Source organism: Rattus norvegicus, chromosome 1, assembly GCF_036323735.1.
Source record: "Rattus norvegicus strain BN/NHsdMcwi chromosome 1, GRCr8, whole genome shotgun sequence".
Lineage (NCBI taxonomy): Eukaryota > Metazoa > Chordata > Mammalia > Rodentia > Muridae > Rattus > Rattus norvegicus.
The window spans coordinates 264065437-264187332 of NC_086019.1; the positions used below are offsets into that span (position 1 = coordinate 264065437).

Genomic DNA, 121896 nt, shown 5'->3' on the forward strand with positions numbered 1-121896 from the left:
AATTACAGCAGGGATGGAAAATGCAGCAAGTGACACAAACAAAAAAATAAAAGCAAAGTTAAGGGAGTTTTCAAAAAGCAAGTCACACAGAAGGGTTCATCATCACGTGAAACAAAGAAACCCAACCGCTAGGAGCCCCAGGAGCTAATAACAACAATAGCTTAGGAAGAAATTACCAAAAGATAATTTAACTTTTGGGGGCTTGAAGGATGATATCATTACGTAGCAAGGCGGGTCCAGGATAAGGTGAAGCCTATCATTGGATTAGAATGAAAGGTAGGTGGGGAAAAAGTCAAGGAAGGAGGGGAGGAGGAGGAGGAGAAGCAGGAAGGGATCAGGGAAGGGATCAAGAGTCTACGGAGGAGGCTGGTTCAGATTGAGGTGAACTGGATCGATTTTTATCTTGTGTAGGTGGGTGGTTTATATCTTTATCAATTGGCAGTGAATTTATTGTGCAGATGAATTGTAGATTGAGAATTTCACATATTAATTGAATTGCTAAATTACAAGTTTTTGGAACTTTGATTTTACTGGGCTAAAGAGGACAGTGTGTGGGAAAAAAAGTGGCTGAGAGGCAGTTAGAGCATCTGGATCTGGTTCTGTTGCCTGTACATGGCCCGCAGAACGAGGGGTTGGGGGGTGGTAACTACCACCTAGGGGACCAGAGAGGGCGGCTTGCAGATTGAGTGGCAGAGTAGCAGCTGGAGTGAGTGGATCCGGTTTGATGGAACTGGTAGAAAACATCCTTTTTAATTTTTACCGCTACAGGGTAAAATCCCAGAAAAGGTGTGTTATAGATCTGAAAGACTGACTCAGCATAGGTGATGGATGACAAAATACCACAGAATAACCAAGTATTCACAGGAAGCCATGGTCATGTTTTAAACAGTGAAAGTAAGCATGGACGTGTGTGTGTTTGTGTGTGTGTGTGTGTGTGTGTGTGTGTGTGTGTGTATGATATGTATGAGTATGAGTGGTGGTGGTATGTGTGTTTGTATGCGTGTATTGTATGGTGTGGTGTGTGTGGTGTGTGTGTGTGTGTGTGGTGTGTGTGTTTGTCTGTATGGGGGTATATATGGGTTGTATGTGGTGTATAGTGTGTGTATGCATGTATGTATGTGTAGGAGGTATATGAGAGATGTGTATGAATGTGGGTGGTGGTGGTGGTAGTGTGTGTGTATAGTGTGTATGTATGTGTGTAGAGTGTGTATAGTATATGTGAATGTGTGTGTATATAGGGGAATGTGTATGTGTGGGGGTGGAGATGGTGGTGGTGGTGGTGGTGGTGGTGGTGGTGGTGGTGGTGGCGGGGGAGGTGGTGATTAGTCAAACTTGTATGTGATGGATTGAATGAAAATGGCCCCCATAGGCTCATACATTTTGAATGTCTAGTCCTCAGTTGGTGAACTGTTCAGAAAGGATTAGGAAGTCTGGCCTTGTTGGAGGAAGTGTGTCACTGGGGGTGTGCTTTGCAGTTTCAAAAGCCTGTGCCAGTCCTAATCTTTCTTTCTCTCCCTCCTCCTCTCCCTCTTTCTGCTGCCTGGAAATCAGGATGTAAAGCTCTCTTAGCTTCTGTCACATTGTCCTTCCTATCTCCTTCCTGCTGTGGTGGTCATGGTCTCTACTACTCTCAGGAGGGCCTGGAACCATGAGCAACAAATCAAATGCTTCCTTGTGCCTATGTTTCCTTGATTATGTTGTCTCTTCACAGCAATAGAACCGTAGTTAAGACAAGATGTCTATGTTACACGGTTACCTTGGCACAAACACTGGGTGTTAAGTTTCTAAAACAACGGAGGCATGGAGAGATGGCACTGTGAGAGACTTCAATCATCAGTGTCTTTGGGAGGAAATCAATAGTTTATCTATTGCCAAAAAAGAAAAGGATGCATTCGCAGAGAGTTCAGAGAGAAGCAGTGAAATCCAGGCGAGACTGGAGAAGCGCTGAGGACACTAATTGCCTCTGAGAACAAGTGTCGGAAATGGAGAGGGGAATGACAAGGGACTGTTCCTTCTTCTTATAAATATTATATAGAAGATTGGATTAGCCGATTGGCAGTTCCCTGGGCTTCTAATTGGATTCTCAAGACATCTATTTTGATAAATGAGTTCAATTTGAACTCCAAAAATGCTTACATGAATCACTCTTGCTAGAATCTAAGGGAAGAAACTTCCCCTTCTTTGACCTCAGTGTCAGGTTGGAGGCTAGCCCAATTCCTACACATCTGCACCCACTGTTCAGCTTTAGAATCCTTTTGCAAGCAGAGGCTTGGAGTAGGCTTGCACCCTGCATGAAGCAAGTTGGTCAGGATGGACCTGGAATAAAGAAAGGTTGAAGCACTCATTTCAAGAGACACAATCGGGGCTGGAGAGATGGTTCAGTGGTTAAGAGTCTATACTGCCCTTGGAAAGGCCCTGAGTTTGGTTTCAAGCACCGATTTTCGATGGCTCGCAAAAGCTTGTTGCATATCAGCCCTCTATATCAGAGGGACTTGGTGACAACAAGCCCCATGACTAGATTGTTGGGTTTTCAGGAACCAAATAGTTCATGTCCCGGCTAATCTCATTTCAAATGGGAATTTCTCTGTGGTGTACTGCTTCTTGATGCTCTCAGACTCTGGCTAGGCGAGGTTTTAACATTTCCAAAACAAAAGAATGATAAATTGGGCCATGGATATGCTAATTAGCCAGTCTCCCTATAATACATAGAGAGAGATGAATCCACCACTTGTAACCCTTAATTATTTTTCAGTGAATACATTTGAAAGAAGAAACAGCAGCATCCACCTTCCCATGGCCTAAGCTCTGCACCTACAGGCTCCTCCTAGTCCTCAGTTCTTGGACCTCCATGGGAAGTCCTTCATCTCACAGCACATCTCTGGCATAGCCCTGCTGCTCTGATCACTGAAGGGAGTCCCAAAGAGGAAAGTAAAAATAGGGTTCTCAGAATGTCCCCATTAGGGACCAGGTTGCCTGGTGTAGTTGCAAAGTGGTTTTGCAGAGGACATAGGGAAGGCATGGTTCCTAGCTCATAAAGAAGTATGACATGGACAGGAAGATGTGTGCTTGTCTGTGTTCCCCTTTGTAGTGAGGGGATGTGTTCCCAACACCAATCTCAAATGCAGAGGAACCAGGAACATGGACTGATCTGAAGAGGTGTCTCAGCAGAGCCATGGAGGCCAAGACACACTATTTGTCTCAACCCACTGCAAGACCTCAAACCCAGAAGTGCTATGCCATAGTCTTTTAGGAAACCCAAGCCTTCGGTTTCACACAATCCTATTGCCTGACTTCAAGGTAAACATATTCACTACTAGCACAATCCCAGTTAAAGTGGAAGAAAAAGCCCGAGGAAGGTCAGAGAGGAGATCTGGGGGACATAGGAAAGAAAGCAGCCCCTCATCCCAGAGTTTGATTAAAGCCTTCAGTGACTGACAGCAAGAATTGTAGAACAATGCACTGCATTTGCTGTAAAGGTACAAACTTAGAAATAATATCCCTTCTGCTTATAATATTTTATGTTAAGGACATGATAAGCCAGGTGTAAGGCCCACATGCACCCACAGCTTCATTCCGTTCCCCTGAGAATCTCAAGCAACACTATTAACATTGGTTATGGAGAGGCTGTGCATCTTCCCGCATCCCAGAGATCTTACCAACTGTGGGCCTATCCTGTATCCCTCTGGAATCACTTCATGATCTCATCTAGATTCCTTAGTCACCCCCTCAAAAAAAAAAAAAAGACGTCACTTCCATCCCATAAGAGTCCTTCCTATAACCATCCTGAAAAGCAATGAGCTGTGCCCTGCCCCTTGCAGAGATTTCAACCGCATTGAGGAGGTCTTCTTGCCCACACTAAATAGGTCTTCCTCTCTGGAACTCTTCTTTGACAAGCCCACACCCATGTTCTCACATGTCTTACTTTCTCCTGGTCTCCTTCCTACCTTTCAGTTAGCCCTTGGGCTCAAGAGTATCCTTACTAAACCACACTTCTCCTTTCCACACTAATTCTAAAAATCTTTTCTGCAATAAAGTCATGGATACAGATCCGAGAAGAGCAGGTAGTTCCTCAAGATGCTGCAGGTTTCCATGGCAAGCTGTGTCTCCTGTCTCTGTCCTCCAACATGCTAATAACCCATGCAAACACCCTACAAGTCATCCCTACTTCTTGATGTCTTTGATGTCACCATCAGAGTACCTGGGCTATGGCACAAATCATCCCCCATCCACTGCACACCAACACACAGCTGCCTTACCCATAGACAGACTTTTGTCCTTAGAATGCACTCCATTAGTCTGCACAGGCTAATTAAGTCATCTAATTCCAACACTTTGTACTTTCCAGGGTTCAATGGGCTTCAAGAGTGTTATTGGTCTATACTAAATGAGACAAAATATTAGCACTATTAGAAGAATTCACTCCAAGCACACAACATTCAAAAAGAACTTGTGTGAAAGACATAGTATAGGCCCTGGGGTGCTTTGTCAGGGAGCACCTCAGGAGCATCTGTGAGTGCTACCCACCACTATACCCGACTAGGTAGGTAGGTATGCTGTGCTAGAGACTGTCCACCAAGGTGCTCCCTGTGCTGGGAAAGAAAAATCCTATAACCCAAAGGGAACTATTGGGGTGACTCTCAGGACAGAACTGAGCTCACAGAGAGAGATAAAAAGAAGAGTCAGAGTTGCTCATGACTAGGACGCTTTGTGACAGACACTGCCCTTCAGATGGGCTTAGGTAAAAGTGCAACTTCCAAAGGTTCGGATGAGAAAGATGGTAGGGTAAGGAAGTGGTGGAAAGAAATAAAAAGCAGGAATGGCGGTGAGAATGAACTCCAGGGGCCTCTTTGTAATGGGCGGCTGGGGCACATACAGATCACGGAGGCAAAACCTGATCCTGGCTTCTATAAGTCATGGCCTCTCTCTGAGCTTCAGCTTTCCATTTGGGTAGAGACACTACTCAAACAGAGCTAAGATTTCTGCTCTTTTGTGATTAGTAGCTGAGTGTGAACGAGAGATTCTTCAGCACGGGTGTAAGTCCTGGGAGATTCTCTATAAGACGGATGGAGAGGCTCCATGTTGGCAACTTGGCTGATTGTGGAGCTTAGCCTGCTTAAGATGGTGTCAACAGAAGAGATGACCAATGAAGTCAGGTAGGAAAACAGACACAGAAAGATTTATAGTGTCCAGATCCAGGCCATGTCCTAAAGGAAAGCAAACTCCACCTGTCCCTGTTAAAGATGTGGAATTAGCCTGCTTTGTGTGCTATCTATGGGATCCAGACCTTTAACCTTCGCACTTTACGGACATAGAAATTGAACGTCATGTCACCTACTGAGGGCAGAGCAGGCCTAGGGCTCTGTGCTCTAGAGCTCCTATTCAGTCTCATGGATCATGCATCCCTCAAGGGTATTCTGTGTCATTGGCCCAAAAGATTTAACTGATCGTCCTTCTGTTTATCACAAAAGTAGTCAACTTCATTCTGTGACTCCTTTGTGGGGCTCCAGGAATTGTCTCTGAGCTGGGTTCATAGCTCTGAAGCTCATTCAGCCACAGAGCAGACTCAGGCTCAGCAAGTGTTGGCTTAAAAAAAAACAGGTAAGCAATGGATGGATTGGTAAGTAGATTGATAGATGGGTGGGGGAGTGGGTGGATGATAAATGGATGTACATGGATGAGTGGAGGAGCTTGAATGGGTGGATGGGTTGGATGGATGGGTGAATAAATAGATGGGTGGGTAGGTGGATGGATGGATGGATGGATGGATGGATGGATGGATGGATAGGTAGATGGGTAGATGAGTGGATAGGTGGATGGGTGGATGGATGGATGGATGGATGGATGGATGGATGGATGGATGGATGGATGGGTAGATGGGTAGATGAGTGGATAGGTGGATGGGTGGATGGATAGATGGATGGATGGATGGATGGATGGATGGATGGATGGATGGATGGATAGACAAGTGGATAGGTGGATGGGTGGATGGATATATGTGTGGATGAATGGGTGAGTGGATGGATAGGTGGATGAAGAATGAATGAATGGTTATGGTGGTGCTCATTATTGGAGGTCACAGTCAGCTCTCCGCATGGTAAGTAACTGATCTGTATTATCAGTCTGCTCAAGAAAATAGATCCATGGGGAGAAACTGTATGGTTTAAACGTTCCTAGCATCTTCCATTTTCCAAAACAGAGTTTTAAGAACAAAAACATCGAGAAACGTATGTGACTTATTCGTGTCCATCAGCTATGCCTGGATTACAGGAACATCCCTGGAGACAGAAGATCCAGGTCTGTTTCCATATAAGGGAATGTAGAAACACCTTTCACGCAAACAAAGGAGCTGCCTTAATCTGTTCAAACTCATCTCTGCGGAGAAATCGTTGGGAAACAGTCCACTGTGTCTCAGCAAAACACACTCCACTCTGGGACATGAGATAGAAAATATGCAGAGAGAGCCTCTTCAAGCCATGATACACTAAAGAATATTCAGGCAGTGACCTGATATTTACCCCCCCAAAATATTTCATATAAACAACTTAGTTGAATATGCAGCTTAGAGAAGAGAAATGCATATTTTGATATAATATTTTTATTTTTCCTTAGAGAATGTCATACATGCATATACATACCATAAGTCAGTTGTATTTACCCTGACTCTCCCCCTCTAGATCCACTCTCACATGCTGCTCTCGATTTTGACTTCTTTTAACCTATGATGTTCAACTAGTATTGCCCATATATGCGTGTGTGTGGAGCCACCATTAGAGCATGTCCAGCCTACTCTACGCCTGAAGAAAACTGACTATGCCTCACCGAGGAGCCGTCACCTGCCAGTAGCTCCTCAGTGAAGGGTGGGGCTCGTGCGCCCTTCCCCCATCTGTACTGAAATGTTGACTTCTGTTGGTCTTATCTAGGTCTTGTGAAGCAACCATAGCCACTATGAATTCATGACATCCAGAGTCTCGTCATATCCAGAGGTCACTGTTCCACTCCGGTCCTCTCTGACCTCTGGCTCTTGCAATCTTCCTGCCACCTCCTCCATGGTGTTCCTCACCTGTGGAGTGGAGTGTATGATATTGGCATCCCATTTGTGAATGAGCGCTCACAAACACTCGTAAGAGAAATGGTTATTGTGTTTTACCATGGTCAAGTTTACTCTCTATGTCTCAGGCCTTGTGCATAAGGAACCTCCACGGAACACCTTTTTCCACAGGCAGTGTATGCTGTGCTAGTGTCTGCAAGTTCCAGCTTGCCTGTGAAGTGATGCAGCTTTCAGGTCCTTACACACACATACACACACACACACACACACACACACTACATGACCCCCTTAAGCCCTTGTCTTTCCCTCTTGTCTAAACACAGAACCTTATTACAAGTTCCCACCTCAACCCCTGCCTCTGTACATCACTTCTAGGGAACTGGAACCTTATCCAGCTCTTATCAGCCTTCTGCAAGAGTTCTGACAGATTTCATCCCAATGAAAGAGACCCTTGGACTTTCATCACGGCCATCTGCCAATATCTCCGAATCTTATCTTCTTCCAAAGTCAGCCCCTACTTGGTGCCAAAACTTTGAAATGACTCTCCTTGATGGTGGCCATTTAAGATGTCATTTCTTCACTGACATTTCATCCAGAAAGTGTCAGTGGTCTGTCTTCCTTTCCAAGGAGGCAAATCTCACCTGGCTTTTGCCTGACACACCCAGATGTGCGGAACAGCATAAACCAACATGCACCGTGACAGCCATACTGTATCAACATCTCCTTCCACATCAGCCAGCACATCCATGCAAGTTGAAAGGACAGGAAACACCTACAGACAAATGAAAGCTGTCCCTCCACAGTAGGTACACAATTCTTTACCACATAACCAAGTGATATTAATTTATTCAACTCTAATCAATGGAGTTCACACAGGAAAACGATTATGGCCATCTTCCTACACCAGGTAACATAAGCAGTGAGGAACCTAGCTTAATTCATTTGTTCTGCCATGAACATGGTCGTAGACTATCAAGGGAAATACACTACTAACTTATCTTTCAGTTTGAATAGGAACAATGGAAGGAAAGAACTGTGAGCCCCCACTCTCCACAGGGAAATTCTAGGCCTAGGAGCTTAGAGCAGTGCCTCTCTTGAACAACATCAACTAGGAACCCATTACATATACATATGCACAGGCCCCATTGAGTCAGACACTTGGGGCAGAGGCTAGAGGTAGACCCCTCCATCTTTCTTAACAATCTCTCCGTGGATGTTTAACGCCTTTAGTAAGGAGACAGTCCTGGGAGGTCTTAAAACAGTCCGGGTATTCATTCCCCCTTCCTGAAATTCTGATTAGATCTAGGCATCATATTTAAGAAATTCCCAGTGTAAGCCAAATATGATCGCACACACTTATGATCTTAGTACTTGGGAGACAGAAGTCACAGCTACCCTGGGATAAATAAGGTTCTGACTCAAAAAAAAAAAAAAAAGCACCCAGTAATGAAGGGAGGGCAGAGGACCTCCCAGGAAAGGGTAAGGAAGTGTAAAGATTTAGTCAGAGAGTCAACAAGACACTGAATGGTTCTCAGCCCTGATCAGAGACGCCTCCATTTGTACTAGATGAGGGTTAACGCAGAGGCTCACAATTGGTTAAAATGCCAAGAAAAAGTGACTGTTGAGTGCCTGCCCAGCCTGAAATGGGACTTCTACATTATGCAGTCCAATGCTCATGGAGCACAAGGAGCCAAAGAGGAGGGCATAAAAAAAACGTAAGCGCTACAGGACAAGAGTGCCGTGAAATACTGTCTCTGGACATAACGTGGCTGCTGGACCCGTGAGCTCCCAGGAGCAGTGGTCACCTGCATGAGACCTTCAGAAGGCGGGTCCACCAACATGAATCACCTTCCCTATGGAGTCAGTTACTAGGAGGCAAAGTCATGGCCTTCAGTGCTGTAGTCACGGGTAAGTCTCCCATTCTCCAGACGCAGGCGCTCTGGTTTAACGCACCGGAGCACAGAAGACGTTAAAGTAGGAAGGGGAACTTTTGAAAGGAAAGGAGTCTAGCGTGAGGGAAACATGAGAGGATACTGGGGACATACGACCAATATTTTGTATTTGTGTGTGAAATTTTAATATATTGTATGATTATATATTTCCTATATATAAAAATTATATAATAGATAATATATCCCAAATTATTAGCATTGTATTCTGGCAACACTAAGGATCTGTGCTTACTGTCACTATGCTCTCAAGCAGATCCCTTTGTCTAGTCATATAATACATGTAATTATATAATACATTATATATCATATAATTATATTACATTATGTATATACATAAAAATAATACATATAATTATATATCATGTTATAATATGTAATGTAATCATTATATATTATACTATATTATATTACATTACATTACATATATATAAATGATTAAAATAAGAAGAATGGAAGGAGGAGACTGCCTAAGTCCCAAGGTGAACCTACAGTCAGCTACTGTCAGAGAAACGTGGGATTCACAGGTGCTGAAGTTTTTCCAGCGCAAAGCTGTGCTCGCTGCTTCCCCACCTGTCCTATGTCCCTGCACACAAGCAGCTCCTTCTGCCCTTGATTTGCATGGTCAGCCCCTGCAGACAGACTGGCCAGCTTGACACTCTCGCCATCTCATTCCCCAAGGCTCCAGAAATGTCAAGCTTCTCGTCATTCACATTATCCGTGCCTTAGTTACGGCTGTTGGTATCACCAAACCAAATGGGAAGATGTTATGGGCTCGCAGTAAAATTCTCTCTGGATGTCTGCCACTCTCGCTGAGGGCCTACTCAGGCATAGTCCCATCTGCTATCTGGAGGAAATACCAGAGCTACTGGAAAGAGGAAGAAGCAGCAGGATTCAAGGGGCCAGGCATCTGAGCCTTGGTCAAATCCACCCACTCACCCACCAATGTGTCTCTGACCGCATAGCTGTCCACTTGACACCAGCAGTCTGGGCTGTGTCCTGGTTATTAGGCAGGGCCAGCTGCTATGTCCCAGGCCTGAAGCGATGTCTTATGTGTCCTTGCAATAACGTTCTCCTTAACCTTAGGCCTTGTGAATATTTTTATTGAGAAAACACTTTTTTGGAGTTTCCTTTGTGGGCAGTAACTCTTTTTGTGTGGTTGGATTGAGAAAACCCATGAAGAGGGTTACTGTGAATTCATTTCATTTAGGAACTGATGTGCACGGCTTATATCAAGTGCATTTGAATATGTGTTTGACTATCTCTATCTGTGTAGGAAACAATTTCTCACCCAGCCTAGGGTCAGTGCTTGGCAGAAAGGTGAATTCCAGGGCCCCAGATGTCATTTTACAATTTGACGGTAGAGCTGCCCCTTCATGACCAGGATCCTGTGGTCTTACAAAAGGAACCTTGATTTCTGTCCACGTTATCCTGAATCACTCCCTCAGTGTAGTGTGAGTGTGAGTGTGTGTGTCTGTGTGTGTGTCTGTGTGTGTCTATATGTCTATATATGAGTGTGTGTGTGTGTGTGTGTGTGTGTGTGTGTGTGTGTGTGTGTGCCTGTGTGCACATGTAGAGACCAGAGGTCAGTCTCTAGTTTCAGCTTTATCTTCTAAGACAGGTTCTTTCACGGACTCTGCTGCTCGATGACTTGTCTAGTGTAGGTAGCCAGCGAGTATCAGGGATCCTCCTGGATGCACTTCCCCAGAGCTGTGATAACTCAGATCCTCAGATGCTCAAACAGCAAGCACTTTGCCAACTGCACCATCTCTGTGGCTCTAACTCCCTCACATCTGAATAACAAAACATGCCCTGTTTTTTTTTTTCTCTTTAGAACAAAATTACTTACACAGAACTATTTCCCTTTAAAGCAAAGTGTGTTAAGTGTATGTACCCCAAAATGTTGGTATGCATTTAAAAAAAAAAGAAATAAAACCAAAATTCTCAGTATTCCAAAGTCCTGGCATTAACTTCCGGCAACACTGCAGAGCAAAATAAAATGTTCTGTGCTTGACGTCATGGCCTCTAGGGTTCCCCGAGCGGATTCCCTTGTCTGAGCAGAATGTCTTCTTTCTCCCATGTAAATGCCATGTATTCCACCTTACACATTACACACTGAATCACATCACATAGGATTGATAGGCTCAGCACACAGGAAGGTACACTGTAACCAGTGACCTTCCAGAAAGTTCTCCTTGACGTCCTCCTTCCTGGAGCAGTTGCTCTTCCCAAGTGCTCTCATGACCCAAACACCAATGTTTCTCCCTCTTCCGGCCCTGACTACATGACTAAAATGGACCCTTCTCTTCCTCCTGTCTGAACCCACACTCTGAGCACAGAGGCCAGCTCTATGAAATCTGCCATTGTGATAAGTAGCCTGGGCTTAGCCGCTCACATTCTCTCTAACACAGAGAAAGCCTGCACACTGTTCTGCAAAGCACTTTGGTTTTTTAGCCTAGACAGTAGACAGCACATTGCTACGTTACTCGAGACAGAAGCCTGCTGTTATTTTAAACGGCTGCTTCCACTGCATGAAAATCCTCAAACCCTTAATCAGGTTTGTACTGACCATTGCTCCGACCTGCTATATGATCACGTGACTATTTAGAACACTCACTACAGTTGAAGTCACTGGGTTCTGACTGAGACTGAAAGAACTCTGATCCAAGGAACTTTAATGAAAAAAAAATCATAGATCTTCCATCTGCTCAGTGGGTCTCCTTGTATGATGTGTGTTGTGGTCAAATGAGAAATGACCCCTATAGGCTTGTGTGCTTGGCCCCTTGGTCGCCAGCTGGTGATGTTGTTTGGGAAGACTCTGGAACCCTCGGGAAGTGCATCCTGACTGGAGGGATGTCACTGGAGATGGACTTTGGAGATTTATAATCTAGCCATACTTCTTGTGTTCTCTCTCTCTCTCTCTCTCTCTCTCTCTCTCTCCCTCCCTCCCTCCCTCTCTCCCTCCCTCCCTCCCTTCCTCCCTCCTTCCCTCCCTCTCTGACCCTTTTTTCCCTCTCTCTTCATTTCCTATGTGCAGACAACCCCCCTTCTTGTCTGCTACACGCCATACCCTCGCCACAGTTATGGAGTATAGCTCTCTAGCGTAGAGACAAGCCAAATCAACCTTCTTCCTCCAGTTGCTTTTAGTCAAGGCCTTTAATAACACAGGCAGAAAAGTAACAGACTGGCTGTGTGGGAACTAGAGTTATGATGGTTGGTGTCACCACCTCAGCCTTCACCTACAGAGTGAGTCATGCTAAAGTTAGTTAACAAACTCCTGTAGGCCAGACCCCAGCGGTGCCAAATTTGCCCCGAAAACACCGTGAGATGCAGGACCCACATACTGACCTTGGCTATACGGAGTTTTCTAGAAACAGAGAATGCTCTGTCCCCAGAGGTGAGACAGCCTACCTGTCTCTCATCAAATCCTATTTGTGGGGCTCTGATACTCCTAGAGCCTGGGACTGCACTAGGCTATGTGGAGAGACGCCAAATCATACATCTTGCTTCAGGAAGGCTTACATTTTTATACCGACAAGATATTCATACCGAAAACTCTGGATCCCAAATTCAATCTACAGCCCTGGGGAGATACAAACTCGCCTGCATCAATCAACAAACTTGACCTACCGTCCGGAAAGTCAGATGAATCATTGCCATGACACTATGAAGACAGTTCGAGGGCTTGGAGGGAAGTGACTAATCTCACGGAGACCAAAGGGTCTTCAGAGCTATCGAGCCAGGGCATTTGAAACTATGCAAGTCTGTAAAGAGTCATTTTTCCTCTCCAATTAAGTATTATCGTGTATTGCTGCGTTGGGATGTAGACACGCGACTGAGTAATAACTGGAGTTGGGGGGCATCAACCAGCATGGAAACTGCACAAAATATTCACATATGCCCTGTCCCTGGGTCGCCCAGAGGCTCCTTACTAGGCTGTAAACTATAAACAGAGTATCCATAATGCTCACCATGTCCATCTCCGTAACGCACATAATGAGAGTCCAGCAAGACCAGAAGCAAAGGCCATACAGCCAGCATGGGCCTTGCACCCAGAATCCCTCACATCCCCTGATTGAGCACCCAACAAGTATGTTTGTTTGCACCCAGCATCCCTCACTTCTGGATTCGGTACCCAACCGTTGTGTTTGCCCCCCCAGCCCTCCCCCACCCCATGGCCTTTACTTCCTTGGGTTTGGCTTACGTTTGTTTTTCTGATTCTGTCTCTTGATTTCTGTCTCTTGATTGACTGCTACAGAAAAACAGTCCATGTTCAAGAGATTCTCAAGTGGCCACTGACGCTGCACAATCAGCCCAGTTGTATTGGGTCACTGGACTATGGCTAACAAATGCGCAATGACAAATGTGAATTGGATAACTCCAGGCTTGAGGCAGTTACAATAAATGGTTCCTGGCTGGAACCAGCTCAGTATTTAACAGCAAATACTGCTCTTGCAGGAGACCCAAGCTCTGTTCTCATCACCCAGGTCACAACCTCCGACCATCCCAGCTCCAGCAGATCCTAGGCCCTCTTCTGACCTCCTCGGGTGCCCGCACTCATGTGGACATACCACACACAGAGAGAGAATCAGATACAGCATTTAAATACCAAAAGTAAATAAGTTTTTAATAAACCAAATATTCTCTCGTTGCTATGGAAACCTGGGAGGTCACATGGAGACAGGACAGGTCACGTGGAGACCTGGGAAATTCACAAGGTGCAGAAACAGAGGAGCAAGAGCTCTAGTTCCCAGACGGGTAACAGACTCTACCTAGCACTCCCTAGACTCTCCGTGTGTGGAATAAACTGGTGCTGTGCTAAGCCACAGGGGTAGCATGGTTTACTTGTCTGGACACAGTCCAATCTATTCTGCCATATAAAGTCAGTCAGTCATTGTTGCTTCAATGACTGTTACTGGCTAAGTCTCAATTGCTCACAATTCACTCTCCATTTGGGCACGTGCTTAAAGTGGCTTCCTCCTCTCCTACATTAAGAAGGTGAATCCTGGGGGTCGGTAGGGCCCGTAGGGACGTCAGTCATTCCTCCTCGCCCAGACTCTTCCTCAGACACAACAGCCCCTCTGGCTGCTGCTCCCGAGGCTGCGGTCGGGTGTGTCAAGAGCCCCCTCTGGGTGCCCGTAGTGGGGCTGGGGAGTGAATCCTGAACTGATGTCAACCAATCACAGTCCTTGCCAGATTGGTTTAGGCTCTATTAGAGTATCTGTCTCCAAATGTTAGGGAGATAAAAAGGTGTTTCCTTAGTAATCTCAGGAAATGCTTTGTTTCTTCAACGTGGTCCTCTACGCGTCTATGACCTGGAGGCATAGCTGCATGATATGACAGAATCTACATGGTGACTGTGGCAGGGAAGACAGAAGGAAAGGAAGGGCACTGAAATAGCTTAGGAGCCATAAACTAGCCCAACGCTCTAGCCCTATTCTGAGGTAGTCGTCTGAGAGGCACCTGTCATGAATGCCAGCAGCTTCAGTCAGCTGCACATCGCATCTGTGGAGAGCTTGACCTATACCTGGGCCTCAGCTGCACCCCCAGAGAGTCCGTGTTCATCCAACCGCTCTGGAGCCTGGACATCGGCTCCAGAGGATCACTGTGGATGCAGGGACAGAGTACGTACATGCCTTTCTGGTAGACTGTGCCCAGGTAAGTACCAGCTGAAGGGCACTGTCTGCAAGTAGGCACGCTTGGAATTGTGGAGCAACAACTCTGCAAAGCTGTGCTTCCTGCTGAAAGCTCAGACCATGCAAAGGAAGGCAAAGCCCATGCAACAGAGCAATGGCCATGGGACATGGGCTGCCTCCTCACTCCCTCTGTTACTGCTCAGGGACCTCAACCTCTGCAAACTGTAGTCGAGTCCTCCAAGTAACAGCTGCCCCTCCCGTGTTCCTATTTCCCTAAGACTAGAGACATGGCTTCTTCCACCAACTCCCCACATCCATACAGGACAAAGTAATTGGACACAGTGAGACTTTCGTCTCTTATAGGCCATTTAGCAGCTGACTCCAGATGAGGCTTAGCTGGAGCCTCACTCTGAATTACCCTGAAGCCACAAAGTCACAACTTCCTGTCTATCGCATAGCACTAGGGCCCTGCTTCCAAGCATGGCTCTGGGTATCATGATACACATGACACAGAGGGTAGAGGGCTTGCTTGGAACGGCTAAGCAGGGCATGCAGGGTCACATGACTGATGGCTGAGTTTAAAACTACTCTGCGCTTGTTGTGATTTTAATCTAAATTCAGTCATGCATTTTTTATGGTCCTGCCTGTGTTACAGTTTGGACTTTTAATATCTTACCTCCTTGCTACAGTGTGCTTCATGGCCAGCCCAGAAAATATACAGCCAAGCAATCATGGACTACAAACATGAGCCAAAATGAATGCTTCATCCGTAGGTTGATTTTCTCAGGCATTTTATCATAATCACCGAAAGCAGATTAACAGCAGTGGTCTTCACCTATTAACCATGGACTGGCAAGGCTCTGCTGGAGGGTAATGGCGCAGCTGACACTGGCCTTGTCTCTGTGAGCGTGCATGTGTTTTCATGCTCTAGCAAGTGAACTCTGGCTTTTGGAAAGGACAGAAGCAGTGTGACTCACGCAGTAAGACAGAGGTCTACTCCTAAGTGAACGAAGCCAGGATACATAACAGTGGAAATAGGGTTGGGGGGAATATTTTGTATATTAATACCACACCACTAGATACCATCATAGCCAACTGCTCAGTCACCAGCACTGTAGTCTTGGCTTCGTTTCTGCTGCTATGATAAAACGCGCTGACCCAAAGCAGTGTGGGAGAGAAAGAGTTGATTTGTCTCAGGTGACGGTCCATCACCAAGGGCCTCAAACCACTAGTCACATTATATCTGAAGTTGAGAGCAGAGGGAGACCAAGAAACCCACACGATCTGCTTGCTTCTGGTCTGGTATAACCGTCTCCTGTCTTGTACAGTTCAGGAGCTAATACCCAGAGACCCCACCTACATTGGACTGTCTTCTCAACTGACAATCTACACATGCCCCAAAGATACTCCCACAGGCCAGCCTTATCTAAACAAGTTCTCAACTGAGTTTCTCTTCTCAGACAAGTCTAGGCTATAACTAGCTAGCTGACAGTTAAGAACTGACCAGTGTGGGCTGGAGAGATGGCTCAGAGGTTAAGAGCACTGACTGCTCTTCCAGAGGTCCTGAGTTCAATTCCCAGCAACCACATGGTGGCTCACAACCATCTGTAATGGGATCAGATGCCCTCTTCTGGTGTGTCTGAAACCAGCTACAGTGTACTCACATTAAGTAAATAAATAAGTAAATAAACAAATAAATAAATCTTTTTTGTTACATCATTTTTTAGATCTATTTCTTTATTTACATTTCAAATGTTATTCCCTTTCCAGGTTTCCTATCTATAATCCCCCCATCCCCTCCCCCACCCCAATATGGGTGTTCCCCCCCATTGATTCCCCCTTCCTGCCCCCCCGACATTCCCTGCACTGGGGGTCCAACCTTGGCAGGACCAAGGGCTTTCCCCTTCCACAGGTGTCCCAACAAGGCAATTCTCTGCTACATATGCAGTTGGAGCCCAGGGTCAGTCCATGTATAGTCTTTGGGTAGTGGTTTAGTCCCTGGAAGCTCGGGTTGGTTGGCATTGTTGTTCTTATGGGGTTGCAAGCCCCTTTAACTCTTTCAATCCTTCCTCTAATTCCCCCAAAGGGGGTCCTGTTCTCAGTTTCATAGTTTGCTGCTAACATTCACCTCTGTATTGGACATGATCTGGATGTGTCTCTCAGGAAAGATCTATATCTGGTCCCTTTCAGCATGCACTTTTCAGCTTCATCAATCTTATCTAGTTTTGGTGGCTGTATATATCTATGGGCCACATGTTGGGCAGGCTCTGAATGGCTGTTCCTTCAGTCTCTGCTCTAAACTTTGCCTCCACATCCCCTCCTATGGATATTTTTCCCCTTTTAAGAACAAGTGGGAGCATCTGCATTTTGGTCATCCTTCTTGAGCTTCCTGTGGTCTGTGGATTGCATCTTGGGCTAATATCCACTTATCAATGAGTGCATACCAAGTATGTTTTTCTGTGATTGGGTTACCTCACTCAGGATGATATTTTCTGGTTCATTCCATTTGCCTATGAATTTCATGAAGTCATTGTTTTGATAGCTGAGTAGTACTCCATTGTGTAGATGTACCACATTTTTTTAATCCATTCCTCTGTTCAAGGGCATCTGGGTTGTTCCCAGCTCTGGATATTATAAATAAGGCTGCTATGAACATAGTGGAGCACGTGTCTTTGTTGTATGTTGGAGCATCTTTTGGGTATATGCCCAGAAGAGGTATAGCTGGGTCGTCAGGTAGTTCAATGTCCAATTTTCTGAGGAACCTCCAGACTGATTTCCAGAGTGGTTGTACCAGTCTGCAATCCCACCAACAATGGAGGAGTGTTCCTCTTTCTCCACATCCTTGCCAGCATCTGCTGTCACCTTTTTATCTTGTCCATTCTGACTGGTGTGAGGTGGAATCTCAGGGTTGTTTTGATTTGCATTTCCCTGATAACTAAGGATGTTGAACATTTCTTTAGGTCCTTCTCGGCCATTCAATATTCCTGGGCTGAGAATATTTGTTTAGCTCTGTACCCCATTTTTAATAGGGTTATTTGGCTCTCTGGAGTTCTTGAATTCTTTGTATATTTTGGATATTGGTCCTCTATCAGATGTAGGACTGGTAAAGATAATTTTCCCAATCTGTTGGTAGCCATTTTGTCCTAATGACAGTGTCCTTTGCCTTACAGAGGCTCTGCAGTTTCATGAGGTCCCATTTATCGATTCTTGATCATAGAGCATAAGCCATTGATGTTTTGTTCAGGAAATTTTCTCCAGTGCACATGTGTTCGAGATTCTTCCCCACTTTTTTTTTTCTATTAGTTTGAGTGTATCTGGTTTGATACATCTGGTGAAGGTCCTTGATCCACTTGGACTTAAGCTTTGTACACGGTGATAAGAATGGATCAGTTTGCATTCTTCTACATGCTGACCTCCAGTTGAACCAGCACCATTTGTTGAAAATGCTATCTTTCTTCCATTGGACAGTTTTACCTTCTTTGTCAAAGATCCAGTTACCATAGGTGTGTGGGTTCATTTCTGGGTCTTCAGTTCTATTCCACTTATTTATCTGCCTGTCTCTGTACCAATACCATACAGTTTTTATGACTATTGCTCTGTAATACTGCTTGAAGTCATGGATGGTGATTCCCCCAGAAGTTCTTTTATTGTTAAGTATAGGTTTTACTATCCTGAGTTTTTTCGTTATTCCAAATAAATTTGCAAATTGCTCTTTCCATCTCTATAAAGAATTGAGTAAGAATTTTGATGGGGTTTGCATTGAATCTGTAGATTCCTTTTGGCAAAATGGCCATTTTTACTATATTAATCCTGCCAATCTATGAGCATGGGAGATCTTTCCATCTTCTGAGGTCTTCTTCAATTTCTTTCTTAAGAGACTTGAAGTTCTTGTCATACAGATCTTTCACTTGCTTGGTTAAAGTCACACCAAGATATGTTATATTATCTGGGACTATTGTGAATGGTGTCATCTCCCTAATTTCTTTCTCAGCCTGTTTATCCTGAGTAGAGGAAGGCTACTGATTTGTTTGAGTTAATTTTATACCCCAACACTTTGCTGAGGTTGTTTTTCAGATTAAGTAGCTCTGGTGGAACTTTTGGAGTCACTTAAATATACTATCATATCATCTGCAAATAGTGATATTTTGACTTCTTCCCTTCCAATTTGTATCCCTTTGACCTCCTTTCGCTGTCTGATTGCTCTGGCTAGGACTTCGAGTACTATATTGAATAAGTAGGGAGAGAGTGGGCAGCCTTGTCTCGTCCCTGATTTTAGTGGAATTGCTTCAAGTTTCTCTCCATTTAGTTTGATGTTGGCTATATTGCTTTTACTGTGTTTAGGTATGGGCCTTGAATTTCTGATCTTTCCAGGACTTTTATCATGAAGGGGTGTTGAATTTTGTCAAATGCTTTCTCAGCATCTAATGAAATGATAGTGTAGTTCTTATCTTTGAGTGTGTTTATGTAGTGGATTACGTTGATGGATTTCCGTATATTAAAACATCCCTGTATCCCTGGGATGACGCCTACTTGATCATGGTGGATGATTGTTTTGATGTGTTCTTGGATTCGGTTTGCAAGAATTTTGTTGAGTATTTTTGTGTCAATATTCATAAGGGAAATTGGTCTGAAGTTCTCTTTCTTTGTTGTGTCTTTGTGTGGTTTTGGTATAAGAGTAATTGTGGCTTCATAGAAGGAATTCGGTAGTGATCCATCTGTTTCAATTTTGTGGAATAGTTTGGACAGATTGGTATGAGGTCTTCTATGAAGGTCTGATAGAATTCTGCACTGAACCCATCTGGACCTGGGCTCTTTTTGGTTGGGAGACTTTTAATAACTGCTTCTATTTCCTTAGGAGTTATGGGGTTGTTTAACTGGTTTATCTGTTCCTGATTTAACTTTGGTAACTGAAATATGTCTAGAAAATTGTCCATTTCCTCCAGATTTTCAAGTTTTGTTGAATACAGCTTTTGTAGTAGGATCTAATGATTTTTTAAATTTCCTCAGATTCTGGTTTTTATGTCTTCCTTTTTCATTTCTGATTTTTCTTAATTTGTATACACTATCTGTTCCCTCTGGTTAGTGTGGCTAACGGTTTATCTTTCTTGTTGATTTGCTCAAAGAACCAGCTCCTGGTTTTGTTGATTCTTTGTACAGTCCTTTTTTTGTTTCTACTTGGTTTATTTCAACCCTGAGTTTCATTATTTCCTGCCTTCTACACCTCTTGGGTGTGTTTGCTTCTTTTTGTTCTAGAGCTTTTAGGTGTGCTGTCAAGCTGTTGATGTATGCTCTCTCCAGTTTCTTTTTGGAGTCCCTCAGAGCTATGAGTTTTCCTCTGAGCACAGCTTTCATTGTGTCCCATAAATTTGGGAATGTTGTACCTTCATTTTCATTACATTCTAAGAAGTCTTTAATTTCTTTATTTCTTCCTTGACCAAGTTGTCATTGAGTAGAACATTGTTCAACTTCCATGTATATGTGGCTTTCTGTCATTATTGTTGTTGAAGACCATCTCTTGTATTCTGTTAGTGATGCTTGTATCTATGACTCCTGGTATCTTCCTTAGCTTTTCTATCTCCAGGGTGTCTCCCTTTGTGCTTTCTTTATTGTTTCTATTTCCATTTTTAAATCCTGGACGGTTTCATTCAATTCCTTCACCTGTTTGGTTGTGTTTTCCTGTAATTCTTTCAGGGATTTTTTGTTTTTCCTCTTTAAGGGCTTCTAATTGTTTACTTGTGTTGTCCTGAATTTCTTTAAGAGAGTCAATTATGTTCTTCTTAAAGTCCTCCATTATTATCATAAAATGTGATTTTAAATCTAAATCTTGCTTTTCCGGTGTGTTTGGATATCCAGTATTTTCTTTGGTGGGAGAACTGGGCTCTGATGATGCCGAGTAGTCTTGGTTTCTGTTGCTCAGGTTCCTGCACTTGCCTTTAGTCATCGGTTGTCTCTGGTGTTTGCTTGTCTTGCTGTTTCTGACAGTGGCTTGACCCTGCTGTAGGCCTCTGTGTCAGCACTCCTGTAGAACTGTTTTCCTGTTTTCTTTCAGCCATTTCTGGGAACAGGCGCTCTGATATGAGGTGTGTATGCACTCCTGGTGACTGTCTTTCAGCTCTAGGCACAGGCAGGAATCAGATAGGACCTGCCCCTGACTGTTCTTAGGTCCTTGCACCCAGGGAGCACAGCTGGCACTCTGCAATTCTCTCTTGGGTCAGGAATGTGAGCAGAGGGTAGTCTCCTCTGATTTCTCAGGAGTATCCTCACTTCTGAGAGGCCAGCTCTGTCCCCCCTCCCAGCCCCCCAAGGGATTTGGGTGCAGGAAACTGTAGGGTGTTCAATAAATCTTTTTAAAAAACTGACCAGCACAATCTTGACCCCCCAAAAACTGCAGAGCTCTATGCTACAGCACCAGAAAGGGTTAAGAAATAAGGCGTCTTTGTGTGAAACTGCAGGAAGCAACTGTTGAACAGAAAGACTTTGTAGTATGGCCTCTTTCCCTTCGGAGAGCTGAGTTTACCCAAAATGAAGGACCCAATACTAGAGTGGCAACTCAAAGCTCAGACTATAATTTCCAAGAGAGCTTCCTCCCCATTTAATAAAGGCTGCTCCATGACTTTGAACTCCCAAGACAAGCACTCTTCATTTTTCTTCAAATTACCTCCAAACAATTACATTCGCATTGCACTCACATCCAGCAATATGAAACCCAGTCCTCCAAATTGTCTGTAATGTGAAACATGACAAACTCCTTCCCTGGGTGAATATTTTTGGCCTGGTGTGTGTGGTGACATCTTTTAAACAGAATCTTACAAATTGAATGCCTCACAGAGTCCATAAAGTGCAGCTAAGGTAAGGCGACATCTTTGCTGCATGAAACCCAGTTCATGTGCAACATGTGCTGTCTTACTGTCTCTACCAGCCATGTGCCTAGGCAAGTGGGACATACCCACTTTTGTACATCTCTGCTGTCACCTCAATACCTCAACTGTCCCAGACACTCACGAGAGGCTTTATCTATTACTTCTATATCCCGGGGGCCACAATACTCTGTACAAACAACAAAAAGGGAGGGAGGAAGATTTATTTTGACTCATGACTTCAGGTTTAAGTCCAGTGCTGTGGACAAGGGATGTGGGAGTTCACAGCAGTGGGGGTGTCTTTCAAAGGCTCCTCACTACACAGTGATGGAAGGAGAGAAAAGGAGACTGGAATCAGGGGCTGCCTGCATAATCTTCAAGGGCGCACCCTAGAGACCTACTGCCACCAGCTAGGTTCTACTTCCTAAGGCTCCACTACCCTCCCCCCGAAACAAAGCCACCAGGTATTTCCTAGGCTTTTTGGGTTTTCAAAGCAAAGGGACACTTTTCCTATAAAAAGTAACTCAGTTATCTTGTTCATACATGCCTTCTATTTTCTTCCAAATAAAAATATTGGATGTATTTATGTGTTGTACAAGAGGCAAGGGGTCAACTTCTGGAATCCTCCTCAGTTACTCTCCTCCTTGATAGTTAAGACACTGTCTCTGACTGAACCTGTAGCCCACCAAATTGGCTAGACTAGCTAACCTCTATTGTAGGTTAACAGACCAGCATTGCCTCAGTCTTTTCCATGGATGCTGGGAGGACAAACTCACAGCAAGCAGTTTACCAACAGAGCCATGTCTCAGCCCAGAAACACTATTTTGTTGAGGGAGAGGGAAAGCAAAAGTGGGATTAAGGATTAAAAACTCCACTTGGCAGCCAAAAATTTCAAGTAGATTAGTGGATAAAGGAAGTTAGTCATCTTGTGTCACATGCCTTGTCTCCAACCTAAATCACTCTGTCCTCTGTCAGCCAAGCTAGCCACTCCAGTCACTCAACCACTACCTGTTGATTCCCTGAATTACTCCTCACCCTCCACAACTCCCTTATCAGCATGTTTCTATCTTGAGGGTATCCCCTAAGGTTGTTCACAGCAAACAGTGACTCAGCATACATCCGAACCCTAACCTGCTTATCTTAATTTTAGTTGACAAATAATTTATATACATATGTGTATTGTATATATTTGTGAGGCCCAATATGATGTTTTTGTTTGTGTTCACAATGCATAATAACCAAATCATAAACAAATTAGCAAATGTTTAACTTCAGCCACTTACCCTTCTTTTGTTCAAAAGTCATTTTAAACTGCTTTAGCAATTGTCAGATATATGATAGATATTATTTTTAAAGATTTATTTATTTGTGTGTGTGTGTGTGTGTGTGTGTGTGAGAGAGAGAGAGAGAGAGAGAGAGAGAGAGAGAGAGAGAGAGAGAAAACGATCTTGTGTGTAGTGCCCCTGAAGTCCAGAAGAGGACATTGGATCTCCTGCATCTGGAGTTACAAGTTCTTTGGAGCCATCAACATGAACTAGGGGAATGAATGAGTGTCCTCTGTAAGACACTATGTCTTTTTAACCACTGAGCTACCTCTCCAACCCCTCACATTGGTCACCACTCTACACAGAAAGCCCCTATGGTTTCATTATCCTGTCCTTGACCTCCCAAATCTCCACAGAAGATAGCTGAGCATCTCCAATTGCTTGAATCTCTCCCCAGCATTTTGATGATTAGCCAAGTTTGTCAAGAAGTTGACAGGAAACCTTAAAGACCAGGCATTACCAGTAAACCAGAAATAGATACAGTAATAACAGGTTCTTTTCGGGGAGTAGGAAGTCATAAGAAACCATTTTGCCCATGCATGTACCACTGCCTGAAGATGGCATTTTGAGGACTTGAGTGGTTATAAACCATTGGCCTTTACTAGGAAAGACAAAGGAAAAGAGCCAGAGGAGAAACGACAAGCAAGGGCAGCATCATAATATCGTGCTTCATTTCATCTATCTCCAGAGCTAAGCAGAGCTGTACCTGGATAACCCTTGGATGGGAGATTATAAACGAAGTCTTGGAACAAAGAAAGAATCACAGTGCATATAATAGGCTGAGACACAAGCAAAGAGAATAAGAGTTGCATCAGGAGTTGCTTTACTGCTGAGGTTCTCGACCTGTGGATCTCGACCTCCAAAGACTACCAGACAACATAGATATTTACATTAATAACAATTTGCAACAATAGCAAAATTAGTTATGAAGTAGCAGTGAAAATATTTTTATGGTCAGGGTCACCACAACATGAGGACCTCTGCTTTAGTGGGTACAAAAAGGATTGATTATTGTCTTAGTAGCAACACTAAATCCTTCTTAGAGCTGGGAGGTGGGCAGTGAGGAGTTTAGATATGACCTCATCTACGACTTTCTATTGCTGTGATAAGCAGTTATCAAAAGCAACCTAAGGAGAAAAAGGATTATTTTACCTTAATGTTTATGGTTTGTTATCATTATTGAAGGAAACCAAGGCAGGAGTTGGAGCAGAAACCAATGGAGGGATGCTGCTTAGTGGCTTGCTTTTTCACGGCTTGCTCGGCGGTGGCACAGCCTACAGTGGGCTGAGCCTTCCCACAACAATCATCGTTCAAGAAAATTCCCCCACGGACGTCCACAGACCAGTCTGCTGGAGGCGAGTCCTCAATGAAGGTTCCTTCTTCTTAAGTGACTCTACTTTGTAGAGAGAGGGGAAAAAACTTAGCACAACTCCAAACTACAATTCTGTACAAACTTCCCTAAGAAGCTTAAAACACGAATGTTGGGGCTGATGAGATGGCTCAAAGGGTAATGGTGCTCGATGCCAATCCCAACTACTTGACTTTGATGTCAGGGACCCTCATGGCAGAAAGGGGGAAGCAGCTCCTATAGTGGTCCTCAGCTCCACACACATGCCCTATCAGGCACATGCACACACATAAAGAAATAACTAAAAGAAGATTAATTTTTAAGTGCACATATTCAGTCCCTCTGCTACAAATGAATTAGACCTTCTAGGAAATGCTTTCCAGAACCAATTATTTTTTTAAAAGGATCAAGAAACTGTTTGACAATAGCTCAGAGCCCATGCCAATATCTAGCCTCAAAGTCTAATTTAGGAGGCTGGCGGGATGGCTCAGGGACTAAGAGTACTTGTTGCTCTAAAGGACGACCCGAGTTCGGTTTTCAGCACTCATGTGGAAGCTGAAAAACATCTGTAACCCCAGCTCTGGGGACCTGATGCTTCTTCTGACCTCCCAGGGCATACACATTCGCAAGCAAACAGTCATACATGTAAGATAAAAAAGTAAACCTAAAAATAAATTCCAAATCTAAAACTTAGTTTAAAATTGTTATGGAGATGAATCCAAAATTTTTTTTATGGATAAAGGAATGATCCCATAATGGCTGGATTAGTTGGATGACTTTAATCCAAACAGCCTCTCATTAGTTCATCTTCTAGATAGGGATAATAAACACAATTCTATTCTTTGTCTTTGCAAAACTCCAAATACAGTGCCTCTAGAAAACACAAACTTTTTTGAGTTTGAAAATCTGCAGACAGCAAAGAGTGAATGTATTTAAAAGATGGGGATGCATCAGTAACCAAAATTATACAGTGCAATCAACAAAGACAAAAACAAAGGAAGGCTTGAATCAAATTCTATCTGGGCAGAAAATGCTAGGTGGTTAAGCAGTTTTGAGGGGAATAGGGATGGATGTGTTTCCAAAGTGGTGGTTTCAATGTTGCCTGGAATTACCTCAAATACTTTATAAGGATATGGAGAAGACCTTAGCTCTCTCGGGCAAAGGGACATCGTCTGCTGACTTAGCCCATTATGATATAGAATAGGCAATTAAGCCGAAATGAACATGACAGAAAGATAATTGCATATCATATTTAAAACCTGCTCCAATCACCACCACCAATAAAAAAGAAGATCTAAATTTCAAACCAATAAAGACAAGCAGAGAAGCAGTAAGTGTTTCAACACAACTTCTTATGCGAAACAGCATGGATAACTCAATAAAACAAGACTAGCTCCAGGTGCTTGCTGTACACATCGTCGGAGAATCCATTTGCTCCAGTCTGCCTCCTACAACCGAGCACAGCTTATTACAGACAGTTGGGAAATAGGGCATCTCAGTCGGATTCGTGACCAAAGCTCCTAGTCAAGGCTCACTGGCAAAATCAAGAGAGAAGTGAGCAATAATTTCTAGTCTCGCTTGCACAGAGAAAGCAGGAAAGAGGTGAAGAAAACAGTAAGAGTTCAACAGTAAGCATTCAGCAGATTTCATAGGGCAAGAGGAGCTTGTTAGGTCCAACTGCCTTCAACATTGCACAGAGGATCTTTCTAAGTGTCTACTTGGGGATATCGAAATTCTACACAGAGCATCCCACGATTCTGCAACAGCAGGTACCTCAGGCAAAAAAAAGAAACAGGGCAAAGTCAGATGATGGAGGTATCAGGAAAGTGGGACTATTTTAATGAAGAGAAAAAATTACTTTTAAGGGCACTGTTACTGTAATTCTGCAAGAAATCCAAAGAGCGGGAACCCATTGTTAATCCTGTGTTCTCCAGCCATTTGCAAGCTAAGCCACTCCAGAGAAATGAATACCATTCAAGTAGCTACTCCCAAGACTTGGGAAGGATCGTGACACCACTAGGGTGAGAGATTATGATACCCAGAGCTAAATGAGGAATGCTTCTACCGATAAAACGGAAGGCACAGTAAATACTGCATAAACACCGCATATTGTTCTAATCAGTCCATCAACTGTCACTGAGTGCTAGACAAAGCCCTGTGGATCTCTGTGGTAAACTGTGGCTTAAAAACCAAAATCAGGAAAACTCCACTGAAGGAGGGCTTTCTACACAGCTCACATCTGCTCCTAACACATAGTTCTCCCGACTCAAAGACAGACGTGGGTGACATTTACAGAAGAAAGATGTTGTGATTTCCACACAAGGAAGTATTTGTCTTCCTCTAATTAAACTTAATCACTGCATTGAAATAAAGCCATTGTTGGGCCACAGTGCTTCTACTCCACTTAAAGCCAAGCAGCGCAGGAAAGCTGAGAACAAGCTCCTTCACAAGCTCCTTTCCAACAGACCAATCACCATTCCTTTTAGAAAAGCCACTGCTACAACCACCAGTAATAACTGTAACTAACAGCAAATTACATGGTGACACCTCCTCTTTTATTTGAGACAAGGTCTTGCTAGGTAGCCCAGAGTTGCCTAAACCTTGAAATCCTCCTGCCTCAATTGCCCAAGGGCTGAAGTTACAGGCATACGCCGCTATACACAGAGATTTAACCAAGAACTTTCAATAAAACAAGAGGCTGTCCACTCTGTAGCACACCCATTTCTTGAGCACTTGTTTCAGTTTTTGAAAGATTTGGGTGACCAACCAGGGAGTGTGCAGGAGCTGGACCTAAAGTGCAGGTTCGTCTCCATGTGGGACGCCTAACGAGCAGAGCTATGGTTGTCTCAGTCTCTGTTCCCTGCCATTATACCCCCTTCCCCTACCTAGACTGTCTGCTTGGGCCTCTGTGGAGGAGGATATGCCTAGTCTGCTAGAACTAGACATCCCAGGGTCAGGCGGTACCCAAAGGGGGCTCCCTCTTCTCTAAGGGGAGGGGAGGGGACAATGGGTGGAGAGATTTGTGGAACTTTAATTTTTTCAAAACCTACTTTTAATGATAGTCCTGAAACACTTTAACCTCCCTTCTAGCCCACCACCCACCACAGGTAGTGGGGGTGAAAATGTTATTATGATATGGGGGAAGTGGACCTTTATAGAAACGGTTCTTTGGAGCAACTCCCATCTGTGTGGTCGGGAAATCAGCAGTTCAGTTCACAGGTGAGCGGTTGCAGCTTGATCCACTGGCAAACACTTCAGGGATATACCAGCAGTTGAGTTCAGTGGTGTCAGGATAGCAGCCGCAGTGGCAGGACCTAGCAGGAATATTCAGAACTCAGCTGAATTGGCAAGAGTCAGCAGGAGGGACCAGGACCAACCGGGACACCAGGAGAGGTTCTATACTGTGCCTCTCTCAGGGAAGACTCAAGACCAACAAAGCATTGCAAAGCTAGCTATGTAAGCCCGCCCCTGTTCCCACCTATATTCCATCCAGGTACCATGTGTCCTCCACAGGTCTGACCTCAACGTGTAAGACCATCTTAGCAAAACTCCACTTGACTCTGTATCAGCCGATATCCCTCTGCCAATCGGCCAGAATCTGAGGAAGCCACAGCACACCATCAGAAGCTTTTTGGTGCGTTCTCTCTAGGGAGTCCTGACAAATGGAGCTCAACTACACAATGTAAGGCAGACCAATACATGCGTGTCGTTAGTGAAGAACCCTTCATCATGTGTCCTTTCACGCGCTTGCTTTAGCAGAACGTCCTCTCACCTGTGTCTGCTTCAGTGAAAAGTTCCTTCATGAGTCTGCCTTAGCAAAGCTTCCTTTTACCTGTGTCTGCTTCAGAAAACCCCTTCACCGGCTTGCCCCAGCAAAACATCATCTGACACAACTGACTTTCTAAAGAATCCTTAAGTTTCCACTTCAGATTTGTAGGACTGGAGAGAGGGAGAGGGAGAGGGAGAGGGAGAGGGAGAGGGACAGGGACAGGGACAGGGACAGGGACAGGGACAGGGACAGGGACAGGGACAGGGACAGGGACAGGGACAGGGACAGGGAGAGAGAGAGATTGGGTGGTTAAGTGAATTTAAAAAATAAAATAAAAATAATTATTTGAGATGTTTTCCCATAAATAAGCAAAATCGGGACTCATTCCAGCATGTGATCCTAAGGAACTGAGAATTGAGGTGTGCCCAGGACGCCTTGTTTCTAGCCTCCTTTGTAGGTGTGCCCTGTACTCCAGCCTCCTCCGCTCTGAGGTTCAGAGCACTCTCCACTCCCAATCACACCATCCCTGGGCAACAGCTCCAACAGTCTCCAAAGATTCATTGAGCATAGTGATGAACTGTGGACTAGTTAGAAGTCTGCTATATCTCCACCTCCGTCCCCCAATTCTACTGTTCCAGAAACTGAAGAGCAAAAATGTAAGATCAACTCATTCCATCAGGTTTAATCTGGTTGCATAAACACAAGCAATGACACACTACAGCATCACCTGCCTGGTTATGAAGACTTGGATCAGAGCCTTCTGTGGGTTCAAAGCCCGGTGTGAATGCACTGATGGTCCCCGTGTTCCAGGCCATTTATGCAGACCACTTTGTTTAATTCTGAGAGTAGCCCGTGAAGCAGGCACTGTAACTTCCACACTTTAAAGACAGAGATGGGGGCCTGTCGAGGTCACCAAACACCATAGATCACACAGAGAATACATGGGGATGGGAGGTGTGCATGATGCTTTCCGCAGAAACCCTCCACTTTGGCCTTCATGCAGTAGAGTCTTACAAGGGGGGAGGATGAAGACTGGATAAAGAAAGCACTAAGTGTTTTGTTAGCATTTGTTTAATATTTTACTGAGTTTTTATACATTTTCTTCCCTTCCAACCCTTATTCTGCCCTAATCCCTTCCAACCTGCCATCACTAAGGTAGGAAAGAAAGTTTAGAGGGAAAAGGGGCATCATGTTTCTTGAAGCAAATCCAATCTTCACCATCAGGATCTCTCCAACTTCTTCTCCCCAAACTGTAACTGCAAGCAAGAGCAGCAAGGGGCAGAAAAGACCAGCAAGGACCAGCAAGGACCAGCAAGGACCAGCAAGGACCAGCAAGGACCAGCAAGGACCAGCAAGGAACGGGAGCAGCCTCCTTCCTTGGAGCACCTCCCACCCTACTCAGGGCTCTGGCGTTTATTTTCTGTCCAGAGTCCCCAGAATTAAAGTATCTGCAATTGACAAAAATGACCGCCCTTCTAGAGCACCAGACAACCATAGTTAACAGCTGTGGACAAACTGAAGCAGCCGCATACCCCATACCTGGGATTAAAATGTAGCATAACTCCGGGAGGAGAGGCCCTTGGTCCTGTGAGAACTCAATGCCCCAGTGTAGGAGAATGCCCAGGTGGGGAGGTGGGGGTGGGAACACCCTCATAGAGAATGGGGTAGGGGGGTTGCAGAGGGGAAAAGGGTAACATTTGAAATGTAAATAAATAAAATACCCCACAAAAGAAACCAAAATTCTCTCTACAGTGTTTCAAACAGGAGCTGACCCCAGAGCCAAGTCCAATGGAGAGGTGTGCTCAAGATGAGCAGTGTGACCCAATCCCATGAATCTTCTGGACCAGGGCTAGAGCCCTGTGCTATAGCTGTCCACTGAGCTAGGAAACAGAGAACCAACTTAACACCCTAGAATTATCTGGAATGCGGAGGAGGCAGCTCGGCCAGTAAGACTCTCAGTTTTATAATATGTTCATTGCCCAGAACACACATGAAAACGCTGGCTATGGTGTCACATGCTTGTGACCCCCTGCACTGGAGAGTGGACATGGGGAATCCTGAAGCTCATGGGCCAGCCTAGTCTACTTGGGGAGCTCCATGTCCCACAAAAATGGTGAGCAGGTCCTGAGGAATAACACCCAAGGTTATCCTCTGGTCTACACACACACACACACACACACACACACACACACACACACCTGCATGCATACATACACACACACCTGCATGCACACACACATACACACACGCATACCTGCATGCATACACACACCTGCATGCATACATACACACACACCTGCATGCATATACACACACCTGCATGCACACACACATAAACACACCTGCATGCATACATACATACCTGCAGGCACACACACACATACACACACACCTGCATGCATACACACACCTGCGTGCATACATACACACACACCTGCATGCACACACACACATACACACACACCTGCATGCATATATACATACCTGCATGCACACACACTCACACACCTACCTGCATGCACATACACACACACCTGCATGCATACACACACATACACACACACCTGCACACACACGCCCCTGCATGCATACACACACCTGCATGCATACACTTACACACACCTGCACGCACTCGCATGCACACACACTCACAAAAAGAAAAAATAATAATCTAGTCACAGGATGGAAGACGGGCCCGGAAAAGGAAGCCAAGAAGACCAGGTTGTTACTTTCCTACAGAATAAAGTCTCTATCTTACAGCTGAGGGAGGGAAAGAAAGGACAGATCCACAGACTGTGACTGACACACCCTGAGGAGGAAGAGAGGGATGGTGACATAGGAAGGACTGGGTCTTCTGATGCAGGAGCCTGAGTGGTGTCAGACTCTAGAAAGAGCACACAGAAGGGTAGAGCAGGAGCACGGGGGTGGGGGTGGGGGAGGGCATGAGATCATCTTCGAGTTTGTGGACTGTCTCTAAGTGGCTGGTGGTTAAAGGGGTGGTGCACACCAAATGCAGTGATGGGGAAAAGCCATGGACAACACAAGCTTCCTGGTGTGCTTGTGGTGGGGAGCCTGTGATGTGCCCCTGGCTGAGAAACTTTGAAGCCTCTGGAGCAAAGGGAAGTGAACATTCTCAGATCACGTCCAAGGGTGACAAAGAGTCCCTTCTCCTTGCCAAACTTTGCTCTCCCAATGGGTGGTATTCCACTTGCGAGGCAGCCCCAGCACAGGCCCTGTCCATTTGTTCTTTGCTCCTTCAACAACAACAACAAAAAAGGCCAGTGAGACAAATAAATTTACCTTATGATCCTGACTATCTTGAAGCAAACAGTGACAGGGCAACCTAATTCTGAGATAAAGATGTGTGCCTGCATGCGTGCGTGTGTGTGTGTGTGTGTGTGTGTGTGTGTGTGTGTGTGTGTGTGTGTGTGTGTCTGCAGATAGGAATCTAAGGGCAAGCCTAGGTAAAGGTCACAGGGCATTCCTGTGGCCATTTAGTCATTGGGAACTACACTCATCCCTTCAGACTTCTTTGTCGCGTTATTCTGTTGTTTATTATCACACATGTGATTGTTTGCACGGCATTTGACTTCCTGTTCTGCTCAAGCCTATCTGTGTAACTACAGCATCCTAGCTGACATTTAAAATCTAGTGAAAGCTTCCTCAACATCCACTGCGTGTCAGGCACCATGCTGAATCCTAGGGGTATGGGCTGCTGGGACCCGGTTCCTACGGTCAGGTTGTTTATAGCCAGTGACGGCTCAATTGTGATTGCCTTGGTTAACTAAGGACATTTGTTCCAGTTCTGACTCTGCTTCAAAGAAACTCCCTTGGTCTCTCTGCACCAACCCCTGAAGAGTCCCACTCTAAAGCCAATGACAGCCCAGGAAGGAGAAGCTCCCACAAGATACCTGCCGTAGACTGAGCCACCCTGCCACCACCCTCATGAGATCAGCTGTGTCTATTTTAGTCTGTCATGACTGTTGGCATGTTGGCATGATGATGAGTGTCGACATCCCTCACAGAAGGAGCCCGTGGGTGGAGTCATTGGGTCCTCAGCTTGCAGACAGTCTTCCCCATCATTTTGATGAAGTTCTACCCTAATTACATGGGCTCTCAGGGTCTCTGGAAGGTGCTGCAGAACATGCTGGGAAGGCCAAGGGAGAGGAGACCCATTCCACCTCTCTGGCTATGGGGAAGCCAAGGCTCACACTGTGTGAGCTTCCCATCATGGCTCATGCATACACCTCTTCCCCATGCTCCTTGTGTGTGCTCCCAATAAATGGATTCATGGAACTGAATTCTGGCTTGTCGTTAAGACCTCAGAGGAGCAGGTAGATGATCACATTACCAGGGGACAGGGGGATTAGCAACAGCTTCACACAAGGGAGGACTCAAAATGCTCAAGGCACTTTAAATAGCTCTTACAGAGGATTATGGGTAATATCCATTTCAATTCTTAAGCACAAGGGTGTCCTTGTTCTTCTGCTACTGTTATCCTTCGGTCTTTGAGATGTTTCACCTGGAAATCAAAAGCACTGTCTGCTTCTGCCCAACGCCTGGCCTTCTGGGACAACATGGGCAAACCCACGCATTGTGTAATTGTCCTTGACATTGAGATCATTTATACTTTTCCTCCCCAAAACAATAATTTCCAAAAGTTAGTTAAAGGAAATAGAGACCTGAAGCATGATGAGAACCGATTAGTCTGGATATCACCACAATTTACAAAATGACTTTAACACTGAGTATTTCTGTGACTGCTATCTGCACACATTAGAAAATGACAATAATTAAACAGTAAACACTGAACATGCTCACACCCAGATTCAGGGAGCAATTCTTCCATCTATCTATCTCTATCACTCTACTGTCTGTCCATCTATATATCCATCCATCTGTGTATCGATCTGCCTACCTACCTACCATACACATACATACTATATATATACATATATTCCCCCAACACACACACACACACACACACACACACACACACACACACACATACTCATTTGTTTTTATATAGGGTCTCACTGTGTAGCTCTGGCTGGCCTAGAATTCAACCCATTTTTCTTAATGCTGTGTAATATTTATCTGGATTATACAATCATAATCATTATAATTTCAGAACTGTTTTGTTATTGTTAAAAAAGGACCCGTATACAAAGCAGATGTAGCCCTTTCTTCCTTCTCCCCACACATTGAACATAGCTGATCATATCTGTCTGTCTGCGTAGATTTTTTCCCCCTCAGTGGATACTTCATACAGACAGAACCCTACATCTGTCTTTTTCACTAAGATCTGCAATTACAGGGATAATATACTTAAGATTTACTCGTGCTATAGAACGTATCGATACTCCTTGTAAAGGGCAGCTACCGCTCTATTGTCCGGATAGAGCACATTTTCTTGATTTATTCATAGGTGGTAGAGCTGTGAGGCCTTCCTTCCTCTTTGGGGCTATGACAAATAGCATTGCCCATTCACCTGCACATTCTCCTCTAAGTAAACCCTGTCTACATACCTACGTCTGAATTGCTGGGTGATCATGCAGCTGTGTCCAATCTTTTAATTTACCTACCCTATGTCTAAATACATGATGGATGTGGATATCTTCTCATACCCCGGAGGTCTCCTTGGATCCAGTTTTCCAACAGTGCCTTTTGGCGCACCAGTCCCTTCTTCTTGCCTGTTCTTGATCTCCATAAAGATCGACTGACCGCGTCGTGAATTTATTCCTAGTCTTTTCTATCCATCTGTCCGTTTGTCTGTTCTCATGCCAGCACCAATTATTATTTAACCTTCTGAGGAACTGCGGGACTGTTTTCAAAAACACTGGACTCTTTGTAATTCCTCCAAGAAATGTGTGGGGTTTGTATTTTCTCTTTACCCTTCAACGCTGGTGATTATCCCTCTTTCTGTTGTAACTATCTGTGGTGTTGATGTAAATTTCTCTGCTGGCTGATGACACCATGGCCTTGTTTTTTTTTTTTTTTTTTTTTGTTTTTGTTTTTTCTTTTCTTTTCTTTTTTTTTTTTTTTCGGAGCTGGGGACCGAACCCAGGGCCTTGCGCTTGCTAGGCAAGCGCTCTACCACTGAGCTAAATCCCCAACCCCCGACACCATGGCCTTGTGATGCTTAAAGTTCTGAGGTGTGTTTCATATCTTATTTGTTCCCTACGCTGAAATAAAAAATAGTCTTCTTAGAACTTACCGATATAAACCCGTAGGATCTCTTGGGTGTCTTGATATCAGGGAGGGATCATCCATGATGCAGTCAGGATAAGTTTGTGTATGTAACATGCTCATATTCTTAGGATCCCAGAAAGAAAGAAACAAAAAGTACCTTTAAGGTTCTACCATTTAGAGGTTCGTCCAACACCCCATTTAAGCAAGTACCCATATTTTCTAAACAATAAGAAACATGGGGATTGAGAAGAGAAAAGTATAATATTGTGAGTCATCCCAGGAAAGATCTAGATTTAAGTTTCACAGGGCCCTGCACACTAGACTGGAAATGAGATCACAGGAAAATCCCCGCGGCTGTAAAAACCACAGAGGCTACTGAGCGTGTTCAAACCAGTCATCACCAGGGTGTGACCACGACCTCTGTTCAAGGGCAAAACGCTGCGTGCCATCTTCTCTCGCCTTTCTGAAACCTCCCTGTCCCTGAGGTTTGCGTGACTCGACATGCGCCGTAAGAAATTACAAAAGCCACCTGCTAGATGGCGGAGTACTTAGAGGAGGCGCTGAGACGCACACGTTTTAAAGACTACTATCTAATGCTCAACTCTGCAATTTATTTATATGTAATATTTATCACTAAACCCAAGTGTTAAAAGGTTAAAGGTCACAGTTTAGGGTGAGACTTGTCATCGAGCCGATCGCCAATTCATGATGAGTCAGCATGCACACTCCCGGGATCCCTGGCCTTGCCTGATACATTTGGGGCACAAGGTTCCATAGCTGATGTCGTGCTCACACCAGATCACAGGAGTGATCTTTACAGAACATGGATGCCTGTAGGTTGATGTCATTATGCAGGTGAAGGCAGACAAGACAAAACGAGGCCTGCCATTGGACAAGAAGGAAGGGAGGCGGGAACAGAGGTTTGAGAAGGAGCCATCGCGAGAAGCAGCTGGGAGAACACGGAGGCAGATGCTAAGATTCTTCTCTGCGCATAGATACAGGTTGTTATGAATATTTCTAAGGGGTGGGTGTGCACAGGAATTCGTGCTGTCTAGATGGGCAAATGATATCTTATCAATTGGACCAGAGGTTATTGTGTGGTGTGTTCTTTCGTGTGGCAACTTGAGTTCAAGAGAAGGTGAGGTGGCGGGACGCGCCAAGCCCACCATGGAATTGGGATGCGTATGCCTGGCGTGGTAACAACCCGCCAAGGGAACTGTGGGCGAAAGCAAAGCAGCGAGGCAAGGTGGAACAGCCTGCGGACCGCCTGGGTCAGAGAGTACTTGGGGGGAGCGTGGAGCTCCTGAGATAAATTAGGTCCTATGGCCTGCTGGAGCCAGAACTAGCGAGAAAGTGACCACCAGGTTACTCATAGGAACTGGTGGAGCAGATTAATTAATTAATTAATTAATCAATTATTACCACAACAGATGCCCCACCCCTACCACCCAAAATTCCTTAGCCTGAACATCAAATGTTGAAAGGCTCTCCAGATATCCAGACTCAGGACGACTTAAAGGGATGCAATGAAACCCTCAGAACACCTTCGAGACGGAAAAATGCTTTCATGCCGACTACCGATCGATCGAGTCGCTGCTCAACGCTCTCCTTCCTGAGGGTTACCAAACCTGACCACTTGCCCACGGCCATCCTTGGAGAAGCAAACTTCAAAAGCTAGGGCCTCAAAACCTGCCACCGTGCCTGGCAGCAAACTCTAGCTCAAGGCAATTTAAACATGAAAAAGTTCTCCAGAGCAATGAACAAACTTCTCGTTTTACCCCTGAGGAATCTGAGGCACAGAGAAGCATCTTCAATCCTGACAGAGGGCCTGAGGACCTTATCTCCACTGCCACATGCTGCCCCTGAGCAAAGGATGTCTGGGGGCGGGGTGGGGGGTGGGGGGTGTGCATCTGCAGTCAAAAGTTCATCACTAAAATGTTTGTTGTTAGGGAGGTTGAACGTTTCCACACCGACTCAGCCAGGCCAGGTGGCTCCTATTCTTTCAGATCACGCTCATCTGATGATTAAGGGTAGGTACCGTAATTAGAAACAGGCAGGAAACGGAAACCTCTAATACAATTCTGGTGGAAGGGGTCAGCACCCACCATGTCAAGCAGGACTCACAGTCTGGCCTGAGGGAAGCAAAAGGAAGCACTCATTCCACGAGTAGCAAAAGCAGTTTGAAGACAGATCCCCCCCCCAGTCACTATTGGGGGTGCCAAGAAGTGCATGCTGACAGGAGCCTGATATAGCTGTCTCCTGAGAGGCTCTGCCAGAGTCTGACAAATACAGAGGCGAATGCTCACAGCCAACCATTGGACTGAGAACGGGGTCCCCAATGGAGGAGTTAGAGAAAGGACTGAAGGAACTGAAGGGTTTGCAACCCCATAGGAAGAACAACAATATCAACCAACCAGAACCCCAGAGCTCCCAGGGACTAAACCACCAACCAAAGAGTACACATGGAGGGACCCATGGCTCCAGCCACATATGTAACAGAGGATGGCCTTATTGGGCATCAGTGGACGGAGAGGCCCCTGGTCCTGTGAAGGCTCATTTCCCCAGGGCAGGCAGGGAGGTGGGAGGGAGTGGGGAAGCACCCTCATGGAGGCAGGGTGTGAGGGGGATGGGATGGGGAGTTCCCAAGTGGAAACTGGGAAGGGGGATAATATTTGAAATGTAGATAAAGAAAATATCCAAGAAAAAATGAAAGAAAAAAAAATACAGAATCGAAGGTCTGCCATTCTTGATCAAGTATCACAGCCCATTCTGGATAGAGAGCACGGGCTCAGAGCTAGGCACCATGCAGCCTGCAAATGACAAGAGCTATGGAAGCTCACTGTGCATGCTTGCTTGCTTCCATGGTGGGTACCCAGTGCCTTCTCTTTACATTTTCCTCTATAACCCTTGAAGCCATTCTATGCGGCGCATACCCCCCCCCCACTGGGCAAAAGAGGTAACTAAGGTTCAGAATGTTCTCGCCTGTCTGCACCCAAATCCCACAGGCAGAAGTAAAGCCAAGACTAAGAGCCACACCCACCTGGAACCAGAGTTCTAACATCCCCTATACCACACCCTATATCTTTCCTTTCCCATATCAGCAGCCTTCACTCCAAAAGAGGACAAACCCCATCCTGATGGGGGAGGGTGCACAGAAGCACCAAGATCCATGAAAACAGATGCTGGGCAAAGCATTGTGAGCATTGGAATGCAGGCCATACCATGCCATACACACGACCCTCTCTGCAGCTAGGGATGTGCTCAGAGAGTGAGTTCAGCCATCCCAGAAGCCGGCTGCAGACGCAGGCATCTGCAGTGCTGTGGCCCCTAAGGAGGCCCCAAGTTCATAGCTACTTTTGCAGTACCTGGCTCAGTTTCCCGTTAGACTGCCATGTCAGGCAAGCCCAAGGCCTCCAACAGACACAGTTTAGCAAGCTTACAGCTCAGTGAGTCCCTAGATGAATTACCCGCACTCTGGTGCCAGATTTTCCACAAAGCCAGCTGCAGGTGGCTTCTCCTGCTTGCCATCTGTCTTGTCAATAGGGCACGATATATAGGTCACCATTTTCCCCTCTGGCACCCAACAGCTGGGCTGTAGTAGTTGTGTGGTAGTTAGGAACTGATATATCTCCTCTCTCTCTCTCTCTCTCTCTCTCTCTCTCTCTCTCTCTCTCTCTCTCTCTCTCTCTTGCTCTCTCTCCCTCCCTCCCAATCTGTGTCCTCACCAAACCTTAATGAAGGAAGGATTTGTTCCGGCTCAGTCTAGAGGAGTATGGCCCATCACCGGAGGAAGGTTGGAGTGTGAGGTAGCTGGCCACATGGCATCTTTAGTCAGGAAAAAGAGAGAGATGAATGCTAGCCCAGTTTGTTTGCTCTCATTCTGTCTCTCTTTATTAATTTTAGGTCCCCGGGTCATAAGATGGTGGCATCTACATTGAGTATAGGTCTTTCTAGATCTCTGTGGAACTATCCTAACAGGATGCCCCCTAGGTAATTCTCAATCCAGTGAAGTCAGTAATGGAGGTTAAGCAGCACACGTGCACACACACACACACACACACACACACACACACACACACACACACACAAACACAACAGGGGCCCTTCCCTACCTCTGCATTCCCATTCCAAACTTTCCTCATCGGTTCAAAATTCATAGCCTTTTGAGACTGTTTTTAAGCCTAACCTCCTTTGCTCTGCCTGTCACAAACACAATTCAAGGCTGGAATTCTCCATTTTGTGTAATGCGGGTGGTGGGGAGGAGTAGAATTCTACCTGCTGAGTGAGGCTCCCCCTTCTGTTTCTCTAAGTTTTCCAAGGAGCTTCAAGTATACTTTTGACTTAACGCCTTGCCTGTCTTGGAAAAGAAGCCCAGAAAAGAAGCCTGACAACACCAAGCAGAGGCTTTTGGAAGTGACCAAAAGTGTGGAGAATCACTCCCAGACACAAATATGCACACACATACACACACACACACACACACACACACACACACACACACACACTACTCAGCAGGCTGCCCTTTGATCCGTGTTTCCAAATACCACACTCCAAAGCCTCAAACCAGAATGCGTTCAAGCCTCCAGAGTCGCACACTCTAGGTTGCAGATAATACAGGGGGCACAGGAGTTTGCAAGTCAGGACCCCAGAATGCAAAATCAAGCAATAGGTGTGGGAAGCTACCCAAGGCACAACCAGATTCCCCAAACACATTATTTCAAAGGGAAGAAAAGGAAAGGGAGAGATGACATCTCAGAAGAAAGTGGAAGACTTAACCACATGTGGCACTTGTCTGGATCCTAACTTGGACTGACTCTTTAAAAGGGAAGAAGGTAATTAATCACTGAACGTTGCCTAGAATTGATATGCATGTTTTAGATGTGATCATGGGATTGCGATTCTTTCCTTAAAAGCCCCATCATCCTCCCCAGCTGTGGGAGATTTTCTTGGAGAAAATCCAGAGGGAGGGAGAGGCAGGGTATAGCTGAAGGAAACCTGACCCTGGGCTGGCAATAGCTGGCGCCCATGACTGGACTGAGGGACCAGTGACGAGACACTGTTCTTACCACTCTGATACATGTTTGGAATTTCATGATGAGCAGGAATTTTTTTTTTAAGGGAAGAGGTAAAATGTCTCAGCCCAGGAAACTCCAGACTAAAACATTCCAGCTGTCTCCAAGACTCTGCTTCAGGAGCGAGGAGCATTGCTTCCCAGGATAAGGTCACCGTGTACATGGCCTACTATTTGTAGACTTCCCAAGATGTAGGCCCCTCATTTGGGTGGCCCTAAAGCTGTCTGGATTTGTCACGTGGCCTGGGCATCCCCTTGAGTTCTCTCCCCAGCCTTTAGCCTGCACTAAGTCTCCAGCAAAGATAAATGAACACTGAACTCCTGGCCCTTTAGTACCATTTGCAGACAGAATTCTGCAAGTTATAATACAAACGTCTGCCTCTGTCGCTTCCTTGCTGTGTGGCTCAGAGCAAGAATCTTAACCTCTCTGAGTCTCCTCTCATAAATCACACTGACACATTGCCTCTTGCCTGCTGGCTTCCCTCATAACTTCTGTTGCTTTTCCTCAGGAAGAGCAGAGATAGGCACTCGTAGGAACTGCCAAGTCCCCATGCAAGGCAGCTCCCTGGGTGTCCCCAGCAGCCCCAGCTTCACGGGCGCTAGCAATATCAACCTTAGTACTCATTTCTTGGAGATCCTTGGTGATTCTGCCAATGCCATTATAAAGCAAATATGTTAGCATATCAGACTAACCCACTTCACAAGCAAACCAGTGAAGTAAAGGGGTATTGGGGAGCCAGGGCTCCTGCAGGAAGCAGGATCCCTGACCACAGAAGACAGAAGCTTCGTCTGCTGCAGAAAGAAAATCCAGTCTGGCTGCCATGGCTTTGACAAGCAGGTCTGTCAGCTGATGCCACATACGAGACCATGCTACAGCCCTGAGTACATGAGCCTGTGTAGAGTCGGTCCTCAAGAGCCCTGCCAGCGTCGGGCTCTACAATGTGCAGCATCTGTCTGTACCTGCCTCTGACAACAGCTCCAAGGACCTGAAGGGACCTGTTGGGACCCAGAGGAAAGGCTGTAGCTGAACGAGCTCACAGCCGCTGGTCCTGACTCCTCCAAAAAGCTTGGCAGAGGACAACTGAAGGCCAGGCTGAGTCCAGTTTCCTGGCCTAGAAAAGCCTAGCAGAGGAAAGGGCCCCAAAGGCGAGACATCATTACCTACACGCAGCCTGGTTCCAGGACACCCGGGGCCAAGTATCAGTGGTTTGCTCTGAGGGATGGATCCAGCTAGGCCTGGAGGGATTAAAGAAGGAACAGGAACAGACAGGTGCCAAGGCTCTGTTGGTAAAGCCATTTGCTGCCAAGCCTGCAGCTCGTTCCCTGAGACCCACTGTTACTGACCCAGTAACTTGTCCTTGACCTCCGTGCCCACCCACTGCCCCCCTGCCCGCTCCCTCCACACACACTAAATACAAACCTAACTTGAAAGAAAGAATTAAATACCATGCCAAAGATCCCTTATCATGTTCAGGAAGTTCGTGCTCTGGAGAAATGGCCATAGTGAGGCGCAGGCTCCTGGGAAAGCCAACTCAGTTGCACCTATGAGGGCTGACTGAGTCCCAGTAGCATTCCCCACAGCAGCCCGAGTCCCTAGGCTCCAGCCAAAAGCCACCCTCCCTAGAGTTCATTCTGGCAATGGTGGGACCAGATCTGGGCATAAAATGCCCAAGGAAACAACAGCAACATCTGAGCTGGAAATGAATTAAGGGATTTAAGGGGATGCTGGGAAATAGTCTGCAGATCGTGGTCCCTGAAACTCCCCAAACTTCACACTTTTCCAAGCCGGCTCCAACTCTAAGCTTAATTGAAGGACGCTTGCGCCCTCTACTGGGCAGAATGGCCATAATCCTGGTGGCTCCAGAGGCCCTCTTCAGTGTGGACAGGACCCAAAAAGGGATCAGCAAGAATAAAATTGTGGACCGTTGTCTCTGGCCTCTGTTCGCTTCCTCGTTCCTCCTTAGCGGTCCCCCATTTTCCCGCAGGCCAGGCACCCACCCTACAGCCCCTTCCCAGCTTGCTCTTTTGCTCCCACGTAAAACGCACGCTGTGAATGAATAAAGGAGCTTAAAATGCGAGGCTCGTCCGGAGAAACTGAGCTGGTAAAGCTCAAAGTCAAGTTCCCATACAGTGGGCACCAAAGAGGTATTTCCAGGTGGCCGGGAAACACTTAGGTCCTCATCATAGACCTCCGAAATTATTTCTACTCCGTTTTCCAATAGTACAAGGGTGGACCAAAGTGGGGAGTAAGACAGACCCTGAACTTAGTGATAGTACTCGGAATCCGCAGGGCACCAGAGAATGGACCTGTCCTGCCCCTCACTTTCTGCAGCCCTTGTAGGCATTCATTCCTAGGGGTCCTTAGACAGCAGATGCCCGGCAGTCACGGGGGGTCTCCAGCTTCCCGTGGGCTTCTAGCTGCCCTCTGCCACGCCCCAGTCCTGTCTCTTGTCTTTCCCTATCCAGACTTCATCTGAGGCCATCATAATGTCAGGCAGTATGTGACAAGCAACACACTCGCCCTGGTTGTCTGAGCAGCCTAGACCACTCTTCTTTTCCTTTCTTTTCTTTTTTAATTACCTAGATCTGTGGCTTAGAACCGGTTGATGAAGTTCTATCACCACCTAGTGGTCAGATCCAAAAGGTGCGGCATGGCCACACCCAGCGTCCTGGTACAGGACGGCCTGGATAAAGGAAATGAAAATTAATGTACTCCTTTAAGACAGAATGAGGCAGGAGAATCCCAAAGCCTGTTTATACAGAGGCTGGGCCAGTGTCTGTCCAATGCTGGCGGAGGAAGGAGAGTGGCCAGGCAGAAGAGAACTGAGTTTCCAGGTTCTCTCTTCAGAGACAGCACCCTGGACTAACGTTTATAACGCTGCCAGTTCCATTCTATCCCCTCCTCCTCTTGCACCCCAGAGGAGACCTAACACACTAGTCCTGAAATCCAAACACACACACACACACACACACACACACACACACACACACACACACACACACACACAGAGCAGGAGACAAGGGATTGAAGAAATCTGGGGGTCAGCCTCCTCCTAGCTGCCAACTCCCCTGAAAAAGTTGAAGAGTTCCCTCAAACCTCGCCTCCACTTCTGTACAATGGGTCCTGCCTGCACAGCTGGCATCTCTGAGACTGGCTGTACGTTTGTGCTCAGCAAGGTTATAAAAAGCAAATTGCAAAGAGCAAAACTGCTCCATCTACAAACTCAAATGACTGCTGTCCTCCATTTTTAAAAGTGTGTGCATCCAGAGACACTGCTGGCTGTTTTATAAAACAAAGCAAATGCATGAGCCCTGTTATCAAATGGCCCTTGGCACAGGGCATGGGCAAACACAGGAATAGAAAGACACAACCTGTCAGCCCATCAACCCCCAACTCCAGGCAGGAGTGTAGATCTAACAACTTTAACCACCACCGCTTTAGAAACAACCATCTGGATCTGGGTCATCCTCCGTCTCCCAGGGAGCTGGCATTTGCTTGAAAACTCATCAGCCTGGAGTCTTCATGTCACCAGAATAACATGACAACATACGGATCCTGTATAGAACCATTTAATGGTCTGCCAAATTCAACTAGGTGTAATTTTGAGACTTCTCATTTAAACTATCTTTTCTTCTCCTCCCTTCAAGACTGAATGTGTCTTGGATGAGAACACCACAGTCATTCCCCAGTCTCCACAGCAGCAGGGCAAGCTCTGGAACCAACTCAGCCAAGGGCAGTGTTGTTAGGGAGCTTTCCTTGGGTGTAGTCTTTGTCCCCTGGGAGATATGGTGCTGCTCCGGGGTGAGGAGAAGGCTTAGCACTTGTATGGTCTTTCAGAGCTATAAAGGTTGGTTCTGGACAGTACTAGCTCTTTCTGAACATTTCATCTCTATTTTGATATCTCCAACCATTGTAGGTAGACCTTTCCCAACAAAACAACAGAGGAGATCTATCCATCGCTCTGCTCTTGTGGGCTCTCATATTGCTCATCCAAAATGGGGTATCAGCTCAACATAGTCTAATGATGACTAAAGGCTGTCTTTGCTTGATGTTCCTAGAACCAGTCAAGACAGGAAAGTTGTAGGTTGGTGGCATTATGCAGGTGAGGGCTGGCACAAGTTAGATCAAGGCCATGATTGGGGGACAAATTTTTTGTAGGGAGGGAGAGGAGAAGGAGGGAGAATCAAAATGGAGACTGGGGATGACCCAGATCCAGATGGTCCTTAATTGCCAAGGTAGCTCTGGGATGGATTTCTGTAGGCAAATTTATCTTATCTAGGTGGGCAGTTGTAAGTTTATTGTGTGGATGTATGGTACACTGAGTATTTAACATATAGATCTGGCTGTTGGGTTACAGTTTGTTGAGTCTTGTTATTACCAGGTAGCTGGGACCAGAATTCTCGGCTGGCCAGGGTGACTAGCAATGGGAGAAGAGAGACCGCTGGGGCCAGAAGATAGCTAGACTAACGTGGCATGGTGCCTAACTAAAGCCAGCCACCACTGAGATAAATTAATGTTCGTTCTATATAGCCTACAGCGCCAGAAGTAATGCCAGGGAGTGACTGCCCGGGTCCAAGAGTACCAGGGGCCCAGCATGGAGCTGTGGCATGCGGTAACTGGTTGTGCCCATCTGTAACTACACAGCAACAGAGAGTTCATCAACAAGTCATCTATGTGCAAGCAGATGTCAGGAAGAAGTAGGGACTGACCAAAGGAGACAGAAGGGAGAGACAGGGGTGTTAATGAGTCACTTGCTGTGGGCAACAGAAGCCTTGTGGCACCCCCCCCCAACATTCCTGAGAGCAAAGAAGCTAGGCTGTGTGTCACACAGGTCACTCCCAGCTTATAAACTGAAGGCCACCCATGACTTGTTGGCTCACCAGCACTTTGGACAGAGGCTAAGACTATCCTCTGCAGGAAGACTCAGAAAGATGGGTCCAGGAGCTCCCACTGGTGACTGTCCCAGTAGAGGAGCAGAAATAGGTAAGGGACCTTCTGAATCTACTGTCAAAACCTGCCTCAAGAAAACCCAGGATAACAAAAGAAGTTCACCTTCGTGCTGAGAATAGATTATACTTCTGGGACACTTTAAAGGGCTCATCTTGGCAGTTAGCTAGCCCCAACTTATGAAAGGGAAAATTCAATCGTGTGTCCAAAGTCATGTGAGCAATTACTGACCCTAATTTGCATATCCGGTGAACTTAGCAAAGTGTTCAAAGGTTCTATGTTGTAAGCTCTTGACTGCATTCCAGAACACACCAGGTAAATGGCATGCTGTCTAAGGCACTTGGTTTGCCCTGACACCCCATGACCAGCGACCACCACGTTCTAGTCCTTCACAGACCCTAAAACCCCTTTCCCCGCTGCTTTGTATGTCTGTGTATGTGGGGTACATGTACAGTATATGTATATATATGTACTGAGCCCATGTGGAGGCCAGGGGAAGATGCTGGGTGTCCTGTCAGTGCCCCCCTTGGTCCCTCGAGATGGGATATTCGCTGAACTGGGAGCAAGGCTGCAAGCCAGCCAGGCCCAGTGATCTTCCTGTCCCCACCGTCCCCACCGTCTACAGCACTGGGGTCACGTGCATTTGCAGCCATACCTGGCTTTTTATATCAGTGCTGAGGCCCAAACCCAGATCCCTGTGACTGAAGCAAGCACACTGTCCTAGTCTTCTGTCACTGGGATACAACACTCTGACCAACAGCAGCTTGGAGAAGAAAGGGTTTGCTTCAGCTATCACTTCCAGGTCATAGCCCAACACTGAGGGGAGTCGGGTGGGAACTGGGGGAGGAAACCAAGAGTGGAAACAGCTTACCAGCAGCACTCTCCTGCTGGCTTTCTTACAGAGTCCAGGGCCACCTACATAGAGTGCCACTCACAGTGGAATGGGCCCTCTCACACCCGAACCCACATTCTAGACAGTTCCTCAGACCTAGCCACAGGCTAATATGATGGAGGAAACTCTTCAGTTGAGGACCCCTCTTCCCAAGTTGTATCAAGTTGACAACAGAAACTAAACAGGCCTTACCAGAGATGGACCTCCTTCAGCCTCAACGTTCCACTACTGTGTAAAGCTATCTTCTGGGCACTAAGGTTTTTATTACAAAAACAGCAACTAGAAATCCAAAACTGAAACTTCTGAGTAGACAGATGAGAGAAGGAAAAGACACCTTTACAGAGAAACGCCCGAAGGGGAAGACGCAGGCAGTAAAAGCTGAATTTGACCCATTTTAGATGTATTTTCTCAAACTGAGTCAACCTCATGCCTTCGGCTGGGGAAAAGACCTCCATGCAGGAACATGGCAGGGCTGGGTGGCTGCAGATGCTAACGGACATGCCCACATCCACATCTGGAAGCTGTTGGGGCACTCCAAAGAGTAGGTGCATGGTCATCATGACCAAGTCTGCCACCATCCCAGATTCAGTCCTGGGGCAAGCTACCTGTGGGCACACTCAAAGGAGCTACAAAATATCTGCTTTCATAAAGTAAATTCTTTACTCTTAAAAAATACACTAATATTTTTTGAGCAACTATTCAACCGTTATAAACTAGTGGGGAAATCTAGGACCTCATAGTACTTTTTTGTGAAGTTAAATACCTATGAAAACAGATGACAGAAAGCACACTAAAGGGGCCATAGCCACCCAAAGTGATGTGAACAGGCATCCCCATCGCCAAATGCCTCAGCAAGGTTGAAGTAATGTGAGCCTATAAAATCACGGCTGAGGGTTGGGGATTTAGCTCAGTGGTAGAGCGTTTGCCTAGCAAGCGCAAGGCCCTGGGTTCGGTCCCCAGCTCCAAAAAAAAAGAAAAGAAAAAAAAAAAATCACGGCTGGACGACCCACGTGTTGACCTCGGTTTGCATCCTAACATTTTACCAAAGTTCTGTGTGAAGTTAAACAGGCAACGTGAGCAACGCAGTCTCAACACAACAATTCAAGACATTAAAGAGAAGTCGGGGGTTTTTGGGTTTTTTTCTGGTTTATTAAAACAAAACTCCATTTCCATGCTTCTCAGGTTGTACCATCATTGGGCATAAAAATCAGTCAACATTTGCAAGGCAGTGTCACTCACAGAATCACCCAGTGCTATTTTACAGTGGTCATTCTCTTTACAACAATCAGGCATTGCTTTGTACAATGGGCAAACGCTATAACAAACGCCTTCCATAAACAGTTAGCCCTTTAGCTATTGGGAAGGTCAAGAGTCGCTTGAAGCAGTCACTGGTCGCACTAAACAAAGTACCAGGTGGCAGCTCTCAAGCCCCTAAAAAGTGTTTTTAAAAAACAGATTTACATCCCATAGTAAGTCTTAGAAACTTCAAAGATAGGGCCTATCATTTCAAAACACTACGGTTATCTACGGATAAAAATCTGCATCCAACTGTGCAGTGTTTTCTTCTAGATCTGGATTAAAACCTTTATTATTTACCCCAATTAGTTCCTCTATTAATTCTGCTACTCTCGGTTTTAAAAAGGCCAGGGTTGCCAGTTGATCTTCCACAGAGGAAAACACTGCAGCCCGTTCCCTGTGCTTACTCTCCTGTGAGGAAAGACAGTCAGAGCACGCGGTGCATCGAGAGTGATACAGAAAGCATGCAAGAGTCTGCTTGTCACCGTGGTGACATTTGGTCTGTTGAAAGAGCGATTCGTGTAGCTTCTGAAAACGTTTTCCATGGCATGCAGCATCCCAGAGGAGGAAAGGTCCTGAGGTCCAAACAGATTGGGAAATGCTGTGTGCAGCGGGTGTGAGCACTGGCAGACGCAATCCTTTCCACACTGCATGGCACTGGGCATTCCCACGGATCCCATCTCAGGACATCACATGATCCGAACACTGTGGGGCCCGAGGCGGCAGGGCAGGAACTCCTGTCCAAGCGTCTGTTCCCTGCCACCGAGATGTACTTTCTAAAGTACTCGGCCTCCTGACTTGCACGGTTTAACAGAGTCAAGAAGGGTACAGTGTTCCTGGCTGAACTGACGTAACACTTGTTTTTGCCTTCATTTTCCTTAGGATTTGGAGACGAATGCCCCTCCCTCTGGCTTCCTTGGCTGGGTCTTACGGACAGCAGTATTGCTCAGTGTTTGTAGCTATTAAACTTGACTCACAGTCTTCCCCTGAAGGCCATGCATTTCAATTTGACAGAAATGCAGTAAACTGTAATAAATTATATTCAAGCACCTAGTTTGTTTAATCTTTCTTCGAGGAAGCCACCCAGGGCTGGAAAACAAGGGAATGTTTCTATTAGAGACCAGGGCTACCTTGAAGCCATATTATGATGCTTTTTTCTTTCATAATGAGGCACTGAAGAATGAGTTGTGCTAAAATTAACTCAAGGGTCAGGAAGAGCATAACTTTGGTAGAGATTTTTCTTCCTTAAAAAAGGTTTCAAAGCACCAGTTAGTTACGGAAGCGTGCGTACCTACCCTCACAGTGAGTTAATTGTCAGGCAACAGTAAACAGCAGTCCTCAAAGTAAAACCTACCGAAAGGGAGAACACAGCGCGGGACAGGGGATGCACATGTCTCTGCGCAGGCTGGGGAGCAGCGGGCATTTGCAGAGCTGACGGGCAGGACAGCAACGCCCACTGACAGGTCAGGCCAATGGCCCTGCAGCTACCTGACAGAAGGAGTCACCTTCAGTTTCCATTTAGAGAATAAAGAAAGAGGAGAGACCAACAAAATGCTTGAGTCCCCAGATGAGGTAAACCCAAGGGAGTAAGCCAGACTCCCCCGGTATCCCCCAAGTACAGCCAAGGGAAGTGTCAGCCTACCCTAGTGAGTAATGCAGAGGCTAAAGGTAACCGTGCCACTCCACACCAAAGTCGCCACAGTTGACGGAGAGCTGGTGCGAAGGAAGAAGAGACGTGGCATGCACATGGCAAGGGTGGGGGTCAGCACAGCACAGCATCACTGCTCTGAGCTCCAGACCAGCCACTTCATGCACCGTGTAATGCCAGGCGGGACCCCACCCTCCCCCAACACACACGTCACTCACAGGATACAATTAGTGTTTAAAACTCAAGTTCAGGAAAGTATGAACTTCATCCCTAATGCTTTTATAAATTCAAATCATCTATACATCACTCATCAGAAAATTCATAATTCCATAAAACCATACATACGGACAGTAGACAGTTAGAGATTGTATTGTCACGTGATTGTTGAGAAACTGCCATGATCACCACAAAGAACTAACAGCTATGCTCCTACCCACTAAGACAAAAAGTTTCCATAATTACTTGCCTTTCTTTACGTGGCAATGGAGTCTGGGTATGTGGCCCACATAAATGTCTATGCCTCCAACCGCCTGCCACTCAGTGGGGACCCTGTGCGTGCCACCCAGGCTGCACAGTGCACCCTCTGAGTACTAGCCATCCAGAGAGGGCTGCAGCACATGGTCAGCGAGCAGTGTCTGCGGACCCTGGCCCAGCGGTGTGCACAGGTCAGTGATCACTGTGGCTGAGCCCCAAACACAGCAGTGCCTGCCACTCCCAGGGCAAGGAGGGTACGGGCATCGGCAGGGGGGACTCTAAACACTGTGGTCATTACAGCTCAATGGCACTCTTGTCACACAAGCAAAGCCTTTAATGCCACTTCCTAGCCAAGCACAGCTTCACCTGGCCAACCAGATTCACTCTCTGACGCTAGCTCCTTCTTCAGAGTCTCCCTTCCTGACCTACACAGTATCATCTGCTTTCAGGCAGCTTCAAACACATGGGGGGGTCTGCCCGCCCAGGACAGCGAGAGGAAAGTGCTCGAATACAAACCATAACTTCTGCTGACAGCAATAAAATGAAGACAGAGAACGGATGGCCCAATTAGTTTAAAGGAAACATTATTTCTTACTATGTAAGAGTCAGTTCTACAAACACCTCAGTGTCCATCACAGTAACTAGCCTGAAAAGTTATACTTAAATTAAAATGTGCGTCTTTAATAAACTGCAGAATAACTTACTGAGATTTCACCTAGCAACCTAGTGATCATGAAGCGCAGGTGGCACTGGCCCCAAGTGCTCTGCACGGGCCACTGCGTCTGTGTTGGGAGGAGCGCAGGTCCACGGGGGCAGAAGGCACATGTCTTCCTGGAAGTCTCCTCGGGGTAAGGCAGGCTGGCCCATGCCAGGAAACTTGCCACTCTGGGTCAGACTGGAGTCTGCAAAGGACTCATCAGCTCCTCACGGAGATAGGTGCTGAGGGAACCCTACAGCACCACGAAGCTCAGAATGTATTCCAGGAGCTTCTGCCGGCTGCCCTGAGGTAGGAAAGTGGTGCTCAGTTCTAAGACAGACGCTCGCTTCTGCTTGGTCTCTTTGAAAACCTGAGGAGAGAAAGAAGAGAGACTAAGTCAACGAACAAACTGCCCAGAGGAAGTACTTTAATAAAAGCCCTTGACCTATGTCCATAACCCAAAATGTCAAAAAAGATACAAAGCTGTAGGTGTGTGTGTCACATGCAAGCATGGAGGTGTGTGTCAGATGCAAGCATGGAGGTGTGAGTTGAATGCAAGCATGGAGGTGTGAGTCAGATGCAAGCGTGGAGGTATGAGTCAGATGCAAGCATGGAGGTGTGTGTGTCAGATGCAAGCATGGAGGTGTGTGTCAGATGCAAGCATGGAGGTGTGAGTCAGATGCAAGCATGGAGGTGTGAGTCAGATGCAAGCATGGAGGTGTGAGTCAGATGCAAGCGTGGAGGTGTGTGTCAGATGCAAGCATGGAGGTGTGAGTCAGATGCAAGCATGGAGGTGTGTGTGTCAGATGCAAGCATGGAGGTGTGAGTCAGATGCAAGCATGGAGGTGTGTGTCAGATGCAAGCATGGAGGTGTGTGTCAGATGCAAGCATGGAGGTGTGTGTGTCAGATGCAAGCATGGAGGTGTGTGTGTCAGATGCAAGCATGGAGGTGTGTGTCAGATGCAAGCATGGAGGTGTGTGTCAGATGCAAGCATGGAGGTGTGTGTCAGATGCAAGCATGGAGGTGTGTGTGTCAGATGCAAGCATGGAGGTGTGTGTGTCAGATGCAAGCATGGAGGTGTGTGTGTCAGATGCAAGCATGGAGGTGTGTGTCAGATGCAAGCATGGAGGTGTGAGTCAGATGCAAGCATGGAGGTGTGAGTCAGATGCAAGCATAGAGGTGTGTGTCAGATGCAAGCATGGAGGTGTGTGTGTCAGATGCAAGCATGGAGGTGTGTGTCAGATGCAAGCATGGAGGTGTGTGTCAGATGCAAGCATGGAGGTGTGTGTCAGATGCAAGCATGGAGGTGTGAGTCAGATGCAAGCATGGAGGTGTGAGTCAGATGCAAGCATGGAGGTGTGAGTCAGATGCAAGCATGGAGGTGTGTGTCAGATGCAAGCATGGAGGTGTGAGTCAGATGCAAGCATGGAGGTGTGTGTGTCAGATGCAAGCATGGAGGTGTGAGTCAGATGCAAGCATGGAGGTGTGTGTGTCAGATGCAAGCATGGAGGTGTGTGTGTCAGATGCAAGCATGGAGGTGTGTGTCAGATGCAAGCATGGAGGTGTGTGTGTCAGATGCAAGCATGGAGGTGTGTGTCAGATGCAAGCATGGAGGTGTGTGTGTCAGATGCAAGCATGGAGGTGTGTGTCAGATGCAAGCATGGAGGTGTGTGTGTCAGATGCAAGCATGGAGGTGTGTGTCAGATGCAAGCATGGAGGTGTGTGTGTCAGATGCAAGCATGGAGGTGTGTGAGTCAAACGCAAGCATGGAGGTGTGTGTCAGATGCAAGCATGGAGGTGTGTGTCAGATGCAAGCATGGAGGTGTGTGTGTCAGATGCAAGCATGGAGGTGTGTGTGTCAGATGCAAGCATGGAGGTGTGTGAGTCAAACGCAAGCATGGAGGTGTGTGTCAGATGCAAGCATGGAGGTGTGTGTCAGATGCAAGCATGGAGGTGTGTGTGTCAGATGCAAGCATGGAGGTGTGTGTGTCAGATGCAAGCATGGAGGTGTGAGTCAGATGCAAGCATGGAGGTGTGTGAGTCAAACGCAAGCATGGAGGTGTGTGTCAGATGCAAGCATGGAGGTGTGTGTCAGATGCAAGCATGGAGGTGTGTGTGTCAGATGCAAGCATGGAGGTGTGTGTCAGATGCAAGCATGGAGGTGTGAGTCAGATGCAAGCATGGAGGTGTGAGTCAGATGCAAGCATGGAGGTGTGTGTCAGATGCAAGCATGGAGGTGTGAGTCAGATGCAAGCATGGAGGTGTGTGTCAGATGCAAGCATGGAGGTGTGTGAGTTGAATGCAAGCATGGAGGTGTGTGTCAGATGCAAGCATGGAGGTGTGTGTCAGATGCAAGCATGGAGGTGTGTGAGTTGAATGCAAGCATGGAGGTGTGAGTTGAATGCAAGCATGGAGGTGTGTGAGTTGAATGCAAGCATGGAGGTGTGTGAGTTGAATGCAAGCATGGAGGTGTGTGTGTCAGATGCAAGCATGGAGGTGTGAGTTGAATGCAAGCATGGAGGTGTGTGAGTTGAATGCAAGCATGGAGGTGTGAGTCAGATGCAAGCGTGGAGGTGTGAGTCAGATGCAAGCATGGAGGTGTGTGTCAGATGCAAGCATGGAGGTGTGTGTCAGATGCAAGCATGGAGGTGTGTGAGTCAAACGCAAGCATGGAGGTGTGTGAGTCAGATGCAAGCATGGAGGTGTGTGAGTCAGATGCAAGCATGGAGGTGTGAGTCAGATGCAAGCATGGAGGTGTGAGTCAGATGCAAGCATGGAGGTGTGTGTCAGATGCAAGCATGGAGGTGTGAGTCAGATGCAAGCATGGAGGTGTGTGTGTCAGATGCAAGCATGGAGGTGTGAGTCAGATGCAAGCATGGAGGTGTGTGTGTCAGATGCAAGCATGGAGGTGTGTGTGTCAGATGCAAGCATGGAGGTGTGTGTGTCAGATGCAAGCATGGAGGTGTGAGTCAGATGCAAGCGTGGAGGTGTGTGTGTCAGATGCAAGCATGGAGGTGTGTGTCAGATGCAAGCATGGAGGTGTGTGTGTCAGATGCAAGCATGGAGGTGTGTGTCAGATGCAAGCATGGAGGTGTGTGTGTCAGATGCAAGCATGGAGGTGTGTGAGTCAGATGCAAGCATGGAGGTGTGTGAGTCAAACGCAAGCATGGAGGTGTGTGTCAGATGCAAGCATGGAGGTGTGTGTCAGATGCAAGCATGGAGGTGTGTGTGTCAGATGCAAGCATGGAGGTGTGTGTCAGATGCAAGCATGGAGGTGTGTGTCAGATGCAAGCGTGGAGGTGTGTGAGTTGAATGCAAGCATGGAGGTGTGAGTCAGATGCAAGCGTGGAGGTGTGTGTGTCAGATGCAAGCATGGAGGTGTGTGAGTCAAACGCAAGCATGGAGGTGTGTGTCAGATGCAAGCATGGAGGTGTGAGTCAGATGCAAGCATGGAGGTGTGTGTGTCAGATGCAAGCATGGAGGTGTGAGTCAGATGCAAGCATGGAGGTGTGTGTGTCAGATGCAAGCATGGAGGTGTGTGTCAGATGCAAGCATGGAGGTGTGTGTGTCAGATGCAAGCATGGAGGTGTGTGTCAGATGCAAGCATGGAGGTGTGTGTCAGATGCAAGCATGGAGGTGTGTGTCAGATGCAAGCGTGGAGGTGTGTGAGTTGAATGCAAGCATGGAGGTGTGAGTCAGATGCAAGCGTGGAGGTGTGTGTGTCAGATGCAAGCATGGAGGTGTGTGAGTCAAACGCAAGCATGGAGGTGTGTGTGTCAGATGCAAGCATGGAGGTGTGTGTCAGATGCAAGCATGGAGGTGTGTGTGTCAGATGCAAGCATGGAGGTGTGTGAGTCAAACGCAAGCATGGAGGTGTGAGTCAGATGCAAGCATGGAGGTGTGTGTCAGATGCAAGCATGGAGGTGTGAGTCAGATGCAAGCATGGAGGTGTGTGTCAGATGCAAGCATGGAGGTGTGTGAGTTGAATGCAAGCATGGAGGTGTGTGTCAGATGCAAGCATGGAGGTGTGTGTCAGATGCAAGCATGGAGGTGTGTGAGTTGAATGCAAGCATGGAGGTGTGAGTTGAATGCAAGCATGGAGGTGTGTGAGTTGAATGCAAGCATGGAGGTGTGTGAGTTGAATGCAAGCATGGAGGTGTGTGTGTCAGATGCAAGCATGGAGGTGTGAGTTGAATGCAAGCATGGAGGTGTGTGAGTTGAATGCAAGCATGGAGGTGTGAGTCAGATGCAAGCGTGGAGGTGTGAGTCAGATGCAAGCATGGAGGTGTGTGTCAGATGCAAGCATGGAGGTGTGTGTCAGATGCAAGCATGGAGGTGTGTGAGTCAAACGCAAGCATGGAGGTGTGTGAGTCAGATGCAAGCATGGAGGTGTGTGTGTCAGATGCAAGCATGGAGGTGTGTGTCAGATGCAAGCATGGAGGTGTGTGTCAGATGCAAGCATGGAGGTGTGTGTCAGATGCAAGCATGGAGGTGTGTGAGTTGAATGCAAGCATGGAGGTGTGTGTGTCAGATGCAAGCATGGAGGTGTGTGTGTCAGATGCAAGCATGGAGGTGTGAGTCAGATGCAAGCATGGAGGTGTGAGTCAGATGCAAGCATGGAGGTGTGTGTGTCAGATGCAAGCATGGAGGTGTGTGTCAGATGCAAGCATGGAGGTGTGAGTCAGATGCAAGCATGGAGGTGTGAGTCAGATGCAAGCATGGAGGTGTGTGTCAGATGCCAGCATGGAGGTGTGTGAGTTGAATGCAAGCATGGAGGTGTGTGTCAGATGCAAGCATGGAGGTGTGTGAGTTGAATGCAGGCATGGAGGTGTGTGAGTTGAATGCAAGCATGGAGGTGTGTGAGTCAGATGCAAGCATGGAGGTGTGTGTGTCAGATGCAAGCATGGAGGTGTGAGTTGAATGCAAGCATGGAGGTGTGTGTCAGATGCAAGCATGGAGGTGTGTGTGTCAGATGCAAGCATGGAGGTGTGTGAGTTGAATGCAAGCATGGAGGTGTGTGAGTCAGATGCAAGCATGGAGGTGTGTGTGTCAGATGCAAGCATGGAGGTGTGAGTTGAATGCAAGCATGGAGGTGTGTGTCAGATGCAAGCATGGAGGTGTGTGTGTCAGATGCAAGCATGGAGGTGTGTGAGTTGAATGCAAGCACGGAGGTGTGAGTCAAGATATAAAGGGGGAGTCCAGCCACTAACTTGGATTTCACAATTTAAGTTGGAATACAGTCAAAAACAGCCCCTTATAAAGGCCACATGCAGCTCTGTGGAGCCCATCATACATAAAGGTAAAAGAACTCGAGACTAATTCTAGCAATACCAGTAAACATGCAAACATAATAGAATATGGAACAGTTACCATTGGACTTGCCTAATGTCTGTTATCATTTGGGAATGAATATGAAACCAGCAAAATCCTGGAGCATCCAAACAAGCCTTCAACATGCCCAGCCCCCACCCCCACCACGGAAAATATAGTCCCAATTAACCCGGCAACAAACTGCGTCTTCTGGGTCCCACAGAGGCAGAACAACCGATCAGAGCCACACAAAACAAAGGGCAGCATGGTCGTAGACACATACCCCGATGTCCTTAAACATTTTCACAGCATTCTTCACAAGACAGTATGTGGCACTCTCAGCTGCAGAGAGACAATAAGGCCTGTCAGTTCAGGCTCAGCACATGGTCTCCACATGGGAGGCTACAAAGAGCATGAAAGCAGGAGTCCAGACTGAAGCAAGTTCCCTCCTGCTAATGGCAACTATCACAGCCTTCCACCAATGACCTGCCATCTCCTTAAACCTATCCTGCCATCTATTAAAGAAAGCAGAGAGAAAAGAGGCAGAGAGGAGAGAAGAAAGACAGATGCACAAAGCATCCATCTTGCAGTGTTGTGAGACCCAAACACGGAGGTGCATGGTTTGCAAACCATAGACAGTAATGCAGATGGTTGGGCCTAGGGCCACGGGAAGCTCAAGTCTGCAGGTTAGGAAACAAGATCTCTAACCCATGTTTGCCACTGATTAGTCAAGGGCCTGGGACAGGTGTCCCCTAAGTGGCATGAAGAGATTAACTATTCTACACCTCTTCTGGCTCTGAACGCTGACGGGCATGTGCCCGCTGTGCCGGCCCACCGCACGGATTCAGACAGGCGCAGGGCAGCACAGTGCGGACCAGCTTCACTACCAACAGCTCAGACACCAGCAGCAGCAGACTGAAGGAGGTGGCGTGTGTACAGTGAAGGACTACACAGCAGGCAGAGCCACAGGCAACATGGTAACTGGCACAAGGCAGACACACAAGGCAGAACAGGACCACTGGGTTTGTGGCAGACCATGGCAGATGTATGCAATGAGAGGTCAGCACAACTGTACCTTTTCCCAACTTCCCGAAATTAACAGAATTATATAATAACAAGTTTGCTGTTTTGGGGAGTGAGGGGTTTTGGTCTGTTTGGTGTTGTGGTAATTTACTAAATCCGCTCTATGCATGAGGGAGAGAAGGGGCATACGCGTACTTCTCACTGCCTGCCCAAATGTCTTAACTGCCCAAATGAAAGATACAAACACACACCTTTATATTTTAATATGCCTTAACTAGCTCAATGTCTGGGCCACTCCTGAACCTCCATGTTGCTAACACACTCCCCTCTGATATTCCTGAGCTAACACTTACTAAATCTAGATTTTATTCTTGTTACCCTGCACCCTTCAGGGCAGCCCTCCTGGGGCCGCCTGCACCTCCATTCTGTCTCTCTTCCTCCTGCACCTTCCGGCGTGGTCCGTCTCCTACACCCTTCTTGCCCTCCTCCGCCTTCCTCAGTTCTTCCTGGGAATCCTAAAAGTCCCGCCTGTCTCCCTGCCCAGCCACTGGCCACTGGTGAGTTTTATTTCCCAATCACAGCCAGCTGGGGGTAGGGACCGTCCCCACAGATGTGTGGCTTCCGTGTGATTTAGATAAGCCGAATTAACACAAATCCACCGCACTTCGGCTCCGGTTTGGGTTGGGTTGGGTTGGGTTGGGTTGGGTTGGGTTGGGTTGGGTTGGGTTGGTTCTCAGACTCAATTGGTAGACTACGCTGGCCTCAAACGCAGAGATCCTTCCGCCTCTGCTACCCAACCACTGGGGTTAAAGCACCCAGCTCGTGGGTTTGTTGGTTTGGGGAAATCGTTTCAAAAGGAGCCTGGATGAGACTGCACATACCGTACACCGCGACGTTCCTCTCCGTCCTGGTGAGAAGGTACCTGTGCAGCTTCTGCAGGTACTCAGACTCCGGGACTGCGCCGCGGAAGGTGTGGACAAAGATGGCAGCAGAGCTGTAGGCTTCTAGCAGGGGCCCCAGAAGCCTCTGCAGAAAGGTGATGAATTGCTGGTGCTCCTTGGCCTGGCTCACCTGAGAGTACGAGCAGAGGTGAGGTCACAGGAAGGGTGGGAAAGCAGAGCCAGCGGGGGAGCTCTGGGGGAGCCCAGTTCTGAGGGCGCCCCTCCCACTAGCACTGCATAGAAGTGGTCTGCAGCCCCAGCACAGGATTACTGTGAAAGGTCGGCTGGGACCAGAGTGCTCCTCGGGGCATTACTCTCTCCCATAGGATTTGAGGCGTGTGTTCATCCAATAATCATGTAGAATAAATTGTCCTAATTGACTGACAGGACTGTAACAAATTCTCATCACTTAAACCAGCTGGTCCAGGGGCTGAGCCCTCCAGGGCATGCAATCTAAGTGCAATCCAAGCATAACAGACACACATGCATGCAAGAAGCAGGGAACAGAAATTATGTATTCAAGTGTGTGAAGCAAGACCACTGACCATCGGTGACACGGGTAAAACCCAAATGGGAAGAGAGGGAGTTGCTAAGTGTCCCTTGGAAACAAAGTCACTGCCCCATGGAGAGTGGGTGAGGTGGGTGTCAGGGGAAACTGGTACATTCATGGAGGGGCTAGAAGGCACCTCCTTCCCTCACCCAGGCTTTCCCATCATACTCTCTCCACACACCAGCTTCCATGCTGTGCGATCTAAGGGCTGACTTTTAGTGCATTTACTCAGGGAAAGGTGCAGAGCTGACTAGAGCTGGTTCACAAGAGCTCTGGATGTTAGGAAGTCACCAGTCCCTGTGATCTGACTGCAACATGAACCCAGCGTCTCCCTGTTCCAGACCCAGAATCCCTCACCTTCAGGTAGCAATCACGCTGCTCCTCACCAAAGTCACTGTCCTCATCTTCTTCGTCACTTCTCCAGTTCAGAGGCTCCGGAAGCTTCTTGTTCCACTGCTGCTCTGCAAGGCCAGGACTGACATCTTCCTGGTCATCTTGCTACACCAAGAAGATAGCGGACGTAAGATTCCTAGGCACGTACTCAAGCACCCAACTGGCCAACTCCAGCGAAGCTTCCTCTCCTCTGAGCCTGCCTGACCCTCCCTCCCATTTCCAAACTCAAGACCACCAGGGAGGCAGCAGAGAAGACAGACCGGGGGGGGGGGGGGGGGGATGAGATTGGGATGTTACAAGATGGCCTTCCATATCTTCTGAAGGAAGAGCAGCTTTCCCGGTCCCTCTGAACTACTCTAAGTCCATTAAACAAGTCTCAGAATCTCAAAAGAGAAAACTGGACTCTGTACAAGCTATGAGCGCCTGACATCATCCCAGGATCAACCTCTGGATGCCAGAGGATCAAATCAAGATGTTTTAATCTACAGAATACCACTTACAAAAGAAATCAAAATATTAACCAGTCCCCAATCATCTGCGCCCATTCTCACTGTCCCTGGCTGGGAGCACTGTTTTAAATAAATACTCGGTAGAAAGAGAAAGTGAAGAGGAAGAAACTAAATAAAGAAGATAAAGGCAGGCTGGCTCTCTTACCTCTGCCACTGTGAGAATTCCGTACTGGATGAACTTTCCTACTGTCTCGTGACAAACCTGGTAAAATGTCTGGCAGGGCTAAAAAGAAAAGTCGTTTAAAGGTGTGCAGCATGAAATATTGAATAAAGCATCCTACACTAACATCCGCTAGCACCGGCAGACAGTCTTGGTTTTCTTCCTTTTAACCAGGGCTCTCCCCTCCAATCTCAATAAATTCCCATAGCTGGCTGTTGCCACGCACGCCCCCGCACTTCCGAATTCCCTTGTCTCCCTGGGATGCCTTGCACACCACACTCTGCCGTATTCTCTAGAGCTTAGTTGAGATGCCACGTGAAGGAAAACACCACACAATCTTAGTTTAGAATCAACAGGTAACACAATCGCTGGGCGCAGAACCTAGCGTCTTGATTTTACAAACGATTCTATGTTAGAAATCCTCTGGTGGCAGATCCTGGTGGATTTGTCACAATAGCTTCTGGCTTCCTACATTCTGTCTGCCTCCTTGTTCTTCCCTGTCCAAAACCCAGCAACACTCCTTTCTCCTTCCTTCTCTTCCTCTTTCGGATGGGGAAGTCCCACCTACTCGCCCAGTGATTGGTCTCTTGTAATGTGTATTTATTAGGGGAAGATCCTACCACAAAGGTGAGTCAGCCTCATACCTTTCTTAAAGACTCCACCACCTTATTCATCCTGTGAACAAGTCCTATCTATGATCTCTGATGTCTGCTGCCTTGCTAAATGGTCATGACAAGGCCAGAGTGGAAGTACACTGAGTGTGATAACCCCCCCCAACCACAGACAGAGCTACTGAGCTCAATGCCCTAATCAGCATGAACCCTGGAGGGACAACTCCTTGGACTTTTTGGGACATTTTGTCTCTTCTGCTTTAAGATGATCTCCATGCAAGAGCTATCTCACAATGAAAACAATCCAACAAGTAGCAAAAGAGGAAACACAACAGTCCGATGATTCGGAAAGGACCCACAAGAAACATGAGGCCCACCTTAGGAGCCTACTACCCACACCCTTCTGACCCTGCAACCCAAGTGTCAACCACACACAAAGAGCATGTTCAAGAAGACCACACTTGTGAATGTCCCAAGACAGTCATATGAAATAAAAAGAACAGTACCGGGCAAATACAGATTCTACATGGTGAAAGGTATCCCACATCTGCTTACGATGTGGCTGCATTTTAAATATCAGCAAGTGTGGAGCGTGGACAGTTGAACACTCATACTTCTGAGCCTCTGAATGTACAAGCTGAGAAGGTGTTGAATCTTGGGGACTCACCCACTTACCGTTTGTGCTTCTAACACCACAAGTAGGTGTGCTGGTTACTGACAACTGACAGACACCTTCTACACAACCTAACTAAGAACTTACAACAGTCCCTCATGCTGCAGAGCCGAACAAAGGCCAAGACAGTCAAGGCCAGACTAGCTTAGTGTCACTGAAACTCAGAAGAGGAACAGAGAGCTTCATGGATGGGGCAAATGTTCTGAGGGAAAGCTAAAGGCACCCTACACTTCCACAGGAACAATTAAAGGATCAGAAAGCATGGAGATGCCTCTGGTGAGTTGGCCTAAGGCTGCTTGTATTCTAATGCTAATTCGGGCCCCTAAGACTGCCCCAGAAGCAGATTAGAGGATGAGTGACCCTGCCCACAAGTTATTTCTGATTGGTAAACAAAGATGCCAACAGTCAATGGCTGGGCAGAAGAGACATAGGTGGAGGTTAGGTTTCTTGGGCTTGGGGGGAAAGAGGAGGACTGCAAGGAGGAGGAAGAGGAAGAGGAGGAGGAGGAAGAAGAAGAGGAGGAGGAGGAAGAAGAAGAAGAAGATGAAGAAGAAGAGAGGAGGGAGGAGGAGAAGGAGGAGGATGGTGCAGGAGAGGAGGAAGGTGCAGGAGAGGAGGATGGAGAAGCTGCCATAGTTTAAGGGTCAAGAAAGTGTGGCCCTACCCAGTTGGAGCTAAGAGCAGCCCAGATGAACCACAGTAAATACTGATAACTTGGGGTTTTGGATGTAAAGTAGATTCTAACAGCATGGAGAGCAGGCAGCTGCCCAGCTACTGTGCTGCTCAGGGCTTATTGTAAATATTAAGGCTGTGGTGTGTCTTTCATCCAGGAACTTAATAACCAAAAGCTGGGTAGACCCCAGGCTGCCTCCACTCACCAGAGAAATGGTACCTTCATTAGAGAGAAGGTAGCACAGACTGGCGGCCTTCCGCACCAGCTGCTCCTGGCTGATCAGGTTGCCAAGGCCTCCGGCAGACCCTCCGGAACCCCTCTTATTCTGGACTGCATAAATGCTGCAAGCTGAGGAAATACAGGAAACCCAGAGTCAGTGCAGGGTCTCAAAGAGAAACTTGACTCTTCAAGAGGGCCTATTAGCAAAAAGTCTGCAGTTGCTGGAGAAATTTAACTGGAGCCCCTAGGAATCCCATTCCATAAGGTCCCAGCTGATGAAAGGAGGCTCAGTCCCTCGGTTCTCCCCACAACCCTCTTAATTTACCTCCACAGGAAGAAACTCAGTACTATGCAGGTAATTCAGTAGGCAACCTTTTCACTAGAGTGAACTCCAGTGGGGCACCCTCAGAGCGAGGGGCTAGCATCTAAACCAACCAGGTATCACTATGGGGTACAGGCCCTGACGTACCTATGATGGCTTCCATGATAAAGACATGAAGTACCCCATTGCTGTAGAAGTTGAGTTCAAAGACGGACGGGACAGTTGTGCTGGGAGTAATAAAGAATTCATCCTTCCTGCTAGTGTGGGTGATTGTGACACAGTTCCCCAGAAGCTGAATAGCATGCATGACTACGTCTTCTGAATTCCCGGAGAAGCCCAGGTCAAAATCCCGAGCTAGGACTTCCTCCTTCATCACAAAGAAGTCTTCCACCAGCGTGGAGAGGTGGATTCCCTGGAGAGACAAGAATGGGTTGTGGCGTGGGAAAGCCCGATCTCCCCAGGCTTTCTTCCTGCTATGGCTGTCCTGCTGATGCCTGAGACAGGCCCAGACCAGCAACGGGAGCGAGCAGGAAAGACACGGAGAAGCTGCTCCCCAGGAATGTCACCGGCAGACGCCACTCAGCAAACTGAGCACAGAGGAAAGGAGATGCAGTCTGACAGTGGTGCCGAGTGGAGTGTCGGGGGGGGGGGGGGGGGATTCCCTTCCTTTTAAACACGCGTGACAATCGTTCGTTTGAAGAGCGTGACAATGAGCGTGGTAAACGCGGCCTCTCCATGCAGAGGTACAAGTGCCTACTGTGGGAGGACAGAGGGGCTCTAACACACAGAGCAAACCTGGAAACCCTTCTCCAGCAGAGTGCACACTGTGTCCTGAAATAAGCCTTATGTGCATAACAACAGCCACCAGAAATGGTGTCCTTCCACTGTATGTACTTAAGTCTGACTCTTTCCCTCACTGGGCTGGAGGGCTCAGGGCAGGACGCCTAGCTTCTTTCTCTGTTCACCTCCTAGCCTCAGCCTAGAAGAGACTGACAACACGCAGGCCTCCCGGGTAGAGCAGCGAGCGCACTAAGACCTACCTGCCTGTGTCTGTAGAGGAGCAGGCAGGCCACAATGTGGGTGGACATGATAGCGCAGGACTTGCTGGCGGCTGGAAAGAAGCAGAGTGTTAGCTGGCCTTGCCCTAACTTATGTGAGGCCTTGACAGTGCTGAGCTTTAGACGGAAGCACGTGGAGCTAACCACGTCCTCGACTATGGTCCCTGTAACTGCAGTTTACAGTGGAAATGCAGCCGGATTTGCCAGTGTCCTGGAGCAATGACTTGAGCACTATCACTAGTCACGAGGCCACATTCTAAGACAGATCCACTTCAACCCAGAGCAAGTGGACTAGGTCAGTAAACAAACGTCTTTAATGAAATACCCCACAGGCTGCAGTCTTACTTTTCCTGTCCCTGTGGGTCCCCACGGTGTAAAAGCCAATGTACAAGGGCAGGGAAATGGCAGGTCTGCAGTAACAACGTAAGGACTCCAATCCTAACGTCCACACTAATAATTTCATGGCCAATGTTCCGCTCAGGTCCTCACAAGCACTGCAGTGCACAACGCAACTTGGAATTTCAGGACAGCCTGGTGGTGGCCACCTCACTCGCTGCTTTGTTAGTCTGGTGGCACTTTTTGTGCCCAGATTCCCCAGGACACAAGCAGAAGCTGTGAGAGGACAGAGCCATTAAGGTTCCATCTACATCCCACAACTAAAACAGTTTAGCATGGGCAGCCACTCAGTACTTAAGTCCTCGTTGGTCAGAGGTGAACGAGACACCCACTACAAACCCAGATGTCAGACCATAAAATAGTTCAGGCACAGTCACAAACAAGACCCAAAACATCGGGACACAGCGTGTTTAAGAACAGGAGGATCAGCGCCTGCTCTATCACATGTCTTCCAGTGTTTGTTGTACTTTAAGCCCCACCCACCATCACTGCCATTTTCCTTACAGGATCTTGCCTGTCACAACCTGCGCAGAAGATGGTGGACTCTGAAGAGGACCCACCCGGCAGAGCTGCACATGTGTGCTGCCTACTCTGCTGCACCTGCAGCGTGAGCGGAGAGTGCGGAGCTGCACTTACTGAAGAGAATGTGCTCCGCCAGGTTTGTGATCAGCCTCCTTCGGAAGGCTTCGTCTGCCGCGTTTCTCGACTCATTACTGGACATGTCTTCATGTTCGGCAGCAGCAGCATCAGGTCTGAAGAGATAAATCAGCCCTCTGCAGCCCCGCCCTCCAACTACAGCCCCGCCCTGTGCAGCCCTGCATTGCACTTCACTTTCATTTGTGAGATGGCATCCTTTCTGTTCCCCAGACTAGCTAAAACTCACTGTGTTTGAGGCCAGCCTCCAGCTTACAGCACCCTCCTGCCTTCCGAATGCTGGGCTGACATACCTAAGGCTAGACCTAGCCTTATGCTTCATAAGGTACAATCCAGAACTAATTTCTAAATTATGAATCTCTCTGATCACCACACATTTTAAATTTACATGATAAATAGACCATTTCTCTGGATTGCTTTCCTCTACAATGTAGTGCCTAGTATATTGTTTTCAGACAGAATACTTCACTTATTAATCACTAAATAGTCTATTAATAAATCACTTCCAAACTCACTGGCAGAATGAATGTAGAAAACAAGAAATGGTTTTTAAAAAGCTAAAAACTCTAAATTTAGGGCTCTAAATTACAAAGCACTTTCAGTTCTGGAAAATTCAATGATGTACCAAACATTTTTCTATGCATCTCACTTACAATATGCATAACCCAAGCAACCACCAAAAAAATAAAAATCCAGTTCATATATTCAAAAGCATCGATCATATATTCCAATATGACTCACAAAAATCAAAAAGGTTTTACACATAATTAAACAAAGCCTACAAACACACATACACACACACACCCACACACACACTCACACACATATATGCACACACTCACATACACGCACATACTCACACACCATCAAACACACACACTCACATACATATATGCACACACTCACATACACGCACATACTCACACACCATCAAACACACACTCATACACACACTCACACACACTCACACACACATGCACATACTTACACACCATCATACGCACACACCATCACTCACACATACACACACACACACCATCACACACACACACCATCACTCACACACACCATCACTCACACACACACACCATCACACACACATACATACACTCACATACATGCACATACTTACACACCATCACACACACACACCATCACTCACACATACACACACACACACACCATCACACACACACCATCACTCATACACACACTCACACAGAGACAGAGCAACAGAGTGCATCTCCATACCTTTTATCAAATCAAGAATGTTAAGCAGTGAGACAGGAGAAAGACCTCTTCCTAAGGCTAACCTGCTGCCCTATGCAATGCAGGAGTTACAAGACAGCTGGGTTAGCACAGGGCGCCACAGCCTACCTTGAAGGAAGGATTGCTGGTAACAGTGCTTGCTCCAAAGAGAGGGGAGCAGATACAGGTTTCTGACTTTGGCCTTCTAAATATTCCTGGGGAGTTAAGAGAAAGGGAAAAAGTCCTTTATAACGGCATATGAACTATATTTTGACCTTCAAAAGTTAAAAGGGATTCCTTAAAAAGCAACCTCTGGGCCTGTGCTCACCTTCAAAGAAAATGGCTGTGCAAAGTCCACTCGGACATAGCCGTAGTTTTTCCGCAGCATTCTGATAACGCCTCTTGCCACACTCCAGAGACTTTCATTCTTCTTGGGCTTGCCCTAAACATAGAGTGAACAGGGAGGGTGTTCTGTTGTGCTGCTACTGCTGCTGCTGCTTCTTTAGAGATGGGGTCTCATTGTGCTATGCAAACCAACTCCCCTTCGGCCTCCCAACCACTGAGAGATAGCCATGAAGCACTATGCTTGGCTAGAATACTTTTTAATAAAAACTTGTGTGTATGAGTTCCAACTTGAAAAAGAAAATGAGTAAAGAAAGAAAAGTGAGTGACTGGGAGCCAGTGTGCCGGGCCACAGTCACGGCTCTCTGGGATCACGTGACCCACAGGCTCAGGCTGGACATGCTTCAGCCAAAACCTGGCAGGAAATGTCTAGTGTTCAAAGATGCTCACAAATACAGCTTGTCATTCAGGAAAGGCAACTGAACGAAGAGAAATATCTATGCTAGTACACTTAGTACACAGTCACACAATTCACAAAGATTCAACTACAGAACAGAGAAGGACAAAATGACACACTGTCCTGGAAAAGAGCTCTCCAAGGACTGAGGAGGACACAGAGGACAGAGGTGAGGTGGGGTGACTGACCCAAGGTGGGGGAGTCACTGAAGTCTAAGATTCACAGAGCGGCTGAGCCCCATTCAGCCTCGTGGTGGCCTCTCCACTAAGGAGACACATATACAAAGCTTAACATGTCACCCCACAAGTACCTGAACTGTAGAAAGCCATTAGCAGCTAAAATTCCAGGCCTACCCCCTACCTTTTAAAGCCTCAGGTTGTCAATCTAGAATCCCTGACACATTAGAAGCAGAACCTTTGAAGCACATACTGTGTCCAAAATGATCACTCTATGTAAACAAAATGAACTACCCTGGTCAGAGTGGTCAGCTGGCGGCGAGGTCAGTGCCTCACATATGGGCAGTACTTATGAACTGAGTGCACTCAGGCTTAAACTATTCTGCACCCCGCTTCCTTAGTTATGTGCACACCAAAGTGAACCCTTAAAGGCTCTAAGAGAAATGTGTTGAGACTTCTTTCAAAGAGCTGTTCTAGTGACAATTTTGCAATTTTGGTTTCTTTAAAAAAAAAAAACCCACAGAAATACTATAAGAATATGCTTTCATTTTAATCCCCAGTGTGGGACGTGGGGCTGCGTCAGACTGTCCACAGCAGCTGACTATGATTTGCCTCCTGCTCTAGCTAGGGCGTGGTTTCGCCAGCTGCAGGTGGTTTCTGTGATTGTGTGACGTTTGGGATTCTGGGGATTTTCTGAGAGAGTATATAAATGCTAGGGCTCCAAGAGGCACAGGGGTTGCACAGGTCGGTTGCTGCTGGTTGCTGTTGAACTGTGATTGTTAAATAGTCATGCACAGAGATAAAGAAAGAAGAACTTAGATATCCTGACATCAAAGATTAAATCTTCATCAAGGATGGCCATGCTCCTAATCAGCAGGAAGTAGTTGAAGGATACTGGCCTGCCCCTGTCCCTTCTGTCCTTTCTTTCTCTCCTATCCAGAGGGGGTTAAAGGGATGACAAGGGAAGAGTGGGAAAAGGTGGAAAAAGAACCCACCAAGTAGCAAAAGATACACTCCAAGCTGTGCGAGTGATTTCCTCACACAGGAACGTCTCTCCACTGTGAAGTCTAAACTGCAGTAGCAATGTGGCCAAGCCTACAAACACCCGTGCTCACAAGGTGATCAGACCCCGAAGAACTAAACACATCATTATGATATAACGTCAAACATGGGAAAACCAATCTTCTTATGAGAAGTCAGACTCTCCTGAAGGGGGCTAAGAGGAGGGGAGCAGGTCAGATCTCTGGGTCCTGATAATATTGTCACTTCATCTGGGTGCTGGTCATGTAGGTGAGTTCATTTTGATCCAACCTGAGTGTTTATGACTGGTGCATCTTTGGTCAAAGTTCACTAAAACAATTCCTCCCATTTCTCAGAGCGGTTTGCCATTGCTTTGCTAACATGGCCCACACAGTCTGCAGGCTTCACGAAAATTCACTGGTAATCAACAGTGAGCCCACAACTCCGTGACAAGTGCCTCTCCACCTCTAGTCCCATGGTCAGAGCCAGCACTGACACGGGAACCCACCCACCCACACCAAGCCCAGGAGACACCACATGAGACTCTTTCACAAGAAGACAACCCACCATGCCCACCCAGGTGGGTTTCAGAGAGGCACCATGTTTAGCAAAGTGCCCTCATTAAATAATTAGCAAGACGGTGGCAATCAATACATAAAAGCCTGAAAGGCCAGGACGGCATGTTCAGGCTGGGTCCTTACCAACTGTTCACCATTGTAGTGACCTTCGATTATCCGATCATACGAGATGCCCACAGGGATGACCAGGATGTCAGGGATGGTGTTGGATGACAGAGTATCCACTACCACTGACAGGAGCCCGGCCCGGGCACAGGAGGTCTTGCCACTGCGGGAGCGGGTGCCTTCCAGGAAGATCTCCAGGAACTGCTGCTGTCGGAGGAGTTCAACTATATGCTGAGACACAAGAGAATCAGACATGAGCATAAGACTGAGCAACTCAGATGAGAACAGGACAACTAAACCCTCATACAAAGCACACACACGAATGGCAATTCTGACGCTCACCTAACGCTACCCCACATCCATTAGAGCCAGGGACCCCAGTAAAATGGCACTTGGGTGACCACACACGGTAATCACCCACATGTAGTAACCTCCCAAATCTGATGTCCCCGTCACTCCCCTATGACAGCTAAGGCCATGGTGTTGAGGACAACTAAAGGCCATACGCACCCCATGGAGCAACGCTCTGTACAGAATGTCTTTGCGTCCATCTGGAGTTTCGTCAAGCCTCCGTCTTATGAAAAAGCCCCCAAGCTTGTGAATCAAGGTACTGCAAATTCAAGAATGCACAAATTATTTATAAGAAAAAATGTAAAAAGACTCAAATGTCAAGATACTCCAAAGCACTGCCATCCAGACAGAAGCACACGTGTCACTTGAATGTTGGCAATGGAAACACAGGGGTTCCATTTCCATGTTGCTGACATGTTTCACCCACTCCTCAGCCTTCAAGCATCACTGAATCTTAACTTCTGAGCCAAAAAGAATCTGATGAGGTGATCCACAGAGGTAAGGACAGGGATTTGAGGGAGACTGAGTCACGGCCTTCTCTGTGTGTTCACTGGTGAATTCTCTAGACTCTAGGGGGCAGTTCCATCTGGTCACACAGATGCACCTCCCTGGCTAAACCAAATGGGTCACAAGCTGGGCAAGAGGTAGAGCACTATCTGTGCTGGCTGAGGACCCTGGTTCAATTCCCAGGACCCACACAGTGGTTCACAACCATCTGTAACTCTAGTCAGTACCAAGGAATCCACACCATCTTCTGAACTACTTGGGCACCAGGCACACAAGTTCTGCATAAACATATATGCAGGCAAAAAATTCATGCACATGAAACAAATACATCTTTATTTTTTTAAAGAAACATAAATGAGTCACAAAACTAAATGTCAGGAGCCTGAGAAAAGGGCTGACTGGTAGGGGTGGGGTGGGGCTAACCGAGATGAGAGGAAGATAAGACAGGGTCCGGGGAAGACAATAATCAGAATACACTAAATACATCTATGACACTGTCAAAAAACCAAAGTTAACCAATGACTGAGCATGGGGGTGCATGCCTTTAATCTCAGCACTCAAGAGGCAGAAACAGTAGGATTTCCAAGTCCAAACTGGTCTACACTACTGTTCCCAGAACAGCCAGAGCTACAGAGTGAAACCCCGTCTCAAGAAGGATCAAATATTCCTTGGGGAAAATATTCTCCAATAGCTGATGCTTACGAGAGGGTCCTGTGAGACCAGCAACTCTGACCACAGCAAGACAAGCTGCTCCAGTGCTGAGACCAGGCCTTTCTGCCCAAGGACGTGCACGTGCGTGTGCGTGTGCGTGTGCGTGTGCGTGTGCATCACATGGGCAGGTAGATGCATGTGAGGCCAGCACACAAGCACACATGTCATTAATCAAGGTCTACCTACATTTTGAGACTGGGTCTCCAACCGGCCTGGAGCTTGGCAAACAGGCTAGACTGGCTGCCAGAGAGCCCAAGGTGCCACCTGCCTCTGCAAACACCACAACACCCAGACTTTTTCTGCACAATTCTCGAGATAGAACTCAGGGCCCCAGGCCTGACAAGCAGATTGCCACTGGGGACATCTCCCAATCCAAGCTATCTGATGATTTTCTAATTTAGCGTCTTGGTTCCCTGGCGCTGGGAAAAGATGCTGTGGAGTGTGGCATGGGTAATCTAGCCCCTGTGAAAGCACATCTGTCTTGTGGGTTCCTGTCACTGTGTTTAAACGTCTATGCTCCCCATAACAGGATAAGCTATTTGACAGCAAGTGCTAAGTGTGTCTTGTCTACATTTACTTAAGTTTCATTAGGATAAATACCACTGACTACAGAAATGGTGGCTTCTCTTCTGCTAACTACTCAGGTCTGACTAGCTGCAGACACTGGGGACCTGGAGAACTCAGCGTGAAGGACCAGGAAGAGCGTCTCCTTTGGTGAGACTGAGGCCTAGACTGAATGCCATTGTGGGAAGCCCATACTGCCCAGTGACTGGCCGCTCCCTGCAGTTTCTCTCTGCATTCAAACTTTAACTCCTGTCAGGTCCCAGAGCTGACTGACCTCAGTGCTGTGTGCTGCTTGGAAGTTGAGAGTTCAGTTCCTCAGACAACCTCAACCCAGTCCTCATCAGCTCCTCCCCAGTGATCAGACACAGTAGATAGCAGATCCAGTCTCCCTACACCTTCTACTGAGTCCCAAATGGGGACGTGCACTGACTCTTAGGAGCTCAGTTTACTAATTCCTTCTCAGTCTCTGTCCCTGCTCTTCTCTCCAAGATCATGGCTACACTGACCTAAGTCCTCATCATTTGCCTGAGCCTTCATAACAGAATCAGAGTCAATCTCTTCAAGTGCAGAATGAGCAATCAACATCCAGGTCTGCCCATGTGTTCAGTCATCAACATCCGGGTCTGCCCATGTGGTCAGTCATCAACATCCGGGTCTGCCCACGTAGTCAGTGAGGAGCTTCCCACCCTTAGCATGGAGCTGCTTTTGACCTAGCCCTATCTGTGCAGCTGCACCTCCCTCCTCTGGCCTTCCCGTGGGCTTCCTCGTGCACACTCCAGCGTACCTACCTACCCTTCACTTTCCTACAACCATACCTTGTATCTCTGCCTTTCCCTTGTGAAAACCACAGCATCCTCTGGAAATGCCCTGTAAAAGTGCTCTATTGGATTCTCTGCATCATGAGGTCGAGATCACAGCAGGTCACCCTTGCCGACGTTAGCCACCATAGCGCCAAGCCATCCCCTCAGCGTTCTTTGACAGGTCTGGTCCACTGCCCTTTAATGGCCTTCCGCTGTCTGATACTGTCCGTCTAGCTTACCTGGCACACTCCACAAAGTAGCCGGTATCAAAAGCAAATGCAGAGATACCGTGACCGGCAATGCTTTGTGTTGTGTATTGTGCAAAGGTTACACAGTGAAACAGTGTGTTGTGCAAAGGTTACACAGTGAAACAGTGTATTGTGCAAAGGTTACACAGTGAAACATTACTTCTACAATAAAAAGGCTAATGTCATTTTTATAACAAGTATCAAAATATAACAACAAGTCCTACATTCAAAACAATTTGGTTTGGTTTGGTTTGGTTTGGTTTGGTTTGGTTTGGTTTGGTTTGGTTTGGTTTGGTTTGGTTTGGAGGTGTTTTTTTGTTTCAGGTTTTTACTTTGGAGGCAGAGACTCACCATCTGGAAACTTGCAGTATGAAGCACGATGGCCTAGAATCCACATAGACCCACCTGCCTCAGCCACCCAAAGCTGAGATTAAAAGTGTGCCCAAGATGTCTGACAAAACTGTCTCTTTACCACCTTTAGTTTGAACCAGGCCACTCTCACCTGAAGATGGGGATGTTGAGGTTGTTGCCCGAGGCGATGTATGGAGCTTTGATGTTGTGGCAGAAGAGGATGAAGGTGAGCAGCAGGTAGTCGATGTGGGATCTGTGCACCGGCAGAAACAAGAGCGGCAGATTCGTCTAGGGCAGAAGGGAGCCACAGTGTTAAGGCTCAGGAGTTAAGCTTCAGTCCTACTTTGTTTGGTTATGGTCAATGACTCACTCTCCCAAAGGCGCTCCATAATTCTTCAGTGCCTATGCAGTACACATAAGCTACACTGCCACAATACAGTGGGGCAAACACACAATGGTTCAGGTTAACCCGCACCTCTCCTGAGAGGAAGCCTTCATCACGGAAATGAGCAGAGGGCGCTAGAGTCAGGAGAGTTGATGTTTCCCCCTGTACCTGAGCCTCTATGTCCCTGTGTATATCCGAAACCCCTTTATGTGTATGTGTGCCGTGGTGTTCAGGATTGTTGCAAGGTAAATTAGGAATTCTACACATTTTTAATAGGCCCTGCTTGTTTTCACAAAGGTTGGGGGGAGTGGTTTCCAAATGGGTTCAAAGGGCCAACGGCAGAGGAGGGGTTCTGGACAAGGTCTAGCAGCACTCCACACACGCAGGACATGGCATTACAGGGCAGAGCATCGACATATGGGGAATTGGGCGACGGAGCACGGAAATCCTACCTCAGTTGCAGCTTTCACCATCTCAAGTTGACCCTTGTGAATCTGAATGTTCCAGAAGAAGCTGTTGAAGAGCTTTAGTAACACCCAGCCAGTCAGCCTGACAGAAAGAAAAACATAGGAGTCTGTATGTACGTAGACAAACGTGTATGCTATAAATCTGATGCCATTTACTTTTGCCTCTCTCGGCTTCTGGATCTACAGCCTAGAAGTACTTGTGAATTTAATTTTAAGTTGAAATTTGTAAAAGTACTTGTAAAAAGTATTGCAAACTGAAAAATACATGTGTGTGCCCTTAGCTATCTGCACTGAAGAGCAGGCGTACTCACTTAAAGCAGACCCCACTCACTCAGTCTCTGCGGGCTCTGGACTGTGAACACATTTTTCTCTAACAGCACTTAAGCACTTCAAAAGTGTGTGGCCAGGATAATTTAGGGACTAAAAGGACCCTTCTTTTTTTTTAATTTAATTTTTTATTAGATATATTTCTTTATTTACATTTCAAATGTTATTCCCTTTCCTGGTTTCTCGTCCATAAGTTCCCTTCCCCTACCTCTACCCCATATGGGTGTTCCCCCCATGGGTCTCCCTTACTGCCCCCCCAACATTCCCCTGCACTGAGGGTCCAACCTTGGTAGGACCAAGGACTTCCCCTTCCACTGGTGCCCCAACAAGGCTATTCTCTGCTACATATGCAGTTGGAGCCCTGGGTCAGTCCATGTATAGTCTTTGGGTAGTGGTTTAGTCCCTGGAAGCCCTGGTTGGTTGACATTGTTGTTCTTATGGGGTTGCAAGCCCCTTCAGCTCTTTCAATCCTTCCTCTAATTCCCCCCAAGGGGGTCCTGTTCTCAGTTCAGTGGTTGGTTGCTAGCATTCACCTCTGTATTGCACATGCTCTGGGTGTGTCTCTCAGGAGACATCTATATTCAGTCCCTTTCAGCATGCATTTTTTAGCTTCATTAATCTTCCTAGTTTTGATGGCGAGATATAGATATATATATAGATATATAGATATATAGATATATATATACCCTTCTAACACACACAACTCCTCTGTGTAAGACACAGATATGTGAGGCTTGACTCAGCCGTCTAAGGAGAACAGAGGACACACAAATTAGAGTAGCTGCCACCCATCAGCATGGGTGAAAGCAGCTGGAAGCCTTCGTGTGCTCGTTCACAAGGGGGCCAGTGATTTAACACTGAAACACATCAGTACCCTTTGTTCACATGCTTTCCTTGACTGAGGAAAGGAAGGTCCAACAGCTCCAATCTATTTGTAGGAAACAGGCTGACTGCTGCCTCAAGCTACCCTAGCCCTCTAATACCTGATCATCCCGGGGGAGACTGTAGCAACCATTTCCTGAAGGATCTTCCTGGCTTTCCTTTTCACTTTCTGGATGGCTTTGGACTGCTGCTGGGCAGATCCATCCGGGTTCAATTCTGCAGCCACTTCAGCAATTGCCTCTTGGACTCTGATTTGAAAGTAAAAGTCAGACAAGGAAACAGATTCTATGTAAGAGGACGTATTGATATTTTCCAAACTACAGCTATAAATGAGTATGATGAAAAAACAGAAAAAGATATTCATTGTCTTTAATATGCAGAAAATGCACGTTCTCTTTAATATGTAGTATAGCAGTGAGAGAAAACACAAGTTAGGATGATCAGCCAGGGTTGTCGATCAAAACTGATGCCAGAGATGGGCAAGACGGCTCAGTGGTCAAGAGTATGTCCTGTTCTTGCAGAAGACCCGAGTTTGATTCCCAGCACCTACATCAGGCAGCTCACAACAGTTCCAAGGGATTGGATAGTCCTATAGCCTCCTCCTACATAGGCACGTGCCCTACATCCATACATAAATAACAGTAATAACACCTTTAAAATGGTGGGTATCCTATCCCTAAGCCTAAGGCTCCCTTAGAAATCTGGACGGATCTAAGAATTTCCTCAGCTCACTGACTGCTGTAGAACTGAATGCCCCAGTCATGTTACACTTAACAAATCAAGGGAAAAGGAAGGCCACCCTGCGTACATATTCCACAGAGGATCACATACTCAAAGTATACGCACACTTCATGAAAACGGATTGTGTGATCTAGGATGTAACCCAGTATAATAAACACAGTAAAACAAACTGCCACCAAAGAGTCAAAGAAACACATAGCTTCTTCAGCAATCATAATCCACCATTTGTTTACACTGCTGCCTCACTAGACCTGTATGTAAAACTCTCTGAGAAGCACTGAAACAGATATACTATTTACTTTTCCTTTTCTCCTTCTGAGCAGTCATTTTACAAAGGCGGAGCTCACCACTGAGCAGTAAGAATGGCTACAGAAAAGGCTCGTCCACTGCCACAGGTTACAGTTTTAAGCATTTAGGGCATGGGCCTAGGATGCTTCTCTAGGTATCTAATGCAATATCTCTCTTGTCAACTATTCGATATCATTTAACATGTTTTCCTGAGTTCTTACGGTGCCCAACACTGTTGGGATTAGAGCCACAACTCCCCACAAAGCTACAAACATGAATTCCAAGTTTTCAGGCACCCCATTTCTGGCCTCTAACTCCTGCTACACCTTCGAGGTGGGCCACTCACAGGAGGCAGAGAAGAGAAACACTCACTCTCACGATACTGTGAGGCTCAGAAAACCACCCCTGACGTATGGAGCAAGGTGAACGTCTTTAAAAGTAGATGGAAGGCCTTGGAAACTGCCCTAGCCTTCCAAGTTCTCCATGATCTCTCTTGACCTAAGGCACTGGAAGGGGCTCTCTGGAATTCCCTTATCCAGCAGAAAACTTCTCCCTCAAGAGACAGATTAACTGGAATCCTGATAAGCAGGGAGGGAAGGCTGATACCCTGGGACTGAAAGTACAGGCAGCGTCAGCTGACTTCATCTAGTCTTCTGAGGGAAGCTTGCTGCTACTCGGGCAACCTAATCACTCTGTCCCCAGTGAGGTTCCACTGCTCATTTTCTCGCTCAGAGAGAACTCTGTCCTGGCTGTCCTCTCCCCTAGCTCACTCATAATCCCCAGACTGCACCTCGAAATCATCTAAAGCTCCTAGTTTCCTTTTCTCTGAGGCTATGCAGCTTCTTACCACCTCATTAGTTGCTTTTCTGGGGTTGGTGCATATTAACGAAGGTGTGAAGCCCCTTCCCTTGATAGTCTGCTGATGTCAGGCTCCCTCATAGTTTCTCGGAGAGCAAAATTCCAAAGATTCTAGCAATGGCTTTCTAAGGCAAGGACTTGGGTTTAAACTCAAACACCGTCAGACAAAATACTAACTACTTCTCTTTGGGCTATCAAAACAGAAAATGGGTTGCTTCCGATATTGGTGTTACAGAAAGTTAAATGGGGAACCCAAGCACACTCATACCCGTCTCTAACATTGGCTCATGACTGCTTCCACATTCTACAGGCCTGGTTATTACATGGTCCCCCCAAACCAGGACCGTCTACCTCAGCTGCAGTCTTTGTCCTGCCTTCCACTCTCCTGACTTTTGTGACTCAGTACTTAATGTTCAGAAATGCAAGCATTGCCCTACAGAGAGAAGCAGAGAAACCAACAGAAGAGGATTAACGCCACTCCCCTCCCATCGCCACACTGGCCTGTCCCCATGTTGTCACAAGTGGCCCAATCTCACCTGCTGCTATTCAGTACATTGTCAGTGATACTGGTGGCAAACATGCCCTTGTGGACATCGCGCTCTTGAACAAAAAGGATGTAAGAAAGCCGTCTTGCCAGCCATCCTCGGTGCCTGTAACACACACACAAAACTTCTCGGTCAGTGTTCCACACAGCCCACTACACAGTGCTCTCCTACCACAGAGAGTTTCAGGTCCTCTATTCCAGACAATGGCCCTAGAGGTCAGGATGCTATGCAGCTATTTTGATTCATCATGATTGCTTTCATACATTCTCAGGTAAAACTGAAACCTAGAAATTATTTATCATGCTTAAATTGTCTAATCTTGCTGAATAATAGCCCAAAAGAAAAGTCAGATTTCATCAATAGCACTGCAAAGACAAGTTAGCTGTGTGTGAGCAGGACAGGTAGAGGTGACCGCAGATGACATAAAGTAAACTTGGAGGTCTCCTCCCAACAGGAAAAGCAATTTTTGTATTAAAGCATTCTTCCAAGGCAAGCACTGAGGCTCAAAGTAAATTAAAAGCTAATCAGATCAAAGACATCTGGCTTCTAAATATCTACATTTTCCCACTGTCAACGCACAGCAGGTCTATCTAAGGAACGTTCATTCTCTTGTAGGTGATAATGACTCTGTGGTGATTAGCTGGGGTACAGAGACACACTTCAGAATCTGAAGCCATGAATCTCACTGTGTGGTGATGTGAAACCATGTATGATAACAGCACTCGGCGACACTGAGGGCAGATTGCAGATGTGAGGTTAATAATTCTGGCACTGTCTGTGACTAATTTGTTTCCATGTCTTCTGATTTCTCCTTTACTGTCTTCATCTGAAAGCTTAGCCCACTGTTACACTCACTGAACACTTCCAGATGGTTATTACAATACGAGCCCAAACGCTGTCTGAAACCCCTTTGCAACTGCTGAACCATGGAGGAGTGTGGAGGTGGGAGTGAGCAAGCGCCTGAGAGCGGAAGTCAGGAACAGCACGTGAGCAGGCGTGTGACTGGCCTGAGCATGTACACAGTGCCTGTGCTTATAAACACAGTTGGGCTTTGTCAATTAGCACACAGGCAGCCGGAAAGGCTACGTGTTTGAGTAACTAGTGTGAGCTGTTGACAGGTCAATATAGCCAATGCTTTTAAAAAACTGTTCTGAACGGGAATAACAGACAAACATTTTAGCTTCGTATATAAAATGTGTATTTACATGAAGAAGAAACTGTTTCTTTACCTAGAATCTGTCATGTCAACTAAAAAACAAAAAACAAAACCTGACTTCAAAGGGCAGCCTCTCCTGCTTTACGTCGACACAAAGGAGCCGCAGAGGAACTGGAGAACACAAAGAAGACGCGTGGTTCTATGACAAAAGCAAGCTGTGATCCAGATAAGCAGGCCTCATCTCTCAGACAAGGCCCTCTTCGTGTACTTAGGGGCAGTACCATGAAGGACTAAATCCAAGTACTGGCTTCCTGGATCACCTTTCACAGACCGTTCATGACCAAGAACACCTCTTATGCCATCAGTAAGAGGCTCTAAGAACTCTAAGAACCATAAGTCCTGCGGTATTTTGGCTGCTGTTTCTCTTGCTTCAGGAACACACAGCCTTCCAACTCTTCCTTATCCTCTAACTTTGGCTTTATGTAAAACAAAGGCCTCTTTCTCTCTGGTGCCTTCCCAATCCCTGTGTACTTGGAAGTTAGAACTCACTGTTTGAAATTATCTTCCGTAAGTAAATCGAAGAACATTTACTGTAGGGTGGGACCAGCAGGAGAGAGACGGGCAAAGGGAAAGAGAGAGGTGCATCTGAGCGTGGCACTGTGACATACACCATGAAAACATAGTGAAGCCTACCATTCTGTACAGTGGATGCCCAGTAACAATAGGGCGTCCATGCAGCACAGAGTACGTCCAGTACTCCACACTGTGGCTGGTTTTTTAGTCATTTACTTTATTTTTAAAGTCCCATGTTTGTGTGTGACTGCACACACATGCCAGTGAGTGTACACACATACACACAGGTGTATGTGCACATGGCAGACAGAGGACTCTCCTTGCATCATGGGTTCCAAGAACCACAATCAGGTCATCAGGCTAAGCCAATGGTTCTCAATCTTCCTAGTGCTGTGACCCTTTAATATTGCTCCTCATGGTGTGGAGACCACCCCCAGCCATTAGTTCATTGCTACTTCATAACTGTAATTTTGCTACTGTTGTGAATCATGATGTAAATTATCTAATATGCAGGATACCTGTTATGGGAACACTATTAACGGGTCCTTTGACTGCCAAAGGGGTCATGTTGAAAACCCCTGAGCTAAGTCACCTCACTGGCTGCCTTTATTATTTTTTGAAGTATGAAATAGTCACAACATATAAGACATTTAAACGTATATCTCTTGTCAAAGAAATATTTCCTACTTCTTAGCAAAAAGTTAATTATCTGCATATGTTAAAGAACACCACAGGTGGCATTTACACCACATGGGGATCCCTCACATAGAGCAGCTATTTCCCTGACAGCACTCAGGAGGCTGCCCTGCCTCTGACCTTTACATGAAAAGAGTATGAAAAGCTCACACTCTATCCACTCTGGAAACCACAGGTACATCTTAAAGAACACTAACGAGCATTACAGAGTTTTACTTCTATGACATATTAGAAACAAGAAATGTCCTTTTACCTTGTGTGAGTTTCATTGATATAAATAACATTCCGCAAACCCAGAGATGGGATACTGGGGTTGAAAAACCTTTCCTATAAAAACAAAATGAATGGAGACATGAATTCACAGCCGGAGTGATGGTCAAGAATCCCACTAATGTCTGTAGAAGACATTTAAAATCCAAACATAACAGTAGGGGCTACTGCTTCAAAACATGAATGAAGGAAATACATGTTTTATTGAATATTACTTTTTATGCTTCCAAGACAGTCACAAACTCAAGTTTAACTTTGAAGCCCTAAAACCAAAGGCAATGGTATCTCTTCCCTTCCCACACCATCCCTACAGAGCAGGGACCCACAATCAGCTTCTATCACGGTAAGTCAGAGCTTCCAATAGTCCCCAAATACAAATGATCATCCTAAATCCCACAGTTCCTCGTGGGCACCCAAGAATCACTATATCATTGAGTGGGTAGGAAAATCGAGGCTGCCAAAACTTGAGGAGTCAGTGTCAGAGTTTCCCACTCCCTACAATGACTGAGCACTTCATGCTGAAAAGTACAGCCACAAGGCACTCTCTTTACAGGTGATCTAGAGAACAGTCATCTCTTTATCAATGTGAGCAAGGGAGTAAAAACCCAAAAATAAATGCAGGAAAAAAATGTGCCAACAAGATATAAAAATCACTTAATCTCTACAGAAACTGGGGTTTCAAAGAACGAAGGCAAATAACAAGAAGTATAAAAATATTCATTAACAAATTGTTTTAAATGAGCCTGGAAGAACTTCAAGAAAAATGTAGGTCCATCCTTTACTGCTCCGACACAGAAAACAACAGCCTGCTACAATGTATCCATCCAACCCAGACTATAGCATCACATGGCCAATGACTCCCTGTGCAGCTCAGCTTACGATACACTGTAGCACTGCAGTTGCAACACTGTTTACTGCAGAACCAGAGCTAAGGTATTGTCTTGCGTTCAAAATTAGAATTAGGTGAGAGGACAGTCTAAAAAGAAAAGCCACATGACCTTCCATTTAAATCTTTGTTTCCACTACCCTCTAAATCTAAAATGGCCTCACTCCTGGGCTGGCAATTTTCATGTTCCTTCAGTTGTAACAAATTCTTGTATTAAGGCCCTCATAGTCTAAAGGGAGCATCTCTAACAAGCCATGCTTTAGCAGACCTGGACAATGGATGAGAACTGCCCAGGCTGACTAAAGCTTGTTAATGTTAACAAATAACCTTTATGCCAGCCTCAGAACTAAACCTTCTGCCACGCCAGCCTCCGGGGAAGACTTTACCCAGCACAGTTCGCCATTCACACAAGTTATAAACAACCTCTGGGAAAGACAGGTTTCTGAGTTCCAAGTACTTGGTCCATCTCAGGGGGGTGCTTAACATCGAACACAGCCCTTCAAAGCATAACTCTCACCTCAGAAGAGTAGGGAAGGAAATCCTGTTTGCTAACTCATCCTTCCCACAAATGCCATTAGAAGCTCACCTTTCACCCAGTCGGCTCTTCTCAAAGGATGCAGAGGGTGGAGTGGCATGCTTATTTCTCAACCAAAGAACAAAACCTAGGACACTCTTGGGAGCCAAGTCAAAGCCTAGCTGGTACCGAGCACTCCATCAACTCTATGAACTCAAACATCGACTCTCCCCTGACTCTACCCTAACTGTGGACCAATAATATTTAATAAACGAATAGCAATATGAATTAAGTCCATTTCTTTACCTGAAATGTTTGACTTATATACGGGGTCTCCATTCTGAAGGAGTGAAGTCCATTAAGACCCAAATCCACAAAATCGAAAACCCTGTGCAGCAGAAAAGCAAGGTGAGCAGGAGGGTCCTTACCCAGCTCTGAGGCGTGCATGAATAGCAACACCTTCCCACGAAGGGCCTCTTCCGGCTCATGAGGCTCTCCTTCCATTTCAGCGTTGCGGATCTGAAGAAGGTAGGTTTGAAGCCACAGTCAACCTAGCGGATACAAGGCAGAAAGCGTGTGTAAATGGCAAGCACTGCTTTGATCCTCTCGGTCTATTTCAAATAGAAGAGAAAATGGTGTCCCATTGTTGGCAGTGTAATTGCACATGCTGTGTGTGAAGAGAGTGTTTTTCATGTAAGGTATCGTGTTCCACCATCATCACTTGGGAAAAAAGGTTGGTACGGAAGAAAAAGTTGATTTCCTAAAATCATAGTTTGCAACAGCTGCTACATGTTCAATACAGCATTCACGGGTTTACTCCACGGAGTTGTAGTGTTCACCACAGGATGGATGGAGAGAAAAACAGGGCGCCTATATTACAATGGAACATTTTTCAGCCACAGAAAGGAACAAACAGCAAAGAAGCCAGGGGCTCTTTACGTTAACAATAGCCCGGCACACAAAGGCAACTACTGCCTTTCTTACAAATGCAAGCTGAAAACCTTGATCTCACAGAAGCAGAGAGAGAAGAATAACCCAGAAGTCAAAGGGACTTCTGACAGTGGATGAAGAAGTCAGACTCCTGAATCCCTGTGCTCAGCCAACCTTATGCTCTTTCAAAGCACAGGCTACTCCCACGGGAAAACCATGCAGGCCTGACCTGGTGAGCAGGTGTTCTTGTAACACTTGAGAAGAAAAACAAAGTATGGTCAGTGATGTTCTGTTACTAAGAGCACTTAAAGCCTAGACTTTAAATCACAGCCACATCATTTGACAGAGTCAAACCCTGTCCTACGGTTTAAGATTATTCTTTAACTTTCAGTCATTGTTTTTCAGATCTCACTGATACAATGTTCTTAAAAAAACAACCTATTACTATAAATTTTTGTTGAGGTATTTTAAACACTCCACGTAATGCTGAAATAGTAACAACACAAGGAAATGCATGCTTTTCAACTAGTTTAATAAACACGTTTCCTGTTTTTAGTGTTTTTAGAGTTCATTTCCATTATAAAATTCAGGCTTGCTAAATATAAGTTGTGTGGTAGATATCAAAAGGAAAAAATTTATAAGCACACTACACAAAGTGATGGCTACTATTTATGCCTCCATGCAAGAAATTTGCTTTTTAATAAATTACCATTCTGGAATTTTCCATCCATTTTCTTCTTCCCAATTCGTACTACTAAAAATTATCCTTAGATTGCAAAAGAACACCACTTCTAAGAGTTGGAAGCAGCTCCCGTAATGGCGAATCTCTACTTCACATCACAGCAAACATTTTAAATGAGCTGTTCTGAAGGCTCCTTTTAAACTTACCCAGTCCTCATTCGTGTGTTTACATCGGCCAAGGCTGTATTCTGATGAATTGGGCAGATAAGAAACGTCTATTGTGCCAATTGTCACTGAAGACTCCTCCATGACTCAACGTGGAAGTCCCAAACAAAACATGAGCTGTAAGAAACATGCACTGCTCAAGGAAGTGCCCAGAAACTTAATACCAGCCCTCAAAATGCTGATTCTTCACAATTCTGCCCTGTAACAGGACAGCCAATGAACTGACAGATTTCTATAGTGTAGTGCATAAAACTACAGCTTGGTAAAGTGTTTATCCGGCCTGATGTGTGTTTACATGTCTGCTAAGCTGCCCTGGCCTCAAAGGTCAACGTTCTTATCTCAGTATTTCTTGAACATTTCCTGGGCAAAACGGCCAAGAACAGTCACTTGGAAAACTTAAGGCACTTCACAATAAGGCACTTGTAATCATGCTGGCCTGCAACATAATTATTTCACCTTTGTTAATAACTGAGTCTTCCTGGAAGGATGAAGACAAAACTGTTTTATTATTTAATTTAGGAATATGTACGCGTGTATATGCATATACATATGGATGCCTGAGGAGGCCGAGTTTGTGAGCCACCTGATGTGGGTGCTGGGAGCCAAACTTTGATCCTCAGAAAGATCAGCGAGCACCGCTAACCACTGGGCCCTATCTCCAGCTCCAGCATAACCTGACTTAGTGTAATACATTTTATACGTATGAAATAACTTTTTTAAAAATTTTTAAAACCTTCTTATATAATCTTTATTTAATTATTTTAGCTGTTGGCTATTTCTCACCAGGCATTAGATTCACCTCTTAAAGTGAGAGAACAGTGTTCTCTAAGAGGAACACTTGGACTCTTTACAATCCCCACGTGGATTTGCTCTGATAACTGTTTCGCCTCAAAACAACATCTGTCCTTAGCTGTTCAGCATAAGCAATCAGCTGACACCAGAGACCAGTAAAGCATCACTGCACCTGGTGGGAAAGTTCTTCTTTATTATAAAGATTCGACCGCGGCTACCAACTTCCGGTTCATAATGGCCACACAACAGGGGGAGCGCGTTGCAGCCTAAAAAATGAGGCGATCGGAGGAGGAAAAGGAGGCTTGTGCCAACAGACGTCCACGCCTTGCTCCTCCAGCCCCACAGGGTTTACTTGAGGTCAAGCCAGACTGTTTTATAGGAGAGGGGAGGAGAATAAAAGAAAAAGAAAAAAAAAATCCCAGGGCAGAATACAAAATCTGACAGTTTGCCACAAGCAGAGGCAAGTGAGCCCCTGCGGAGTTCAAGGCCCTGGCTGCCCACGCTTGTGAATTTGGACTAGCTGGTTAACTGCTACGCTTTGCTTTCCCCATCTGGAAAATGGGCAGCATGCCACCCGACTCGGCTGTCTCGGGGTGCAGGGAGGGCAGGGGTCTCCATAGCACGCCCGGGACACCTTGGGGTGCATGGCGCTCAGCCCGATCTGGCGTAGCAGCTGTCAGCGGGTGGTCCCATGAGCCAGCAGCTCGCGGAATCCTCTGCTGCCTCGGTTTCCCTTCCCCATCCCCTCGGGAGGGAGGGTGCTGGGATGGCAGCCCTGCGGGTGCTGCCACTGCAGCCGGGTCCCTGGAGCAATACGGTGCCCACCCCTCCCGGAGCCCGGCCCACTCCACGGGGGACCCGGGAGTCCGCCCCGGACTCTTGCAAACCCTTGCGGGCCCAGGGAAAGCGGCGCCCACGCACCTGTCCCCGCGCTCCAGCCCAGCGGCGTCCCGCAGCCGCAGCTCGCACAGCGCTCGGGTCCACCCGCCCGGCAGCTCGCGCCTGGGCGCCCACAGCTGCCAGCGCTTCAGCCCTGCGCTTGCTGCAGCGGCGCGCCGCGATGACGCAGGAGGCGCGTGGTAGTGACGTCAGGCCTGCTGGCGGGGCCTTGCATAACGCGCCTGAGTGAAGGGTACCGTGTAGAAGCTGAGCATGGCGAGTGAGCCTGGTGGCTACACTACCCGTTCTGCATGCCTTGTATCGGTCTGTGGGTCTGTCTGTCTGTCATCTTCCTTGCGTAACCTCAGCCATCCTGAGCGCCTCACCAGCACCAGGCCCTGTGGTGGTGTGCGTGTGGGCTACGTGGGTTTAGGTACTTGTGCGCGATCTTGCCCTTTTGTATGTGAGACCAAGCGGAATTTGGGAAGAATGAGGAGACAAGGATTGCAAAGGGCAACGTTGTGAAGTGTCTGAGTGACCGAGCCGCTACGGCGAAAAAAAAAAAAAAATGAAGAATAGGCAAAATAAGGCTTGAAAGATACAAAGCCACTCGCCGCCGAGGCAGGAAGACTCAGATGGTTTCCTTTGAGGTGGTTTCCTTTGAGGTGTCTTGCGCAGAACAGCGTATGTGGTGATTGTGCTAAATGACTGAGTTCTGTCTTCCTAAGGGTGCTTAAATATAAATTTCAAAAACCGTGAATGAAATAATGCTATGCTAATTAACTCAACTCTGTTACTTTGTATTGTACTCGTGAATCATTAACATCACTTCCACACACAAACTACTACATATGAATATACTATTAAAATACCTTTTTTTAAAAGGCGTTGAGGAAGTCTGAGTCCAGCTTTACCTCTCTTGAGCCATTTAAACAACAGTAGGCAGGAAGGGGCTCTTTTGCAATATTTGCCAACCTTATTGACAGGTTGATGGTTATCGAAAAGCACCAACAATTTAAAATGAAAACACACATTAAATATGACATCGGGTCTGGGAACACAGAAATGATTAAGATGTGGCCTCTGTTCTCAAGTCACTGCTATTGGTTCTTGTCCGTCTTGTGCTATCAGCCTAATCTGCTCCCATCAAATCTTTGTGCACAGGTAACCCAATAAAAACATGCCCATGGCTCTCTAGAATCCAAATGCCTGGGCCCAGCACACCATGCATACAACAGAGAGGCCTCTTCTGTCCCCAATGTTCCCCAGCAGTTGCCCCACCCCCAACCCCTCTGTGGCCCTGAGATGCTATCCCGCTCCTGTTGTGCTTCTGCCTCTCATCCCAGCACTGTAATCCCTGAACTCCAAGCCTTCCCTATTCACTCCAGGCCTCCACTATCACATCCTCCTGTGGCTTCTCAAAGGTTAACCAGAGCGCCATGTCTCGGGTCTTCATCAATCAGTATCAGACTGCCAGAGAGAGGGTGACGAACCCATGGTGGCAGTGCCTTACATCAGGGTCCTAATTAATATAACAAGCATCTAATAAATACTTGAAGCTGAGGTGCAACAAGAAAAACTAGATTCCCTTAACCTGGACTTTTCACTTCTCTTTATAAACCCATCCTACAAAGCAAATATTCTCTTCTGGGAAACAACCCCAGAGAGCAGAATAAGCAAAGACCCTGCCTTGATTTAGCCTCACATGTACCTTAGCAAGAAAAAAACCAAACAAACACTTCACGAAGGCTCTCAAGGAGGGTATTTGGCTACAAGTTTTCTTCTTATCCCAAAACATTGTGAAATTTTGTGCAGAGGATACAGGGCCCAAAGGCATGGAAGGAAAACATGAAGGAAAAACTTAGATTGAAGAAGAAGAGAAGGAGGAGGAGGAGGAGAAATGAATTAAAAAGAGTGACATAGAAATTCTAAAATGTATGCCATATGGAAAGTGTGTCTTACATAAAAGCCATAGTGACTCTTCTTGCACAAGAGTGGCCGTGTATGTCAATGTGGGTTGCCATGCTGAGTTCTGGTTACACAATGAAATTTGTTTTGGAAGCAGGTGGCACCCTGAGCAATAATCTATTTTATCAGCAGAATGACTTATAGCAACCAGTCTAGCCAGTCAATGTGGAGCAACAGGGCTGAATTTGCTGTCTTATTTAATACAACGAAAAGCAAACAGGCAGTATAAAACAGTGACATTCAAAAATCAGACATGGTGTGCCCGAGATAGACAGTCCGGGGGGAGGAGCAGAATGAGCTGAGCCCTTATTGGCCTATCACCTAGAGAGAGTTACCAGGCTTCGGTACACAAGGAGGGAACTCAAGGACGTTTAGGCAGTCTGCAATAAGTAGAATTGAGAGGCTGTGGGCATCAACGCTGGAGCTGGAGCAGAGTACCAGAGAGGAGACAGCTATTTGGGAAAAGGAGCCATGGAGGCCTGCAGAGCTCAGTCCAGTCTTCAGTGAACTAGCCTACACATATCAGGAAGCTATCCACAAGCAGGGAAGGAGAACACTCACTGTGGCTTGCACAAGATGGGGATCATTCTTGTTCCTACAAGTCAAGAGTTAGATTCTTGGTGGTCATACATGACCGTTAAAATGCCTGATCTTCGAAGAGTCTGGAAACCTCATTATTCATGACACAAATGGTCTCATCTCAGTAGCAGAGCAAAATTAGCCCTGCTATAAAGTCATATTATGATCTATTTAACAAACCTTAAAACCCAGTCCTGCCCCCACCCATTGGACAATCTCGAAAACAAGCAAACAAACAAACCAAACAAACAAACAAACAAAAAAACCCACCGAAGTGTCCAAGAATAATGAGAAGAAAATGTATAGAGAATAAAATTTAAAAATATCCCGTGCCTCACAAAGTGAAATTCTCACTGTTGTCAAATTGACTTTATTACTCAGGCATGCAAAAAATAAAAGAAAAGGGGAAACGGAAAAGAGCAATGCGTGGCAGAAATGGGGAAACCCACAAATTTAGAATGCTAGAGATTATAGTAGAGTTAACAGCAGGTAGAGGAGAGACACAGAAAAAGACCCAGCCAAATCTAGACCGTGAGAGGATGTGGCTCAGTTAGTAGGTCGCTTGCCTAGGTAACATGCATGAAGTCATGCATCTCATCTACAGCACCACATAAGAATAGGTGTGGTGTTATAGACCTTGAATAACAGCACATAGGAGGTAGAGGCAAGGGTCAGAAGTTCAAAGTCACCCTTCACCATAAGGTGAACTAAATGCCAGCTAGGCCACAAGGGACCCCGTCTTCGAAAAAAAGAAAAAATCCAAATCAAACTCATAGACCTTATAAAAGCATTGAGACTTTTTTAAACATATAAACATGTACACACATACCTGTACACACACATGTACATACATGTGATGAGTTAACAGCAGGTTAAATATTACCAAAAGGTAAAACAAGTTACTTTAAAACACCGAGTCAGAACTATGTGGCATGCAGGTCTGGGGAACCAGAAATAAGCAGTGAACAAGGACAGCATCAGGGGACTTGGGTGGGTGTACGCGACGGGTGTCCCTGAGGGAGGGAGAAAGGTAAGCACTGAAAGGATTCCTATCTGGAAGACCCAGGCTGTAAGAAATGTTACTGACTTCCAAGCAAACAACAGGCAAAATGCTATATATTGACATCTGAACCTACACAAAGGAGTTACAGGACCTTAATGACCCCAAAGCAACTTTTTTATTAAAATGACCTTTAAAAGATAGCAGACAACTTACAACAATAAAACTAAAAGCAACACACTGTGCAGTTCACGGCATGTATAAGTAACATGTATGACCAGAGCAGTGAGGATTGGAACTCAAGCCTCTCTCACAGTAAGCTCTACAAGTTCCCCAGTATTTACGCTGCTTGTTTAATGGTTCCTCTTTGAAAGGCTTCCCTCAGTGATCTAAAGGAACCTGAGGACATTTGTTCCAGTTGCTACTGATCCACCTCAACACTGACCCACAAATGTACACTTCTCCACAAAAGAATGGCATTAACTGAATTCAAAAATCTAATCAGGCAGTAGCTACGGCATTGCTTGATATAAAAATATAACAATTATTCTAGAAAGTTCTATTAGAAGAAATCATTTGAATGACAAAGAGTCCGTGCCTTTCTCTCATCTTTTTCTCCAGGCTCCTTTTGGGCATTCAATTATCCAGTAAATATTTATGAAGCCTCTACTGTGTGCCAGGCACTCTGCTGTAAATACAGTTTAACCAGACAGGAGAGCAAGCTTCTTCTCTACGGTGTAGAGTCCGGTATACTTACTCAACTCCTGTTTAATAATTGTTCCCCGAAAGATTCAAATCGGCTCCTAGCTCTTTGGCTTGCGGCTTCTAGGATTCCCCTAGTCTCTCTCCCTGAGAGAGCCGCTGGTTTAATATCTTTTCTTTCCCTCTGATTTCGTTCAGGGTGATCTTTTGCGAGGCTCTGAGAAAGGAATGAAACAAGGTTGTCTAAGCCAATTATGATAATCTCATTCCAGAATATTGCAACTGTTGCTGCAGCCAGGAGGATCACGTGACCTAGTAGTCCAGGGCAATGTGACCTAAAAGGAAGCAACTGTGAGGATTGCCCCAGCTCTGCTCTCCCAGTTAAAGGGACACAGCAGGCATTGCGGCTCCCCTGCTTCCTGCCAGCTCCAGCTGGCCAGGTGTCATCAGGTCCCCACCTACATAAACCACTAACATGGGACAGGGTTCTGTCACTCTCCTGCAAAGGCACATCTGCTTTGATTTTAATTGTGGGCAGGTTTCTTGCTGCCAGAAAGATTCAACCATTTGGAAAAAAAATAGACACATAGAAGAGAAGGACTTGGGAAGTCAGCTTTGCCAGTCAAGCAGGCTGAGGGCTGGCAGTGGAAGGGGCGGACTCGATGTCTTTCTGAAGCTACCTCAGGCCATAGGGGACTGCACATCCCTGACTCACTTTGAGCATGTTCACCACACTGCAAGGGCCTCACTTTCACTGAAAGTTGCTCCATCACTAAATGGATGAGTATATTAAGTTCCAAATAAAATCAAAGGAGGATCCCCGTGTTAGGTAGGATGTTGGCTGGGAACCTGTAACTACACAATACCTTTGGATTGATACATCATCGTATCATTGCTGCTTCAAAGAATCCCATATCACATCTGAACAGTTCTGAGCAGCAAATAATGACTATTCTCACTCCTAAAAAATTCAAGAGACTCCAAAAAACCACACCATGAAAAGTGGGCCAACCTGAGAGCCTCAAACCACTTACCCAGATTCAAATGATACTTTTTTTTAAAACAAGTTTTGAGGTGGACAGGACAAAAGTAGTGTAAACTTCTGGGCTTTGGTGTAAGGCAAGTTTAAGAGAAGACAGAGCAGGCAGCAGGTCTCCAGGATAGTGTGTCTTGAGAGCCTTGGGGAAGGCCCACATGGTAGAGCTCGTCACAAAAGAAGCAAAGCTCTTAAAGGCACACAGGACCCAGGCAAGGATGAGGAGACTCAGCAAAAATGAGCCAGGGCCCCCATACTCAGGTAAGGGATAGAAGCAGACTTCTAAAAAGATCACTTTTGAATTCTGGGCAATAGCTTAAAGATGGGTTAATTCAACATTCACTTGTTCATGACCCACTAAGAGTCTGTTTAGTACCAGGCATCTTACTAAGTGTTGTTGGCTGAAAAATGAAAGTGGCAGGCACAGATGTGGTTCTGATGAGCGAAGAACCCAGCGGATCTTGGCACGAGAGTGGGAAGAAGGACAAGGGATAATAAAGAAAATAGTAAGGACAGAAGAGGCCACATCACAGCACAGAGAGGACACCAGCTGCATGACGGTCAGGTCACTAAGGAGATATGAGCAGGCTGGAGGGGGACTGACAGTGGCTCCTGCCCTGATCAGTAGCAGCTTCAGGAATGGAATTGCAGGGCTTGGCTTACTGATCCGAAGAATGGAATCAGAATCCAAGACTTGTTTGTCTGGCCCCAGAGGGTGACGTGGCATTATAAACATGGCATTTCTAAAGCACATGATTCACTATCTGGCTTTCTGATAGAGAAAAGATGTATTATTATTATTTTCTCCTCTACTAGAGATAATCCAACTTGGGCATGATGTCCCATTATGTAACCTCAGTCTTCAGGAGGTAGAAGCAGAAGGATTGGGAAGCCAAGCTCACCCTGAGCTACATAATTAGCTCAGGACTCGCCTGGGCTGCGTAACCCCATCTCAAAATAAATATAAGTAAATAAATAAAATAGAGTAGGTAAGTGCGAATAAATGGGCCTGTCATGTCCTGGACACACACACACACAAAAAAAAAAAAAACCTTTAGGAGAGATATCCACTCCTGAAACTTCAAGAATGGAGAAAACTATCTAAACAAATAGGTCAGCATAGAGTCAATCTGGCTATTGTCTGCTCCAAAGAACCAAAGTATTTTCCCATCTGATCAACTCTCTGACCTTGTCTGCCCTAAGCCCAGGAGAGCCTTGCCTTCTCGGTGCCATCTTTGGTCACTGTGCCCTGAAGAGCACCTTCTGTAATCTCTTCTGCTCACCTTCTACACCTCACTTGTCTCACCTAAACTCAGACGGTGAGCATCGCAGAAACCCTAGTAACCCTTAGGAAAGCCAGAAACCCTAGTAACAATCAGAGAGGCTTTCTAGGTGGAGGTCCACAATCGTACCCATGGTGAAAGCTACCTCCCCTTGAAAGGAGCACGGAGAACACCTGGCCAGGAGTCAAAGGAGCATGGCAGACTGACCCAGAGGGAACACAGAGCCACAGAGCTGTGCCAAAGCCAGTGTGAAGTGGCCAGCCTGGAGTAGCCAGTCTGAGGTGGCCAGTCTGGTGTGGAGAGTTGCAGAGAAAGTCAGAACCAGATGAATAAGGCACAGTAAGAGGTTTGACATCTTAAAGTTTGTTACGTATGATATGAATACTGTGGTGGAGTCTGCATCTCTCTTACCTCATCAGATTAGGTAAGAGCCAACAGACAGGTAGGGCTACAGCTGTGAGCAATCCGGAAGGAGGAGTGGGCAGTGGCCTAGGAGCTTTGATGTTCCCAGAAGCGTGCCTGGAGCGAGTTGGCAGCACCGGAGGTTGTGGGCAGTAGGTTTATTTTGTAAGCTCCCTTTATCCAGCACTTACTACATGCCAAGCACAGGTCTGGGCACACTATAGACACTGTCACAGGCTGGCCTCTCAGCCATGGACCAGGAGGGAAAACAGTGCACACCAGGGAGCTTGAGTAGGACTTTCACACAGGGAAACACTTAGACAGATCCAGAAATTATTGAAACAACAAAAGGCTTGTGAGGCAACCAGAGATTAGCAAGAACACAAACTATGCTCCCAAGGTCTGGACAGATGGAGCCAACTGTGACAGAGGAGGCAAGCTGCCAAGAGGAACCTGATTACAGAGCCACCGCCCAACAAGAAGAGCAGAGCCTGCCTTTCCTCTCTCAATGCTCTAAACACCATCCAGCCTCCTGATGAGCCCCAAAGCAAGCTTCGAGGGAGCCTGAGCCATCACTTCCCCGGTGGACAGTGTGCAGCAGGGAAGGGGACAGAGGATCTGATCCCAAAGATGCAAATGAGGGGCCCATCCTTCCCACAGCCACACAAGCCAGGAACTACTTATAAGTCTACCTTCCAGATGGGGAAACTGAGGCACAGAGTGACATCCAGGTGAACGTAGCTAAGGTGAATTCAGATCTTCCTGACTCCAGGGCACATGCCCCTAAGTCTTACATAGCCTGGTAACGAGGGCTGGGATATCACATCCTCAGCCTGAGTGAACAGGTCCTTTTAGGAAGGCCCTCCGCCAGAAGAGCACAGAGCACTGTCACTCAGATGGAGTTAACTGCAGAACTGAAGGATTCATTGGGAGATCAGAGCTCCCCACCCCCAACACACACACACACACACACATACACTCAGACATGCACACACATACACTCACACACAGGCACACTTGCAAACACATATACACACACACATTCATGCGCACACATGCACACCTTTACAGCAGAATGTCTGAGACACCAGTAAGGGCTGTGGAGCTCCTCCTACATTTGCCTCTGCCTTAACCCTCTCTGACCTAGTTCACCCACCCGGAAATGCCGATTAGCTTAGTTGCATTTACTGATTGTATCATTCGAACGGGAATGAAACAATGTATACAAAATCATTAGCACTGCTGGCCACTGGTGGGACTCGCTCAGTAGCAGCCATTGTTATGCCTAGCTGAGAGGGCTATGGATACCCCCATAGTTCTTCGACAGTCTCAAAAGATCTCAGTTGGACCTGAGCTTAAATCCCAGAAAAGAGTTTTTTCTCCAGACTTTCAAAGGTCACACAAACCCTTCCAGTTTGCTTTCTCTGGTCAGGACAGGCTGAGTTAAGGTGCAGCAATAAGCAAATCCAATTTTTAAGACAGCAGAGGTTAATTTGGCCACATGTTGCATGCTTGTTGGGCAAAAGCTTCTTACAGAGCTGTACTCATGCAGATAACTGAGCAAGCCAAGCAGAAGGAAGCCATGTACTGGCAGACACCTCCCTGGTTCTCACAGTGTGAATTCTGACCTCTTCATCCACTTATCAGTTCTGTCCACATCTTACTAGCTACAATAGTCCAATCAAGTATGTGGGGGTGGGGAGCAACCAGAATGACCTCCAGAACAACCAGGGGCAATTCTGGTAGGACTGAGATGATTAGAAGGCCTTAATATGGTTGAAGAAACGCCAGAACCTCTAAGAAGCCAGGCAGTTGCACACGCCAACACGGGGCAAGTCGTCATCTTTGCTGGGCTCAAAATGGCACCTCTGAAGATAACAAGTTGCTTAGGAAAAATCTTTTGTTCCTGAATATTGCTTAAGACTTGAATCTCTGAAATTTGCCATTGTTCTTGAAAGATGCTGGGTAAGGTTTTTGGTGAAAGTCAGATGCTTGCAGGAATGAAAGGCAAGTAAGCATTCTGTCCCACAGAAGGATCCTAGCAGACTAGAATACCTGCAACGGGACTGTTCTACTCTTGTATGAGTTATGCTGGCTTATGGAACAATTAGAAGCCCAGCATAAAGGCTCAGCTTGATTTGACAGCCTATACCCTTCTAACTTCCTCTCTACTCACCGGTTATGTTTCTCTTGATGTCTTCTGCAGGCTTGATTCTTTAATTCTATCCTACATACTCTATTTATCTGACCAGGAACTTCGGTATCATCCTAGGTTTCTTCCCATAACCAATCCAAGTTGAGATCCATCAGTGATGCCTCCTGATGTGCCAAGAACACATCATTCACCTCTCTCCCCTTCCTCCTGCTCTAGCCTAACCACCCACGTCTCTTGTCTGGGAGGCCAACAGCTTAAACATGGATCCCCCACATCTAGTTCTGCCACTCTCTGCCTTCCAAGTATCCCCTCCTCACATCAGCCAGAACAACCATTTAAAGAGGCCACACAGGCTATGTCAGACACGCATCTCTCCTTACCCCTATTCCAACTGACTAAAATGTACTCAATCATCCCCTACACACTAATGTCTTAAACGTATTTTCCACTGCCTGTCAATGTTCACCTTTACCTAACTCCTTAACTCCCCATCCTCGCTTTCTTCTCATCCTTTCTCTGAAGTTAGCTGCTGGGGCCTCTAGTGTTAGTTTGAATGAGGAATGGTCCCATCGTCTCGGGCATTTGTACTCTTGGTTCCCAATTGGTGATGTCACTGGAGTGAGAGGTGTTAGACGGTACAACCTTGCTGGAGGAAACTCATCAGTTGTAAAGGCTCCCAACCATTCCAGTTTGTTCATTTAGCTTCAAGGTTGTGATTGGTGATGTGAGATCTCAACTTCCTGCTCCGACTGCTACCCTTCCCTCCATGAGAGCCTCAAAGCCCTCTGGAATAATATTCCCAAATAAACCCTTCCTACTGTGGTTGCCTCGACTGCAGGGCTTTACTGAAACAACAGAAAATAACTAATACATCCTCTTCCAGTTCCTCAAGAAGGACACATGTGCACTTCCTGAGCACTCTGCTTCTTCTCACAATGGAGGAAGATGGCAGTGGACTTCCTGTCTACTCCACACCCCTACCAGCATCTGGAGACAATGTAAATACAAAAGAGACAAGGCGCTAGGTTCACAGATGTGAGCATGACACAAGGTGAGTATGAGGGAATGGGCTGTCTCAGCCATGAGCAAAACCAACAAGAAGACGGGATCTGATCACTTTTGCCCAATAATCATGAAAGGACTTTCCAAATACTTAAAGGAAGAACAAGACGTGGCCAGAGATGGTTGTCTTAGTCAGGGCTCTCTAGTGTCACAGAACTTGTGGGTAGTCTCTATATAGTAAGAGAATTGGTTGATGACTTACAGTCTGTAGTCCGACTCCCCAGCAGCAGCTGTGAATGGAAGTCCAAGGATCTAGCGGTGGCTCTGTCCCATGAGACAGGCAGGGAGGCAGGCAAAAAAGAAAGACTCTTCCTTCTTCCAATGTCCTTATATAAGTCTCCAGCAGAAGTCGTGTCCCAGATTAAAGGTGTGTACCACCATACCTGGGTCTGGGACTCGCTTTGTCCCAGGTGACCTTGAACTCAGAGATCTCTTTGCCTTAAGCTCCTGGGATTCGTAGCCACTTTTCCTCAAGATCTCCATACCAAGATCCATGGTCAGAAACTTTTATCTCCCAGCCTCAAGATCAGGATCAAAGGTGAGCCTTCCAATTCTGGATTATAGCTCATTCCAGATATAGTCAAGTTGACAACCAGGAATAGCCATTACAATGATCTTGTTTTATCCCCTGTCTCCCAGCATTGGCCTTCGTCAAAGGCCTTTCACAGAAAGGAAGGTCAGAACTACTTTGCATATTTTCTGTTTCTAATGAGTTCAAAGAAAACTGGGACTTCACTCACTCAGTCTAATTAGGAAAATTAACCAAATTTAACCAACACTCACTTTTTTTTAGCATACTTCTGAGAAAATATGGTTTTATCATTTTCAAAGACACAGAAAAGCTCAAGATTTTTCTCTTGGGAAATGTATTCACTTTGCCATTAAAAACACACTCTACGCAACTGTCGTTGGCTTTTAAGTTACAAACTCCCAAAGAAATAGTTTCCAAAGTAATGAGTTACTCATCAACCAACTTGTCACTCACAGTGAAGAATATGCCCGTCTCTTTACACAAATCAGATATTAAGGGAAATGTGACCACGAAGTCAAAGCACAGTGGTGTGGTTTTAGTCAGGTCCAGTTTAGCTATTGAAGAAATAAGTTTCATAGATACGAGAAACAAAGCTGTAAGAACAAGGTTCTGGGAATATAGAAACAAGGTTTTGGTGGTCAGAGTGACCAGGCTTAGTTGAGACCAGCCAAAACAAACAAAGCTGTTCTCGGAAAAAGACCCCCTACACCTCCCTGTGGTGAATTAAGAGGGATGGCCGGGGGCATTCGTCTTGTGCCGCTAGAGGTGAAATTCTTGGACTGGTGCAAGACAGACCAGAGCGAAAGCATTTGCCAAGAATGTTTTCATTAACCAAGAATGACAAGGAAAATTGGATCTTCTTAGTGATACCAATATGATGGACTTTGCTATGGATGTTTACAGAAACCTTTATGATATCCCTCATGCTTTAAGAGACCAAGAAAAATCACCAGATGTGTCAGCCTGACATTCCGACCACCCAGTTCTGTCCCCTTTCCCAGGAACTTTTCGAGGCCAGGTGCAGAGCAGGATGAGGAAATTGGCTAATTAAGCCAAAAACAGCCCGTTGGGGTGAACCAACCAATGCCTGAAGAGATTCTTTGTCCTGTGTTCCACCAATGAGAGTAAGCCAGCTAGCCCTGTTGCTGAGGTCTGCCCTCTGTGAAGTATAAAAGATGTGTGCTTTTTGAGTTTGGGGTTGACTCTCCCTACGTGGATGAGCAACCCCATGCCCATGGATCAATAAACCTCTTGCCATTGCATCGGTCCGTCGTCATATTGTGTTCTGTGGGTTGCACTCCTGAGCTAAGACCACTTTGGGGTCTTACAACACTATCACTCACTGTGTTAAAAAGTCATCTCCCACACAGAAGCAGAGACAGGGGAACGGGTGTTTCATTATCCAACATCATGTGTGACTTCAGGCCACAGTTCCCTCTCTACCTGATCTTGTCACGCTCCCAACTTCACTCAGGGGGGAGACTGTGTCTACCTCATTGCACATTCATTGTCTGTGATGATACAATGTATCTTTATCAATGACACTATAGTTGCTACATGGAAAGGCTCTCCCCAGTTCTTTTCCTGTGCCCCTGCTACATTTCCACCAGTCACCCATAAATTCCATACAGAACTGTAGAAATCCTCCTAACTCCAGTCAACAGACAGGCAAATAAATGTCAATACCAGTGAGGTTGGATTTTTTTCCTCTGGGTTATTTGTAAGTGAATTCCTTAGAGTAGTCCATCTGTAGATCTGGGTCACTTTGTTTATTAACTATTGAGCAAATACAATGTAGACCAAGAATTAATGATTATCTAAAGCCTTAGCAGTTGCTCAAACCCTGGAATGAGTGGAATTTTAGCTTCTCAGAGATAAATCTTACCTAACCCTCATGTCTACAGAGTTAGAACAAGCCCATGTATATACAGTGAATTTTAAATAATGATAATAGTACCTAAAATAAAATCGCCTGTTTAACAAAATCAGCCCTATGCATTTAGCCAGAGTTACTCTCAGACAAATTGTAATTAAGCAGAACAATTAATTGGCCTCACACATTACTGGCAAACTGGTATTATTCTAAAACCATGGTGGCACATCTCATATCCTGTTATTATTAGGAATGTGCTTTGGCATGACAGCAGGTAAAGCTGCTCAGACCTGTCCCAAAGTATAATTATTCTGAACTCATGTTTACAGCCTAAACAGCTATACATCTATATTTTGTGAAGGAATGTTGATGCAAATTCAACTTATGCAATTTGTTTTTTTTAATTCTACCGAACTGTCATCTATCTATCTCTCCTCCCTTTCTCCCCTCTCCCACCCATCCCCCCTTTCTGCATCAGCTCAACAAAGCTAATAACAATAATAAAATAATAATTAATGATAATACTTTATGCTGTGATAAGGGATTAGATTTAAAATATGTCATGTGTATAATCCCAGAACTCAGGAGAATTACTAAGAGATCTATAGGGGACTGGAGAGATGGCTCAGAGGTTAAGAGCACTGGCTGCTCTTCCAGCGGTCCTGAATTCAATTCCCAGCAACCACATGGTGGCTCATAACCATCTGTAATGGGGTCTGATGCTGTCTTCTGGTGTGTCTGAAAACTGTGACAACATACTCACATAAAATAAATTTTAAAAAGAGAGATATATAACAAGACCTTGTGTTAGAAAAAAATTTATATATATATATTGGAGACAGACTGGAATATGTCTGGAGACATATCTGGAATATGATAGATGCTGTGTGGCACCTTTAAAAGAACTAGAAAACTGATCCAAGAGCCAGTACCAGATAATTAATAAATGGGGTGTTTAAAACTATGAGGTCCCTCTTCCTTAACCACAGGTTGTCTTCTTTTCTGATTGTAAACTTAGAGACCTGATTTGTGGGCACAGCAACTGCACCATTGACAGTACTGTGCGGTACTGGCAGTACTGTGCGGTACTGGCAGTACTGTGCGATATTGACAGTACTGTGTGGTATTGACAGTACTGTGTGGTATTGACAGTACTGTGCAGTATTGGCAGTACTGTGCGGTATTGACAGTACTGTGCGGTATTGGCAGTACTGTGCGGTATTGACAGTACTGTGCGGTATTGGCAGTACTGTGCGGTATTGACAGTACTGTGCGGTATTGACGGTACTGTGAGGTATTGACGGTACTGTGCGGTATTGACGGTACTGTGCGGTATTGACGGTACTGTGCGGTATTGGCGGTACTGTGCGGTATTGGCGGTACTGTGCGGTATTGGCGGTACTGTGCGGTATTGGCGGTACTGTGCGGTATTGGCGGTACTGTGCGGTATTGGCGGTACTGTGCGGTATTGGCGGTACTGTGCGGTATTGGCGGTACTGTGCGGTATTGGCGGTACTGTGCGGTACTGGCGGTACTGTGCGGTATTGACGGTACTGTGCGGTATTGACGGTACTGTGCGGTATTAGCAGTACTGTGCGGTATTGACGGTACTGTGCGGTATTGACGGTACTGTGCGGTATTAGCAGTACTGTGCGGTATTGACGGTACTGTGCGGTACTGGCGGTACTGTGCGGTATTGACGGTACTGTGCGGTATTGGCGGTACTGTGCGGTATTGGCGGTACTGTGCGGTATTGGCGGTACTGTGCGGTATTGACGGTACTGTGCGGTATTGGCGGTACTGTGCGGTACTGGCGGTACTGTGCAGTATTGGCGGTACTGTGCGGTATTGGCGGTACTGTGCGGTATTGACGGTACTGTGCGGTATTGGCGGTACTGTGCGGTATTGGCGGTACTGTGCGGTATTGACAGTACTGTGCGGTATTGGCAGTACTGTGCGGTACTGGCGGTACTGTGCGGTATTGACAGTACTGTGCGGTATTGACAGTACTGTGCGGTATTGACAGTACTGTGCAGTATTGGCAGTACTGTGCGGTATTGGCGGTACTGTGCGGTACTGGCAGTACTGTGTGGTACTGGCGGTACTGTGTGGTAATGTAAAGCAGTAATCCATAACTTTGTAACATCAAGGTGAAGAACCCGATCACATGGGATTCCGGGACTTGCCCCTGGAAAACCAAGTGCATAAACATTTTCATTCCTTCTTAGATAGTTCAAGGCCCTTCCAATGGCATCCGTGGGCTCTGTACTCAAGAATCTATGCCCACATTATGACTATCCTACAAAATAGTACAGAGTCTCCTTTACGGATTTTAAAAATGGAGCTACTGTATGACCCTCCCTTCAGATTTTAGCCCAGTCTCAGTCTGCTCAGATGTCAAGAACCTGGACCATCAACTCCTGCCGCACTGGACTGAGCTCCTGCAGCTGTGGTACCTTCTCCTCCACAATGGGTGGCACCTCCATCCTCAACCTGATCAGCCTTCTCCTCCATCCTGAGCCTGGCCAGCCCCCGTCTCCTCAGTTGCTTCTGTCAGGTGTTTTGTATGGCAATAGGGAAAGTAATTAATACAGTGGGCATCTAACTGTCCCCTCTCACTGCCAAGCCACGTATACAGTGACACTCTGTGACCGTGGCTACGGCACGGCTATGATTAGTAACTGTGGGGGCAGTTTGGGTAACTGATGGTATCTAATGCTTTCTATTAAGCCGCAAACAGGTAAAATATTATCATGAAGGCCCTTCACGCCTGTTCAGCTATTCGGACAAAATAGAAATGCTAATTGTGGGAACCAGAGCCATGAATTCTGAGTGGCCTTTGGGACGAAAAGCTTATCTGGTGGTCTTCTGTTGCTGGAAGTGCACTGGAGTCTTTGAGATCATGTTAACTGATACGCCCCTTAAGTGCTCTACCTGGAGAAGCACGGAGATTCCTGATAGAGATTTCAAAGAGTTACCAGCCAGTATGTCCTAAAGGTTTGTCAGGTGAGTTAGGGCTACCATGTGGGAGAAAAGCCCCAGGAGGCAGCTGAGCTCAATGGGGTGCTCTGGTGGGATTTCCACAACAGAGGCCAGGGCTTAGGAGGCCCCTGTTCATTCCTGACTCCAGCAGGGGCTAACGGGCAACAAGGAGGGAGGAACACTGCTCCTACAAAGAATGAAGAAAGCGGCCACAGTGCTTTCACTTCTGGCCCATCTCTGTCTCAGATTTCCCCGCTTCAGAGCTGAACCCTTCCCAGGGCACAAGCTCTCACTGGCTTTCACCCCTCCACTGTTCCTCACTGTCCTTTGCCATGCCCCTCTCCCTCAGTACCACAGTCCCCAGGCCACCTCTTTCTTCTGGGCCAGTCTAACCTCATCTCTGGCTCAGGGCCTCTGTGTTTCTGGTTCCTCCAGCCAGGAACATGCCTCCTCTGAGTATTTGTGTGTCTGATTCATTCTTATTTTTAGCTCTTAGCTCCATGTGCAACTTTCTGTCCCAGGCTTCTCATTCTATTCTATGTCACTCTATTTTGTTTACAGCACTTCCCGCTATCTAAAATTAACCTGTCATCATCTTCTATTCTTGGTCACCCTCTATCTGCTCCTAGTAGAACGCAAGCTCAGCGTGGGCAGGCCACTGCTAGGCTCTGCAGAAGGATGGGCAGTCACCCATAAGCGCGCGCGCGCGCGCGCACACACACACACACACACACACACACACACACATATGCTTGCCTGATGCAGGAGGGAATGGCCACCTTTTATCAAGCACTTACTTGGTGCCAGGCCCAGGATGGTGCCAGGCCAGTCTCACTCAACCAATCCTCTTCCCAAGCCCTCCAAAGTATCGTCCACATTAAGTAGATGTGGCTTCAGGTTGTGCAACTACCCCAATGTCACAGCTAACAAGAAAGCAAAACCCTATTTGAACACAGGCCTTATTGGCTCCAACGCTCCTCTAAGGGAGGAGTCGGTGTGTTCTAAAAGGGGGTGGGCAGATAGTCAATATTTAAGGCTTTGCTAACCGTATACTCTCTGTGACAGCTGCCCAAATCTGCTGAATGAAAGAGGCCACAGATAATACATAAGCAAACCAATGGGGCTATGGACCAGCAAGACTTCATTTACCAAGCAGGGAGTGGGCAGGAACTGACCCATGGGCTACAACTAGCCATCCCCTTGGGGAGTCCTTATTCTATGCTATACTGGAAAAACCTAAAGTGAGGTGGGGGGAAGAGGCTCTGGCAGTGGTTCAGTGAGCAATCTGTCACCCCAGCATCATCAAACACGGTCCTCTGGGTCCCATCCAGTGTTCCCATGAAAAGCTTGGCATAGCAGTACACGCCTTTAATCCCAGTGCTGTGAAGGCAGAGAGAGGATTCCCAGATGTGCGGGGCAGCCAGCCTAGCTGAGTTGGTAAGCATGGGGTCTAGTGAGAGACCTCGTTTCAAACAACAAGGTTAAGAACAATAAAGAAACCACTGGACCTCAGCATTTAGCTTCCACACGCTATGCACATCCTCACGCACATGCACATGAATACGTAGAATACATGAATAGATGTACACAGAGAGAGAGAGAGAGAGAGAGAGCTCGTAGAGTATAAGAAAATCATTGAGCATGTGATCTGTGCAAGGTGAGTCTCTTCAAATAATGAACCCAGCGGGCAGGTAAACTGTTCAGTCGGGGAGGTAACTGTTGGGGTTCTGACAGGAACCAGGACTGAGCTGAACCCTTGACTGTGCTATGGTCTTTCTAGCATAAGCTTCCTTTAGGGTCAGTGTGGAGATGAACTCAATTTACTTCCTTTGGCCAAGGTCTCATTCACACTGTAATCAGATATGATTCCACAACACCCTCAAGGACCTGCACTTGCTTCCACAGCACAAGTCGCCGTTGGAGGACAGAACACGTGAAGTAGTTACACTGACTGTTGCTTCTCCCAGCCACTGAGCCTAGACACTTGCTCAAGCAAGCAAACTGAGGAGTGATAGGTCACAGGTCACGGGAAAAGGGAGGACCACAGCTCTGAAGTATCCCAGAGGAATCTCCTGCCATGCCGTGAGACGCCGAGCAGTTTGCATTAAGTCGTCTGGTACTAGAGTAGTACCCTGAGCATCAGCGTTAAAGCAAGAGGCCAGTTCACCAGTTCCTTGGATCTGGGCTGGACTTTGAGATGGAGAGAGCCCGGGGGTGTTTCTGTAGTGTTGGCTGGGCATCAGCAACTCAGCTGAACCTTAAAGGGCCTGTCCTCCTTGGGGCTCTGCTCGGGGTGGCAGTGAGCTGATGTTTGAGCGTGTGCATGCACATGTATGTACAGAGTATATATGGCAGGCGGAAAGGGAAGTATATAAGGCGGCGCTGGGGAAGAATGTGCATATCTGTGATATATGTAAATGTGTGTCTGTGTGTGTGATATTGTGTGTTAAGTGTATGGCATGTGTGGGGTGTGTGTGTGTATGTGTGTGTGTGTGTGTGTGAGAGAGAGAGATGAGAGAGAGAGAGAGAGAGAGAGAGAGAGATCTATATGTGATCTATATGCGTGTGAAATGTATAGGGTACATCTGTGATATATGTCCGGTACACATGTGTGATGTTTATTGGTCTGATAGGTCTTAGCTATATTTTTTTTGAGCTTTCATACAGTTTTCCAAACAGTGGGCCTCTAATGTTTGAGCAAGAAAGCAGCCTCAGGATGGGGAACCGGTGTCTAAGAGATGTCACCTGCTCCAGCTCTGCTGTTGGCCAATGCTCAGGGCTTGGAAACCCCTCCCTAACTGTCCTTTTCCCAAGCTCCCTTTCTTGTCGGTCATGAGTCAGCCTTGCTCACCAGAGTCTCGAGCTGTGTGTGTTTGCCCCGTTTCCACTGCTGCAGAGAGCTGTTGCTCCAGTGTCTGAGTTACTCTTCTATTGCTGTGATAAAACCCCAAACCAAGGCGACTTATACAAGAGAGCATTGAATGTGGCTTGCGATGGTTTCAAAGGTTGAGAACCTGGGATGATGGAGCAGAGGGACAGCCGGGAGCTCTTATCTTGACCCCCAACCACAAGGCAGAAGAAAGGACTGAGAATTGAAAGGATCTTTGGAAACCTTGAAGCCTAAGACCCCAGGGACATCACCCCCTCCAACAGAAGCACACCCCCTAACTCCCCAAACACTTCCACCAATGCAGGCCATTCTCATCCAAACCACCACATTAACGTAGGGAGGTGTTGAGGTGGGAAAGGTCTGGGAGGAGTTGGGGGAGGGGAAATATGATCGGAATGAATTGTATGAAATTTTCTTCAATAAAACAAACAAACAAAAATAGTGTGGACTATTGGCAATGGACTTTCTCTCGGTACTTTGTACCGACAGGACCTTGGTAGTACCTATATGCTCTTCATATGTAATATTATTTAATTTTCACAATTTTCTGAGCCAGGATGGACCATTTCCTCAGCTCAGATAGGCAGCCGAGATTCTAGAAAGAGACTGGAGTTTACCAGTTAACACCAGGACTGGAGTTAGTGTGAGAACTTGTTCTGTCAAGAACAGCGTTGTTCTCCAGAGGTCTCTGGAGCCCTCCATGCAGAGGAAAACACAGTCTCACATGCTCTTACCCCGAGGTCCTTCTTACCATTTCTCCCCTTGCCAGGGCTACTACACCAAGGTGCTTTCCATAGAAGAATCAACTCAGCAGCCACCATGGTGTCCAAAACACAGCCTCTGCCCTGTCTACACTTATAATTCAGGGGAGGAAGTAGCAGTTGGTGTTGTGGGAGAAGAGATTCAGGAGCACCCAGAGAAGGAGTCCCCTCACCCTTGGTCCCTCATCACTTGCATACATAAGCAAGCAGCTAGCATAAGCTTCTGCATTCTTCAAAAGAAAGAAAGAACTCCTTCAAGGAAGGCAGAGGTGGACAATCTGGTAATATACTTCTTCACACACATGGCTCGAGGAAGAGGGGGTGTAGGAGCAGGAAGATGGGGAGAAGTGCTGTGAAAGGCTCTCCTCTGGACACTGCAGCACACTGCAGCTGTGGTCACTTGCACAAGATCAAGACAATTAAAAGCTGCCACAGTGAGCCAGGTGTGATGGCTCCTTTAATCCCAACACTCGGGAGGCAGAGTAAATTCCAGGCCATTCTGGTCTAATACGAGTTCCAAGCCAACTGGAGATGTAGAGTGAGACCCTGCCTCCAAAAAAAAAAAAAAAAAAAAAAAAATGAAAGTGGGGGAGAGGGAGAAAAAAAAGAAGAAAAGAAAGTTCCAGCACTAAGGTGGGTGGAGCTCCCAAGGCTTTATCCATAAGTGAGGAGCTAACAGTGTTTGTTGATTAGGGGAGGTTGAATCACTTTTCTTTGGGTACGGTCCTAGCAAATGACCCCGCACCCATTCTCATATGGGCAGCACTAACAAACTCAGTGGGATATAATATTTTGAGACGGGGGGGGAGGGAGAGAGAGAGAGTGTGTGTGTTGATAGGGAGACAGATGTGTTAAGAGGAGCAGGAGTGGGGGGGGAGTGGGTATACATATGATAAATTGTGTATGTGTGTGGCTTTTTCAAAGACTAAAGGTGCTAGAATTTCTTACCTACAAAAAGAAATAAAATATAAACAACACTAGCTCAGGCCATACACCTGGTTGGTGGTAACAGCGCAGTAAGAACACCACTGATGCCTCCCTCCCTCTGTTCTTTAGGCAAGTAGCCTCCCTCTGCTGACTTCTGCTATGGCAGAAATAAGTGCAGGGGAGGGGACTGGAGGTGGGGGGGGGAGGGGGAGAGCCATGCTGGGGAAGCAGCACAAGGAAGTCAGTCACAACTATGCCAGTTCAAAAGGACAGCACCCAGTACTCAGCAGTCTAGACCAGCTCTGGAACAAGCACTCAAGGAAGGTTCCAGAAGACAGTAACCCAAAGCCAGGCAGCAAGCCAACATCAAGCACTCACCTGCAGGCTGTTTCTGCTTCACGGTTGCTGATCAACCCGGTAATGAAGTCAAAGAAAGCTTCTAGTAACTAAACAGGCAAGTTAAAAATAGTAGCAGTCAAGGGTCACGTAGATTAAGGTAGAAAGTTGCAGAAAATAGTTGCCTCTAAAGGAGATGAGTTCAATGTATCGGATGATCCCCAACTCTGCCCACTGTGGTTGGTGCCAAGAGATGTTGAGTCCCGAGGGAGAGAGGCGGGCCAACAGGGAGAGAAAAGCATCTACCAGGTGATGGATGCACAAGTCTGAGTCCAAACAGCTCTCCCTCCAAGTGTGAGCTTTTTCTGTGCGGTTGCTGCTGCACAACCAACCTTGAGAACAGGCTGGACTCACCTTACACACTTGAGTGAGACCCGCTTGTTTTAAACAACATCGAACCCAGAAAGACCCAACTACAGCCCGATTACCCGGCCACTACGACTTAGCTTATTGGAATCTGAGTCCCCTGGTGTGTGCTTTCTGGTTTTCCCTCAAGCACTGGTGAGTGGGGGTGGCAGTGCGCTGGAGCACAGGGAAAGCAGTGAGGCAACCAGAGGCCTCTGACGTCCTGTGTACCCCGAGCAGATCTAATGATGCCATGATTCCCCAACCTCAGCAGCCACCTTAGGCCAGGGTACCGGCAGCTTTTAGAGCCGTCTCTAAGCAGCACCTAAGAGGAAGCTGACAAGCCCGGTTAACACAACTCCTTTCATCTTGAAATACCAATAAAAAATTAATCAGCCCGATAACACGGGGTACCGATGGCTTTTATTTCCACTGCTGTCTGAAATGGATTAAATCCCTTTTAGAATTTCATGAGTTTGGCCCAGAAAGTAGATACTTGAGGCATTAAACATACAGGAGCCTGGGACACCAAGAAGACAGCAGCTTCTATTTAAGGGTCTGACTGACACAGCCAGCCAAGTGTCATAGGAAGAGATAAAAACTGAATTATGTCCCTGTCACTAGGACGGTCTGGGAAATCAGATGCCATGAAATACATTCCGGGACATGAGGTTTAGCCTCAGTGACAAGCAGGCAGTCTGTTGGACACGACTTTTGAGATAACGTAGGTTTGTTTTTAATTGTACCGGGCACTGTATTAATATAAACCATCAATGGGTAAACGCCATCGCCTGACAAAAATGAATGTTTTCCACTCCAACGAGCATGGAAGGCAGACTCTTAGAAAGCACAAGTCCTCACACTGTATATGTTTAGCTTCATTTAGAACCTGTGGTGAGGGTAGGGCGGGGGTGGAAGGCCGCTGTCAGTAAAGTATCTGCAACCTCACAAGGACCTGCGTCCAATTCACAGCACCAAGGTCAGATGCTGGATTCGGTCTGTTGCCATGTATTGTAATGCTAAACTCTGTATCCCAAGGTCTAGTGGAGTCTCAGGTAGGCCAACTTCTGTCCTGCAAACCTTGCTCCCCGTAATTTACAACTATTGGTTGAATGAAGACACCTGTAGCTGGGCAGAAGAGAGGTGGGCTGGGCTTCTGATCCCAGGCTGGGATCTGAGGCAGAGACAGGAGGAGAGAGGAGGAAGGAGGCTCCAACAGGGTAGAGGTCCTGATGAGAGGCTATGTCTCAAAGCCTAAGAGGATACTGCATGAGGAACATTTGACCTTAGCCTACACATTCACATCCTTACACACACACACACACACACACACACACACACACTAATAAATTCATCCTTAGTGGGAAAGGCATTGCCTATGTGGATCTGTGAGTGTTACAGAGTCACTAGAGACCGCTGGAGAAATAGCTTAGAGGCCTCGCTATGAAAGAAGATGAACCAGGACAAGGACAGAGAAGGGGGTGAAGGTCAAAGTAGGGACAGGGTTGCCCTGTGACACACCGCACTGCTCCACTCTGCAGTGTCAGGTGAAGTTCCTGTTAATGGCCTGTCCCCTCTTCTGGGCTGAGAATTCCTTACATGGGGTGCCGCTGCCTTGTTGCCGTGTTCCAGGACTAACTAGAGGTGGGTCAGGATGCTGACCGACCAGAGCAGCACTGAGGAAGCAGAGTCCTAAGGACCCAGAGTGATGCTGCTCAGACCTATGGCCCATTCTCTGTTATCTAAGAGTGGTGCAGGGTATCCCACCTATCCAGCAAGCCCAAGTGTCAGTGATCAAGACGACTGCATGGGGTTCAAGGAGGACTTGGCTGGGATTAATACTGCTGCAAGGGGCTTAGGGACTTGTGAACCAAAAATCAACATCTCTTGCTAGTCCCTGTGGAGGTCCATTTGGGAGCAGGGCTTGGGGAGGGGGAACCAGCCTTCTGCTGCTGCCTGGCCCCCTGATTTCCATTCTCCCAGGCCCTTGTTCTTCTTCGTTGCTATTTGGAATTGACTCAATGTAAATAGTGTTCCCAGCAGTGTTCAAGTAGTCCATGTAACTACCCCTCCTCTGCAGAGAAGGCTAGGCTAGCTTACCGGTTCACGAGGAAACGGAAGTCCTAGCCTTGGGTGGAGCAGCCTATGTGATTGGTGGTGGTAGTGGCGGCGGTGGTGGTGGTGCAGTGTTTTGTGGGTTTTTTTTTCTGTTTTGGGGAGCGGTGGAGGTTGAATGCCTTGGTTTATAGCAGGATACTGGAAGCCCAATACACAGACACACCCCATCCTGGGTGGAGACAAAGCAAAGTTTTGAAGTGAGGTCAGTGTAGTGAGACAGCCAGATGGGTAGGGAAGGAGGAAACCAGGCCTGTTGCAGCAGCTGCTGCCACTGGGGCTCTGTGGAGGCCCCCCAGGAATAGGGACTGAGTAACCTCATTATCACACCCAGCATGACACCCCAGAACCCCATTCCACATCTGAAGTGCAATGGAAGAACTGGATGGCACTGAAGTGGGGTGGATCAGGTTCTGGGAACGGAATGTTGACAATGGACCACCTCCCTACCACCCTGCAATGATGCTGTCAAGTTCTTCTCTCCAGTGGAGGGAGAGGCAGGAGTGTGGTTGCCTTGGAGAATAATGGGTCATCTGAACTGCCTTTGGAAATCTCCCCGTGTAGTGTTCCCTGCATAGCATCTTTGTTCCTCTCTCAACATTTGATCCTCTGAGTGCCCATCCAGGGAGGAGTTTCAGATCTAGAATACAAGTGCCGAGTGTTTTGGGCCTTGAATTCACAGTGCTGATCCACCCTGCCAGTAACTGTTTCCTTCGAGCATCTTTGGCTAAAACATCCAAGGCCCTGCGAGGTCCTTTACCCCTTGTGCCCAGGGCTAAAGGGAGTTGTGAAGCTCCAGGTAGAGAAAAGGAAATGAGGAGAATTGATAAGCTGTCAGAGACTGGGTTGGGGTACAGTGGGGGTCAGCGGGAGGCTCCTTCAGTGCAGCTCAGGAGCCTGAGGTCACCAGCCGATGGCAGTCTCCTTTCATCTGTTAGCCTTCCAACTGCCTCCCTGGCCACTGTTTTTGTCTGGAAAATATGCTAACCAACTTTTCTAAGTACTGTCTCTAATGTCCTGGCCTGAGAGTTCATAAAAGATGGCAGAGGAAGGCACCTGGTACTCCCAGGGCAGGCCAAGTGGGCAGCTCAGGGAACACCATGGGCAACCAAGGAAGAAACCGTGAGCCCATCTCTAAAGCCTCAGCTTCCAGCTCACCTCCAAGGCTCCTGTTCTCAGAGGTTCCCCAGCAGAGAGCAGCCTTCCGGATAGGTTTACCACCCAAGCTCTGCCTGTGGGATGTGAAGGGACGGGATGTGGGACGCTGGCTGCAGGCGAAACGCAATTCCTGAGGCAGAGTAAAGAAGGTAATTGTCTCCGCCAGCAGGAAGAAGTAGGAAGTAAATGCCGGTGAGGGTCTTCCAAGGTGAGACAGCCTCTCTCCGCCAGCAAACAGGGCACCAGAGGGTCCTGTGGCTCTCTCTTGATCCGTGCTTGGACGCTGTTCAAGAGCATCTTAGACGCCAGCATGAACGACTCGGTCTTGGGGACGTCTCGGTCGCCCAGCATGCCTTGGGCCCCTTGACGTCTCGGTACAGCTCTCTTCTCTTCTTCACAGATTCTGAGCCCCGAAGTAAGCAGGTCCTTGGCCCATGCAGGGCCTCTGCTGCGCGTCAGGTGAAGCGAAGCGTGCAAACATTGTAGTTCACCAAACAGTGCTTTCATGACTGGATCCCACTCCCTCCTAAGTCTTTTGTGCTCTCGGAAGACACAAATGGCCTATTGATTTGTGTGCTGCTTTTCATGCCTGGCACACCACTCATACTTAGCCTGTCTAAGGGCAACTGGTTTCCTCTGCCTCCCTATTCGCCCTGTCCCCTAGGCTGAAAACACAGTAAGTCCATCACAGAATCTCTTTTCTCAAAGTCACTTCATGAAAGAAGTGCTGTGCCCATTTTACAGATGGAGGAAAACAAGGTTTAAAATACCGAGGAGAAACAGAGGATTCAGTTACAGATATAAATAACCTGTGTTCTTCCACCATCTACGGTGATTCTAATAGGATTAACCTGGACAAGGAGAGTCCCTTAACTTGAGACCCTTAGGGTAGAAGCAAATACACCGAGATTATTCTGGGAGCAGAGGGAAAACAACTCAGAGTGGGCATCTTCAGGTAATAGTATGGGCCCACAAGCATTAGTGGCCTAAGCAGATGCTAGACCTGGGGAAGAAAGAGGAGGCTGATGGCCCTCAACATGGAGGATCCTCCAGTGACAGGGAGGCAGACAGGGCAAGATTATCTGCCTGACAGGAATATTCTAGGTCAGGCAGCAGGGTATGATGAACCCAAAGCCAAGGGGCCCAAGGCATGCTGGGCAACCAAGCTCGGCTGAGTCTAGACCTGCCTGATGTATAGTCCCAGCTCCAGCTATAAGCACTGAGCATGGTCCTCTGGAGCTCAGGGTGATGTTAAGCCATCAATCTACACAGGAGACAAACAAGACCCACCAGAGCAAAGCACCGTGCGCGAGAGCCTGAACATTCACAATTCCGGCTAGCTTACGTCGAAGCCAGATGTATCTCCCTTAGTCTGTACAGGAACTGAGGCAGGTGATGTGCTCTGTGGAGAAGGCAGAGCTTGACAGAGGGTACAGCTTAGACCCCAAAGCATCTCATTTGGAGGTCTCACAGCCGAGCTCACAAGCCTGCACAGAGTCAGCTCTCACAGCTCACAGGCATGAAAGGGTCATAGAACACACAGGACATGTCACACACCCACCCTTAGCCTGCTGTCAGCCGTGTGCAGTTTCTTGACGGCTCCATCACATGGTCATGTTGGGAAATCATAGAACTGTGAAATGTCCACTTACTACACTGACTTATAACTAACTTATAACTTGTAACTAACTTACTGCATGCTTGTCGGGGGAACGGTTCTAATGCTTTGATTTAATTGGCTATCTGCGTCTCCAAATGCTGAAGGTCTTTGTCCCCAATTGCTTTTTGATCGATCAATAACGAGGCCAGTGGCCAGTGGTTAGGCAAAGGGAGACTGGCTGGGGCCTTTAGATCTGCTTGGGGTAGGAACTGGGAAAAGGAGACAGAGAATCACCATGGCTCGGGGTAGAGGGATAAAGTGCAGGAGCTGCAATAGGGAAAGCCAAAGGGCCATGTGAGAATTCGGGTGGGTGGGCCACTGGCCACTTCCCCGATTGGGCCTGGTGTAGCAGGGGAAGGTTTAGCCAAGGCATTTAAAAATTAACTGGTGTGTGTTGGGGGGTGTGTTGGGGGGGTAGGGTGTGTGGGTGTGTCTTCCATGCGAGAGTCCAGATAGCTCCAAGATAGATCTGCTCGCGCATGCGCGCTCTGCCAGAGCACAAAGCAAAGCAGCTAAATTCACCGGTACATCTACTCCTACCCTATATGAGTTGACCTGTTTCTCCCCAGCTTGTCCTGAAGACTGAGTCAGTGAGGGAAAGGCATGTTGGAGGAGTATCAGGAAGTAGCGAAAGGTCCTCCATCGGACGTTAGACATTGTGAGCACTGAGAACGCTGCACATCAGAAACTGGGTTGCCCCAGGGTCAGGCGGTCACACCACACCTACTCCCTGCCCTGGCAGCGCTGTCATTCTGGCACTGGCAGTGGATCAGAAAGGAGCAATCACAAGGCAGCCTGGAGTAGTCCAGGAAGTTCATAACTCCGGACTTGTTTGCAGAGAGGCTAGAGGTTAACCTGCCGAACCCTTTGACTTGACCGAGCCAGGATCGGGGACAGAGTGGGGGTGATTTTAAGGGGACAGTATTAAATATGATGCGGTATGTCTATGGAGGAGGGTCATGGGGCTCAAGTTCTATGCATTAGCAAGACAGAGAAGAACGAGTGTGAAGGAGAAAGCCAGCAGAACAAGCAGAACCCAGGCCAGGCAGGCCACGGGAAGGGAGGCTATGGGGAAATGGTCCCAAACAACAGAGAAGACTCAGGCACGGAGTTCTAATCCCTGCAGTGGCTTGTCCTCCACTCCACTTGTCCTTCCTTACAGATGAAGAGGGTTAGGACTCAATATGATGAGCTTCTCAGACCCTTGACTTCTGCTCCCAGAAAGGTCAATGGGGCCCACAAAAGAAGCTCCTGGGGAACCCACAGAGTAGAGAACAAGGAAAGACCTCCATCTATATAGAACCCCATGCTATGAAGCCATACTCTACCACAGACAATGAAGTAGAGATAATCTTGCGACAACAGGAGAGGTGAACCATGAATAAACATAGTGGCAGAGAAAGGCTGACTGTGAGGCCATTCCTTGATCCATGGTGTTCATGGGAAAGGGGCACTTAAGACACCCAAAGTAGCTGGACACAGTGACACATGGGAGGCAGAGGCAAGTGGATGTCTGTGGGTCTGAGGCCAGCCTGTCTACATAGAGTTCCAGGCCAGTAAGGAATGCATAGCATTCCTGTCTCAAACAAACAAAACCCAAAGTGGCACAGATGGAAAGTTTCCTGTTTAGTCACTAAAACAAAATGACTTTCCTTGTTTTAGCATTATGTCCTCTCTTCCTCAGCCACCTCCAGGTCTAACCTACCAATCGGGCCATTTTTTCAAAGGATGGAGCCTAGCTCTCATCTGTAGAAGTTGTCAATCATAGGAACACCCTACCGGACCCTAGCTCAGAAAACACCACTGTGCTGGGATCCAATGGAGGAGGAACAGCCAGGACACAGACAAACTTGGAAACTAACTTGGACACAGAGGGCTCAGCCCAGCATCTCTCTTCTGGCCCTTTATTTTACCTGAGTGCGGATCAAAGGATCTGGGTTCTTAGCAGTCAGCAGAGCACTTGAAGGTCATGCCCATCTGCAAATCACATTTAGTGGTGTTTCAAGTGAAAGCCATCGACTGGGGTCTCCTCCGAGCCATGCCAACAGATGGCAGATGTCTAAGGAGTATGTAGACTTCAAGAAAAGTGACTCAGGGTACAAACAAATTCATGCAAACAACAAACTCATGCAGCAGCTATATTACAGACACACCTGCACATCGTCCAAGCCACTAACTACCCTTCCCAAGAGGGGGTCTCTGCAACTCTCAGCTCTTCCTTAGGAGGCCTCCTCTACCTTCCTGTACCTGTCCTGGGTTCCACTTTGTGTCTTTCCCATGACATCCCACTCCCATGTCTCATCCCCGAGTCCCAGTTGCTCGAGTACCTGTATCCTTGATGTGGTGTCTGGAATTATTTCCAGTCAGTTGATTAGCAAAGCTATCCCCAGACAGCTTCAGAAGACAGCCTGGGGTGGGGGTGATTCAGCAGCTCCTCCAGAGGCTTATTCGTGTAGCTGGAGGCTGGAGGCCTTCGGGTACATGACTGTAACCCCGGAGAAATGCCACGGGCAGCAGCAAACAGTCCAGGATGGTTTTGCAACAGTGGAGGAGGAGGAGGAAGGCTCTTTCATCAAATAATAAACAGCCAGAGATAAGGCCTGCTAGGCCGAGCTTGGTCAGCCAATTGCAAGCTCCAAAGCATGAGAAGAGGCAGACCCAGGCTTCTGGAGCCAGTTTTAGGGCTCGTTATAATTTAATGATGCTGCACAGGGGTGAGTGGGGGGTGGGGTGTCTTCTTGGCATCGCCTGGTAGAGATTTTTCTAACGGGGCAGGGGGAGGGGGAGGGTTGCGAAGCTCGAAGCTCAATAGCCCCATTCTCCACGAGGGTGGCTGCGCTGAGCATCCAGAGGTCACATGGAGCTCTAGGCTCGTGGCCTGGCTGTGCCTACTTTGCCAAGAGTTCTCTCTCACTGCCTCTGGGGAGCTAGGAAAGAGACTTGAGTGGGGCTGAGCAATGTAGGGGTCAACAAAGGGCAAGCTCTCTGACACTGGCTATACAGCTCCCTGTTGGTGATGCTGATGGGGTCAGGGACACCTTGGTGACTTGAACTCAGTCCTTTGAGATGGTTCTCCTATCATCTTTTCTTGGTGCTAACTTTCCTGTATATAGTGATCTCCATCTGCCTGACCTTTTCATCCACAATTCTTTCCCAAAGTAGCACTGATCTTCTAAGGTTAAAGATTTACGTTGAGGAGATGGGTTTTGGGGGCCCAGCTGACCTGGAATTGCATAATGGCCTCGCATCATGCCAGCCCCATGACCTGACTGCAGAAGCAAAATGGAGGGAAACTTCCCCCAACCCTATAGAGACATAAACCTTTAGCTGATGTTGATACGTCACTGCTGAACATCGAAAGGAACTTAAACAGGACCCCTTTGCCATGTGAGGAGGCATTCATCCACAATGTACGTCCTCTGTATTCATGGCCATCACGGGAGGCAGTAACTGAGGCTCTTTAGACAAGCACACAACTTCACAACAAGTCTGGTCACTGGCCCTGACTTTGGCTCCCTTCCACTAAGGTCCCCTTTAATAAACTCATGTCTCCTGTGATGTGCCTTGTGTCATGAGGGCAGGAAACCACACCATTTTTTGCCTCCGTTGGCTGCCTCCTGTCAATCTCAGAGTCTAGTACCTTTCTCTACCACCAGCAATGTGCTCACTATCTAGGCCAGACTGGATGGCCAGTGGACATCCGAGGTCTGCCTGGGTCTGCCTCCTCCCTACAGTGCTGAATTTCTCGTGTAAGCTGAGCCCTCATGTTTGTGCAGCTTGCAGTTTACCCACTGAGACATCTACACACACACACACACACACACACACACACACACACACACACACACACACACGTGCCACATGTCTCATTGAGATTAATTCTTAGACTATGTATTACACCCAATTACAGTGTCTATTTCAAAAACATTCTGCTGTATTCATGGAATTGTATAGTTGTCAACAGAATGAACTTTAGCGTATTTCTGAAAGACTGTTAAGAAAAGCTTGGTGGAAGGAGGTGGTTTCTATAGGTATGATAAGAATTCCTAGCATATAAATGAATCAAAATTTCAAAGAATACATGGAAATATTAAAACTGATAAACAGCTAGGGAAGTTGCGGGTAGCACTGAGTGAGATTGTTCGCACACAGGATGCCCTGAGTTCTATCTTCAGTGGGGAGAAAATAATTGTTGAAAGACATCTCTTCTTATAACTCTCCCTTCCCTTCAACCTCCCCGTCCCCATTTTCCCCAGAAGAATCGCTGCTGTACACTACACAACCCTAATAGACTTGGATTCTCTATGGACTCTCCTCTCCTAGACATTTTCATAAAGGCTTCCATTATATGTCACCTTAATGTGATAAATGTCCCTTCATGTTATTATAGGTCCCTTCATGTCATAGCATATCCCTTTGTGTCATAACATGTCCCCTCTCATAGCATGTTCCTTCATGTCATAGCATGTCCCTTTGAGTCATAGTATGTCTCCTCATGTCACAGCATGTCCCTTTGAGTCATAGTATGTCCCCTCATGTCATAGCATGACCCTTCATGTCATAGCATGTCCCTTTGTGTCATAGCATGTCCCTTTGAGTCATAGTATGTCCCCTCATGTCACAGAATGTCCCTTTGAGTCATAGTATGTCCCCTCGTGTCATAGCATGACCCTTCATGTCATAGCATGTCCCTTTGTGTCATAGCATGTCCCTTTGAGTCATAGTATGTCTCCTCATGTCACAGCATGTCCCTTTGAGTCATAGTATGTCCCCTCATGTCACAGAATGTCCCTTTGAGTCATAGTATGTCCCCTCGTGTCATAGCATGACCCTTCATGTCATAGCATGTCCCTTTGTGTCATAGCATGTCCCTTTGTGTCATAGCATGTCCCTTTGAGTCATAGTATGTCCCCTCATGTCACAGCATGTCCCTTTGAGTCATAGTATGTCTCCTCATGTCACAGCATGACCCTTCATGTCATAGCATGTCCCTTTGTGTCATAGCATGTCCCTTTGAGTCATAGTATGTCCCCTCATGTCACAGCATGTCCCTTTGAGTCATAGTATGTCCCCTCATGTCATAGCATGACCCTTCATGTCATAGCATATCCCTTCATGTCATAGCATGTCCCTTTGTGTCATAGCATGTCCCTTTGTGTCATAGCATGTCCCTTCATGTCATAGCATGTCCCTTTGTGTCATAGCATGTCCCTTTGAGTCATAGTATGTCCCCTCATGTCATAGCATGTCCCTTCATGTCATAGCATGTCTCTTTGAGTCATAGTATGTCCCCTCATGTCATAGCATGACCCTTCATGTCATAGCATGTCCCTTTGTGTCATAGCATGTCCCTTTGAGTCATAGTATGTCTCCTCATGTCACAGCATGTCCCTTTGAGTCATAGTATGTCCCCTCATGTCATAGCATGACCCTTCATGTCATAGCATGTCCCTTTGTGTCATAGCATGTCCCTTTGAGTCATAGTATGTCCCCTCATGTCACAGAATGTCCCTTTGAGTCATAGTATGTCCCCTCATGTCATAGCATGACCCTTCATGTCATAGCATGTCCCTTTGTGTCATAGCATGTCCCTTTGAGTCATAGTATGTCCCCTCATGTCACAGAATGTCCCTTTGAGTCATAGTATGTCCCCTCATGTCACAGAATGTCCCTTTGAGTCATAGTATGTCCCCTCGTGTCATAGCATGACCCTTCATGTCATAGCATGTCCCTTTGTGTCATAGCATGTCCCTTTGTGTCATAGCATGTCCCTTTGAGTCATAGTATGTCCCCTCATGTCACAGCATGTCCCTTTGAGTCATAGTATGTCCCCTCATGTCATAGCATGACCCTTCATGTCATAGCATGTCCCTTTGTGTCATAGCATGTCCCTTTGAGTCATAGTATGTCCCCTCATGTCACAGCATGTCCCTTTGAGTCATAGTATGTCCCCTCATGTCATAGCATGACCCTTCATGTCATAGCATATCCCTTCATGTCATAGCATGTCCCTTTGTGTCATAGCATGTCCCTTTGAGTCATAGCATGTCCCTTCATGTCATAGCATGTCCCTTTGTGTCATAGCATGTCCCTTTGAGTCATAGTATGTCCCCTCATGTCATAGCATGTCCCTTCATGTCATAGCATGTCTCTTTGAGTCATAGTATGTCTCCTCATGTCACAGCATGTCCCTTTGAGTCATAGTATGCCCCCTCATGTCATAGCATGACCCTTCATGTCATAGCATGTCCCTTCATGTCATAGCATGTCCCTTTGTGTCATAGCATGTCCCTTTGAGTCATAGTATGTCCCCTCATGTCATAGCATGTCCCTTCATGTCATAGCATGTCTCTTTGAGTCATAGTATGTCTCCTCATGTCACAGCATGTCCCTTTGAGTCATAGTATGTCCCCTCATGTCATAGCATGACCCTTCATGTCATAGCATGTCCCTTCATGTCATAGCATGTCCTTTTGAATCATAGTATATCCCCTCATGTCATAGCATGTCCCTTTGAGTCATAGTATGTCCCCTCATGTCATAGCATGACCCTTCATGTCATAGCATGTCCCTTCATGTCATAGCATGTCCCTTCATGTCATAGCATGTCCCTTCATGCATTGCTTCTTTCACTTACTGTACTGCTTTCAAAGCCCATGTCCTTCCATGTTACTGGTGAGAAATTTCCCTTCTACAAATACATAGCAATTGGCTTACACACTAATAGAGAATGTTTCGCTACTACAAATGATGATGGTGGGATATTCATAAACAAGTGCTCTCTACATTTTACCTTCAAAATCACATGGGAATGAGGAGAAGGAACCGATGAGAAAGCCAGCCACTGAGGGGCTTTTCCCTCAGCAGAGGTACAAAAACTCAACCCCAGGTTCACAGGTTCCACCCTCTGTTTACCATAGCAAGACAAAGGGACATGTTGCCATTTCAGGGAAGTGGCCATAGGAAGCCAGAAAGTTTGAGTGATTTACCAAAAGCTACCCATCAAGGAATTGAAACCACAAGTTCCATGTCCTTTCTGCCTCAGCTCCTCACACATAAACATCTCCTTATTCTTGTCATGCATCAGCCTTGGATTTTAGCATGCATAGCTCAAGGTGAGGAAAAACAAAGACTCTTTTAAAGTGAAGAAGGTAACAAATGATTGATACTATGAGGATGAAATGCCTTGTCTGAAGACTCAGAGCCAGTGGGCCTTTGGCAATGTAAAGACAGTGAGTGCCTTACCCCTGGATGCAGCTGGCCCAGCTTGCCTTCTCCCAGCAGCTGGCTAAGGGCAGCTCCCTGAATGTTTTAGTTGTTCATGTAGGAGACATGGGGGCTGTAGGTGAGTTTCTGTAGGTTAGGGTGAGAGAGAAGGAGGGTGACCTCCTACATAGCAGTGAGATCCTGGAACACAGAAGTCAGAAGGTGCTGGGGAAAGAGCAAGAGAAAAAGCAGAAAGAATGTGAGGAAGGTTACACTGGAAGACTGGCCAGTTTTCCAGTTTGCCTGTGGCCAAGAATGTTGTATCCTAACTCTTGAAGTCATTTGATCAACAGCCTGATCAGCTTGAAAGATGTCAAAAAAAAAAAAAATCAAGCTAAGACAGCAAGTGTCATAGCTGCAAGAGAGTCCTCCCAGACCCTCATCATCTGTCTGGTCTCAACATCCACATTTCTGGCAGAGCTCTACTAACAATCCCTGACAGTAGGAGGAGAAATATCTGAATGGGGAGAGATTAGGGTGAGCTGACCAGGGGAGAACAGGTGACCAGGGCTGGACACAGGTGCCACTTTTGAAGTCAAGACTCCAGGGCCAAGTGCTTTTCATCTGAGGCTAAAGATGACAGAACTGGTATCAGGCCGTTGTGGGTACCAAAGGTCTTGAGCCACCATGCAGCTCACAGATCCCGAACCCTGGATTATTGCATCATGGTCATGCCAACTTTTGATATCCTTTTATTTATTTAGCCTCATGACTTGCAGCATTCAAGGGCATCTGACTAGACATTATCAGGAAGAAAATCAGTTAGATAAGCTCTCTGGCTGTGGTTCAGGCTAGTCCCGGACCCTGCTTTTCTGGGTTATCTCTATAGGCTTTTAGATAATCAAATTTGGAACCTACGCAGTAGTGAGCTCCAGGATCAGAACAGGGCCAGTGCAGGCTGGGAGGTTCATCTTGGGGTAGAGAAGCAATAGCTCTTGGTACTTACCGCGGGGTGGGTACTGAACCACTGCTTCCTAGCCATGCTTTCATCCGTAAAATCTCTATGGGATACTCAGGAATTCATAGCCATCAGAGACTGAGAAAGCAGGACGAGAGGCCTGTTAACTTGCCTGTGCTCACACCATTAATACATAAGTAGACAGCCGAAGCTTGAACTAAAGGTCATGTGACTCAAACCTATGACATCTTCGTTTCTATCCCATGCTGTCCCCATAAGAGTTCTTTTAAACTTTTTTTTACTTATTTATCTATCTCTGTGTGTGAAACACACACACACACACACACACAGAGAGAGAGAGAGAGAGAGAGAGAGAGAGAGAGAGAGAGAGAGAGAGAGAGGAGCTTGTTCATGCACTTGCCTTGGCGCACATGTGGAGGTCAGAGGTCAAATCCTTTGGGGAAATGGTTCTCAACTTCCATCTCTTGTCTGACTCAGGGTCTCCCCTGTGCTGTGTACTCCAGGCTGGCTGGCTCCCAAGCTTCTGGGTGATTCTCCTGTCCTGGAATGCTGTGATTATAAACAAAGTCCCACCATATCTGGCTTCTTACATGGACTCTGGGGACCAAACTCGGGCTTTCAGGGTTGTGTGGCTGAAACCTTCTCCTGGTGATGCATCTTCTTTGGCCCTGCAAGAGTTCTTAGTTCATTTTCCTGTCTCTCTTAAAAATTGACACTCATTTCCATCCCTCTTTCAAAGACTTGTAGAACCATCAAAATCATTATTTGTATGTTAATATATAATTCGGGCACCTAGGTCTACACATATACAGACAGTATCCTTATGAGAACACCTCTCTCTCTCTCTCTCTCTCTCTCTCTCTCTCTCTCTCTCTCTGTGTGTGTGTGTGTGTGTGTGTGTGTGTGTGTGTGTGTGTGTGTGTGTGTGTATTGTGCGTATGTGCATGCATGTGCATCTTTAACCAGGTATGTTCTGTTGCCTTCAGAAAAAGATGCAGTGTCAGATAGGAGGGAGTTTGTCCACCAGGAGATTTCATGGGGCCCTGACAACCGGAAAGGTCTTTGGGAGAGAGATGCTGCCGGTGGTGGGTCCTCACACTGAGCAGAATAACTTAGCTATGCATAGCTGGCACAAGCTTCAACCTTCTCCTTCTCCCAGCAGGATAGTCCATTCTAGGGGTGAAAAACAGCATCTTAACCTTTCAGAAATCCATACCATAATATTCACCATTGAAATAGGGGTGCCTGAGAAATACCACACAAATAGTGACAGGGAGGTGTGCATGAAACCAAAACTGGGACAAAAACTGTGGTAGAAGATACGTGCGTGTTGTTGGTGTGAGTGTGAGTGATTTGAGGCCCAGTGGGATATATTATTCTCTCTGTATGTATTTCTATATGCATTATTTTTTCATTCTTTCATAATTTGTGAGAATAAAAGACACCATCCCTAAACACTACTTTACTGTGTGCGAGAGAACTTGGAAAATACACGGTTACTAAATGAATGGCTTGCCCACTGTTTGTGCCAGCTACGTTTAAGTTAAGAGTCCCCAGGAAGACAAGCCTCTTGGCAGAGGCCTATAATACCAGCTTCTCTGGAGGACTGACAGTTTAAAGCTAACCTGGGCTACAGAGTGAGTTCAGGGCCAGCTTAGGCAACTTAGGAAGCTCTACCTCATAAGCTAGGAAAGGCAAAAGAAGAGCTTCAAGCAGAGCATGCAAGAGGCCCTAAACTCCATCCAGGTTACTGTGGGAGGGGAGGAGCCACACGGGAATCCACTCATGTCTCTGTAGATTGCTTTGAATGACTCATTAGAACCATAGATTCTTCAAAGCCCTGGGCTTGTTTATAGTCAGATGCTGGCCAATGAAGTCATTTAACTTAGCATGCAGGATGGTACTTAAGAGGCACTCAGTGAGAACCAAAGGGCTTTCCTCTTGTGTCCTTCTGTGAATCCCCTGAACACCTGGTTCCTGCCATCTGACCGAAACCTCACCATGCTTCTTTAATCAGTGTGCCTGTCACCTCTTCGCCTGCATGGTGTGCACGTTTGCTATTCCAAACTCCAATGCTGTAGTAAACACGAGCTCCCTGGAGATAGAAACCATGCATGGCCCTCAGATCTCTGTAGTCTGTAGTCCTAGCACAGAGTCCAGTCTAGGATGCACAGCAGCCACAAGAGGCCCCACTCTGATCCTTCTTGAGACCCCCGGCTACAGGAGCACAGATGACTGACAGCCTCTTGGCACCACCCCTTTGGGTCCACCATACAGCATTCTGCTCAGGCTGATCCTGTTCAGTGGCTGACAAGAGTCAGCCCTTCCCTGCCACTCATATGTGTACACACACACACACACACACACACACACACACATACACACACACACACACACACGCACACACACACACCACTCTAACAGACACGGTATTGGAACTGCAGTGCACTCTGGGGCTGCTCCAGCCTGGCCTCTCCTTCCTCGCTCTCTGCTGACTGTCCTCTCTCCTGCTCTGTGGTCTATGTGCACCTGCTTCTCTTACTCCACCTTGCTACTACATAAGCAGCTCCCACAGTGGACAAGAAATGTCACCTTCTCTTTGATATCTGCCTCTCAGAAGCTCTGAGCTGCTGCAGACTTTCAGCTTCATGCACCGGAACTCACCAGTCACAGGTATCGTCCGTGCCCTTTCTTGCTCATAAGACCAATTCTCTTAACTTCCCATTTCTCCTTTTGAATATTTGCTGTGAGCTTCTTGTCCTAAATAGAACGAATTAAATAAATTCTTCTGCAAGAACCTTGAGTCCCCTGTTTGGTTTTGGTTTGTTGTTGTCATTGTTGTTTTGTTTTGTTTTTAGACAGGATCCCACTATGTAGCACTAGCTGGGCCCAACCTCACAGCAATCCCCCTGCCTCTGGCTCCTGAGTCCTGGGCTTACCAGCATGTATCATCATCCTGCTGGGCTCAAACCTTCTGTTTGAAGACCTGTGCAGCAATGGCCTGGGCAGCTCTGTGTAGTTAAGACGAGTGCTCTGAGCGGAGTACATCTCACAGGGACCTACTTTCTTTATTATTAGGATGAGGCTTATAGGAGCACAGAGACGTTAGAGGAATGGGTGCTTTCTAAACCGCTGCAAAGCTGAGGCTGAAGAGAGGACTCCAGGGATGAGGGTGCCTACTGCTCCTGCACTGACTCAAGTTCCGATCCCAGAACCCCCATCAGGTGACTTACTCCCTCTTACCTGACTCCTGGGGGAATCTGGTGCTCTTCTCCAGCCTCTGCATGCACCTGCACGCATGCACACATCACCCCCCCCACACACACACACACACAAACCTCAAATAATAAATTTCAAAAAAAATAAATAAATAAGTGCTCTAAACAACTCTATGCAGGGTTGGTAAAATTTGGCGCAAAGAACACAGTAACATTTTAAGCCTTATGACTACTCAGTTCTGCCATGCAGTGTGAAGGCTGCCCAAAGTTGTGCACGAGTGAGCATGACTGTGTCTAAATAAAACTTTATGAAAATGATGCCATACCATTGTATGAATGTGAGACGGACTTGGTCAGAGGGCTTCAGTTGGCTCATGTTTGCCCCAGAGTCACGGAATCTTATGGTTAGACAAATTATAACCATCATGATAATGGGTAGCCTAACTGTTCCTCAGACATCATGACAGACCTGACTAATCAATCTGGAGCACCTTCTTGAAGGGCTAGAGGTGGCTTCAAAGTCCTCCTGGACCTAGGGCTAGAGGTGAAGTTAAGTTGGTTGTGTAGGGATGTCTATCTGTGTTCCACCCACCATCCCGTTCTGTTTCCACAGCTCACAACTGAGAAACAGGCTAGCGAGAGATTCAGTAACAATAAAGATAGAGGCAATTTGGAAACATGTAGAGAGCAATCTTCGACGTTAAACGTGCTGGGGTAGAGCTAAAACCCAGTCTTTCATGTTTTTGAAAAGAAAAATTTTCACAAGGGGCTAGAACAGCTGGACCCAAAGTCTCTTTGTTCCTCGCCCTAGAAGGCAGGGCTATGTTCTGCTGGGGCGAATAGATGTTTGCTCTGTTTCTCACCAGCAGAAAGTGGGGCAGGCTCCCTGACCCTGGGTACAGTCCAGGAGGCATGGTCCATGTTCTTCTTCTGCAAGACAGGCTAAGCGGGGAGAGACAGATGCGGTTGCCTCCTCCCCCTCCAAGCCAGTGTCCTGAGTGCCCTCTTCCTCTTATCTCAGCTCCTCACAAGGACGATCAAAGCCTCCTGTAAACTCTGCAGCTTCCTGGTACTGAAGTCCACTCTGACACCAGGAAGCCAAGCTCTTTATAAATAGTAAATAGGTGAGCCTTAGTCATCTGGGACCAGCTATTCCTTCTGGAATCTAATGGCGACCAAGAAGTTTCTCCACAGTTAAGGTACACATTCTGTAGGCACCCAAACTCCCCAGCCTGCAGGATCTCCTCTTACATGCAAACAGCAATCGCAGCCGGTTAATAGTATATTCGTAGCATCACAGTTAGGGACACGTGCTTTTACATGACTGGTTAGGGATTCCCCAGTGGCCCCATGTGAATGACAGCTTGGCTGCCTGACAAGGAAGTTTCCAGGAAGTCCCCTGAGTACCAGCAGCTGCTATATGGGTGCAAGCTTCCATCCTGGAGGCAGGTGTGAGCTGGTTTTCACAGTAAGGCGTTAGCCCTACTCCCTTAGCACACATAGCTCAAAATTGCTTACAATTTCAGAAGGGCTAAGTACAGGCAAAGATTTCCTCTTCTTCCTCTTCTTCGTAGCCATTTTTTTTACATTTGTTTGTGTATGTGTGTTCTGCTCACACACATGTCTCTGTGTCCTGGTGTATCCTAGCACTGAAGTTACAGACCTTCATTTACAGCCCACTGAGACTCAAAGCCAGGTTGTCTGCAGTGACAGGTGCTCTTAACCACTGAGACATCTTTCCAATCCACAAAGACCTCATAATGGCCCTGCCTGACAGCCACTGGCTTCTGGAGAATACTCTTGAGGCTGGGGGCTAGTGAGCAAAGTTTTGAAAAGCTACAGACTAAGGTTTAAGACACTCAAGAGCCCTGGGTCACCCATGCATTCACCAGGCATCTCCTTTTCTCCCCACTCCCTTCATGGCATCCACCAGCCTGATTCCATCCCCAGAGCTTCTGTTAAGGAGCAGGGGTTGAAGGGACTTGCTACTGAGCAGTCCAGTTTCCTTCATTTGGAAGGCCTCCTGACTTTCCCCATGCTCACCCAGGCCCTGTCTCCCTCACCTGCCTTCATTTACCTCGACGACACAAACCACTGCAAATCACTCCATCAAATGCTAAGGCGTTCTAGTTCGTGTCTAGCCTTCCACCAGGATGTCGGCTTCTTAGCAGGAAGCGCTGGCTAATTTTGTCTGCTCACCGCAGTGCCTCTGCCATCGGGAAGGAAGCCTGACACAATAGGTAATTTCTATATCTGCTTATGGAGTCAACACAAGGGTCGCAGCACCCACGAGCCAGGCTCAGACTGCCTGTGCTCTGAGGATCACTCACAGCTCCTGTGGTACTTGTTCATCTTTTTTCAAGAACTTTTTACTGAAGCCCTACTGTGTGCTAGATCCAAGCTAGACAATGGGTTTACAGATAAGACGAGCAAAGTCCTTATCCCCCACAGCTTAGAATGTCACTTAGGAC

The 121896-nt window shown here is 46.8% G+C and overlaps 2 protein-coding genes across 5 annotated transcripts; both read right to left on the reverse strand.

Moving 5' to 3' along the window:
• Positions 1–46162: 46162 nt before the first annotated feature.
• On the reverse strand, positions 46163–110676 carry Gpam (glycerol-3-phosphate acyltransferase, mitochondrial). Of its 4 annotated transcripts, XM_006231626.5 has the most exons (22): positions 110350–110675; positions 86501–86662; positions 80508–80642; positions 79118–79240; positions 77273–77346; positions 74586–74699; positions 72264–72410; positions 70939–71035; positions 70253–70389; positions 67080–67179; positions 66588–66800; positions 64220–64333; positions 64021–64106; positions 62626–62741; positions 61576–61646; positions 60683–60947; positions 60200–60342; positions 58023–58100; positions 57333–57473; positions 56366–56555; positions 54745–54803; positions 46163–49520 (listed from the first exon to the last, which is right to left on the reverse strand). In XM_006231626.5, exons 3-22 carry the CDS (start codon positions 80607–80609, stop codon positions 49404–49406), a joined length of 2487 nt encoding a protein of 828 aa, XP_006231688.1. In that variant the 5' UTR covers positions 80610–80642; positions 86501–86662; positions 110350–110675; the 3' UTR covers positions 46163–49403.
• Positions 95803–96921, reverse strand: LOC120098625 (extensin-like). Its single transcript, XM_039098240.1, has one exon. The coding sequence runs from the start codon at positions 96919–96921 to the stop codon at positions 95803–95805; it is 1119 nt and encodes a 372-aa protein (XP_038954168.1).
• Positions 110677–121896: the final 11220 nt, after the last annotated feature.

What these genes read in the sequence shown, in the direction of transcription:
- Gpam (XM_006231626.5), bottom strand. Translation starts at nt 80,609, where the DNA reads ATGGAGGAGTCTTCAGTGACAATTGGCACAATAGACGTTTCTTATCTG. An exon ending in ATCAATGAAACTCACACAAG is followed by an intron (nt 74,700 to 77,272) that starts GTAAAAGGACAT and finishes TGTGTGTTACAG; the next exon opens with GCACCGAGGATGGCTGGCAA. An exon ending in AGCGTGATTGCTACCTGAAG is followed by an intron (nt 56,556 to 57,332) that starts GTGAGGGATTCT and finishes TCGTACTCTCAG; the next exon opens with GTGAGCCAGGCCAAGGAGCA.
- LOC120098625 (XM_039098240.1), bottom strand. Translation starts at nt 96,921, where the DNA reads ATGGATTACTGCTTTACATTACCACACAGTACCGCCAGTACCACACAG.